The sequence below is a fragment of the Hemicordylus capensis genome, chromosome 5 (assembly GCF_027244095.1).
Source record: "Hemicordylus capensis ecotype Gifberg chromosome 5, rHemCap1.1.pri, whole genome shotgun sequence".
NCBI classification, from domain to species: Eukaryota; Metazoa; Chordata; class Lepidosauria; order Squamata; family Cordylidae; genus Hemicordylus; species Hemicordylus capensis.
The window spans coordinates 23,242,001-23,386,179 of NC_069661.1; the positions used below are offsets into that span (position 1 = coordinate 23,242,001).

General features: G+C 44.7%; 1 protein-coding gene across 3 annotated transcripts; it reads left to right on the top strand.

The window, feature by feature from the left end:
• The first annotated feature begins 10,850 nt into the window (after positions 1-10,850).
• Positions 10,851-113,203, top strand: MMRN1 (multimerin 1). Of its 3 annotated transcripts, none has more exons than XM_053258249.1 (8): positions 10,851-11,650; positions 36,515-36,634; positions 47,610-47,716; positions 69,124-69,240; positions 73,694-73,867; positions 92,765-94,708; positions 105,924-106,070; positions 109,729-113,203. In XM_053258249.1, exons 1-8 carry the CDS (start codon positions 11,115-11,117, stop codon positions 110,148-110,150), a joined length of 3,567 nt encoding a protein of 1,188 aa, XP_053114224.1. In that variant the 5' UTR covers positions 10,851-11,114; the 3' UTR covers positions 110,151-113,203. The 3 variants fall into 3 exon arrangements, with proteins under 3 accessions (XP_053114224.1, XP_053114225.1, XP_053114226.1); XM_053258250.1 differs by having other exon boundaries at positions 73,697-73,867; XM_053258251.1 differs by lacking the exon at positions 10,851-11,650 and adding an exon at positions 18,421-18,462.
• The last annotated feature ends 30,976 nt before the right edge of the window (positions 113,204-144,179 follow it).

Below are 144,179 nucleotides of genomic sequence, written 5' to 3' on the forward strand. Positions count from 1 at the left end.
ATAGAGCCTCATCCGCCATCAGCAGAAGCACTCACATGCTAGTGAGTGCCATGGAGCCAGAGGAATTGTATCCCTCTTGGGTGCGTGGCTGGCTGTGTGGTATGTAAGCCACTGTACAGTGGTTATATTTCCCCCCTTATGGGATAAATAGGTTCACAGGGGATTCGAATGGGATAAATCATGTTGGGGGGGAAGGGTTAACCCCCTCCCTACCAACACTGCAATCCTAATCTAAATCAGGGAGCCAGAGTGGCTGCTAAACATTTCCGAAAGGGCAGGGATCTCCTGACACCATACACAGTTTGACTCTCAGTAGAGTGACTCGGGAAAGGTATCCCTGTGTGCCATGAAAGGGGAGGATGGATATCCTCACAGTATGTTCATGTTCTTATTTTGTGTGGTCAGGTTAGCAGATTTTATTTATTTATATTTTATTTGGCACATTTTCTATACTGCCCCATATAGAAATCTCCGGGCGGTTTACGATTTAAAACACAATAATCAAAACAATAAGACAATTTTAAAAAATAGAGTGTATAGATTAAAAACTGTAAAACTTCCGAGACAGTGGCAACCCCAACTGAACCTCCCCTGATTATTTTAATAGGCAGTGGGATCCATGAAGAATGATGAAGGATTGCCCAAACTGGCCCCATATATCTGTTTTCTGTCTTCCTTGTACTAAAAAATAAGCCAAGATGTTCGTTTTCTCCAAACATGATATGACATTTTTAAATGTATATGTGTAGTAAGGGGGCAATTAGAGGGTGGGAGACACAAAACCTTTGATTGAAACATCTTCCTCCACTCCTTTCCTGGATATCAGGCCTTCACTTCTCTTTCTTACCCAGTAACGTGGTTATCTTAAGAAATGCTGCATGTTTGGGGTGTTGCAATGTATTTAGTCATACACTACGAGTTTCCCCAGCCTCGTGAATTCACTGAATACTTCTCACTTCTCTTTTCATAGAACTGAAAATGCGCACGTTGTTCCAGTATATCATGTTAACCAACCCCCTGAATATAAAGTTTCCCGTCCCGGGGGTGAGGATTTTCCCTCGTCTGTTCCTCTATTGTTTCTCTGGTTCACTGTGCCCAGCATCCCTCTCACGTCATCTGCATTCCAGCTTAACTAGGAGATAGTTTGGACAATACTTGTCTTGACCAGTCCATGGCACATGATAAAGATGTGAGTGTGCTGCAGGCATGCATCTCTCCCACCGCACACCATTCGTGAAGTGATGGTGGTTCACCACTTTAAAATAACATTTTGATTGCACGTAGCAGATGATGAACTTTAGATGAACTTGCTCCCACATAATTCAGGAGCAGTGCATGGGGCAGCGTGGGAACGTTGCATTCTTGTCTTCTATCACATCACCAGGCTGGTTGGACAAAGTATCATCCAAAGTGAACTAAAATATTTCTGGAACTGGAGCATCTGCAGTTTGCCTTGGCTTCCCGTTCCTTCAGTTCATTCATTTGCCTCTTCCCCTCCTCTGCCTTACCAATAAAGCATTCCCCCCCCCCAAAGCAATCTTGATGTAATTTTAAGAATGCTTGCATGAGGATAACCTAACCTCACAGGGTTGTTGTGAAGATAAACATAAACCATGTACACTCCTTTGGCCTCCTTGGAAGAAGAACAAGGTATACATGTGAAAATAAATAAAATAAAAATGTCTGCACATCAATAAAACTTTATGCAAAAGCATCTTGATACACCATTGGCAGAACTACATCAGATTTATGTTTCGCAGTGTTGTTTCAATAGGCACACTGATAATACAAGGCTGACAGAAAGACATGAATGAACAGAAGGACCTGAAAGCTGAAGCAAACTGTGCATGCACACAGTACTGAGTCAGACCATTGGTATCTTGGAGATGCCAGGGAGGGAATCTTTTGCATGCAAACATGCAGATCCTCTTCCCAGAGTGGCTCCATCCCCTAAAGAGAATATTTTACAGTGCTCACACATGTAGTCTCCCATTCATATGTAACCAGGGTGGACCCTGCTTAGCAAAGGGGACAAGTCATGCTTGCTACCACAAGACCAGCTTAGATACTGCATAAGATCCCATAAGACTTAGATACTGCATTATGCCCTGTTGAAGTGTAGGGTGTGTATCCTGGCTCTGTGAGTGTGGAAAGCCCGTTGATACTGTCTGCCAAAGCGCAGAGCTTCCATGGATCTTAAGGATGGTGTCGTCACTTTAGGGTGCTTCTCCCATTATTCCCAGTGGGAGAAGCATCTGACATGGCGGACACAATCCTTAAGAGCCACAGAGACCCTGCGTGTTTGTGAGCAGCATCAATAGGATTTCAACACTCAAGAATCTAGTGTGTGTGTTTGCCCTGCACTTCCAGTAGTGGGGCACTGCCTGCACCATATTTAAGCCAGTGTTTTGTACCACATTTGGAAATCTTTAAAAAAAAAAACACCAAAAAACCCCACAGAGCAATGGAGCATTCCTAATGCATCAGTTTCACTTGAAAAACTCTACTGGGTACTTTGGAACTCCAACATCTAGGGAGAAATTCAGGTGAGGAGAATTTCATAGTCCAACTATATGCCCTTGTCCTTGAGACCTATTATTTCCTATTATTTCCCATGTTAAAAGCAGAGGTCCATTTAGAAAGTCACCCCTCTCCCTCTCTTTTGGGCCACATATGAGCATACATATGTAGCCAGGGCCCACAGATTGGAAGAGGTCAGTCTACATACCCATACCAAAGAAAGGAGACTTAACAGATTGCACAAACCATCACACAATATCCTTAATTTCACATGCTAGCAAAATAAGGCTCAGGATCATCCAACGCAGAATGGAGCCCTATGTGGAAAGGGAAATGCCGGATGTTCAAGCTGGTTTCACAAAAGGCCAAGGAACATGAGACATCATTGCTGAGGCACGCTGTATAATTGAGAAAGCCAAAGAATACCAGAAAGAAGTCTATATGTGCTTTATTGACTAGAGAAAAGCCTTCGGTTGCATCGACCATATCAAGTTGTGGAATATCCTTAGGAAAATGGGCATCCCAGAACATCTCATTGTTCTCATGAGAAATCTATACACAGGACAAGAAGCCACAGTCCAAACAGAACGTGGTGAAACAGACTGGTTCCTGAATGGCAAAGGAGTAAGGCAAGGCTGTATATTTTCTTCTTCACTGTTCAATTTATATGCTGAACATATGCTGAGAGAAGCTGGATTGGAAGAAGATGAGCATGGTTTTAAAGTTGGAGGAAGAAACATCAATAACCTGCGCTATGCTGATGACACCACTCTGATAGCTGAGAATGCCAATGATCTGCAAGCTCTTGTAATGAAAGTCAAGGCGCACAGTGAAAAAATGGGACTACAAGTAAATATAAAGAAGACTAAACTAATGACAACGGGCACAGCAACCAGCCTCAGAACTGATAATGAAGACACTGAAGTGGTGGATAGCTTCTGCCTTTTAGGATCGACCATCAACAGTAAAGGATCCAGCATTCAAGAAATACGCCACAGACTAGCACTTGATAGGGTTGCAATGAAGGCCTTGGAAAGGATATTTAGATGCTGTGACGTATCTACACCTACAAAGATTAGAATCGTTTAGACAATGGTTTTTCCCGTGACATTCTACGGATGCAAAAGCTGGACTTTGAAGAAGCAAGATAGAAAAAGCATTGATGCTGCTGAACGTTGGTGCTGGCGGAAACTTTTGAGGATACCATGGACAGGCAGGAAAACAAACAAATGGATCACAGAACAAATCAATCCAGAATTTTCACTCGAGGCACAAATGACCAGGTTCAAACTATCATACTTCAGACACATTATATGACGCAGCTCCCTTGAGAAGACCCAGCTCCCTTGAGAAGTCCATAATGCTGGGGAAAGTTGAAGGAAAGAGAAGAAGTGGATGACCAGCAGCAAGGTGGATGGACTCGATTACAACAGCAATGAATGCACCACTGAGAGACCTTAAAGGCCAAGTTGAAGACAGAGAATCTATCTATGTGGTTGCTAAGAGTCGACACCGACTTGACGGCACTTAATCAATCAATCAAGCCAGGGTCAAATGTTCCCTGTAACAGAGCTTCCCAGATTTGATTACAACTTCCATCACCCCCAGCCAAATGCCATTGCAGCTGAGGATGATGGGAGTTGTAGTCAACAACATCTGAAATCCTTATTATAGGGAATACTGCCAGGGCCCAATGGGGGGAGGTAATGTTTTAATTGAGCCTAATGGTGGTGTGTGTGTGGGGGGGGGGGGACAGCCTGAGATAAAACCTGAAGCTTAATTGTAGGTCATCAGGCATCCACAAATCCACTTGCCATCTTGTAAGTGGCAAGTGTCCCTGGCCGTCTGGCGAGCAGGACACCCATCACCACCCAGATCTCCTCCCAAGAGTTCTCATTCCCAATGCCATTTTTAAGACAGAAAGAAACAGCAGCAATCCTTTTTTGAACAGTAGGAGAGGGCTCCCATTGTTTCTTGCTCCCTTCATACCCCGATGGAAACGAGAAAAAAAGACCTGCTTTCTTCCTATGCCTGTGTTCCAGAAAATGGAGGAAGAAAGGGGTTTGGTGGCGAGTGAGCACAAACAATGGCTGGCTATTGAGCTCAGCCTAAATCTGTGGACCCCTGTAGATCATGCTTGAGGATGTCTGTGGAAAGAAACTGCTTCCCCTGTATCTCTTTGGAGTATTAGCTCAAGCCAATCAAAAGCAGGGTTAGAGTATGGAACAAGCAACTTTGGAACAGTGTGCTGCTAGCTGAGATGCTCTTCTAGGAGCATCCCTGCTAACTGAGCCAATTCCTGCTAACTGAACAAAGAGGCATATTTTTAAATGGCAATTATCTTATTTTTAGCAGCAGGGAGAGCAACTGTCCTTATCCAACCCCAGCACAACATCCCTCCAGTGGCTGTTGCTGGTGTGTTGCTGGTGAGACACACCCTTGTGTGTCTCTTTAGACTGTGAGCCATTGGGGGGGGCAGGGGATCATCTTACTTACAGTATGTATTTATTTATCTATATAAACTGCCCTGAGAACTTTGGTTGAAGAGCGGTATATAAATATTGATAGGAGGAGGAGGAGGAGGAGGAGGGGAGCGAGAGAGAGATTGAGCTCTACGACTTGAATGAAGAACTTTATGACTTGTCCTTTAAGAGGCAGAGAGAAGTGTGCCACCCCCTGTGATATGGTTTCTGAAGAACTCCATCTAAAAGAACTAGATGAAGCCTGTGGTTAACAATGGGATGAATTTGAAGGAGAACTTGATGGTGGCAAGCAAGATCAAGGCCGCCCCCTCCCCCCACCACACACACACCACCAGGGATGTTCTTAGGCTGTGTGGTGCCCTGGGATGGTTATACAGCCTGGGCGTTTTCCAGATTATGAGCTTTGCGCCGGTAGAAGTGTTGCAAGGTGCAACTGAATGGTGCAACAGTTTCAAACCGCGAGTAAAGGGTTGTTCACTGCTTCGTGGTAAGCTGGTGGCTGTTCATATTGCTGTCCATTGCAATGTGGTTTCTAGGCAGGGGGTGTCCATATTCTCTTTGAACTGTGTTATCTGCCCCCTCCTCCTGCCCCATTCTGGGCCAATGGGGACACGGAGGAGGCAGGGAGATGATGTGACATCTTTAAAAAAAACTCATCTCCCTTGCGCAAAGCTGTCAGGGAAAGCGCCATTCAAAAACAAAAATTTACTTGCAGCATTGCACTCTTGCGCAAGCAATCCAGTGAAACAAAGCAAACAAACAAAAAGCATCAATGGCAGGGAAAGCGCTGCTCCAAAGCGAGAATTTACTTGAAGCGTTGCACCCTTGCACAAGCAATCCAGCCCCCAAAACACACACACACACACACACACACACACACACACGGTGGAGAGGGCCCCTAGATAGATATCGGGGAAGGTAGATTTTGAACAAGCGGGTCATGGTGGGGGAGTCAAGGCAGCTGTCCTCTTGCTTTGCCCCCCCCCAAATGGTGAGCAAAGCAAGCCCAGGCAGAACCTCTTGGCTCTTAAGGCTCCACCCACCCGCTCTCTGCTCCCCCTTCACAGAGCATAAAAATCAGAAAAAATGGGGAGGGGGAGATAAAATCAAAAGAGACAAATAAAATCAAAGCGGGAAGGGGCAATATGGACAGATCGCGCCCCCCCTCCAGAACTGTCCACATCATGCCACTTACACCAGGGCAACATCATTGCAACCCTCCAACGGAAAAATACTGTTACTTTCCTGCAACACAGATGCAAAGTTGTAGTGTCCGAATTAGGGCATCAGAAATATGGTCCGCACCTCACTGCAAGTGATATTGGCTCGCAGGGTGTACAGAAGCACACTTAGAGGATATGCTGCGAAACTGTTGCAACGTGTGATGCGAAAAGCGCCTTGATGAAAGCCCTGCAGAGAGTTTCTCAGACTACAGAGTGTTTCTTTGAAGGAATCCACACAGGAATTCTGCTGCTGGGAGTTAAAATAAATAGATCACCAGGGGACTACTGGGGCAAGAGGGTCCTCTGCGAGGGAAGGGCTTCTCATCCTTGTTGGCCATTTTTGGGAACGGAGGCTTCTTAATTTCCCTATAGAGAGCTGCTTTGTTAGAGTCTGTGGAGGATTTAAACTGCCTGCACTCTCAAAAATGGGTAAAAGGGTCCCACCCTCAAGGGACCCTTTTGCCCTGAAGTTTCCTGGCAGGAGATGCATTTTTACTCCAAGCAACAGCTTTCCTAGGTGCAGATGGGCTTTCTCTCGCTTCCAGTTACCCATCCATTTGCAAGCAAAACTTGACCCTTCCCTTCTCTTTACCTTAGCTTGTGAAGGAGGGGGAGACTGGGGTTTGGGGAGCCTTCTTTCTGAATACTTGCAAGAGACCTCTAGATTTTGCAAGTGCTCAAAGGGAATGCTCACAAAAATGTGATCATTTTTGAGGTGAACTGAGAGATGTCCAAGTACCTTTAATAGTGACTGCTGTTTGATACTGGCATCACTTTGGCTACACAGAAGAAGAGCACTTTTCAGATGTTTTGATGTGCACAGAATGAACATGTGGCAGGGGGCAGCACTGCAGTGGTATGATTCATCTCAGCCTATATGAATGCCTGGACAGAGCTCCCCTACATACAGCTCTACCAGTGCTCATTCTGTACGTGTAAGAATATCTGAAAAGGGGTCAGGTAGGCTTTGGAAGCCCAATATTCTGGAGTGGAATGCAATGGATCAAGCATGCTTCCCATAGACAGAAGTCTGCCTCATCCACCGAAGTCTCTAGTAATCATTTGAGCAATTAACTGTACAGATGAGTAGATGTCAGATACTGTGTAGGTGATAAAAGGTTTGCATGTAAACAATCGAATCTGACACCGGGAGCCGTCATCACTGCATCCACCACTTCCTTTGCTTCTTTTCTGGATTTCCAGATAAATGGTTGGTTCCTCAAAAGACCAGGAAGGCAAGGCCCCCCTCCCTTCAAAAATGGCTGTGTATGTTCCGCCATGGCCCTCTCTGCCTTCTCTAATTAAATTCAAGCACATGATTGTCATCATGTCTCACTAAAATGTGCTTGAAATGAAAGGGAGTTGATTCTGACCAGAACTCTTTATCCACTACCCTTAAATACCAGGATATCTAGGCACCATCTCCTGATAAAATATGTTCTATAAAATTCAACTCTCCTCCTAGACACACCTACATAGCAATTACCCTTTTGTGGAGGTGTCTTCCAGCCTTGAAAACCTGAGTACTTTGCTTCTGAAAGCAGACAGCAGCACAAACACAAGGGATCTCCTGCGTCTGGCTCAGTTGTCACCGCCTTGGCTCCCTTCCAATTCTGCCCAGAACATTATTGACTGCTACAGGCGTAACTTAGCACAGCAGCTCTGTCCAGCTAATCAGAGTTGTTGATGTCTTCAGCGGCACTTGCCTGCTCCTAAGGAGTGCTGCTAATGAGATGCTGCCAGCCACCGAGATGCCGGGAACCTTTACACTAACAGCAGATAAATCAGAAGGCTGCCTCAGCAGCTGCCCAGACAAGCTCAGAGGAAGAGATGCCCACCTTTCAGTTTCAATCAGTCAGCATGCTGTAGTCTTTGTCAGGCAACACAGACCTAGCTTGCTTTACAGTTAAGATGAACTCTGGCAGACTTTGAGGTTTTCACACTGCAGCCACTGCCGGGTGAAGGCAATGTGGAGTCTGAAGTGGAAAATCTAGATCAGGGGCAATAAATTGTGGCTGGGGCTGATGGGAGTTGTAGTTTAACAACAGCTGGACAGCCAAGGTTGCCTACCCCTAATCTAGATGATGACTGACATACTGCACAAGTGCAAGGCTTCATCAGCCTAGGAAGGGAGTGTTTGCACAAGAGCACTCCATTTCAGAAATGCAGTTGCACAACAGAGGGCCATTAGAAAAGAGATCCTCTATCGCACAACTGCTTTTGCACAATCGTGCAGTCTTGCACAAGAGTGCTCCTGCACAACTGTGGAAATGCCTAGTCCCTAGGAAGACTGAAACTTGAGTAGTGTCTCAGACAGTGCCCCCCCCGCACCCATGTGTGTATGCAGAGCAGTCCTCCACCCCAGAAGACTTCGTAAAGTGGATAGATACACCTCGGAGATGACAAGCCTCCAGGTAACTAGGTCCCAGGTTGTTTAGGGTGTTAAAGGTTAAAACCAGCACCTTGAATTAAACCAGGAAATGAGTCAGCATCCAGGGCAGAGCTTTCAGTATTCTGGTGATACGATGCACCCATGTGGCCCCAGTAGACAACTTCATTTTGCACTAGCTGAAATTCCCAGACATTTTTCACAGACAGCTCCATGTGGAGCAGATTGCTGTGATCCAAATGTGCCATTGACCAAGGCATGGATAATGGTAGCCAGATTTGCTTTTTCAAGGAGGACTCCCAGCAGGCACCCAACCTGAGCTGTGAAAGGCACTCCTGTCCTGTCCATGGCTGTCCCCTGAGCTGCCAGGAGCAATGCTGAGTTCAGAAGAACCCCCAGACTGTGCAGCTGTTCCTTCATATGGAGTGTAGAAGGCTGGACTATTCCTCCCCAATGAGCTCTTCTACTGGTCTCCAATAACTCTGTCTTATGTGGATTAAGCCTCAATTTGTCTGCCCACATCCAGCCCATCACTGTCTTTAACCTCTGGTTCAGAGTGTCCACTGACTCCCTGGAATATGATGATGAAGCGAGATAGAGTTGGGTGTCACTTGGATATTGGTGACATGACCACAGCCCAAATTTCTGGAAGGAACTCCCCCCCCCGCCCGCTGTTTTTTTATGTAGATGTTAAAAAACACGGATGACAAGATCAAACCTTGTGAGACCCTACAGGCCAACAGGCTGACCAGAAGACCCCCAATGACACCTTCTGGGTCCTCCCCCCACAGTAGGATCAAAACCAGTCCAAGACTGTATGTCCTAGTCCTAATCCAGAGAGAAATAGCCCAGAAACATACCACGATTGATGGTATCAGCCTGCACTGGGAGGTCCAGCAGAACTAACAGAACTAACTGGGTCACACTTCCCTGTCCGGCTCCTGCTATAGATCATCCACTGGGGTAACCAAGACAGTTTTGGTTCTGAACCTTGTGTGGAAGCCAGATTGAAAAGGATCAAGCTAATCTACATCATCCAAGACCCTCTGTAGCTGAGACACCACCACACCATTTATTACCTTGCCAGAAAGGGGAGATTAAACTGACTTTGAGTTGTCTAAGCTGGAAGAGTCAAGAGAGGGTTTCAAGAGAAGATCCACAACCACCTCTTTGAGTATTTATGGTATTTTGCTCTCACACTACAGATGTTGCCCTCACACTACAGATGTTTTAGTCAACATCTTCAGACAACATCAATGGATACAGATTCAAGATTACACCAGATGGTGCCTGAGGTACTGTGATTAACCTGGAGTTCAAGATGGAGTGGATATGAGTGATGTTATCCACAGTGACATGCAAAGTGGTCACAATGGTGAAGGCCTGTCCTCAGCTTCCTGGGGGCAAAGTGTAGCATGGAATGACCATGTCCTGCCACAATATGAGCCGAGTTATAGGTGGCTAACATGATGCAATTAAAGAGCCAGTGTGGTGAAGTGGTTGGGCTAAAGCAGGGCTGCACAACTTTGAGCCTCCTGCCGATGCTGAACGACAATTCCCATAATTCATGACTGTTGGCCACTGTGGCTGGGGATGATAGGAGTTGTAGTACAAAAACAACTGGAAGGCTGCTGTTGTGCACCCCTGGGCTAGAGCTTGGGAGACCCAAGTTCAGACCCAGGTTACCCCTGCTAACTTGGCAAAAGAGGCACCTTTTAACATGGTGATTCTCTTTATTTAGCAGGGGGGAGAGTATCTGGCCCTATCCAACCCCAGCACAGTACTTCCAGTAACTGTTGCTGGTGTCTATCTTATGTTTCTTTTTAGATTGTGAGCCCTTTGGGGACAGGGATCCATTTTATTTATTTGTTATTTCTCTGTGTAAACTGCCCTGAGCCAGTTTCCTAGCCTAACCTACCTCACAGGGCTGTTCTGAGGATAACAAGGGGAAGGAAGAACCATGTATGTCACAATGAGTTCCAAATAAATATAGACAAATAACAAGCTGTATGTAATATGTACCACTCTGGTGTACTCAGCATAGTGGCGTACCTTTACGACATTATCCGGATAGAACATTTGACAGGACTCTCGTGTTGTCTGCTGTGAATCAACGTGAAAGGGAAGTTACTCAGCAGTTCTGATTTTCCCACCCAGTCTCTTGAGGCGATTTCACCACTAGTATATTTCCGTGTTCACATTCTCCATTATTCCTCATCCTGTACCTTCCATGAAGACCATCCCCTTTGCCTTTCCCTTTCTGGCTGCACAGTTCCAACAGAACACAGGCCACAGAAATATCGCTAGAAACAGGAAACGAGGCTTCCCTGCTCTGGCTTGAAGCACCAAAACCTGTTTCCTTTCTCTGCTGCATATAAAATTCTCGGCGGGGCATTCTCGACAGGTTCATTGTGAAAATAGCAGCTGAGGACAAAGCGGCACAAAGAGCTTCCCTTATGAATCTACGAGCAACTTATTGAATGAAGAGAAGCTAAGAGAATGAAGAAGATATTCTTGATGTTTTTACTCTCCTTAGAATGGAGAAGCACAGAAGCCAATTCAACTGGCAAGGACTTGGTCACACCTGTGGACGCTGATGTGGAAACAACTCGCCTGACTTTTACTGAAACACAAAGCCCTGGAGATGTGGTGATGACCCTCCTACCTCCTGCTTCAGAGAAGACAATCACTGTAGTGAATACTGACCAGGATGGAAAACATAGCACTCCTCTACCCATGAGAGAGAATCAAGGACTGCAAACTCCAGCAAACTCTGTACAGGAAAATAAACCCTCAACCCTTACGACTCCCAAGAGAGGAATTAGCGATGACAGTCCTCCAAATGCTAAGGTTCCAGGCTTAACTAATAATCCTTCACTAATCAATCCGAGAAACAGCCCTCTTCAAAGGGATGCTCCTAACAGTCAAAAAGGCATCACTGCAAACCGGTCTTCCAGGCATATGGACTATAGTGGCAGCAAGGCCAGGCAGAACCCAGTCACCCAAAAACCCAGCTTTGAAACTACCCGGGGAAAGTAAGCACACCCATATTCTTTTCTTCTTTTCTTTTATCTGCTCAATATGTAGAGACACTGTCCAGCATCCTGACTAAGCCTGCACACATGCCATGGGAAGAAATACCCATTCTGAGCACCGTGTGGTAGTTTCCTAACTACCACACCACCAGTGTTCACATGTGTGTGTGTGTGTGAGGTGAATCTTTTCAATCTTTGCTTTCCTGTGCCACCCCAAATATGTCCCTGTGGGCTGTGAGACTCTCAGACACATATTTTGGGGTGGGGCAGGGCACTTTCATGGGAAGGGGAGATGAACTAAACCCATCCCCATGCACAATCACTGTAGCAGGAGCCTTTCACTGTATAGGTGTGCGTTTCATGTTGCACATTTTAAACATTAGTCAGAATGCTGGCCACTGGTACAAATCACAGCAGACTGTGCAAAACTCCTCCTGGCTTTTAAAAATATGTTAAAATGCATGTAAGCAATGGTTACTTGCCTGTCTATATATGCATAACTAAAGAGGGGTGACTGCATGGCCTGGATACTGTGCTGGAAATAGCAGCTGCAATCAATCCTGCATATAATTAGGCTGTTTCAGTCCCACTGACTTCAATGGAATATAAAGCAGCCTGAATATGTGCAGGATTTCAACCCATGTCAGCAATGCAAAATGCTCCAAATATCTGTTAGATAGAAATATGAGGTGGGGAGAGGCGTGTGTAACAGTTTACTGTTATCTGCAGTATATAGTTGTGGACAAAAGGGTTTCATTGTTACATTGCCAATGAACAGAGAGAACAGAGCGATGCGCTGTTTTTAGGACAAGCCATCATTTAGAGTGCTAGACTCAAATAGCTGCAGCATAACTATGTGCACAATAACGAACCGCCTCGAACCAGTTCAAAGTAGTTCACGATCAAACCACTCGAACCGGCGGTTCACGAGTGAGCCAGTTCTGCACCTCCCTAATCATGAGTAATAGAAAGTGAATGTTCCTATGTATTCACTAAGTTGTGCCGTCTCATAATCAGAAGTAGAATGCCCATGCCCTCACCCTAAGGAAATAATAAATGCATCAGAAGAACCTAAGGATTGTCTTGCTGGGAGCAGAAGAGCCCTTTGAATTAGGCATGAAATCTTGCATAAGACACAGACCTTTACATCTTCCAATTTAGCAAGAGATAAGGCAGTCCGGCAGGGGCAGCTCAAGACATTTTGCTGCCTGAGACAAAGAACAATATGATGCCCCCACTCATCTGTGGGTGGGTACTTAGTATTCCCAAACCATGCAGCAGCAGCACCGGGAAGAGGTGTTGGCTCGGGGCAGAGCACCTGCTTTGCAGGCAGGAAGACCCAGGTTCAATCCCCGGCAACCTGATTTCACATCCATTGTCCTAAGCCACCTAATGGTGCAGCAGAGAAATGACTTGACTAGCAAGCCAGAGGTTGCCGATTCGAATCCCCGCTGGTATGTTGCCCAGACTATGGGGAACACCTATATCGGGCAGCAGTGATATAGGAAGGTCCTGAAAGGCATCATCTCATACTGTGCGGGAGATGGCAATGGAAAACCCCTCCTGTATTCTACCATAGACAACCACAGGGCTCTGTGGTCACCAGGAGTTGAAATTGACTTGATGGCACACCTTATTATTTGTCTTGCAAGTTCAGTGGCCAAGCTAGGAGGCAAACTACAGTAGAAGTGGAATGAGAGATCTGATAGCAGCTGGATCTTTCTGTTTCTAAAAGTGGCCACAAGATGGGGGTCCAGAATCAGACTGGGGTGGTAGAGGAGGGTTTACCTTTAATCAGTTCCTTCACATCATCTGCCTAGCCACCATCCACCATTGTTATAGTGCCAGGTAAGCACTATGACTCTTTTCTTCACCAGAGCCTAAGAGCTGCACAGTAGGAGCAATTTAAACTGAAGAGAAGACACAGGGAAGAAGATTAGCCCAAGCACAGTAGCCCTGATCCAACTCTCTCTCTGGACCTGGCCACTTTTAACTACCCCCACCCTGCCAAGACATCAGGAAATCTAATATTTCATGCGATGTTCAGTTCATTCCTAAAATCCTTAGAAAGCTACATGGGTGTGGCACATCTACATTATCTAAATTAAACTGATTTCATTTAAAGGAACATGGCAATCTACTCTTTACAGCAAAGACTTATGTATGGTGCCATATTTTTTTAAAGGCAACATTTATTATTATTTCTATGTTTTTACTGAATCATTCACAGCCTCAGGCTATAATGCTGTGTATGCATATTATCTGTTACTGTCCTCAGATTGTGGAATCCCCTCCTGGTTGATTTGTAACTGCTACTTCTCTGTTGACCTTCTGTAGGCTGTTAAAACCAATATTATCCACCCAAGCTGTAGATTCTAACTAACAAGAGCCAGGTGGTTAAACTTGCTACTGTGCTCGTAGACACAGAGCTGATCTTCTGTTCCCATGTTATTTTCATAGGACTACTTTTGTTTTCATTTTTCTCTTTACACTCTGGTTTTAATGCTGTCTAATTGCTTTTACTACATTTGTAGACTACTCTGGGATTCTCAGATGAAGGGCAGTATTCCAATTAATTAATCTGGGAGGAACATAGGAAGCTGCCTTATAGCGAGTCAGATCATTGGTCCATCTAGCTCAGTACTAGCTCTACTGACTGGCAGCAGCTCTTCAAAGTTTCAGGCAGGAATCAGACGCTTCCAGCCCATTCCAGTTCCAGGGAATGAACCTGGAACCTTCTGCACACAAGCGAGCCAATTTGTTTCAAGCTGGGCTCAACGTCAAACTGGCTTGGCTCAACAGGTTCGGGGTCTCTAAAATGTGCAGAGATCACTTAAATGGCCTCCACGCATGTGCAGAGGCCCAGGCCAGAGAAGGCGTGAACTGGGCCACCACCAGCTGTTGCTACACTGTGGGTGGGGATGGGGGTGGGGGGGAGTCACCGCTGCTCTCACCACCCTCCTCCCACGGTGGCCACCACCAATGGGGCTTGTAAGTACTAAATTAACCCCCTCCCACCTGCTCTACCCTTAGAGAACCCCCCCCCTACACCTTTACTGGTAAAGGGGAATCCTCACTAGATTCACCTTTATCAGTAAAGCTACAAATCGGTTCGACTGGAATCCAAACCGAATTGGGCCGGGTTGGTTGAATTCGGTTTGGATTCAAACTGTGCATAACCCTCTGTTTATAACCCTATGGTCAACTATCCAAATAGGAACCAGGGTATACCCTGCTTAGCACAGGAGATAAGTCATGCTTGCTTCTGCAAGACCAGCTCTCCTCCCCAAATGAGGGAGTTGGCCCCATTACATGCAGTTGCATACAACATACGCAGAACTGGACTGCATAACATACAAGGCCCTGAAGAAACATGTTTGCAATCCATTTCAATAACCCAGATATCTCTCTCTCTCTCTCATTCTCTCTCTCTCTTTCTGGCATTTGCTTGAATAATATGAATAACTGTGATGTGACAAAATTAAGCTATTTGTTCAGATGGCATGCATGGGGACAAATTGTACAAATTATACAAGTGTTGAAATTGTCAGCATCCCCCCCTTGTGCTTTTTAAAAAAAATTCATGTTGAAATAACAACAATTGGCTAGCATTATATGATGGAGGTAAATTAACAATATGAAGCAGACTGAGTTTCAAAGGACTATTTAAAAAAAAAAAAAAGCCTAGAGAGAAATCCGGTTTCTAAAAAGTATTAAAATGTTCCAGAAAGCAGCATAAACAAACTGTTTGGAATGTAGTACTGCATAAAGGTGAATATGTTGAACATTCAAAGAAGCAGTAGCTCCTTAAAGGAATAGACACAGTAATTTAAAAGACAGGATATTAAAGAGCAGATGTAGATCGCTGCCATGCAATGGAAGATGTCACTGTGAGTGCACTCCTTCAGCCTAAAATGAAAAGAGGGACTTACTGGGTAGGTTCACACAGCAGGCTGAACCAGTGGTACAATGGAGCCACCAGAATCCCAAGGTCATGAGCAAGCTATACTTCCAGTGTCAGAAGGATACACTGAGACTGGGTGTGACATATGTATCTACCAATCTCAGCATATTCTACTCCACTTGTAGTATGTCCCTCACTTCAAATCTCAGGAGCAGATATGAGGTTCCAAACCACAAGTAGGGTAGAATATGCTGAGATTGCTGGATTCACATGTCACTTTAATAAGGACATATGTACAGCCCTGCCAGCAGCGTTCTTACCCCTGGACTTCGGGGCCAAAGTCCAGAGCCTCCAAAGCAGGTTCAGCGATCCAGCAGCCCACAGGGAGACTGCCCTGCTCGTTCCACCCTGCTGGCCTCTGTGCATGTACAATGGGCCTTTGAGTGGTCAGCATGGCACTTGGCTGCCATGCCGACCACTCCAACGGCCACCACATGTGCACAGAGGCCAGCAGAACAGTGGGGCAGGGCTGCCTCCCCATGGGCTGCTGGGTGGGTGAGGGAGCCAGTGCCAGTGCCCGCAGTGGCGGTGAGCAGTGTGCTTGTGTGGAGAGGGGGCCTTGTCTATATGAGCTGTCAGGACCCAAGCAATCTAATACTGCCTCTTGGCCCTCTCAGAGTAATTCTGTGAGAACTGGTGCCAATAATTCAACAGTCAGTCTCTTCTTATCCATCTAGCCTATGCCCTACAACGTTTAGAAAGAAAAAACTGTTACATCCCCTGCAGCTGTTAAGTCTGAGCTTTAAATAAAGACGTTAATTGCAGAAAACATACACAGTAGCTTGGGCCGGGGGGACAACGAAATCTAAGTACATGTTTTCCAAACCTCCCTCATGCAGGGAAGATTACTGGGTATCATGATGACATTGTGTGCTTGTTGAACAGTGTGGGAAACACACCTCCAAAGAAGCTATCTAATTTGCCTCTCAGAACTCCGTTTACTGAGAAGATGAAGCTATAAGATTATTCTCAAAAGGGGGAGAAAGTACCTTATTTGGACCTCCAGTAAAGAGTCTGGCAGTAGTATTTACAATACATCGTGTTCTGTAGGAGCTGCTGTTCAAAATGAAGATTCTGTTCTTTCTGAAACAGGCAACACATATTCCTCTTCCTCATATTAAATGAATTATGAACCCATTATTGATGGTACTCTGCAGTCTTATGTTTAATTTCCTGTGCAAATATTACAGAAACCTTTGCATAGTACATTTATACTCCCATTCAAACAAGTCAACCTTCTGCTAACAAACTGCCTTCCTAAGCTCGGCTTTCGTTCCAGACCATTCAACCTAGGGATGTCACACATCTCTTTGCTGCATTTCTTACAAGATGCACCTGCTGCATCTAGCTCAATTTGCATAGAGAACACTAAGATGTAATTAACACTCTAGGAAATCAAAGCCCTGCAATGAACACAGCCAGTAGAGAGGAAATTCAATAAGGTGCCTCCTTATAGTCTGAGAAGTAGCTTCTTAGGCTGCCACCTGTTGGAAAATAGAAGCAGTGTAAGTAGCAATTGTCATGCTAAGAAGCCCAAGTTCCACTAGATCTTTTTGCCATTAATATTATGCTGTAGGGCTAAGCCAAAAGTTCCTTTTAGAAGTTTTTCAGCTCAGAAGTGAAGGCTGGGGGTGACAAAAGGTGTCATGAAGCTGCTCCTCATTTTCCACTCAACGTTACCTTTTCCAGGTCCTGTCAGTGGCAGTGGCTTCTAGGAGCTTTTTCTTTTACCCCCAAATCTTGTTTTGCTGACCATAAGACTCTAGAGTGAGGGCAAGAGGCAGTACCCTCCCTCTGATTTGGCTTCAGGATGATACCATATGGTAATGTCTGAAGCCAAATCGGAATGAAGGTACTCACTCCTGCCCTCACTCTGAAATATTTGGGGTTAAAAGATGACACCAGCAGTGGCCAGGAATGTGATTGCTGATGGCAATCATATTTCACCTCTGTTTGTACCCCTCCAAAGTGCCCCCTCTGATTTGCAGCCTAAGAACAGGGTGGTAAAGTGGAAGGGGACATTTAAACTCACCTCTGTTTTTCACAGATTCAGTTTAAGCCTGTAGCCTTAAGCACCCTTCATGTCAATGCACTCCTCTTTTTAAGCAGTATTAATTTACACCTACATTAAATACAACTGTAAAGTAATTCACTGCTATACTGTTTATCCTGTTATTTTAGCTGAGCTCAAACTATTGCTGCTCCCCTCTGTCCCGAGGTTTACAAACTCTGCCTTTTATTATATGCTTTATGTCACAATTTGTTTTCTGCTTTTCTTTACCAAAATGGAATAGTTAATGATAATGATGTAGGAGAACCAATGTGATACTAGAGGTGTTCAGACAGTGCTCAGGGGAACTCTGGGGTTCTTCAAGAGCTTATCAGGGGTTCTTGAGGCTATCAGTAATGGCAGGCAAATGTCCTTGCAAGAAAGCTTTGCCCATCACTGTCAATCTTCCCCTGCAGTATCCCACCACAGGGGAATGCTGAGTGTGTCCCAGGGTACATTTTCAGTATAAGGCAGTTTCCTGTGTTCCTAACTAACTAACTAACTCTGGATGGGTGCCACTGTGTGTCTGCCTAATCCATCTCACTAGATTCTGGGCATTTGTACATTCAGGAGAACAGTCTCTCTGCAGTCAATGTGATTGCAGAGAGGCAGGGGAGCTGGCTGTGTGGGCTTCCTTCCTTCCTTCCTTCCTGACGGACAGCATGCACAGCCAATAGGAGCTAGAATGAGGGAGGAGCTCCAGTTTTAGAGAGGTGAAACTGCGAGCCCAGCACTCATATATAACACTGGCACAGGCAAACTGGAGGTCGAGCAGATGAAACTTAGAGAGAACCGAAGGTGACAAAGCGCAGTTTGGGGAGGGAAATAATTTTTTTTTTTAATTTTGTAACTGTAATTCCCCCATTTATACACTCAAGCTTGGGAACTGGAGCTGAAGGCAGGGCCACCAAGTGCAGGTTGGTGGCCCCAGTGAAAAAAAATTGGGGGGGCTCCCGCTGCAAGGCCCTCCCACTGCCCCCCCCCCACAAGGCCAAACCACCAAACTTAAAAATAATTCTAGCCACCATGTGTGCAGCTGGGAGGGCTGAGGGGTGAGCCAAGCACCGCCTTGTAGTAGTGGCAGGTGGAGCGGGAGTGGCTGCTGAGCCCGACCGGCCATCCCAGCGGCCTCTCCCACTCTGCCTGCCACCTCCACCACAGGAGGGTGCTCGGCTCGCCCTCCACCAACCCCCAGCCGCACATGGCAGCTAGAATTATTGTAAAGATGAGCGGTTCAGCCTTGCGGCGGCTCTGCAAACATGAGGTGGCAGCAGGAGGCAAGACAAAAACATATGCAACATAGTTGGGCCCCGGGCCCTCTTCTGGACCACCGGGCCCCAGTAATTTGTACCAGCTTTCCCTCCCCCCCCCCATCAGCCCTGGGTGAAGGGTCCTCTGGTTTCCCATTACGTATGAACTGGGGTCATAGTGTAATAACTCATGCACACACATACTTCCATCCACTGTCATTCTGTTCCCTTTCCCCTGTATTTTGTATGATGGTTTCCAGGCCCGAGAAGAGAGCACAATGGGCAACTTTTCAACCAGCTTTTGTCATCTGGCACTCCCTCTTTCTCTTCTCCCCCCATCTGCCTGTTTACATTTAACAATAATCTGACACTGCTTTCCTCAGCTACACATCCAGAGGTGATGGACAGCGGGGTGTATGGTGGGGAGGAGAAGAAAAAGAGGGCATCAGAAGTCAATGGTGACATCGGAAAAGATATATTCGGTGGGGCATAAAATGGCAAAGTGTATTTCAGGGGGAGGGACCCTCTTCTTTCTCTTCTTCCCTCCCCACCACGCTTGCATCACCTCTGAATATATATGTTAGATTTCTTAAAAAAATGAAACAGTATTTTTCACATTAATGCTCCTATTATCCAAACAATACTGGCTGACATCCAGATTAAATTACTTCTGAGTAGTCCTATTGAGATTAAGTAGTCCTTTAGAGTAACTCTTGAGTAGTGCTACTGAGTAATCTTATCTGGATGAGAGTTATTATCTCTGAAGAAAGTCCTATTGGTTTTGATTAACCATTAAGTAAGCATGCTTACCATGGCAACTGGATTACAAATTTCCGGTTTATAATTTAGAAATGAGAACCAAGTGTGGGGGGCAAACTACTTTTGCCCCCTCTCACTCTTTCTCTGGAGCTGCCTATGCTTGTTAGGGATGTGTACAAAATTCACATGAATCTATTCGAATTCGAATTGATTCAATTTGGAGCCATTGAACAGAGTGGAGATTCATTCAAATTCTCCAGAATTTGGATTTAATTCCCCCATATTCCCTTGGATTTGGTTCAAATTTGGGCAAGTTCGAATCAATATGAATGAATCTCCACTCAGTTCAATGGTTCCAAATTGAATCAATTTGAATTTGATTTGAATTGGAATCAATTTATGTGAATTTTGTGCACAATGCTGAGCATCACAAACCATTGCCAAAGTACTCTGAAAATCTGGTTCTTGGGGACCATCCTGAGCCCCATACACAGAACTTCAGAAATGGCCTGCAAATAGTAAGGGAATGTGGCAATTTAACATTTATGAGCTCAGGATGTGGAAAAAATGTCATGATGGTTCCTGGGGTCAAAAATGAACAAAACCTGAACACAAGAATGGAACTATTGGCAGTCCAAACATAATAGTAGTTCCAAGTGACACAGGAAACAAACGATGACAGAAGAGCAAGAATCTGCAACAATGAGGTACAAAGTGTCAGGGCCTAAAGAACACAAATACTATTTCCCCCTATTAGTCATGTGCAGCCTGTTTTTGGACAAGAAAACCATTCTCTTGGCATGTGCTCAAGTGAGGTGAGTTATACCTGAAATCTTTACTGATAGCTAATTTTCCAGCTTTGCCTTGCTTGATTCTGTATGGATAAGGTGTAGTTTTCAATGCAAGTTTTCAAAATAACTTTTGAAATACAAATTTTCAAAATAAAATTTCAAAATGTTGGAAATTAAATTTCAAAATAAAATAATTTAACCCAAAAGTTCCCCAAGACATGAGAAGTCTTGCAGTTATGATTTCTATTGCTCTATGAAGCTCTGAGAGACTGAAATAATCATTTGTGGAATATCTGCCATTGCCACCAGCGGGTGTAATTACTTTCGAGACAGTGCACATGTCTGCCTAGTGGTAAAGCAGAAGTTCTTGAACTTTGATCCAGGAATCACTAGCAGTTTCTGCACAATTTCAGTTGGTTCCTGAAGCAGCAATTTAAATAAAAGAGGAAAATGCTGATAAGCCAAATATTTATTCAAAATTTTCACTAAAGTTGTGAAACTAGACAGGTTCAGCACTGAACTGGTCTGAACTGTCTGAACTGGTTTGGCACAGTGGGAAAGGGAGTGGGGAGTGGGATCTTTTAAAAAAGGAGAGCAGGCCCTGACCTGCTCTCTGCCACAGCATGCAGCTTCTAGGGATGTGCACGAATAATTTTTTGTTTTGATTTGTACCTGAATCAAATCAACCCCCCCAGATTTGTTTGGGGTCCAAATCTCCCCCCTGAATCACCCTAGATTTGATTTGTACCTGAATTTTCCAAATTTGAATCTGAATCGCTTGGGGGGGAGGGGTCCTGGGGACAAAATAGTGGTGTGGGTGGTAGTTCCCAATGCATGGAATCTACCACCCAAATTTCAAAGAAATTGGGCAAAGATGTGATTTTTAAAGAATTTTTGAAGTTGGTGCATTTTTAAGCTTTTTCTCATAGGGAATAATGGGAACATCAGCAGAGTTATAGCTCCATGTGGGGGGCACCAGGGTGGCCCACAGTGGGTTGTTGTGGGTGGTAGTGCCCAATGGGTGCTACCACCCAGATTTCAAAGGAATTGAGCAAAGGGCTGATTTTTAAAGAATTTTTGAAGATGGCATGTCTTCGGGGCAGAAAAGGAGCAGAAAAGGGGTTTCAGGGGCAGAGGAGTGGGTCAGGTGGTAGTGCCCTAATGCGTGCCTGCTACCATCCAGATTTCAAAGAAACTGGTGAAAGGGGTGGTTTTTAAAGAATTTCTAAAGTTTGTGTGTCTTTAAGCTTTTTCCCATATGGAATAATGGGGATTTCAGCAGCCCCATAACTTCACTTGGGGTCACCAGAGTAGCCCAGAGCAAGTGGTGGTGTAGTGCACATAGGGTGACAACCATCCCCAAACCCACAAGCCCATGGGATACTGGGTTTTGTTGTTTCTGAGGTGTTCTGACAGGATTCAATGTTTGTGATTGAATCCACTCTCATTTCCTACCAGAGAATCTACTCTCAGAACACTGGCGGTCCAAATCTCCAAAATGTTCGGGTCCGAATCTGGGGTGATTTGTTTTGTACCCAAATCTGGGCAATTGACGACAAGGGTGATTTGTTTTGTCTACAAATTGGCCAGATTTGGTTGCAAATCGTTTTGTACCCAAATAGTTTCACACATCCCTAGCAGCTTCCTGCTGTGCTGGCACTTGGACCAAGAACCCCCACACAGCACCAGCACACACATGGCATCTTCGCATCCATGAGCACTATTTGTATGGTCAGCATGGTGTCGATGACCACACAAATGCGCTCGTGCATGCAAAGAGGGCTGGGTGCAAAGAGGAGCCCTGTCATAAAATACTCCTGAAATGTGGCCAGACCGCTTTACCATCTGTAAGTAAGCCCCAATGATTTCTGTTGAATTTATTCTTAAGCATTTGCACACTAGTAGTTGGTTTCTCCCCTCGACCTCTGCCACAGCCCCCTCACCCCAGAGACCTCTCCACCCTCTCTCTCTTTCCTTTATTCATTCTTAAGTGCACATTGCAGGATCAGAGCCCTTAGTAGTTAAGGACTAAACTGATGTACATAAATTGCAAAATGAAGTTTATTCAGTGGGATGGACCAATGGTCTGACTCACTTAGTGGGTGGGGGGGGGAGTCTAGAGATCCCCTGTGTCCTTCCCTTTATTCTAGCACCCCATCACCTCCTGCTTAATATCCACCTCTTTTCTCTTAGTCCCTCAGTTGCCCCAAACCCTGTAATTCCCACCCGCATCTACTTGCAACCCCCTCCCCATCGTGTTGGTTGGGATGGTGGGTGGAGGGGGGGAAGTGCTGGAAAGTACTGAGACTGGTTCTTCTAGGGATCAGCCTAGAAGTCTCTAGCATTTTAGTGGGGGAGAAGGAGAAGGAGAGAAGGAATTTGTGCTCCCTTGTCTGCGCCTGACATCCTGCTTTCCCTTCAGGCTTGGAGGCATCTGGAGGTTGAGAGGTGATGTATGTTTGCGGTGTAGGCGTGAGTGGGAATCCCTGTTGAATTCTGAACATAGGAAAGCCTGGCAAAAGTGTAGGGTGGGGGGAGGGGAGACCCCCTAAGAACAGAGCAGCATACTCAACTCATACAGTCTCTTTCCCTTCAAGTCCCTTCCCTTCAAGTCGGTGCTCAAGGGTGAGGGAAGTCAGGGTAGAGGCCCCTTCCCCTCAGAGCAAGCATGCAAATTGCCAGCACGTGAGACAGAAGACGGTTGGTAGAAGGCTCTCCTTGGTGGGGCCGGTTTTCATTGGTTGTGACTCCATCCACTCCTCATCCCTTCTCCTCCATGCCTTCTCTTCTCTCTCTCACCGAGTTTTGTCAGAACCATCGCTAGATGTGCCACGTACTACAGAACTTGCTACATACGTCCTAAGGCTTTTAAATATAAAGATTGCAGAAGTGGCTCCCCATGTGGGTGTGGTCTATGTAGAGAAGGACTGGATTTTGTTAGAAGGAAAATGATTTTTAAAATCCATTTGCTATGCAGAGAGCTAACCAGGTTTTTCTCTGGATTGTGGCCAGTTTCTGTAAAATTAATATGTTCACCGGTTATTATGGTTCATTGGGCAAGGATTAAGGAAGCGATCTCTATTTTTATTTTTATTTTTAAAAAAACATTTGTTACTTGCTAGAATGGACACCCAGGCTAAATGGCAGGCACCCAAGTTGGGCAGGGAGTGGCACCCAGTTGTTCAGCATGTGTGGAGTAGAGAGATGGTGTCCCCATGCATCTTTGCTTCCCTTGGTGTCCTCAAAGTTATGATGGTTCATAGCTGCAGCAAGCATCATTGAAAAACCTGTGACTTTTCTATTATTTGTGTATGCATTTTTTAAAATACGCAGGCAGCGCTGCCCTTGTAACTTCAGAATGCATTTGTTCTCCATTTTTGTAGCTGGTCTCTGCTTGACCTGTGGCTTAATAGATTTATTTACTTGGACATGTATAGCCGGTGCTTCCTCCAAGAAGCCCAGAGTGGTGCACATGGTTACATTTATCCTCCCAACAGCCCTATGAGGAAGCTTTTGCTGAGAGACAGGTGACTGTCCCAGAGTCACCCAGTGAGTTTCACAGCAGCCTTTTGTAGCTGGTCTGTACTTTATTTTTGGCTTGTACAGATCTCTGTGTGTGTGTGTGTGTGCGCGCGCGCTTGTGTTTTGATCCTGCTGTGCTAGATACAAATATACACACTACTGTAGTTCTGCTAAGTACCTCCCCCAGTCCCAGGAACCACCAGCTGCCACTGGGATGAAGGGGAGCTTGTGTAGCATGAAATGACCTCTGGAAAACTCCCCACAAAACATACCTTCTGGTCTTTTAGTAGCAAGTGTGAATAAACAGGGTCTGCCTTGGTTTGCATTTGAATGGGAGACTACATGTATTAACACTGTAAGATATTCCCCTTAGGGGATGGGAAGAGCACCTGCATGCTTGCATGCAGAAGGTTCCCATACCCTCCCTGGCATCGCCAAGATACAACTGAGAGAGAATCCTGCCTGCAACCTTGGAGAAGCTGTTAGATGGTCCAGCGGTCTGACTCGGTATGAGGCAGCTTCATATCTTCCTATGTTCCCATGCCTCTTCTGCAGTTACCTGCAAACTCCACAGCCACAATGAGCTGTCTTTCTCCTGCTTCTTCTCTGCCATTTTGTCTTCTCCATGATCCTAACCAAAGACCTTGTTGTGAAATGATGTATCGTTTCAGGCTACAGATAGGAAGTGTGCTGCTGTATATGCATTGAACATCACAAATCAATAACTGCATTTTTAAAAAATTATTTTACACATTTCTATACCGCCCCATACACAAGTCCCTGAGCTGTTCACAATCCAAAAACCCAACAATTAAAACAGTTTTAAAATGCAGATAAAAACTCTACAACTTGAACTTTAAACTTTGGCTATTACCATAGAATTTTGGAGTTGGAAGGGATCTTGGATGCTTGTTTCCTTCGATCTGCATATGCATACACTGTATACAAACTGCACGCGGGTTGAACAAAACGTATGAATAGGACTTCCATGCCAACCATTTCTCAATGCTCCTCTATTACTTAGTTGTGTTATGCAATGCAAATCAAAAGGAGGCACAGCAATACATAGAAAGCAGTGCAACATGAGATAGAAAACCTCTAATTCTGCCTGAGAAGTAAAACATTGCATCACTTGTATGTTGGGAAAGGTTGCCATCTGCTGGTACTTATTAATAATATATGAAACTTAGATCATTTTACTCTCAGACAATCAGATTGTTTCTAACACAGACAGAGCTAAATATTCTGTACTGGTCTGCTGCTCTGCATGTTCAGTTTACTCCAACTTGACATGCAGAAATTAAAGTTCCTTCATCACTTATCTGCATGTCAGTAAATCTGAAATCGCTACAATTTCTCTGAGTCAGGCTACAATAAAAGCCAACATATAGCTGGTCAGAGGGCAGCCACGCTTCAATTAAGTATTAATTATCAACAAATGGGAATCCTCAAGGAATTGCTAAGAGAAAGAGCTAAAAAGGGACTCATTTTAGCCTACTTTCCAGTAGGCCTATGAGATCACCTGGCATTTTGTGTGTCCATGTGTCCATGTGTGTATGTCCCCCATCAACTTCTCAGTGCCTGGAACAATATGAAAAAAATCAGGCACAGTTGTAGGGGCACATAGTGACACCTCAATGGCATAGTTTGTGATGATGTCATCCACCCCAGTTCAAGATGGCAACCACATAAACATTTGAGGTGCAAGTGGGCTAACTTGTGGAGCTTCTAACCAATTTGAACCAAATTTGGTACAATTGTAGTGACTAACACACAGGGACACCTCAATGGCATAGTTTGCAGTTATGTCATCTTCACTGATCCAAGATGGTGGACACATGAACATTTGAGGTGCAAGTGGTCTAACTTGTGGACCTCAATTTGGACCAAATTTAGTCCAGTTCTAGGGATAATGAAAGGAAAGTAGGCAGATTAGCTATGTGCCTGCCTTCCTCCCCCCCCCCCCCAATAAATTGATTTTTGGAGAATAGAACTGAGTTCAGAGGAAGTTTCCTCTTAAGGAAATTGGCCTCCAATCTAAATCTTTTTGGTGAGAAAGGGAAGACTATGCCTTTCTTGATTGCCAACACAATCTATTGAAAAACAAAACTGGGCTCAGAGACCTCCACTTCCTCCCTCTTCATCTTCTTTGCTACCTCTGCCCACCATGTTTTGGCAGGAGGTGTGCACAGCCTCCTCCACCTCCTTCCTCATGTTCAGCTGGTGGGCTGATTATGAAAAGGGGGAGGAAGAGGAACTTATAATCAGCTCAGCGTATAAAAGGGAGGAGGTGGAAGCGGATCTGAGCACCCACACCAAAGCAGTTGACAGTGACAAATGGGGGGGGGGGCAAAAGGCTGTGCCTTAAGTGGGGTTGGCAGAGGAAAGTAGCCATCTGCTGGAGCCCTGAACACCTGCTGGCTGAAGTGACTGCCTCACCATGCCTCAATGGAAAGTCCACCTCTGGTCAGAGACTTGGTCCTATTCCCTCTATCCCTATGAACACTTCAATGACAAATGAAGAGCTCTGCCTCCCTTTACCACCACCACCACACAAATCATAACTTCCTACCCCAGCAAGTGAAGGTTTGCAACTACATACTGCTGCCTGCTGTTCATTGAAAATGAACATATCAGAGAGAGAGGTTAGTTCCGATGACTCCCTGATCTCCTGGTTTATTACATGCAGGATTTGGTTTGTTTGTTTGCTTGTTTGTGGGGCACGGGGTAGGATTAAAAAATTTAATTCCCCACCTGCAATTCGAATGGAACAGTCCACAACTCTACAAATTCAGTCTATCACCTCATTCTGTGTAGTGTGTAGAATAATTGAGGTCATACTGCTACATTAGGAAGAGAAAGGAGGGAGATTGGCAAAGAAGGGCATGTCTCAGGGCAAATTTCATTCATAGTTAAACCAGCTGCCTTGTGTTTGAGTTACTACAGCCGTTGTTTTTTTTGCCGACTTGCTACTATCTTCTTGGGCAAGTATACATATTTCTATTTAAATCCAATTTGCATCATATTAAGAGGGTTGCACTGGCATCCTACTTACATTTTAACATCATTTAATGAGTTCGGTTATTTCACTGGTGGCATCAATTTAATTATAACTCTCAAAGAGGCTGGGATATTTCTTTCTATCTATGCTGGTCCAGCCGGGGGCAGATTAAGCTTTTTGCCACCCATAGGCAGATTTGCTGCCCCTTTACCTCAAACAAAAATGGTTTGCCTTTTTTTTTTTTTAAAGGTAAAAGGAGGAACTTTCTCCTCGCCCATTCCACCCTTGCTGCAGCCACCGCTGCCCACAGAGAGGGGCAGCAAAATTTGAGGTGGGCCAAAATTTGAGGTGGGCAAATGCCTATTCTGCCTCTCCATCCACCACTGGATCCAATGTAAGAGAATCACAGAGCTGTAGACATTCGCCTGATGCAACGTCAGTCCAGAATTAACCATTTTGGTTAAACAGCCAAAGATTAATTCTAAAGCTGTCAGCCAGTTAAAGAAATCTAAGTTGACTAATTGTATGAGTTTGTAAGACAGGAAGCTGCCATCTACTGAGTCAGACCATTGGTGTATCTAACTCAACATTGTCTAAGACTGACAGAGACTCTCCAGGGCTTCAGGCAGGATTTTTTTCTCAGCCCTACATGGAGATGTCAGGAATTGAACCTGGGATCTGCTGCATGCTCAGTAGATGCTCTAGTCTACGGTGGAACTATGGCCCCTTTCCCTGTCTATCAAATCTGTATATATTTGCATATAGGTGAAAACAAGAGGTTTGAAGCAAAGAACATCTTCTGGTTTTTTTATGTGTCATAGCAGCCATAGTTTTAGAAGAGATATTTCATCCTATGTTAAAGAGAAGAGATGTACCTCTTTTAGGCTGCATTCTTAAACTCCTTAGGATTTACGAGAGAATAGGTGTGACTGGATTTTCTCCTGTCTAAATATGTGGAATACTGCAGAGCTAAGGTGGTGCTTGCCAGTGCATGGTCTAAAAACACATATGTCCACCTTGTTGCTGCAACTGCTAACAACAACAACAACAACAAGGTCTAGATCTGGTCAATGCCTAAATGAGTGGCTGCTTGTGAATCCTATACATGCTGCCTTGAGTTCCATGATAGAAGCAAGGAAGGTGAAATTAAAGTGAAACATAAATGAAATAAAACACAAATTTGCATTTTTTAAAGTACTTGTATTAAAAAGAAAACGTTTTCCTTTCTTTTCTTTTAAAAATCTGCTTCTTGATTAATCAGGGGCATCTTTTCAGCCTATTCAAAGTTTCTAATTGATTAATCAAACGGATCCTTAGTTAATTCTGGGCTAAAGTTTCATCAAGTGAATGTCTGAAGCTCTGTCTCTCTCATGGTCCAGCAATAGTGGACCACCTTAGATTAGAAGAAATATCCCAGAAGAAATATTAAGGGAAAGAATTGTACTCAGATATACGGTATATGCAGACATTCCTAATAACTTTATTTAGAAATAGGGTTCTCCCTGCTTCAATGTGATGGTTTCTTTTTGTATCTGCATGTTTCATAACTGTGTCATTCCAGTTAGCTGCTTCAAATACAATTATGATAATCTCTGGATTTGCATTATGAATTTTAAAAAGTAGGTTACTTGTTGAAAACTAAACTGTCCATATTTCAAGCCTGAAATAGATTTTGAAAGGTTGGGGGGTGGGCAGGGTGGCATTCTTTGAATGTCTTATTCTTAATATGTTTTCAATACATAATTTATTTTTCTGAACCTAGCTAAACTCTACATAGCACCAAACATTATGTATCTTTAATGTGAATCTGCACAATCCTTTTTTAGATAGACATGCCACTCTAAGGTCCCTGAGCCAGGGATACACTGGGTGGCCCTGGAGCAAGGCAACTTCCCTATGAGCTCCTTTCTATTATGCATTTACTGAGCTGGTGTGTGATGCTGTGGAATGTTCACAAACATTCTGGCTCTGATCCAGCTAGGTGTGGATTGTGTCCCATTGAAACCAATGGGGAAAAAATATTCTTGATTAACACGAGTTCAGGTGCTAGGGCTAAACTAGAAACGATGTGAAGGATTCATGATTGGTGATCCCATCTTTTTCTTGGGCTAAAAGCACCTACATCTGCCGGACAATGCTATTAGAGATAATGTGGTGTAGTGGATAAAGCATCAGACTATGAGCAGGAAGACCCAGGTCCATATTTCCATACAGCTATAATGCTCACTGGGTGACTGGGCCAGTTGATTATCTATCAGTCTAACCTTCCTCAAAGGCTTGTTGTGAACAAAATGAGGGAAGCATGTTTGCCATTGTGAACTCCTTAAGATGAATAGAAGGATAAGAATTAAATGCATTCGCCATGGAAAAGAGGGGGGAAATCCATGTGTCTGCCTTGTTTCCACTCTGCAACTAACAACAGGTTTGGAGGTGGGGGTGATTCATGACAGAGAAACTGCCCGATTCCCCTTCCCCCATCATCATGGAGGATTCAACTCATGCCTCGCACAGCTGGTTTCAATGGGACACAACTGAAGAAAAGGATGTAGTTGATTCAATCATGGATTTCCTACATCATGTCTAGTTTGGGCCTTACATCATGACTGATTTTAGCTGAATCAGAGGATGAGAGAAAAGCTTCACACAGCACCGAAAAACAAGAGAAGTTGAAGGCCCCTGCAGAAGGGGAGGGGCTGAAGCAGGCTTTTTAGTTTAGGGGAAAAAACAACTGATGGGAGACACGATAAAGATCTGTAAAATCATGCATGGTGTGGAGAGAGGGCTTTTCTGCCCCTCAAATAACGACACTAGAACCAGGGGTCATCCAATGAAACAGATTGCCAAGAAATTCAGGACCAACAAAAGGAAGTGCTTTTTCACACAACACTAAATCAGCTTGTGGAATTCTCTGCCACAGGATGTGGTGACTGCCAGCAGCCTGGATGACTTTAAGAGAAGTTTAGATGAATTCATGCAAGACAAGTCTATCAGTGGCTACAACTCTGAGGGCTATAGGCCATCTCCAGTCCAGAGGCAAGATGCCTCTGAGTACCAGTTGCAGGGGAGTAACAGTAGGAGAGAGGGCATGCCCTCATCCTGTGCCTGTCGGCTTCCCAGAGGCATCTGTTGGGCCACTGTGTGAAACAGGATGCTGGACTACATAGGCTTTGGGCCTGATCCAGCAGGGCTGTTCTTATGTTCTTATGTTTAGAGTGTTGGGGCAGTTAAGGGCAGAAAAGGAAGAAGAGTCAAAAGTTGGGACGCCAAGATTACAAGTCCTAGGTCCTTGGGAGCTGAAATAAGAGACAGAGTAAGCCATGGGCTGAGAAGCAGGGGGAAAGTGTGTAAGTCTGCAGGTAGGTTAGCCAAGTACTTAGCAACGCTCTAGTAGGGCAGAGGTTCCCAACCTTGAATCCCCAGTTCTTGTTGGACTACAGCTCCCATCATCCCCAGACACATGGCCTTGGGGAGCCCAAGGGTAGGGATGTGCACGGAACCGGCGGGGGCCTGTTTGAAAGCAGGGGGGATAACTTTGAGGGGGGGAGGGTGCACTTATCCACCCCCCACCGCCTTTCTCCTGCCGGCACTCTCTGTAAAACAGGTCCGGCAGGGTGGCAGCATGCTTCCCTGCCTCCCCATCCTCTCCTCTGACCAGAAGTAACTTGCACACGTGCGCATGCTGAACACCTGTGCGTGCACGCATGTTGGGCGCATGTGTAACATGCATGCACTTGTGCCGATGTGTGCATGTGCAGGAGTTACTTCCAGTCACTTCCGGTCCAAGGAGAGGACAGGGCGGCAGGGAGGTACACTGCTGCCCCGTCTGACCGGTTTTACAGAGAGCACAAGCGGGGGAAATGCAGTGGGGTGTGTGTGTCTAAGTACACCTCATTCACCCTTAAAGTTATCCTCCCGCCTTCAAACTGACCAAACTGCCAGGTGTTCGAACCTTTTTGGAAGCCCGTAAAAGGGCCTCCAGACGGGTTTGTGCACATCCCTAGCCAAGTAAACCCCTGCTCTAGAGGCATCACATTGGGGACGAGGATATGAATTTCATCTATTGATTTCAATTAGTCAGACACATTTTCCAATTCAGGCCTCTCTAGTAAATACACAAATATATTCAACAGCTTCAGCAGAGATCCCTTGAGCACCTCCAGTTCTCGAACACAATGGTTTGGACGCTACATCCACCAGACCTCTCAAACATGGGGGAGTACAGTGTGGGGAGTGTTTTCCCCCATCTAGCCCCCCTTTTCATTGCTGCCTAAAGAATGCTGGCGTTCATCCAAACTGCCCCTCAACCAGCCAGCAACATACTATTTTAAAGTAACATTTCAGGGGTGTCCAACTGCACCCCTCCTGCAGATGTTGGCCTGTAACTCCCATCAGTCCTGGCCACTGCGACTGAGGATGATGGGAGTTGTAGTCCAACTGTCAGAGGGCTGCAGTTTGACACTCCTGTAATATTTCATCCATGCGATGAGGGATGGCTCAGATGATCTGTCCCCCACGTGAATAGGCAGAGGGGGGCAGTATGCTGGATGTGGAAGGAACATATAACACCCGTGCCCCTTCCCCAAATGTTTGAAAGGACTGATGGTGGATGCATCCTCTGAACTGACTGACCCTTTGCCTTCAAATTCATAACCCACCTTTCCAAGAATAAAACAAAGCCAGAAACACAGAGCCTTTTCATTGTTCCTCTCTGAAATCCACTCTGGCATAAGCGCCTCCAGTTCCCTCTGACTTCTTCTGGCCTCTTTTCCAGTCCATCACGTTGTCTTGGCAGAGAGTGGGCTACAGTGTTTTATTTGCTTCTCCCTCCCCCACAGATCTGCAAGCTGAAGATAATCACACTTTCCTGCCTCACAGGTGCAGAAGGGAACTTCGCCTAGCCCAATGCATTTGCCGTTTGCCAAAGTCAACTGGCAAGTGGTGTTCTCATCTCATATGAATAAATCTTCACATGACTGGCACGGTGATGGGGAAATGAACAGAATGGAGGCATCTTGCCAGCATCAGGCAAGGTGGTCCAGAGAAGCTGGAGGAATGCATACTGAGAAACGAGTGCTCCAAAACATATCAGTGTGTAACCAATTAGTGCCTGGGCTGCCAAGTGCACCATATGGATAGAAGGCACAGAAGTCTGGCCAAACCCTTAAGCCAACAGACGACACTCCCTTTGGATTATAGTGCTGCAGCCAGGGCTTCTAATATTCCGTTCATCTCATGTTTGATTCCTGCAAGAATGTTCCTGGATCTTTTTGTTCAATGTACCTTGCTTCCCAAAATTACCACTGTTATCAACTCTCAGGACAGACTCCAGAGGCTGAACAAGGTCAAAACACTTGCTAAAGCTTCAACACTGTGGTTCCAAAATGCATCAGTAGCAGGGTGTAACCAATTAGTGCCTACATGGCTAACAGTGGCATATGTACAGAAATCTGGCCAACCTACAGTCACATGGCCACTACAGACAAGATCAGCACCACCCGAGTCTCTGTGCATGTCTCAAGCATCACTAGTACAATTGTGGACCAGGGGTTTCTGCTGTAACTTAAAATTGTGCAATCAATGTTGCGCGACATAATATCTGTTATTTCCAATAGACATTGTGTCACACAACTGCAAAGGTGTCCTTTTAAATTTTTCTATTGGCACTTTTACAGTGGTGGCAGACTCTGTGGTAGAAAGGTTTTGGTGGCCAGTACCCCTTTGGCCATCCATGATTTTACCCCAAAGAATGCCCTGGGAATGGCACTACATCACAATTCATCATTGTTCCAAGCAAGGATAGCCCAAGGTATTACAGTGCCCGAGACAAGGCATCACATTTCATTTGCCCCACACCCCTGGTGGGGACCATCCTCCTTTCAAAACCAACTTTTGCAGGCTTTGAAAGTGGCATGTGGGGTGGGGGAGGGAAAGTTGATCCCTGTTCTCTCCTGATGTTTCTTGCAAGTTTTGCAAAGAGTATGGGGAGAGGGGCTCTGTGCGGAGCTTGGAACGGTCAGTTTGGTCCAAATAGCAGCTTCAATGGAGTGGCAGGGGGTATCATGCAGCAGTAATCTGCTAACCAAGGAAACCATCTTGCCTCACCTCATGAAAGGACTGCCCCTGATTCCAAGGGGGCTTCTGGGGGCGGGGTTGATGTCAGCCTTCTTGGTAGAAATTGTCAGCTCCACTGAAAACTAAAAAATGTTCATTATCAACATATGGGGTGGTAAAGAACAGGGGTGTTTGGATCTGCCCGTCTGTGTCTGTGTCTGTGTGGTGTGTATGTATCTATCTTTCTATACTAGTAAAACAGGCTTGCAGTTTGCAAGAATCCCTCCTGTACCACAAAATGGCCATGCACTCTCCCTTCACTCATTGCTAGTTGATGTCCAGAGAAGTTTATGTGTTTAGAACACAGTATTTAAATTGACAGTATTTAAGCTTTTTGTGTGTGTGTTTTTCAATTCCCTAAGCAATTTCCATGGAAATCTGGCATGGATTGGAATGCAGTGAACCGGAAAAGTATGGCTTGTGCATTGCTTCATAATTCAGTGAAAGTCTGGACTTTCCATCTTAAACAATACCTGAGAAAACTGCCAAACTTTGTTGGAAGGATTCATTCCTCATACATTTCCAATAGGAGAGTTTCCCCACATTTCCCAGCAAATTAATCGATTTTCCTGGGGTTTTACATTTTTTTCATAATCTGGGTAAAGACTGGAACCTACCTGTAAAATGGCATGTTTCTATGTTTCATGGTTTGGTCTGGGAGTTCCATGTCAGTGAGTGAGGCCAAAGCAGCTTTATAGAGAGAGAGATTCTGGGTTAAATCCCTTGTTCCAGTGTCGGAGTTTTTTCCCTGAAATACAACCCCAGTGATGCTATAATTCATCTTTATTTCAAGCCAAGGCTTGAGCTGCTTCTCTCTTACACAAGCACAACACAAAAGACAACCAGTGAATGAAGTCTACAACTTTATTATAGCAAAAGCAATGTAAACAAAGCCTCATACAGAAATATTGACTTTTATGTACACATGCCAATTAAAAAGAATGATTGTCCTGCTGTAAATCCCTTGAAGCCCATGCAAAGCACAGCAGAAAGAACATCAAAGACATTAGACAAGACGCTTTGGCTCCGAATGTGTTCTTTAACAGTAAAATATTTCACAGAATGGGAAAACAACAAACAGAATGGAAGTGTGGCAAAGATTTGGCAGTACCCTTTTATTCAGCATCAACTTTATATTCCGGGGTAAATGCAGATGGCAGTAGGGATGTGCATGAATTGCATTTCGAGACGTGATTCAGAACACAGCCCTTGCCCATTTGAAATAGAGGAGAGCAGGTGCATACCTGCTCCTCCGCTGATCACCACCACTTCTTGAATAGGCGCACTCCTCTCAGCTATCTTCACATGCCGGTGGCACTCTCCCCCAGCTGCCCCTGTGCCATGCTGGCACGCACATGGCCTCTGCACATGTGTGGCGACCATGTGTGTGCCAGCATCATGCAGTGGCAGCTGGGGGAGAGTGCCACCGGCATGTGAAGATAGCTGGGAGAAGCACTGCCTATTCAGGAAGTGGCAGCGAGCAGTGGAGGAGCAAGTATGCACTGGTTCTCCTCTGTTTTAGAGGGGCAAAGGCTGTGTCCTGAATCGCATCTCAAAACACAATTCATGCACATCCCTAGATGGCAGTTTTGGATGGAAGTGAATAAGCACCCACCAATTACACAACCAGCCCCGGAAATCTGCGTGCAGTCTGTGTCCAGCTCTCTGGACCCACTCAATGACACTGCCTGGGTCTTCCTATCATTGCTTGGCATGAGCAGGAGGGCAAGTAATTGCACCTGGGTAGAATTACTGGAAGATGTGATGGGAGTCAGGCTCCCCTTCCCAATGTCTCAGCTGGAGAGAAATAAATTGCCATTGGGAATGATGGGAGTTGTAGGCCAACAACAGCTGGAGAGCCTCAGGTTGGCCAACCTTTGCTTGGATGGTGGTTTATTACACATTGGGTGGGTTCACTCATAACGTGGAATGTCCCTGCAAAGTCGGTAACTGTCTTGACTGCAACTGTCTGAACCAGGAGCATAGCAAGGTTAGAGTGGGCTCTGGGGCAAAAATGTGAAGATGGGCCCCTCTACCTCCACCTTCTTCTCTGGAGAGGCAGGAGGGGGAAAGCAAAGAGCAAACTGTTGCTCAGCTGGTCGCCCCCTTCTGCCCTGGGGGCCTAGGGACATTTGTCCCCCTCTTGCTTAAGTATAGCTACACCCGTGATCTGAACCAACACCAAGGCAGGAACAGGATGTTTACTCGAGGCCTCAAACCTAGATGTGTAACCAAGATTTGAAATCAGCTTCCCAAACCAAGTGCTGCTTGCCCTGAGATGTATGCGATATCTGAACCCATGCTCTTCATGAGTTTGTTCCAGGTCAGCCAGCCCCCTTTGCCATTGGGACTAATGACTGCAAAGGGGAAGACGTAGGGAAGGCTTGCCAGTCGAAGGGCAGTACAAGGCAGGCTGGGATAGCATCCAGGGCAGGCTGGGATAGCATCCAGGGGGCATACCTCTGGCTCAACTTGACAACTCCCGACAAACCAAGATATGTGATTGCTACAGCGTCAGCTCCACGTTCCCTCCATATCTCAGGCTGGGGGACCCTGAGGTTTCGTGTTATGTGTGAACCTGCCTTTTTTTTTAATAAGAGCCATAATCCAGTGGCAGAACTTGTGTGTTGTGAGCACAAGGTACCAAATTTAACCCTCAGCATCTCCAGTGGGTAACGTGTGACCTGTTAGACCATAGCATCACTATATAGTAGGTAGATCTTAATTCTTCCCTTTCCTCATTCCCTCCCCCTTTTTGTTCATGTTACTGACTCTCAAGTGCTTTAGTCAGCTTAGACCTCACTTGAATACCCATCACCATAAGTGTTTTGAGGTTAAAAGCTTGGTCTCCCCACCCCCTTCACTGCATTAAGCTTCACAGCTATAATAGTCACTAAGATGGCACTCTAAATGGGCAATATGGGAAAGGAAGACAAGAAGAAATATTGGCCTCAGTTCAGCTGTACTCACAGGCAACTAATCATATAGAAAACTGGTAGCCTAGGTGTGGATATACTTCCCCACGCCAGGTGCATAAAAAGAAGCACCCCACAAATTTAACAGGGCTTTGATAAGCATCATGTGATATTTATGGGAATGTGTGACTGTTTGCATTTGCAACTCACTAAAAATGTTGCTCTTATATGGGTTCTCCCTTGCTGTATCAAGCTATTATCTGTATTTTGCGGGTGGAAAACAGCAGCACAGAGCGGACAAATAACTTGCCCAGGGTTGCTTAGGAAATTGGTGGCATAGGCTGGGACTGGAAACCAGATTTGTGTAGTCTCCGCCTAGTGTTCTCCCCAAAGTTGTGCTTCCTTCCTCATGCCAATATTCGTGTTGTATTGTGTCAGGTATGCTCCATTTAAAAAATAAATCAAATCTTCATTTGTTTCTTTCTCATTTTGCTTCCACAGGAACTGGTGTGCTTATGTTCACACAAGACTGCAGCCCACCATAGTGGTTGACAATGTGCAAAGCTATGTATCGGGTAAAGCCAAGCCATGCTCGTGGATTACTGGGCCCTGTGGAACGAAGTAAGTAACGTGGTTTAAAACACATAAGTGCTTTTTAATGAGTCTCAGATTAATGAAGGGTTGCTCTGTCCTGGTTCCACATGGGGTGAGGTCAAGCAAAGCTGATTTTCAGGACCTCCGAGAACTCCTGAGGGGACACTGCAATCTGACGGATTACTAGCTCTGACCCAGCACTTTCTGGGTCTCTTGGCTCCAATTACCTCACTCGGGCTCCATCTTTCAGCTGCAAAGTGAAGATATTTAAGGGGGTAGCCCCCAGGCCTGAAGCCAAGTTCTCTGCTACCTCTCCACCATCTCTTGCCTGATGCTGGAAAATGGACCCTGAAGAATTTGACCTCATGGATAAATCAGGCTCAGGGGAGATTGTCTCGGGATTCTGAGCTCAGACTTTCAGGCCTTGCTGCCTGGTTCATCCCTGCTGCCAAGGCTTGGGTCCGGCACCTTAGGCCAAAGGTGGTGGTGGTGGGGTTTTGTCCACAAGCTCCCCCTTGGGATACAAGTCCTGGCTGTTATTTGAGATCAGGGCCATGACAGGAAGATGAGAGAGGCTGTGGAAACCTCCCAGATTTCTCCCACTACTTCCTATTGGGCAACAGCATGGCTGAGCAGCCAATCTGAAGAGAGGAACTGGCATCAGCAACTCATGGCTTCGTTCTGGAGGCAGGTGCAAAGGAAGGCCATGTTAAGTTGTGAAACCAGAAGTGCTGGGAGAGTTGAAGTATCATGGGAAGTTTTAGGCCACTGGTGGCCAACTATTTAGCAAGTGTGCCACAAGACAACTCCAGATATGAGCAAGTCCTCACAAGAAGACAGTGGGGCTATTCTCACAATCAGCAAAAATCGGGCTAGGAGAGCCTAGCCTGATTTTTGCTGATGGTGTAAACCACAAGGCTCGGCTTACAAGCAGCTAGCCCACTTTTGTAGCCCTCCCCTTAGCCCGGGTTTGCGGAGCGAGCACTCTGCAAACCCGGGTTTCCTGATCATGAGTAGCCGCGGTGTGGCTCCACGCCATGGCTACTCACAAGAAGACCCTCAGAGGGGAGGTGAAAAACCGCCTCTCGGCTCTGGGGGTCTCACCAGCATGCCCTGCATGCTCGCGCAGGGCATGCTGGAGCTTCCGGGGGCCAATCGGCCCCCACTCTCCCAAGCCCCCACCGGCTCCGTCACAGCGCCGGCAATCGTGTGGGCAGCTGCCCCAGCCGCCCAGGGCTCCCTCCCTGCTCGTGTGTGGGAAGAGTGGGCTTAGCCTGCTCTCCCCGCGCACTCACAAAAACCGGGTCTCACTGACCGTGAGACCCGGCTCAGTATGATACAATATATGCAACAAGCCACCCCATGGCTTGGGGTGGTTTTGCCTCTAATCTATTGAGCTGACAAGCAAGAAGCAAGCCCCCCGTAGGGGCCAAGAGGAGTATAGGCTGGCTCTCTGCCATAGTCAGGCACAGGGGACCTCCTGTTCCTATATAGCAGTAGTGATGCTGGCAAAGTCCTTAATTACCTGGTTCTGGATATGAATTGGTCCTGCTCCTAATTCTTGGTTATATTATGAACTTAGCATCAAAAACTACTTCTCCATTTGGATTGTAAAATGAGACGCTGCCCACATGCAGACAGCACATTTTCAACTGGTCCTCTGTATTTCATGTGTTTCTCATCCAAAACCTGGGCATTAATCAAAACAGACAAGCTTCATGTAAACACATGAAGCTACCTTATCCTGAATCTAACCATCTGTTTAGCATCTAGGTTAGTATTGGTTCCCAACCATGAGTCCCCAGATGTTCTTGGACTACAACTCCCATCATCCCCAGCTGCAATGGCTGAAGATGATGATGGGAATTGTAATACAACATCTGAGGACCCAGGGTTAGGAGCCTCAGTTTGGCCTACCATGATTGGATCCTTCTGGGTTCAGACAGGATCTTTCCTAGCCCTGTCTGGAGGTGGTGGGGATTGAGCCAAATACATTCTGCTTGCAATGCATATGCTTTACGATTGAACAATGACCCAGCCCTTTTTTTTCTCAGTTCTTGGAGAAGCTTGTAAATATCAAGTGATTCCAAGGTGAGCACAAGGAGTGTTTGGTCATTGCTGAGCCAGAATTGTATATCTTGTGTGCGAAGCCTGGGCAAAAAGCACCTGGAGGTTTTTCACGAACGGCTCTATGCCTGGGGTATCTGAAGAGAAAATCTGCTTCACAGCAGATTCGAGGCATTTTAGTTCGAGGGATTAGACAGACCATTCGCATAGCCATCAGCACCTCCTTCGCTTAGCCATCAGCACCTCCATCAACACCTTTGGAGAAAGCAGAAGGCCCGGAGTTTTTTTTCAAAAGCTGCTGGAAATGGAGGATTTTTTTGAACCTGGGACATAGCTTGGGCTAAGCCAGAATCCACAGCATCCCTTCGGAGAAAAATAAAGCCCTGTCTGTCCCGGTCCCTGATAGCCCGCAGGGAGGTCGGGTTAAATCCAGCGAATATGTGAACTGGCACAGTCCAATCAGAAGTCGATTAGGAGGGGAAGCCCAGTCTGTAAAACCTCCTGGTGGTTCATCCTTGCTTCAGAAATACATGTGCGGAAACGTGGGGCCAGCTGAGAAGTGGCTAACTGAGAGAACTAATTACCCAGGTGAAAATTAAGTGCCCATACTTTGTGGATGGAACACATCTACCAGCTCTCTAATCCTAGGGCAGGATGTGGAGGTTTTCTTAGTACCTTACAAAGAGGGAGGTGCACAAACTGTGATTTCACTCGCGGTTCGAGCACAGTTTGGTGCTGCAGTTCAGGAGCTTTTTTAAAAAGTGAAGAGCAGGTCCTTACTTGCTCTCTGCCACCCGTTCCAGCTTCCTGCTGGGGTGGCATGCATCCCCCAAAGCCCCACACACATGGCGTCCTTGCATGCACGGGCATCATGTGCCTGCTGGCACTACACACAGCTTTTTGGGATGCATGCCACCCCAGCAGGAAGCTGGAAGGGGTGGCAGAGAGCAAGTAAGGACCTGCTCTCCACTTTCTTAAAGCTCCCAATCTGCAATACCAAACTGTGTGTTCAAATTGCGGGCTGAACTGCGGTTCATGCACATTCCTACTTACAAAGCTATTCATTCAGCTCATTGTTTTCCACTAGGTGGCTGTTTTGCCCATATATACGATACAATTGAGGTCCAGGAGCAATTTAAAATCTAGTCCAACTCTGCTCATAAAACTCAAAGCCTTTCCAATCTTCAACTCTCCCCCTCGTATAGTGATAGTCTCCCACCAAGATTAACAGAAGAATTGATTCCAGAGCCATTTTGTATTTGAACTGTGCATGGATTTCTGACAGAATCTTTTCTTCATTAAGTAAAGTCAGGCTTCCTTTTACCTTAGATTACAACGTAAGGAGCTGGGTGCAATAGATTTACAATCCAACGCACACCAGACATCTTATTTATTCTGACAGAGCTGAACGTAGGTAGAAAGATTTTAAATGAAGAGGAGGAGGAGGATGGGAAAACTCTGTAATGCTGAACTGGTTAAAGACTTATCTAAACCTGACATGCTATTCAAATCTTTTTGCTTGCTCAGTGACAGATGGCAGCAAGGAGACTTTGAACATGTTATTAGCAGCAAAATAAACACCAAATTCAAACACTGTGGTAAACATGTTATTTTCTGCACCAAGGTTACCTCTGCATAGGATAAATGTAATCTGTGAAGGAGCATCATAAGGGCCTCTTCACGTACATTATCAGGGCTTCTTGACTTTGTGTTGTTGTTGCAAGTATCACATTTAAGAGTATCATCTTTGTGGGTACCCCTTTTCCCAAGTATCATCTGTGCGGTTATCCCTTTTTAGTACCATCTTTGTGGGTACCCCTTCTCTGAATACTCTTTTCTTTGTGAGTCTCCCTTTTCTGAGTACTATCTTTGTGGGTACCGCTTTTCCAAGCACTGCTGCCAACAGAGATGGCTGCTATATGCGGAAGTGGGTGGCTTGCCTCACAGTTACATTTGTGCAATGAGAGGTAAAGGTAAAGTGTGCCATCGAGTTGGTGTCGACTCCTGGCGACCCCAGAGCCCTGTGGTTGTCTTTGGTAGGATACAGGAGGGGTTTACCATTGCCGCCTCCTGCACAGTGTGTGATGAAGCCTTTCAGCATCTTCCTGTATCGCTGATGCCCAATAGGGATGTGCGAACAGTTCGAGGGGATTTCAGTTCTATGTAGAACTGGTTTGGTTCGATGGTTCGGGACTCGAACTGAACCCCGACCCCGCTGTTCGGTCCGACCTCGGACCAACACACACACTCCCGATGGTTTGGGGGGTTCGCGATTTTTTTTAACCTTTAGCTTCTTTGGGGGGCTTCCTCTAGGCTGTGTGGGGGTGGTGTTCAGGAAGGTTCCCCCTCCCCCCGCTGGCCTCGTTCATCACTGCCGTGGCCCATCTTACTCCCTTTTTTGGGCCGTTTGGGCCTCCATATGTTGGCATGGCAGCCATTTTCTCCGCCGCGCATGTGCAAATGGCCTCTGTGAGGCCTAGCATGGTCCAAGGCCTCGCAGAGGTCATTTGCGTATGTGCGGCGGAAATGGCCACTGCAGTAGCATACAAAAATGGGCCGTGGTGGTGATGGACGAGGCTGGTGGGGGGAGGGGGAACCTTCGCAGACACACACACACCTGCAACCTAAAGGAAACCCCCCGAAGGGGCTAAAGGTAAACATTTTTTAAAAATTGCAAACCTCCCTGGACCAAACCGGCATGGGGTTCTAAAGGGTGCCGGACTGAACTGGTCCGGTCAGGTTTGAGTCCAGTCTGGACTTGTAACAAACCGGGCTAGCCATTTCCATGCATATCCCTAATGCCCAATATAAGTGTTCCCCATAGTCTGGGAAACATACCAGCGGGCATTTGAACCAGCAACCTCTGGCTTGATAATCAAGCCATTGAGGCTTCCCTAATTGCTGCTGCCTTCTGCTCTCTCCTCCACTCTTCATTCTCCCTCTGCTCTTGCCCAACCTGCTCCTCTTTTGAAAGGCTGAACTGTTACATAACCACCCCTTTCTACCCGTGCACTGCTGCTCCAGCCACCTCCACTTTTAGCAGGACTGGATCAGGCAGAGCAGTGTCATGTGGACTCCATGACAACAGTGCCAAGTACCATGTGCTTGTGAAATACCACAAGTGGCACTCTTTACCACAACTGGCCAAGAAGCACTGCATTACATTCTCTATTTGCACACCTAAAAATGTAGTGTGAATGTCACAGACATGTTTCTGTCATACAGGTACACTCCCAAGGATTTTATGATTGGCAGCATCTCTCTGTTGAGTGTACACTTAGGCTCCTTCTAGATGGCAAAAAGATACAGGATGTGCACATATTCAAAAGATACAGGATGTGCACATATTCACCCTCCACACAAACTCTCAGGTTTCTATCCTACTTTATAGCAGGTTCTTACATTGACGCTCTGTTCAGATGCAAAGCAGAGACCTTGCACAGTTTTTGCAGTGCCACCTGTTGACCAGACCTTGCCTTCCAAGAATAGCTGTGTACTACTTTTCTGGGAAATGGAGGAAAGGGTTGGTTCTTCTTAGAAGGGACAGAAAGTGATGCTGTGAGAATTGTGCAAAGTCCCTGTTCTGCATCTGAATATCGCATCACCAGATTGTGAGATTATGCTGGGAAGTAGGACAGATGCCTGCAGGAGTGTGTAGAAGGTGAGTACACTCATGTTTAGAATTTGCACAAACAACTTCTCACATCCTGCACCTTTTTGACATCTGGAAGGCCCCTTGTTGGCAAAACCCAGGTGAGTCTCAGCATATTGTATGAAATGGTCTTTTATTGAGTTCTATTGCAAAACCAGTTATTTGGATTTCTGTGGGACTTTTGCAGTAAGTTAAGTTCCATTTCTCACCAAAATATCATTCCCTCAGTTACTCTTTGGCTGGCTGTGTTGGCAGTGTGTAATTGCTGTGATTTTGCTGCTGTCATTTGGTATGAATGTTTATGCTATGTTTCTATTGCATATTTTATTGTTTTTTATGTTTAAAATTAGCCTTGAGCCTAAGGGAATAAGATGGAGCCTAACATTTCAAAATAAATCATAATGAATTTGTGTTTTTAAAATGACACTACAAGGCTATTCACATAATGGCACCTGCCTTCATGTTCAACCTACCCTCCCAGACAGCCACTCTGAGCCTGGGCTGTGTGCAAGCCGTGTGCTCACATGACGAGTGCTGCCAGGAGCAGCGTGGATGACTGGCCTCCATGAATCCCACAATGCACTGCACGCTGAGTGCAGTGCACTGGGGGATTCTTCCAGGGGACAGGTGCTCTAAGCACCCACCTCAATCCATCTAGCTCATTATTGTCTACCCAGACTGGCAGCATCTTCTTCAAGGTTGCAGGCAGAAGTCTCTCTCAGCCCTATCAGGAGATACCAGGGAGGAAACTTGGGACCTTCTGCATGCAAGCATGCAGGTGCTCTTCCCAGAGCGGCCCATCCCCTAAGGGGAATATCTTACAGTGCTAGCATGTACTCTCCCATTCAAAAGCAAACCAGGTTGGATCCTGCTCAGCAAAGGCAACAATTCATGCGTTCCACCATAAGACCCGCTCTCCTCTCCCTTCTCTAATGAGGAGCCACACCTGTCACTGCCGGGTAGATGCATGCCTTCTTCTTTGCACCTTACATCAGATGCATGTAAAGCAGGTGCTCAGGTCACTGAAGCATCTGCTGTTGTGGCTTGTTCATAACATGCAAAGCTGTCCTGGTCAGGGCCCATTGATAAGATTAAAAAAAAAAGCCACAAGTACATTACGAACAAATCCTCAAGAGCAGTTTGGTTGTGGAAATCTCTCCATTAATTATTTGTGGCTCTAGAAACCCAAAAAGGTTTCTAGGGACTCACTTGAGTGGAAGCTTTGAGTGGACATGAATATTTTGGAACCAAATTTCATGCTTTTAATGACACACATTTGCACGGCTGCTTATTCATAGTCATGCTGAAGCTTGAAAGCATAATTTTAGCTACTTAAAACTGAATATTTACCCAGTTTGCCCTTAGTCCACCACACTCATGCACACATTTTTTTCCATGCAGAGAAGGAATGAAAATGCAAACAGAAAATCTGATGGCAAGAATGCCAGATAAGATGACTTCTACATTGTTGTTGTTTTTAATTTAAGGTATCCTTTTCGTCCTCCTGTTTTTAATGAGATCTTTCCTCTATGAGAAATGAGCATAACCCATTCCTATGGCATTTGTCATGGTCTTCTCATTTCTCTTGTAAGCACCTTCGTTCTTCATTTTGTCCTTCATAAAGGGACCCAATCCTGATTATCAACTAGGGCAAAATAAACTTTTTTATTTAATATGTGATCCATCAGAAATTTCCCCTCAAGCCCTATTGAGTGGGAGTCATGAAAGAACACTTCCAGTGAAATCCTAGGCAGGTTTACTCAAAAGTCAGATTGTTGTTGAACTGTGTTTAGCATCCTGAGTTGTGCACAGGATTGCAGCTTTAAAGGTGCCCCAAGGGTAACCAAAAATGCTGAACAGTACAGAAGAGAAAACAAAAGAAACTCTTGTGGCATCTTAAAGACTAAAAGATGAATAGAAACATAAGCTTCATGAGTGTTACAAGGTGTAAACAACAGCAAAACCAAATAATACAACAGTATCAACTTCGTAAAATACAAGAGGACAATTCATGCTTGCTACCACAAGACTAGATCTCCCCTCTTCTTTGGGTTCCAAAGGAAGCTTCTGTTCCAAGCTTAACAGTTTTTGTCAGGGCCATAGCATGGTGGGATTTTTTTTTAAGCAATATATTTTATTTGTTCATTTAAAACCAACAGTAATATGAACAATATCACATTAAAAATATACAAACAAAATTCAGTGATTAATATCAAAAAGGGCATATAAAATATCCACATCCTTTTGAACTGAAACATTTCACATCATATCATCTTCAACTGCTCCGATTCCCCTCCCTGACCTCCTTGCTGTTTCTTCTTTGAAAATCAGCCTCAGCCAACACGTCCATCCCCATCCCCTTAATCAGGAGGCGAATTCCACCACCACCATCCTCTTGCAAAGGAGCATTTAGTACGAAGGTCTCCAGCACCGCCCATCTCTCAGAGGCAACCTCTCTTCCTCTGCTCTCACGGTCTCACTCACCTGTTTTCAAAGGACCTGTGAGGGGGAAAGACACAGAAAAAGAGACAACACCTCTTCCCTTCCTGCCTTCCCTTCCCTTCACCATCTTGAACAGTCCTGTCTGTGGAGAGAGGGCAAGGTCAGGCCTTGGGGGCCCCTCATAGGCTGTGGGTCAGGAGAAATTTGTCTCCCTTTGTCTTATCGATGATAAGCCCCTTCTCAGGAGTCTTTGATGAGGAACTTTGTCAAAAGCTTTTTGGAAGTCCAGGTATACTATGTCAACTGGATCACCTTGATCCACACACTTGTTGCCACTCTCAAAGAACTCCAAAAGTTTGCTGAGGCAAGATTTACCTTTGCAGAAGCCATGCTAGTTCTCTCCCAGCAGGGCCTGTTCTTCTATGTGCTTTACAATTTTATCCTTGAGGATGCTTTCCATCAATTTGCCTGGAACGGATGTTAAATTAACCGGCCTGTAATTTCCTGGATCGCCCCTGGATCCCTTTTTGAAAATCAGTGTTACATTTGCTACTTTCCAGTCCTTTGGTAGCGTTCATGTTTATTATGCTTATGCCAAAAATAATAACGCATTTATGGTCCCACAAGACTATCTGCATGGCAGGGATGCAATGACCAGGAGTGTCTGCTGTTAAGCCCCTGGTGCTTCCCATATGCTTCATGGGGCCATGGGGGTGAGAAGGCCAGGCCCAAAGCCCATCATCCCCAACAGGCAGCATAGTATGCGGTTGTCATTATGGCTGTGCTGCTAGCTACAGTCCCTGTGGACCAATACCTATTCATCCCCTTCATCGCCTCATAGTCTTTCAGTCAGTAAATGCCATTGTCACCAACCTGGTTCTCCAACCCTCAGCCACAGTGTAGCCTGCCTCTGGGGCCCTTTGGGGGGACTAGCCTGCAATGGTGCCTCAGATGTGGAGGGAGTTTCCGTACCCTATTTGTTCTCCTCCCAGGGCCTCCACCCAGAAGTGCACCTAGGTAATTTTGGCGCCTGGACCTAAAGGCCTTTGGAGCCCCACACACCCTGACCAGTGTTCCCGCTAACAGGGATTTCCAAATGTTGTTGACTACAGCTCCCAGAATCCCCAGCTGTAATGGCTTTTGCTTGGGGATTATGGGAGTTGTAGTCAAGATCTGGGAATCCCTGTTAGAGGGAACACTGCCCTCCGTTGCAAGTTAAGCATCATTTTTTAACACATGGTTTCTTGAGGGCACAAACCACACCACCCAGGACAGACCAAAGAGGATTTGGGGAACCCCAGGGTGTATGGAGGTCCTGGACTTCAGCCACAAAGTCGAGGGTTAAGAATGCCTCTGCCTCCACCCTTTAGGCTTGACTCTCACTATGAGCCAAGGCTAACCCCTCAGGTTACATCTGTCTCCTCCTCAGCACAGCCCTGTGCTAATTTAAATAACCCTATGCAGGTTCCACACATCCCTACCCTCTTGCTTTCCTGTTCTACTCTGATCTTCCTCTTTCCCTTCCACCTGGGCTGCTGGCTCTGATGTTGTTCAGCGACTCCACAGCTCATGCCGTCATTGGGTGGCTCCTGGCACTATTGTTTGCTTTCTTATGAGTATTCAGCTACCAGGTGGATTCCTTGTTGCCCCCAGTCACCCCCACTCCAACAGCCCTGCACTTTACCTGTTCCTGATCAATATCAGAAGCCTGCGAGGCTATAGCCACATGGACCATAAATCTTCCATAAAGACCACAGACCATTAGTCCAGACTGCCAGGTGGCAGGTTTGATGAACTTCTCCAAGCAGAGGACAAGTCTATCAATGGCTACAAGACTTCACGGTTATAGGCTACTTCCAGTTTCAGAGACAGGATGCCTCTGAACACTAGTTACAGGAGAGCAACAGTAGAATAGGAGCATGCCTTTCTCTCCTGCTTGTAGAACTCCAAAGGCATCTGGTGAGCCACTATGAGAAATGCAGGTGCTGGATTAGACAGGCCTTAACCTGACCCAACAACACTCTTCTTATGGAAGTGGCACACCAAGGTCCTATCAGCTGAAAGCCTTGCCTTGGTCTGTCAGGACTGGGGCAAGATAATGTGAAACTTGACACTTGCCGGCACTCAGGGGGGTGAATCTGAACACAGAGACACAACTGCCTGAAGCTGGCTACCAGTGAGAATCTACACCTTAGTCCTCTGCTCCAACTGTGTACCTGCTCAAAGCCATCAAAGCTAGAACTCATATTTAAAATGGCTGAAGGTGAACGAGAATGTGAAGAAATGGTTTTGAAGGTTACAAAACTAGACTTTGGGCAATACCGACTGGAAATTGGTCTTGTTGTGAAGCTCAGATTTTGTTGTGATTGTTGCGTTGTTTTTAGATTGTGAGCCCTTTGGGGACAGGGGGCCATCTTATTGATGTATTGTTTATTTTTCTATGTAAACCACTTTGTGAACTTTGCTTGAAGAGTGGTAAATAAATATCCGTAGTAGTAATCGTGCTAGAAAGAACGAGTCAGGAAACGGGGCACATTTAAATGGGTGTGTGGGTGTGTGTCGTAAAATGACTTCTTACCACTTATGCCACAATTTGGTGGTCAAATGCATTTCCCCCCCTTTCTATATTCATTTTAGCTGTGCTCCTGAAGTCTTTATTTTCACTTGCTCTGACATGAGGCTATTCTGTAAAAAGCATTCGCTTGTGGTCTTGCACAGGATGCAATCAATAGACTTCAAAAATAATCCCTCGGTGGCCTATTACTGATGTACCATTCTGTATCATGTCCATTCATCTGAGACAGACCCCCACTAACATTTGCTTTCCAAATCACCTTGCAGCTCCCAGTCAAGGACTCACCAAGCTTACAGGATCAAACACATGATTGTGACATCACTGGAATGGAGGTGCTGTCCAGGATACAGTGGAGGAACGTGTCAGCCCACAGGTACATGAAACACTGGAAATATTAACCCTTCCTTATGAACTGTTTGAGACAGCCTGCAAGGCAGTCAAATCCACCTGCGACAGATGGAAATGGAGATTCATCTAGATCGTAAATATGGCAGATTCACATGACACAGTGGCAAGTAAGTACAGGAGAACCACCAATTTCTGCTGGGTGAGTGTTTCTGCTACTGCCACTGATTTTGTGCTGTGACAATCAGAAATGTTGGCAGAGAATGTCCTGTACCAACCCAACATTTCTGGGTTTTCATAGCACGAAAGCTGCAGCAGAAACAGGAACAAATTCGCAGTGCGAACTGGTGGTTCTCCCTCCCCTACTTGCTGCATCATATGAACCCGCCCTTACCATCAACAGGGGTCCTGAAACAGAAACCCTGCAGCCACATGGCAAACCAAGGTGATTGCCATATAACTAGGCTGCAAGTCAGTCATTTATTTATTTCATTTATACCCCATCTTTCTTCCAGCAAGGAACTCAAGGCGACAAGCAATAACTGATCAGGGCCTAGAACTGCTTAGCTTCAGCAGGGTATCTAATCATATGCACACAGATCCTGGGAATTGTTGAGAGTAGAATGAGATAATTCCCAAGCTGATGCAGGTGCAAAGGAACACAGGAAGCTGTTTTATACTAAGACAGACCATTGGTTCAGCTATCTCAGTAATGTCTACATTGACTGGCAGCAGCTCTGACTGATAGGTGAGGTAAGACAAGCGGTGAATTACTGGTGGCAAGATATCCCCCACTGCAGCCATCGCAGCAGCTTGGAATTGATCTGACCCTTGCACTTCTTCTCACACTCCTTGCAAAGTTTGCCGACAGCCTTCACTTTCCCCACCCCCTGCGCCCCTTGCAAAACTTGCAAGGGTTGTTTTGATAGGGAGTTGGCCGCCACCGGTTGAGTGAGGCAAGGCAGAATTTGGTTCCTCATCTCAGGTGCCACAATACCTTGGGCCACCCCTGAGGGGTAATAATGTAATGACTAATAGCCAGCAATAGACCGAACCTCTCTTATTTGGTCTAATCCCATCTAAACTAGTGGCCACCATCACATCCCATAGCAATTAATTCCATACAATTATTTATCTATTCATTATAGTTATAGCTTGCCTGATGTCGGCATCTCCAGGCTGTTTACACACACACACACACCTACCAACAATAAAAACAGTAAAAGCAACTATAATAGGGCCAGGGGAGACAGTTGTCTGGGGGCCCACTGCCTTGGGGGGGCCACCAGAGGCAAGTCACATGACTGACTCCCCCAGCCGTGCACCCACCTGGGCTTCCTTCAGTTGTAGTCATCCTCCGAAATGGATGTGAGTATTAAGACCTGGAGCTACCAGAACAGCATGTCTTTCTCTAGTACCATTAAATGACTTGCATCATCCACAATTTACAAAATCTTTTTAAAAATAATTTAGAATGATGTTCTAGTATGGCACATAGGAGAGATATATATATTCACTATGCCTTTTGTTACCACTGTTCAGCCTCATTGAAGAGTTCTTTACTCCATGAACTGAGCTTCAGTGAGGGGGGCAGCATTTCAAACTCTTGTCTCTGGGCCCACTCCAACCTTGCTATGCCCCTGGTCCATCTAGCTCCGTATTGTCTACACTGACTGGCAATGACTCTCCAAGCTTTCAGGCAGGAGTCTCTCCCAGCCCTAAGTGGAGATGCCAGGGAGTGAACCTGGGACCTTCTGTATGCAGATGCTCTTCTACTGAGCTACAGCCCTTATTTATTTGTTTGTTCAGTTTTTATACCACCTTTCATAAGACATCTCAATACGCTTTACAAAAATAAAACTACAGTAGGTCTCCATAAAAATCACATTTAAAACCTTAAAATCAGCTAAATTATAAAAACCATAACACTCCCCCCCCAAAAAAACCCCATTAAAAATGCAAGCAGAAGCAGGAAAAGAGGAGCAGCGCTTCTTACAGCACTCACATGTAGTCTCCCATCCAAATACAAACCAAGGTAGACTCTGCTTAGCAAAGAGGACAATTCATGCTCATTACCACAAGACAGCTCTGCTTCTGAACCAAAGAGCCCCAGATGCTTCAGCCTTTCCTTAAAAGGAAGGTGTTCCATCCTTATCATTTTAGTGGCCCCAGTTTGGTTAGGGCCCTATTCGGCAGCTTAGTTAGTATATTGGTTACAGTGTTCTCTCTACTTTTTTAAAATCTGTGTGTGGAATGAGTTTTGTTGTGGGCGAGAGTATCAAGGCAATTTGTGCACACATACAGTACATTCAGAATGGGGCCTTCCGGATTCAACCTGAGAGAGATCCAAAATTAACTGAGTGGACATCAAAAAACATGTGAGCACTGGCACATGCACACGCCTTAGAGGGAAGGGAACACTGATTGGTTAATTCAGCCCTGCCAGAGAAAACCTGCCCCGTTCAAGGAATCATTTCATAAAGTAATTACTCAGGGATATTAAATCATGGCCTCCTGAATGCCTCTTGTTTAAAAATTAATTCACCTATAGCAGCTTGACCCTTCTGACTTTTAAAGAAACATCTCTGAATATATTCCAGCCAGAGGGCATACATTTAGACACGCAGTCCCATTCCCATTGAAGTCAAAGGTAATTTATATCCCGAGTTCCATTTGGATTAAGACTGAGGCAGATGGCAAAATGCCACACAGCCTATTGTACCAACCTTGTGTAAAACATTGCCTGTTTGAGGCAAGGAGGCCCATATTTTACAATTGCCCCAGTGATCAAATATGTGGCAAACGCACAGTCATTTAACAGGCATATGACTGCTATTACTTGCTCATGGCTTTATACAAGTTACCCTTGAAAAATAAGATATGGCATCCACATACATATTTTAAATGGATGAATATTACAAGAAATGCCATTAGCTGCGGTAGGGAACTCAATCACCGGCGGTAGAGAAGAGGCTGTGATTAAAAATTTATGTGCAGAAATGTAGAGAAGTCACTGCTGTTTGCATCCAAGAGAGGGAAGTCTTAATACTGGCAGCAGTGGAATCCCCGTGGAAACAAGATTCTCTCTTATACATGACTGGGAAAGGTAAAGGTTTGGGGTGAACTTTAATAGGGTCTGTTCATTTGCCAAGGTTTTACATCTATAAATCCAGGCAACATGATGAATCTAACAATTTTTTAGTTGGGCTGGGTGAGTGGGCAGGGTCGGTTAAAGTATAAAATATTAAAACAAGGAAAGAAAAGTGAAATCTAAATGAAGGTGACAGGTAACTATCGTAGAAGAATTAACATCTGGGCACTGATGAAGGACTAATGTAAGTGAAGGATAAGTAGTGCCCAGTAGGTCAATTTTGCTGGAGGCAACAGTAGAGATTCTTCTCCTGAAGTCTACAAGAAGGTTCTCCTGCACAAGCCCACTGAAATGCATGAGGCTGAAGAGGAGTACGGAAAGCATTCATTTCAATGGAGTTTGCTCAGGAGAACAACCTGGTGGATTGTGCCCTAGTTCAATACATCTTCATGTCAACCTTTTCAGACACACTGTCCACCATAAGAAAGGAAGGATAAAAATGAATGGATATGGTGATGATGCCACGGATGCAACCCACCTTAGGTCAAGGAATGACTCACTTGTGGGCCCAACACCCATCATTTGAAGACAAATAATCTAGGTGCTGACTCTGAATCTTCCAGGGGAAGCTGAATCAGTCCCCAGGGTGTGGTCTGAGAGCACATGATACATCTATCTTGCTGAAGCTAAGCACATCTTGGTCTGGTCAAAGCCAGATGGACAGGAACTTAGGAAACTGCCTTATACCAAGTCAGACCATTGGCCCATCTGGCTCACTATTGTCTACACTGGAGTAGGCAAACTTGGCCCTCCAGCTGTTGTTGAACTACATCTTCCATCACCCCCAGCCAAAATTTATTATAAAAGAAAAGAGAGAATATGAGGCTGTTCACATGACATGAGCTGCCTGGGGTAACCCAGTGTCATCCGGAGCACCAGAAGCCCTTCAGTACCAGCTGCTCCAGACCTGCGAAGCCCAGCTCTCATACCCAGGCCTCTACCGAGGCAGAACAAACCTGCCCTGGTAGGCGATTGTGTGCATGATCACCCTGGGTAGCAGGGCTCCCGAGTAGCCTACCGCTATTTTAGGCAGCGAGCCAAGGGGAACGAGCGATCACAGAGAGAGCAGCAGCTGCATACTGAGAGCAGCAGCTCTGTTTTTCGTGCACTGCATTCTGGGTCCCTGAAGGACCATGTTCTGCCACTTACAGCCTGGCATTTGTGTAGGCGTGGGAGTGGTGGAGTTTTAAGGAATCTGCTGCTCATCTGTGGGGAGGCAGGTTAGAGCCTGCCTCCCAACCAGTCTTCCTGACACCCAGGTAAACTGATTGTGTGAACAAACTTTGGGGTTTCAGCCAAGTGCAGCCCATTTTAACAGGAGAAAACTCTTCCATTAAGTTAATATATATTCAAGTTGCTCAAGATCTTCCTTCCTTCCTTCCTTCCTTCTTCCTTCCTTCCTTCCTTCTTCCAATGGCACAATATATTACCATTTTGAATTTTGGTGGGCACACATCAGATCAGCAAATTTACACAAATTTCAAATAGTGCCGTTGAATCTGGAAAGGTGATTTGTGAGAGCAGTCAAAGAGTCAATTGGCAACATGTCATGAGCTAAATTGCTACTGAATTTTATTTAAAGCAAAAATTGGAACTGAAAGGTCCTGCTTGGGCAAAACTTCCAATGAATTTCAAAGAAAGCAATGGGGGGAGGGGAGTTGCAATAAAATGAGCAAAAATTATCAATGTGTTTACTACCTCCCCACCCCCCCAACCCCCAAACATGAATAAAGATATTTGGTGAAATTATGTTATGGTGTTTTCTGCTTTTTTGCTAACACTTGTCCTGTTGGGAGTCTGAAACTGGTGAAGTAACTCTCTTACACAGTAGACAAAGTGAATTGGAGGTTCTTGCCCAGCAGAACCATCATGAATGGGGTGAATTTGGAACTTGGAGAGTTTGGAAAGCGAATTATGACTTTCAGAAATCATGCCCTTGATATGAGCCAAGTTCCAAACTTTTCTAAAGTTCTGGTCCAGGCTGTAGTTCGTTTGCCATTTGTCAGCCTCCCTGCCAATCTCCCCCTTTCCAAGGCAAGCTTACTCTTGCAAAGACAGCAAGGAACCAGCAGCTATGAGGGGCTGCTGAAGACAAGAGAAGCTTTGTAGACATCATTCTTAAGGTCTAGACATACTCAGGGGCATCATTGCTAGGGATGTGCAAAACGTTTCGGATACAAAACGTTTTGTACCCAAAACAGCCTGTTTCGGGTGTTTTGTAGACAAAACAAAACACCCATTTTCCAGATCCAAAAGTTTTGTATATAAAACAAAACGTCCCTGTTTCGGCTACAAAATGTTTTGTTGTTTTGGACCTCCATTTTGTGGTGATCTCTGAGTCAGTCTCCATTTTGTGTTTGACATCTCTTTGAATTTCCCACCCTTCCAGCCTTCTGATCGGTGTCCTAAATCATGGGCTGACCTGCTGACAATTCCCTCCTTGTTCCACGTTGGCTCTTTTGCTTCTTGCCACTCCTTACTGACCCCACATTGGCCAGGGGAAGGGTTGCTAACCCATGGGGTGCTGGGTTCTGCTGTTTCTGTGGTGTTCTGAGTGTAGATTCTCTGGTAGCATATGAGAGTGGATTCTTGTTTTTCACTGAAAATCTCATATGCTACCAGAGAACCTACAATGAACACCTCAGAAACAACAAAACCCAGTACCCCAAGGGCTTGTGGGTATGGAGGTCATTGGCACTCTATGTGCACTACACAACCCCTCACCCCCCCCAAGTGGAATTATGGGGCTGCTGAAACCTCCATTATTCCCTATGGGAGAAATCTTAAAGAACGTAAACTTCAACAAATCACAAAAGATCAGCACTTTGCCCAATTCCTTTGAAATTTGGGTGGTAGCTTCCACCCATTGGACACTACCACCACCACCCACTCTTTTTGCCCTGGGACCCTTTTTAAAAATCCAAATCGATTCAGATTCAGAAAATTTGGCTACAAAACAAAACAGGGCTGATTCAGATTCAGAAAATTTGGGTACAAAACAAAACAAGGATGTTTCAATTTGGATACAAATCGAAACAAGAAAATTCCAAAATGCACACCCCTAATCATTGCCTGCCAGGGTGTGTCATTTTGTATGCCTCCCTATTAAATGAATTTGGCTAGGAAAGGAGGCATAGGAAACTACAGATTCCATGCACCCTAGTAGTAAGTGATGCTACTGAGTATGTCAGGGTCTTAAGAATGAGGCCTGCAAGGCTTCTATCTGCAACATCCTTTTATTACCATTGGTTCCCCCTTCACAAAAGCAAATTGGCTTGGGAACAAGACTGGTAGGGAGCACTGGGGACAAGCTTCCCAAGGTTGGTTTTTCTGAGCTTTCTCAGAAAAAGGTTTGAAAGGTCCAAGTTTCCCCTGCCTCCACCCCACCCCTGAGATTTCTCAGCCAAATTCAGAAAAAAAATATGGAATTAATTATGAGGTGAGTGTGAAATGAGGGGAGAACTTTGCCCTTTGTTAGAACCTCCAAAGAACTTTGTGGGAAGATAAAACAACTATTGATAAAACAATCAAAATTTCATAGGGGTGATCATAGACCAGGATTACAAAACTGATGGAACAGATAGGTGACCATTGTCCTCAACTGCCCTAATTTTTGTCAGCATATTGCAAAAGCACAAATATAATTTGGACTAACGCATGACACTTCTGTGAATATATGCCATTTCTCATGGTTTAGTAATTTATTCCAAGAACCACTTGAGTTTCCTTATAATAGGACCTGGGTTTTGTTGGGGCAGGGTGGGGGTGGGGGTTGGTAGGATGCTGAATCCTAAAGTATTGTTAATTCTAAACAGAAAAGAAGGTCCTACAATTATGGAGTTTTCCCAGTAGATGGCTGTATAATGTTTACAATAAAGGAAAGTCAACTACAGTACAGAGCAGCAGACAAAGGAGAAGGACTAATGCTTAAACACATATACTAATTTAAGGGGAGCTTATTACATCAGTATATATTGGCAACCAACTGCCTCCTAAGAAGAAAGGATTTCCTTTAATGAATCGTTGCCTGTTTTTGTGTTTGCTTCCCATTACTGGCTTCTGTTGCATGAAAACAAAGGAGTTACAGGAAGAAAAAGTAGCACGAGCAAATTTATTTCCTGAAACATGTTTTGGTGCGTGATCCAGGCACAGTTACACACTTTTCAATCCCCCTGGAAGCATTGAGCACCTTCTTAGACCACTCACATGGAAATCAATAGTGAGCAACATTTGGTTGGAAATCAATAGTGAGCAACAGCTTGTGCCCTTTGTGATTTTTGACCCTCAACCAGAAGCTGGAGTGGAGAGCCAAAGACAATGCAACGTGTGGGTTCCATGATTAGAATTTCCAATGCCATTTTCTTTTTGAAGAAGCAGCTGCTGGGGGTCCTAGTCTGGACTGAGTCCATGGGTTGGGAATCCCCCATGCTGATTCCCTCACTTGCATCGCCCCTAAGCTGCTAGTAGCTACAGAGGGGGAAATGTATAGGAAGTGGTGCAGCAACAATGAGGGCGGCCCTGGAACAAGATTGGGGGGCAGCCCCCATCACGGCTGCTGGCACTCTTGCCACCTCTCACTTGCTGCTCACGCTCCGCATGCCCTCCCATCCCCTTCCCCTTGCAGGGTTGGGTTACATCATGGTCTAACAATGTCACTACATGGGCACAAGCCAACAGCATAACCTTATTAGACTACATTGTTGCATACCTCCAATACCGACCTCCAAGGGAAGTAGGCCGATGGCAGCAGTCAACCAGGACAGGTGACCAGACAGCCAGCAGGGGCTATGAAGGCATTGGAACCCTATGCCTGGCAGCAGCGGCACCGACAGCAATGGGGGGGAGGGGGCAGCAGCAGCACAGTGCAGCAACATTGGGTTCCCAATGTCCTGGTGCCCCAAGAGACAGATCACAAGGGGTGAGGGCAGCAGGCAAGTGTCTGGTAGCCCCCAGAAGTTCCATGGGCACCAGCAGCCCAGGGGCATTTGTTCCCACCCACTGCTCCATTATAGCTCTAAACCTGTGTGCAGGGACTATTTGTGCTGATGCCACAATACTAGTTGACAGCGGTTTCTGGAGAAGATTTTATCGGTTCATGGCACAGGGGTAGGAATTAAGCCCCCACTCCTATGCCATAGCTTCAATCCAATGAGGGGGTGAGGCTGCTTTTTGAAAACCACAGGACTCTTCCATCATGATGGAGCCAGGCTAGGACCCACGTCCACATAGGGAAGATGCATTTTGCCACTTCTGCCTCACAAAGTCAGTAGCTTCAATTGGAGCTTGAAGTGCCACAAGTCCACGGTATCTCACCAGGCTAGATTTCACCCTCATACACTCAGACATTACATTCTATGTGCATATAGGTACCTGGACATTTGTACTTTTTCTTTTTTTTAGTGAATGATTGCACATGTGTTCAGTTTAAAAGTGAATCTGAGTACAGGACCTCTCAAATGCAGGGCACAGATAAGAAGTATACTACTGTACATCCATTAAACATAATGTGTGAATAACTGTAATTACAGATCTGTACACTGTATACAGTTTGTGCATCCACTGAACTTATTGCGTAAACAAGGCTATTCTGGTTCTTATTTCAAGACCCTGTGCATGTTTACTTAGGAGGAGGTCCTAGTAAGTACAATGGGACTTATTCCCAAGTGAGAGTGGAGCCTTAGAGTCCATGGAAGTATTTTACTTTTTCTGTTAACTTGAATGAGTTTCGTAATAAGCCGTAAGTGAAATAGCTATGTAAAGTATGTTGTGAAGTTAAGCACAATTTATAGGAATGGAGGGAGGCTAAAACAACAAAAATGTGTTGTAGCACCTTAAAGAGCAACATATGTATTTAGCATACGCTTTCATGAACAGCCATCATATATATCGCGTCAAGTGGAATCTTACAGGTTGCAGCCAATAAAAGCTGTTGGCATCCCATTGCATTTCCATGATAAGGCTTTAGTTTTTTAAGTTTAAAAACGGTGCAGAAAAGTTGCATTCATAGCACATTCTCCAAAAGTAAAGTGCCATGCTTCACAAGGACAATAACAATTGGCTGAAGTACATTAACAGCTGTGTCAAATTCAAAGCTCATTTATCTCTGAATGTGTGTGCATGTAGATAGACAGCTAGACAGACAGATATCACTTTTAGAACCGATATCACGTTCAGCTTTGTTTCAGTTGTTTGCTTAATCAACTAAAACCTTCGTTAATCGTTTGATAAGGCTTTGAGAAGGGGATAAGGCCATAGCTGAGTGGCAGAGCATCTGCTTTGCATGCCGAAGGTCCCAGTTTCAATCCTTGGCATCTCCAGGTAGAGTTGAGACTATCCAGAAATGTTGGAGAGCTGCTGCCAGTCAATGTAGACCAGGGATTCTCAACGTTGGGTCCCCCGATGTTACTGGACGTCAACTCCCATAATCCCTAACCAAAGGCCACTGGGACTGGGGATTATGGGAGCTGAAGTCCAATAACATCTGGGGACCCAACGTCAAGAATCCCTGATGAAGACAATACTGAGCGAGATGCGCCAATGGCCTGGCTTGGTATAGGGCAGCTTCCTGTAAGGGCACACTTCCTTGTTTTTTGAAGCTATTTTGATTTTATTTATTGCATTTGTATCCCATCCTTTCTCCAAGATGCTAAGGGTCACATAAATGGTTTATCTTCACCATAATTCTGTCAGGTAGGTTAGGCTGAGAGAGAATGAGGGGCCCAAAGTGAGCTTTTATGGCTGAGTGAGGATTTCAACTGGTGTTTTCCTGGTCCTAGTCCAACATTCTGACCTATGGTTGTGCAGAAGGTAAAGCAGGATCTACTGGTTAAGGGTGTTGTGAGCAATCGAGTAGAGCACACAAAAACTGAACACCCCTGCTTGAATGCTTGCAAGGGGGGAGAGCTGGTCTTGTGGTAGCAAGCATGACATGTCCCGTTAGCTAAGCAGGGTCTGCCCTGGTTGCATATGAATGGGAGACTTGATGTGTGAGCACTGTAAAATATTCCCCTCAGGGGATTGAGCTGCTCTGGGAAATGCATCTAGGTTCCAGGTTCCCTTCCTGGCATCTCCACGATAGGGCTGAGAGAGATTTCTGACTGCAACCTTGGAGAAGCTGCTGCCAGTCTGGGTAGACAATACTGGGCTAGATGGACCTATGGTCTGATTCAGTATATGGCAGCTTCCTATGTTCCAAACAGGATCCAGGCAAATACAGCTTTGTTTGCCACTGTTGCAATGTGTTCATCCTCTCTTGAGAGTCATGTCCCCTGCCCCAAAGTCCCTTTAAACAACTTGAGGCAGGGGAAAGGTCATAAGTAGAGCTCCTGTTTGGATGAACAGTCTCCCTGCATGATAAAGGGACATGCCAAGAGATCATTAGGAAGTCCACAAAATGGAAAGTCCACATAATGGGCGGGTTCTTGGCACTTCCCCCTTTTAATCCCAAGGGCCAGGGAAGCATCACCCAATCCCTTCCACAGAAGAGTGTCAGGTATGTTCTAGAGCAGGGATTCTCAACGTTGGGTCCCCAGATGTTTTTGGACTTCTACTCCCATAATCCCCAGTCCCAGTGGCCTTTGGTTGGGGATTATGGGAGTTGAAGTCCAAAAACATCTGAGGACCCAATGTTGAGAATCCCTGTTCTAGAGGAGCCCTAAGCTCATGATGATTGACAGTGAGCAGAGGCGTATCTAGGGAAAATAGCGCCTAGGGCAAGCACTGAAATTGCGCCCCCTGTCCAAAAATCCAACACCTATCTTTCAGATAACTTTACCATAATATCAGTCGAAAAATACAAGTCAGGCTCGTTAATCTTTTAATATTTCAAAAACTATTTAGCAGTGGACTGAGCCAGACAAAAAATGCTGGAAAACGACATACTGAAAAAAAATTTCAGTATGCAGGGGCTCATGAAATACCCAAATACTATGTGGAGGTGTACTTGGAAAACTAATGTCTAATTCTCTACTATGCATTGTACCATCACTATTACATAAGTTTTAAAAATAAATGGAGAATTTGACTTTTCCCAGATACTCTGAAAATAATTAAAGGATATGCAGAGTAAACTGTGTCACTGCTTGGAATATATTCTAGTATTTCAGAAAGACAGTTAAAATGAGAGAAGGAGAGCAAGAAACTCCCAGTGGGCCTTAATACTAAGAATTTCACACTGATTCAAAAACAAACTCACCATTAATAACCATATTATTAAGACATCACATTTAACTCACTTATCACAAGAAGCAAAGTAAGAGCAAATGAATACATTCCTAGCTCATAAGCTTCAGCTCATTATTCACAAGCCCTGATTCTCTGTACATAGTGCCAAACTGAATATGTGTACAGTGATATATTATATTAAATTTTTAAAAATACCTGTAGCTCCTTCGGGGGCTTCCTTAAAGGCTGTGGGGTGGGTCTGCAAAGGTTCCCCCTCCCCTCGCTGGCCTCTAGGGCTTTGCAGGGACCATTTGAGCATGTGTGGTGGCCATTTATATATATATATATATATATATATATATATATATATATATATATATATATGAATGAATGACTGCTGAAAACAAAATGGCTGCCATGCATGCTCAAATGGCCTCTGCAAGGCCTGGCATGGCCTAGGGCCTCACAGAGGCCATTTGAGCATGCACAGTGGCCATTTTGTTTTCAGTGGCCATTTTAAAAAACAAAATTTAATTTTTTTAAATGGCGCCCCCCTTCAAGTGGCGCCCGGGGCACGTGCCCTGCCTGCCCTACCCTAGATACTCCCCTGACAGTGAGTCCTACATTCTACATGTATCAAAGTGCACCCTAGAACATGTCCTCTCTTCAGAATTCTCTGCGACCGGGGATCCTTGGCAGACATGCAGGGATTCCTCTGCAAAGGGTTCTTTGAAGTTAGAAAGGTTGGAAACCAATGCTCTGAGCCATAATGGACAGGAGGAGCCTCCTGAGCAACATCAGATTCTAGCACTCTCCCTAGAGATATTTGAAGTGGGGATAGACTTTGTTTCAGTGGTGCCCAATGGTTCATAAATCCAGCTTCCCAGAACTTTCTTGACATGCTCAATATGGCATTGCATTCTTCTGTCAGCTGGCTATTTTATTTCTACACATTGTCTCGTATCATTTTATAGGACTTCTGATGCTGGCCATCAAATAATGAAGGGGCATGATTGTCATTGGAATTTGCCAGAGAATGTATCTGCTTCACACATCACATTTTTTAGGTACACAACTAAAGTCTGTTAAATAGGTGCTTGAAAGATGTTAAGGGTTAATGCAAGAAATGCCATTTTGCAAACACGCACTATACTCACTCATCAAAGAGCTGTGATAGGCTGCAGCTTCTGGTCTGAGTGTCCACTCAGTGGCAAACCCATGTTGGCCTCTGGGTAACGTGTGAAAGGGCCCACATCTGAAAGGCAATCACATCTCCTATGAAGAAAGATAAAATGGTAAAAGCTGAAAGAACTGTAACGGTTTGTGAAATCTGCCACATATCTTGAAGCAAACCAACTAGTTGATTTAATGAGAAGGGTGTTACATCATGTGATTGACTGTCTGGGAGAATAACACCATCAAACTGGCAGCAAATATATTTGGGAACAAAAGAATGGTAAGGGAAAGCATAAAAGGACATCCGTTAGGTGGTCCGTTATCACAGGAGTGTAACTGATTCCCCCTGTCATAGATTATATCGTCACATTGCCACCTGAGAAATCCTATGTAATTAATTGGGATGAATGCAAGTATTTAACTCCTGTTGACAGCCACGGCCACAGGAAGATAACGGCAGCCATTGAAATGGTGAACAGCGCTTTCAGATTATATTGGAACTCTGGCTGCCACTCTGACAGGCTTTAAGGACAGCTAGATCTCACACACCCCTGTGGAGCACCTAATTGTTGCTTCCTATAATTACAGCATATAAAATGTATTTGTAGCAACTTTGAATGCAACCTCTCGCTCATCACAGCTAGAGCTCAGCCAAACATTTTCTAATGAGCATTTTTAGTGACTTTCGGGAATATTGAAGGGATTTGGAGTGGGAGACAAACCAGGGCAATTTTGGGAGGAGGGCAATAAAGCCTTGTAAACTTTTGAGGGAGGGCACTGTTTGTTGGGCATGGTGTTCTTTTTCTTTTTCTTGTACAGTTTGTGCCACACCTCTGCAGACAGCAGTGATGGTAGCTGAAGCACTGGAAGTCTTCCTGATGGTCAGCTCAGAAATGCATCACCCCACGCCAGTGCTCTGGGAATTATGCCATGTCATGACATGGTGAATCTCTTAGAGGTTTTCTGGGGAGAAATGGCAGCTAGATAGAGTAGGCTGCAGGGGCGTAGCTAGGGGAGAGGGGGCCCGTGTTCTTCCCTCTCTCTGGCGGCCCCCCAGAGTGAGGGAAACAATGAAGAAAATGTTGGGAATTCTCTCTGGTAAGAGAATCCCTTTTTCATTATAGCAGAGTGCACAGAGGCACAACACAGCGGAATTTGGTTAGGCATGCGTGTATGCTGAGAGTAAAGTAACTTGGAGCCAGTTCATAGTTTCAAATCAATATATATGGCTTTTATTAAAGAACTCCATTCTAGACAGGAAAGTGAGGAGTTAGGATCTCTAATCTAGCTAGCTAGCTGGATGCAGATGGATTCTGCATCTCTGCACACATGGTGCAGGAAGAGGGGCTTGCATGTTGCAAGATAGAACGAGCAAGAAGAGAAGGGAGAGAGGAAGTGAGTGGCTGGAAGGAAGTTAGTCCCTGAGAGTAGCAATCTACATTCCAAAGGGATAGTGTCAGAGAAGTAGAGAAGGGATGACCAATGTCTTGACCCTCTAGCCCTCTGACTCACTAGTCTGTCCTCCACTGTCATTGAGACAAGAGACAGCGCAAAGTCCTTCACTTCCAACAGAAAATAGGGAGGGATGGAGCTGGAGGACCCTCGGGAGCTGGGGGCCCATGTTCTTGGAACCCTTTTGCTCAGTTATAGCTACGCCCCAGCCTGCAAGGATGGCTTATAGCATTGCTGTCAGTCACTGCTATGCACAGAGGTGCGGACAAAGTGTGTGTGTGTGTGTGTGTGTGTGTGTGTGTGTGTGTGTAATTTGTTGTTGTTGTTTTTTAAAGAAAAGATACCTCATACCACCAGCCATCAGTAAGCCTCCTGTCTCTGAAACACTCAAGAGAATTTTGTTCCATCATTCTGAAAATTCTGAACAAAGCACCATATTGTCTGACTGGGAAAGGGGCACTGAAAATGGAGGAGGGGTGTGTGTATGTGTGCAGATCAGGCCTAATCACAGATACTAATATGCATCTATTTCAGAGAGTCCCATCCCTCCACTGGCTAGAAGGGACACTTCATGTCCCAGAAAGTGAACCTGAGAAATAGTCCACCAGTAGGTAAAGGTAAAGTTGTGCCATTGAGTCAGTGTTGACTGCTAGCAACCACAGAGCCCTGTGGTTTTCTTTGGTAGAATACAGGAGGATTGACCATTGCCATCCTCCGCGCAGTGTGAGATGATGCCTTTCAGCATCTTCCGATATCGCTGCTGCGCAATATAGGTGTTTCTCGTAGTCTGGAAAACATACCAGCGGGGATTCGAACCAGCAACCTCTTGCTCGCTAGGCAAGTTACTTCCCCGCTGCACCGTTAGGTGGCAGCCCATTAACAGACATGCCTCCAAATAATGCCTATCCCAATTGCTGTCTGCCAGAGGAGTGTTTTAAGTCCTCTCTCATTCAGTCTAGAAGCTTAGCTGACTGGGGCACAGTTGGAGGCTATAGCAAAAGAGCAGTTAAGATGAAAGGGTGAGGGAAAGGTAGTGCTTCTGTAGATAAGAAGAGTTGCTGAGGCTGGGTCAGCTCTCGGTAGCACATGTGTGGTTTTGTGGGGTTGGTTTGTTTTTTTTTTTGCAGAGACCAAGGTTCAATCCCTGGCATCTCTAATTAAGGAATCTTAAAGTCAAAGTAGACATGGTAGTAAAGATGGGTCCAGAGTACCCGCAGCAAGTCCCGCTGGTGGGAACTTGCGTTTGTGCATATTTTATGTCACCCAAATCCACCAATATCCAGTTCCCAAGCAGCATTTCCCTCTACCATCCAGGGGCATAGCACGGTTGGAGTGGGCCCAGAGACAAGATTTTAAAATGCCCCTGCCCCCACTGAAGCTCAGCTCATGAAGTAAAGAAATCTTAAATGAGGCTGAACATCATCTTAAATTTTTTTTTTTAAGGTTCTGTAAATTGTGGACGATGCAAGTCATTTAATGGTACTAGAGAAAGACATGCTGTTCTGGTAGGTCCAGGTCTTTAACGCTCACATCCATTTCGGAGGATGAATACAACTGAAGGAAGCACAGGCGGCTGCGTGGCTGGGGGAGTCAGTCATGTGACTTGCCTCTGGGGAGCCCCCCAAGGCAGTGGGCCCCCAGACAACTGTCTCCCCTTGCCCTATTATAGTTACACCCCTGCTGCCACCCACTTGAGGTTGGGCAGCAGACACTTATTTATTTATTTATTTAATTCATTTATCGCATTTCTATACAGTACTGCCCCATATAGGTTATCTGGGTGATTTACAGCTTAAAAGCATAAACGATCAGGTGGTGGAGGGAAATGAGCAGAAGTGACTGCCAAGGGAAAGCATGGTTGCCAGGAACCAGCAATTCCTCCCGCAAACTTGCTTTCCAACTGTTTAGTGAAGCCGCCCCAAACCTGGCCATTGTGCGTGCGCCTTTCTTGTGTTAAAACAACAGTTGCAAGGACTAGAGTCTGGATCGGGACCACTGTGAGGGGAGAGGGGTTGAATCTTTCCCCCTGTCCTGTCACCCCAAGCTGCCATTTGCCTTCAGGAAGAGCTAGTGCTGATAGCAACTTTACCCCAGGGCAAACAGCAGCTTCGGAGGGAGGGTAATTTTCATTAGAAGCACAGCACAGTTGGGGGGAGGTTATGCCCCCTCTCCCCCACACCACATTTCTGCCCCAGGTCAGCCCTTCCCCTCCATCTGCTATGAAAAAAGAAGGCAATAGACAAAGCACAGTGGTGCTTTAAGCATCTTGTGTATTTGTCACTGAGGGAGCAGGACAGGAAATCACCTTGGTAAGCTGCAGCCAGTCAGAATAGACAATACTGGGCTAGATAGACCAATGGTTTAAGGCAGCTTCACATGTTAGAAATTATAGCATGTGAAAGGGGGATGCAAATCTAGGCTGTATTCAGGGCAACCACATCTGTAAGTCCACATCTGAAAATGGAAAAGCAGAAATGTAGATGCAATCAGAGGTTTAAATATCCTCTTCAGTCCTGCTCGATCCTTCAGGTTATAGCCAGACTAGATTTTAGAGCCGGATCCTAATATTAAACTGCTTTTTCTATACAAAATAGCATTAGGGGTTGGAAATCATGTCAACCGGGCAACAAACATCAGCTCTCTTCTTTCTTTCTTCTTGGCAACCCTGTGACCCTCGAGGTATTTATCTGCAAACAGCAGCAAGCCCAGTAGATCTGTTGAAACCAAGATAAGGGGTGGGGGACAGAGAGTTGTACTATTTTTCTTAATCCTTTTGTACCTAAAGAAAGGATTTTCATTTAAATTCAGTTTAAGGTCATTGCTGAGATCCATGCGGACTATTCTTTTTATTCCCTCCCCACACTCCACAGTCTGCTTTACTAGGCATGTATTGCTTAGACATCTTTCAATGTATGCAAGCATTTTGTGTTACTGTGAAACTTGCACAACTTGTGATCAACCAGGCTACTTGCTGCCTACCCACCGTTTGCTGTCCCCCCACCCCCGCCGATGCTCAAGATACTATCTGCTTTTGCTGCTTCACAAGGCTACAAAAACAAGGGGGAGGGTGCTGATATGCACTTGGCAAGCCATAGTACTTGCTGGTGGGCTGTGTTTAGCTTGGCAAGTCACGAATTGTGCAGGGTGATGTACACTGAAACCTTTTTAAAAAGAGCTAAGGCACAGTAGAAACAATTCTTGTAGTGTTTCTGTTGATAGACCTTGGACCAGTTCAGGTGAACATGGCCCCCACCAGCTCCATTCATATGATGAAGGCAGGGATGCCCTGAGAATGGCACCAAGGCCAATGTCACTCAAGGAAGTGCTAACACAGTCTCAGCACATTCTTTATATGCGTGTGAGGGGTGTTCATCAGAACTGCCCCCCTGCATGTGCTTCAAAAGAGATGATTCTGATAAACATTGCTCACACGTGATTAAAGGATGTCGAGAACAAGGGATCAGGGGCGTAGCTATAATTGTGCAAAAGGGTTCAAAGAACACGGGCCCCCAGCTCCTGAGGGCCCTCCAGCTCCACCCCTCCCTATTTTCTTCATTATCTCCCTCACTCTGGAAGGCCGCCAGAGAGAGGGATAAACACAGGCCCCCCCTCCCCTAGCTACGCCCCTGCAAGGGATCTGCAAACTAGCTCGATTTCAAGCCAGTTTGAGCTCAAACCAGCTCAGTTCAAGGACTTGACTGTGAACCAGAACTTGGGCCTGAACCTCTCGGGCCAGTTTGGGCCCAGTTCAGGAGTGCTGAGTGGCATTAGGGTTTTTTTTAAAGGTTGACTTACCGCAGCCAAGGGCTATGGAGGACTTGGGGAGTGCTACGGTGGCCATTGGGTGTTCTCCGGTGGCTCTCCCTCCCCCACTAGCTCCCCCCCAAGTCTCCGTGGGCCATTTCAGTTTGTTTCGTGGCCATTTTAGCCCTCTCCACACATGTGGCAGCCATTTTTTGGAGCGCCACACATGCACGCGGGCAGTTTGCATCACCATGATGCAAACTGCCCACACAGTGTGGTGGTCCAAAAAATGGCCACTGCACGTGCTCAGAGGGCGGAAACACCCCCCAAATGAGTCAAACTGGCCTGGGGAGTCTCAGGGGGAAGCCGGGGGGAGGGGCAGCTGCCGGAGAGCCCCTGCAGCCACCGCAACCCTTGGTGGTGGTAAGCCAACCTTTTAAAAAACCACAATTTTAACACCACTCGGCACCCTGACCCAGGCCTAAACCCATTTGAATTTGAACCGAACCACGTCCATGTTTGAGGTGAGCAAAACCAAACATGCCCAGTCCGGTTCAAATCCAGTTCAGATTCAAACCGAACTGGGCAAACTGGTTTTGTGCACATCCCTATCATTAAGATTTTAGCATGCCTTTGAGTGAGGTTAGGGCAGACACATTCTCGGTGCGTCCCTGCCTTCATTGCATGTAGGGAGCCAGAGGGGGCCATGCTCATCTGAAGCAGCCCCTTGTGATATTGCCATGGCTGATTTTTCTCTTTCTTTCACCTGTGGAGGCAGCCTCCTGCTTCTGACAAGCAAGGAAGCGTATTCTTCCTCCTTGAGCAGAGTAAATTTCAGCTGCCCCTCAAACACACCAAAATAATGCTTTACTTTCACTGCCTTTGGGGTGGAGAGGCTATTTCACTTTAGCACTACTTTGAACACTCAAAAAGCACCACATGAATGCTAAGTATTAATCTAGTTTGGTGCAATTACACCCTTTGTAATCAGAACTGCTGTGTAAATAGTTCAACTGTACATGGACACTATTTTCTATAAAACAGAAAAGGCACTGCAAATAGTGGCAATTTACTATAGAATTCTGCTCATGCTTACTGGAAAGTGCATGTCTTAAGAGATCAATTCAGAGTGTTCTCAAGTATTTGGAGAGCAATTTTGTTCCTTCGTTATTAAAAATGATATAGTTCTCTTGCATACCCCTTGGGTATCTTCTCAATATAGTTTTAATTATTCCTCATTCATATCTAGAGCACAGAGTGTGATATTCTTAGTGATGGGCAAACTCCCCCTAGCCTGACTCAGAATGAGTTTGAGTAGAATAACATATTTTAAAGACTGATAGATAAAGGTTTGGAAATAAATCATGTTGGCTTGATACAATTCCAGAGTGAGCCCTACTATACCCCCGAAGATGTCATTGTAAACCTTCACCGCCGGTTCCACCCACCCTTTCCCCAAACTTACCCAAGCAAGGATTCATGGTAACAGGAAGTGCTTGTGATGATGTAGACCTCAAGCGTAAGGCCTGGAAACAGCCACCAGAATGTACAGCAGCATCCATTGATATAAGAAAGCATAAGGACTACATTACCCATGCTTCCCAGCACTAATCTGATACTGCCTTGAATGCTTGCTGCAATATCTAGGCCAGAAACCTGAGGCCAAGGATGCTGTGAGCCCTGCCTGACATCACTTCTCTTTGGCAAAGAGAAAAGATGCAGAAAAGATGCAAAAGATGCAGACTCAATCTATTTCATAGTGGGTGCAACCTTCAAAGGGTTCCGGGCCCAATTTAAAACAAGCTTGTGGTCTGAACTGCAAAAATTCATAGTTTGGAATACCACTGTGAAATCTGACTGCTTCACTAGATATTATAGTCAGAATGTATGTTATTAGGTCCAAGTATTTTAACATTTTGATTCCGCTTTATGTGCACAATAGATTATATGGGGGTCATTCTTAAAAAAAAAGTAGTATAGCCAGATCCTAGGCATATTTACACAGAAGCAAGTCCACTGAGTTCATTGAGTTTTTTCCTGAGTGAATGTGCATAAGAGTACAGTTTTAAGCATCCAGTATACAGCGCGGAAGGTTTGACTCATACAGGGAGGGACAGCGGGATGCACAGCCCTCACAGACATATTTCTGGACATGAAAAGGACTTTTGCAGGGAGGAAAAGCTGCTTTGTCTCCCCCTTCTCTGCACACTGCAGCTGCAAGGCAAACACCGCGTAGTGTTCGCTCCTGGCAAGGATGGAGCAAGGCTCCACAGCTGAGCATGCAAGTCAGTAACATTCATTTATTCAAAATAAAACTGACATTGTTTGTCTTGCACATGCTCTTTCTTCCCTAAGTTCTGTGACAACCCTGAGGTTTTAAAATCTGAATTATGATCATTTTTAGGATTCCAGAATGACCTTTTTTTTTTACAGTTGACATTAAGATTGTGTTGAGCATGAATTAACTGTAGGCTGTCCCTTAAGTACAGATTTGCCCTCCCTCTCTTCCCTGGCCTAGGAGAAACCCTGCTGCAGGGGACCTATATAGAACCCAATTAGATGAACCAGTTAGTTGCAAGTACCTGTGTGGAGTCTGAATTCAGCAGTCAAGGTTCAATAGGCAACACAAAGGTGAGCTATAGGAGCTTGGACATCAGTGAAACCCCATCCCTCCTTTGCTGATGGAGCTTGACTGGCTGCCAATAGGTTTCCGGGCAAAATATAAAGTGCTAGTTGTAACTTATAAAGCCGTAAATGGCTTAGGCTCTGGGTATTTAAGAGAGCGTCTTCTTCACTATGACCCACACTGCCCATTGAGGTCATCTGAGGAGGTCCATCTCCAGTTACCACCAACTCATCTAGTGGCTACACAGAGACAGTCCTTCTCAGTCACTACCCCGAGACTGTGGAATGCTCTCCCTGCTAAGATGCAATCCTCTCCATCTCTGGCAATTTTTTAAAAACATCTGAAAACCCATCTTTTCACCCAAGCTTTCCCAGCTTTTAAAAACTGTGTTTTTTAATTTTATGGCTGTTTTTAAATTGTTGCATAGTTTTAACTTTTATATGTGTTTTAATTGTTTTTATGTTAACCGCCCAGAGACGAATGTTTGGGCGGTATAGAAGTTTACTAAATAAATAAATAAATAAATAAATCCCTCTCCCCATTATCAGCACAGTTTTCCAAATGTGCTGCAGATTTTTGAGCACCTCAACAATCCTTGGAGCTTTGCAAAAGGGTAAAGTTGAAATCCAGAGCTAAATCTTACAAACTTCCACAGCATCCCTAATACAAACCCATTACCACCTGGATTACCATCCCCCATGATCGCTGGAGCTGAGCAATGGGCACGATGTAATTACTATGCTGGGCTTGCTCTGTGCCCTTTTTTTAAGCCTCCACTTCAGCATTAATCTTGCAGCTCTCCAAGTGTTCTTAATGATAAGGGAGGGTGAACCTTGCATTAGCACAAGCTTCTGCAAATCACCATCAATTGCAACCTGAAGGAGACACTTCTAATCCTCTCTGGTACAAATTAAAGCCATTCCACTATCCCCCACCAATATGGTGGCGTCGTATGTGGTCCAGATGGGCAAAGCAGCTAACTCCGGCATCATCACAAATGATTAGGATTTAGCTGAGTAAGATCTGGAGGGCACCAAAGAGCAACAGCAATGATACTGCTGCGTATTGGACAAATTCGTCATGCTGAATGTTTCAGTCACCTGTATTCTTCTCCTTCGTTTAGCCCAACAGAACCAATTGCTTATACACAGCAACCAGGCCGAGAGCAATGCAGCTGTCAATGAGGGAACACCAGGAGACCAGCGGCAGCGGCGGCAGCAGCAGGACCCCAGCAACCCAGGTCAGCGGCTGTAATTACTAAAGTCCCTAACACAATCATTGTCAACACTATTTATTAAAACCAGAACAAAAGAATTCCCCCTGGGCACCAAAAGCAATGTGAAGAAGGCTTGGAGTCTCTTGCAATCTTGTTTCCTTTGTGGGGTCTGTTCAGAAAGGTGAGGGGGCAAAGCAGGGTATTTATGGAGTGGGAGCTTTCACGAGCACCACTGTGTTTGCTGGAGAAATCATTTCCCAGGACTAGCTTCCTAGGTACAATGACCCCCATAAAACCAACAAAAGCAATACAAGGACAGGGGCTCTGTTGGCATAGATTAACTTGTTATTAATTTTGTTATTAGTCGCCGACACCATCAGTGATCCAGAGATGACTACAGGCAGGCAATCATCCTTTTGCAATGGGAAGTGGCTTTGCCACATCACCACTCAGACGTTTAGATCTCCCATTGCCATGAGAGACACAGTAGCTGCAACTCTCCCCTCCCCATTTCCTCCCTGGCCCTGTCATCCACTCCTCTCCCTCACTTGCTGTGCTGCACACTTGCTCTCCACAGTAAGGAAGGGAATGTGACCAATGAAAGGATAAGGCAGGAAACAGGCAGGACGAGATTCAGCTGCCTTACCTACCAGTGCATTGGGAGATATACAAGATTGAGGCTGGTGTCCTGCTTGCCAGGTGGAAGCACTATGGGTAGGTTTCTCAGTGTGGAACATCCTCCCCACCATCTCCATCAGTGGTCCTTATTATTTACTAATATAAGTTAAACATTAATATACCACTTTTCCATGAGTGTTGAAAGCAGCTTACAGCAACAGAAGATAGGAAACAGGTCTTATAAAATAATGAATGAAAGCTAAGATACGTTTCTCCCATTTAAAGAGCACCTGAAGACATCTGTGTGCCCCAAGAACCTTTGCTGATTCATTGCTGATTTCCCCTTCATGGGTATGAGTGCTTTGTTTGCTTCCCAGGGGTGGTCCTTTCATGAGGCGAGGTGAGACAGCCACCCCAGCGGGCAGATTACTGGGGCTCCAGAGCTGGGCGGAGGGAGAGAAGAGGAGGCAGCTGGCAACCTGCCCTCCTCCCTGCCCCTCTGCCACTTTCGGAGCTTGCAAGGGTCAGTTTGGAAAGCAGGGGTGGGTGCCCCTCCAGTAGGGACATGGGGCTAGGCAGCATTTGGCACCCTGTCTCAGGCACAGCAAAACCTTGGCCACCCCAGTTGTTTCATCTGTCATTGTCCCTTGGAAATATTTATTTATTTATTAGAAGCATTTAATATACCACCCACTCCAAAGACACCCGGCGGTGTACAATGACATGTAAATAAGGTAACATTAAAAATTACAATCAAAGATTACATTAAAAATACAAACTAAAATAGATAATGGAAAGGAAATAAAGTAAACTACAGGGCAATTGCCCATCGGAAAAGAATGGTCTTCAGTAAGGATTTAAAGACCAGTAGAGAAGGGGCTAGACGAATCTGAAGGAGAAGAGAATTCCAAAGAAGTGGGGCAGCAACCAAAAAAGCCCTTTCGCGGGTCCTAGAACTCCGAACCTCTTGAAAATCAGTGACCAACAAAAGCGCCATCTGAAATGATCTAACAGGACAGAATGTAACTGGATGGGAGAGGCAATTCTGTAAGTAAACAGGTGCCAAGCCCCACAAGGTTTTGAAGGTAAGAACCAGGACTTTGAATTGAATTCGGAAGTGAATGGGTAACCCGTGCGGCAACTGGGAAATATGTTTCCCAAATGGTTATTGTTGTTACTGATACTCTTATATAATGCGATCCATGTACATAACAGATGAGAGTTCAGGTCCCTGCCCCAAGGGATTCACAATCTAGAAACAGACACAAGAGGAAGGGTAGGAAGTGAATGGTGGTTGAGCTTCTCTATATCTATATCTGTGTACAAAAATCAATCTCAAAAGAAAGAAAGCAGTGCTGCAAATAAATTCCATAAGGATACTGTCAACACTAAACCATGATATTAATAAATGTGAATGAAGAAACAGAGTTTGCTTTAAATGTTTATGACTTCTGCGTTCTTCAGTAATGATTTAGATAAATACTGGGACCCAAGGGAGCAGTTTTAAGAATGCTGTGGATAGCAGGAATCTTAGAAAAGTAGCATATGCAAGATAATTTTTTAAATTAAGTTTTAGACATAAACAGCATAGCCTTGTGGCAAAAATTAGAAATAAATGCTCTAAAATATACATGGTAATTTCCCACATCCTGGATGGAGCAGATCTACACTGCTCAGTGGTGGGTCACTTTCAGATATAATGTCATTGTTGCTTCAGTGCACCTTGTTTGGGAAAGATTGCCCTGAACAACATGGTTCAGTGGTGATTCAAGGCCTTTGTGCACCGGAGGCAGGGTGTCAAATGGTGACCCTTTGTGTGCACCCTGCTACCCCCTTTTTAAAGCATGGGGAGGGAGGGGATCTTGCCACCTCACTGATGCCCCAATAATCCGCAGCTTCCTGCATGGAAGGGTGAGGATCCAATGGGGGCTTGGGGGAAACGTTAGAAATTTGTTAAAAATCACCTTTGCCCATTTCTTTTGTGGGTTGGGTGGTAGGTAGCACCCATCATGCCCTACCACCCAATCCACTTTGGTGACCCTAGGAGCTACCCAAGGGGAACAATAGGGTGTTTTGTGATCCCCATTGTTCCCTATGGCTGAAATAAGCTGCACTCACAGAGTGCACATGGCAAGTTTTGCATTGCAACTTGAAAAACATTGCAGATTAGACGCAGACAATAAAAAGGAATCTGTCTATCCTGGAACAGAAGATACATTTTTCAAACACAGTCCAAAAAAATGGCCAAAAATAATAACTGACCAGAATCCACTGCCAGCGCTGCAATAATATCATTGGCAGAAGCTGCTTTCTCACACACAATGACTCCATTGCAACAGTTGCCACAGCAGCATCCTTAGCAGCAAGCATAGCCATAAGCTCAACTAGAGCAATTTCAGCCACATTTTGACTGAGTACACCTTGCAATGCAGATTGTAGAGCAGACCAGAGCAGTGAGTGAAGCACAAGTTAGTCTCAAGGCCTGACATGGAGCGCATCTCACAGCAATTGCCAAAAAATATTATACAGAGAGAGCTGAGCTGCCACTGTCCATTTCTTGTCACAACACTATCTCACAAACAAAATAAACCACAACTCAAGGAAGGAAGGAAGGAAGGAAGGAAGGAAGGAAGGAAGGAAGGAAGGAAGGAAGGAAGGAAGGCATCCCCAAGTTCTGCCTTTGCCAATCTGAGAACCAACAAAACCACATATAATATAGCAGTGATAGCACAGCATATTATATTATATTATGAGAAAAGAAAACCACAAAATCAAACCTTCCTTGATTCCTCCCTCCCTCCTTTCCTGATGTATCCTTTTCAAGGGCACACTAAGGGCTCTCTCTGCGTCCCCTCCCCAGGCCCTTTGAAAACATTTTGAAATTCCCTCCTTTTTTATTCTCACTCACTTCCCTCCCTCCTCCCTCCCCCCAGCCAATGGGGGCACAGTTGCCCATGACAACACTTGATCTGTATGATAACAAGCCAGCCAAGAAGCAACGAGATCTCAAGCCAATCAGAAGTCAGTGCCAGAAAATCAATCAGCAAGGGGGAAAACCCACCAAAATGGTGCCCAAAACACTCAAATCGATTTGAGCTCAAAATGGGGTCTTTTTAAACTTGAAACAGACTCTTTATTTTAAGGCTGTTTCATTTTTAGTTTGAATCACTCGAAACAGCCCATTTTGAGCTCGAATTGATTTGCACATCTCTACTAAAGATGCCTCCAAATTTCACCCAAAGTGAAATTTGAAAGCAAATGTGAAGGTCCCTGTTTGGAAGACACATATAAGGAATTCTGAGGGCAGCATAAAGATTTTGACAAGACTAGCAACATTCTCAGGTAATAGTGGAGGGTATGATTTGTGCATCTCCAGTATGAGAAGTATGTCTTTGCCTCAATTGCCAGGTTTTGGATATGGCTTAAGTTTTTGCAGTGCTAACTATAGCTTACACTCTGGCAGTGAAACTGATTCTTAGGATCAGTCTGTAGGAGTATAATGCATTTATTAAAACAGTAAAATTGAATCCTCCATAGGAAACCAACTAGGTAAGAAGGCTCCACTTATGCTCATTAAATTTCTGTTAACTATGCCATATACTCTCCTGGAATTATAAGTACTCTGTAATGAATATGGATTATTCAGCAATTATTTGCTACTGTGCTTGTATGAATGTCACTCATAACTCAAGATACATGACAAAAATCAAAATGCCTCATTCTTATCTATAACCACAGAAACTTTTCACTCAACTTCTGGCCATTGTTCATGGAATTTATTGTTTCTGTGCTTTCTGCTTTTTACTTATTATTTAGTCACCTTCTTTCATTCCATTCTCTTTTTCCCCTCCCTATCTAGCAGTTGCACAAAAAATGAATGAGCAAATTAACAGCCAGGAGATGAAACTAACTTTGCTACAGAAGAAGGTTGACAACATTTCGGTCGTCATGAGTGATGTGAGCAAGACACTCTCCTCTCTGGAAGGCAAAATCAATGAAGATAAGGGCAGAGACTTCCAGGCTTTTCTAAAAGGTAAAAGAAAGAAATTAATGCAATCACTCACCCAGTTAAAAGTTCCAGGGAAACAAAGGGAGAGAACAAAAAAGAAATAAAGAAATGATCAGAAATGGGCTTAGAGTGTCCTGCTCCGTTATTCTGCATTTTGCAAAGGGAAGTATATTTTGCTTTGCTCTGTTAATTTCTTTTTAAAAGAAGACAGATGATAGAGTGGAATGCCATATGATAAAGCCATCAGTGCCCACACTACAAAAATATGGAGTTGGCATATATGGAATCCATCTATACATGGACCATCTGTATATACACTGGTCCATCTAGCCCAGTACTGTCTTCTTTGACCGATGGTGGCTCTCCAGAGGCTCTTGCATAGAGGTCTTTCCCATCATCTGCTCCATGATCCCTTTGACTAAAGATGCCAGGGAAAGGATGTGCTCTATAACTGAGTGATGGCCCCTCCTCAAGCTGTTTATGCCCAAGCTGTTTATGCCCTTGTTTAACATCACTGTTAAACAAGTTGTGCAGGTTTTCTGTAGTGCTTCAAAACACTACATCTCACCAACATCCATTCACAAGCTTTAGGATCAACATCATGTGAATACTTTCCATGCCAGCAGGACACATTCCTGACAGCAGGTGGTGCTAGTGTGGAAACTTTTCTGCAGAATCTGGAAGGACCACATGACGATCCACATTGCTCTTTAGGCAGTGGTATGGAAAAGACATGATAAGGATGCTGGCTGACATACTGCACTACGCTCCTTCTATGCAAAATGTGTGCACAGTTGTTCAAGAACCCTTTTTCGCAAAATGCAAGAATTGCACACATGCAGTTGTGCAATGGATGGGCATTATTTCAAACAGCTGTCCATAGTGCAACTGTGTTTGTGCAATTCTTGCATTTTGCACAAGAATGGACTTGTGCAACTTGTGCTGTTATGGGATGGATGGAACATTGTGCAATATGTCAGCCACCATTTCAAACTGGTCCCACATGTTGACTATAACATGTACAAAACAAATACCTTTAAGTAATGTGACAAACATTCATGTCATTGATCTAGCAACATTTTCATAGAATGTGTCCTTGCTTCTTTAGCCTGAACTCCAGTCTTCAGTGCCATTTGGTCGTCATTGAATTTGGTTCCTTACACAGTTAGTTTAATTAGTACACCTTTGAGTCTCCAATAGGCATGAAGACAGCTTCATTTATTATAGTTGCATTCCTTGCTTCTCTCTGGAGTTTTAAGTTCCGCATACTGTTCTCAAATAGCATTGTTTTACCTGGAGGCGTATGTATACTTTCTTTCCCATCTATCCTGCTTCCCCCACCCCTCTGGTGTATTTTATTGCTGTATGGAACTCCTGACCCTAGGGTGTGCACTTAATATGCACTTGGACATTTTTCATTTCCTGCCTGCTTCCTTTCCAACTCTTCCTGTGTTCCCTTCAGTTTAATCGGTCACTTCCACATACATTCTGAGATGCTTTGGTAGAACCCAGATGTTTGCTTCTCTCCCACCCTGTGCCACATTTTGGATTCAGTTTCATTATCAATACATAGTAAGATCAGATGCAGGCACACTCAGAAGACAATTGGGATGAGTTCAGTGTTTGTGTGAAGTCCTCTCTATGTGGCCATCTGAAAAGAGTAAGTCAATATCCACAATCTCACATCAACTCACACAAAGCCTCACAATTAGTTGCTCTATAGCTCAACTGCTGCTGTTCTAGAAAATGCCTGTCTCTTTGCACATCATTGGAAATGGGACATCTACTGAATGCAGTGTTAGTTTCTCCCTGTCTCCAAGCAGTGCATAGAGGAAGTATGTGTATGCCTGATAGACAGAGCTACACTTTAATTCAACAGAAAGGAAAGGAAACCAATTATCCTATGAAGTTACTTCCAATCCTTTGATTTTGTTCTTCTCTTGAAATAGAGATCTCCAAATATTCAGAGACCTCTGAATATCGCACCCCGCAAGAAATGTCCACTAGACTTAGCACTGAGTAGTACCATGTGGCGCTCGCTCTCTCTCTCTCATACCCCTGGAGTCCACCAATGCATTTTCATTTTACAGCATTAAACCAAGTTCCATTTTGCCCACCCACCCACTCCAAATCTCAGCAATTTGCATATGCTGCTAGGTGGCTCTTTGGAAACTGGCCAGAGGACCATAAACTATTTTTTGCCCACCTGCATCTGATGCTTCCTTGTAGAGATGTGCAGAACCGGTTCTCGATCAAACCAGTCTGCTGTGAACCAGGCCAGTTCGATCGTGAACTGCTTTGGACTGCTTTGAGCTGGTTCATCAGTTCGACCAGCCAAGCCAGTCAGTTCGACCAAACCAGTTCACGGAGAGACGGTTCAGTCCAAATTTGGCCCAAACCACCACAAACAGTCAGTGCGCACCCCTACTTCCTTGAAATTCATTGGGTATTTTGCCCCAGAAGGAAAATCCAGACATTTCCTTGAATTTTTCTTTAGGCAAAAAGTGGTGGCAACCCCAAAATTTTCAAAAATCTGCCTCTGGAATGTCTCTAACTTTGTCAAAACTCTTATGCAGCCCAGCTCAGAAGTAAGTACCACTGTGCTCAGTGAGACTCACTCCAAAGTTAAAGTGCATCAAATTGAAGTTGAGTCTCCATGGCCTCTACTTTTCAAGCTGGAAGGCTGTCCTCATATCTGAGGTGGGATCTGTTCACCCACTCACCTGATGCTACTCAATTTGAATCTTCCAGTATTGGCAACCAATGGTGATGTAGCCATATCCACTGAATAGCAAGAGGATAGCCCCTGCAGGGATGGCATCCTTTTCTTTAATTTTAAATCTCTTGCTCTTTGTTTGAAGGCTCAGAGTGGGGCTTGGAGTGGTTTCCTTCCCACTGAGGCCCTGATCAGTTGCACACCTTCACTTAAGTCAGGCATTCTCAACCATGGGTCCCCAGAGGTTGTTGGACTACAACTTCCATCATCTGCATCATATGGCTGGGGATTATGGGTGTTGTAGTCCATACCCTCCATGCCATCAGGACACATTCCTGATAGCAGGTGGTGCTAGTATGGAAGGTTTTCTGCACAGTCTGGAAGGACTACATGATAAGCTCTGAGTGGTCATCCAACAACATCTGGGGACTCAAGATTATGAACTCCTGATTTAAGCAATATTCCTGATTATGAACTCCTGATTTAAGCATCCTCAGACAGTTCTCACGGTTGCAGAGTAATTATTTATCCACTGTACATAATTGAACAGGAAGTCAACTTTAACTGAGAAACAAGAGTTTGATATTTATTACTAACTAAACTTAGGCTAAGAAAACAATAAACAGACTAACAGTCTCTTATGCAGAGAAAGGGAGAACCTCTCAGTTTGAATTCAAGGCAGCAAGTAAGGAGCAGACAAACAAACCGTAACTCCACCCCCAAGCCAGTACATAGACACATTCACATAGGGAAGCATGCCCCATACAAAGAACCAAGACAATGTCTATGGCAATATTTCAACGCTCACTGGGCCCCAAGGACAGCTCTTTGTACAGATGGCCTGGTTCTGTCTTTATGGGCAATGCTTGAATGATGGTGGAGAGGTCCTTAATGAATCCACAGTTCCCACCCTGACCTCTCCCCACTACCTGACCTTTGCCAGATCATGGCTCCCATAACCTTCAACATGCAATAGTTAACATCAGGCAAATGATCTGAGCACCTTCTGGCGCTCCCTGCAATTTGAGCGCTGTACATGGCCTGCATTTATAAAAGTGGCATTTTGTTTTAGAGGCTTTTTATTAAATTTTCTTACTACTTTAACACCAGCCTTGTCCCGAGCTAAACTGAAATCCATCCACTCGCTGTCTGCTTGCTTTCTCTTTGATTTATGTTAGTTATTTACAAATCAGGTTATCCTCCTGACCATGTTGTCTTATGAAAGTGCTACGATTAGCTTCTTTTATTAGCTTTTCATTATAAGCCTGGGGACTCGACAAGGCTTGACCCTTGCAGAGGTGCAAGGCGTGTGTGTGTTGTGTGTGTGTGTGTGTGTGTGTGTGTGTGTGTGTGGTGGGACTGCGAGACAGACCACTGAAGAAGCAGGATATGTTCCCCACCTTCCCCTCTGCCCCTTTTGCCTTCCATTTGAGCTCTTTCATAAGCACTTAAAAAGAACTTCTTGCTCTCCAGGGTGTCTGGGCACTGTTCCTTCTATATTGTTCTGACAGCACTGCAAAGAACACTTCCATCAAAACAAGATTGATTCCCAATCTCAACCTCCCTTTCTCTCTGACTCTCTGGCTCCCAAAAGGAAGATAATTCCCACTCCTTTGCATCCTTCTCTCTCCATCTTTCTCTCAGCCCAAGAAGACTCTGTATTTCAGTAATTCAGAGCTTTCAGTAACTCTGTCTTGCCTGTAGGCTCCCCAGAGGCATCTGGTGGGCCACTGTGTGAAACAGGATCCTGGACTACATGGGCCTTGAGCCTGATCCAGCAGGCTGTTCTTATGTACTTATTTATATCCAGGCACAACAGATTAACAATGCAGTCCAGCTTCCTGACTCCCCTTCTCTCTCTCCCTCCTCCCTCCCTCCCTTCCCATGGACTAGGAGAAGCCCTTAATAATAATAATTTCTAATTAAATGTCCACCAAATGCTGGGAATATGTAGGGAAATATGACCATAAAGATGCATTGCAGTTGCATATGTAGGTGAATGCCAGCCCCAACATACCTTTTCAGCTGACTTTGCCCCATCTTTCTTTCCCATGGCCCGTGCTTCCTCCCTTTCTTTGCCCCTATTGAGTCCTTAATCTCTCCTGTTGTTTCATGTCCTGCATTGCCTCATCACTCAGTTGTGTTTCCAACCCTTGACTTCATTTTTGTATGCCCACATTCATTTGAACTCTTTACCTCCTTACTGATGAATGTCAGTTGCTGGGCATGCAAATAGGGAGGGTGGAGACCAGTGTTCCCTCTAACAGGGATTCCCAGATGTTGTTGACTACAATTCCCATAATCCCCATAATATGACCAAAGACCATTGCAACTGCAGTTGCTGGGAGTTGCAGTGAACAACATCTGGGAATCCCTGTTAGAGGGAACGCTGGTGGAGACTTGAGTAATGGTTGTTGAATATATGAACATATGAAGCTAACTTGTACCATCAGTACCTTGGTCCATTTTGTCCAGTATACTTTAGTTGAATACATATTTACTAGGGGTGTGCACAAAACCAGTTTGCCCGGATCAGTATTGTGCCCCCAAACAACACCCCCCCACCCAGCTCAGTGCATTTTAAAAAAAATTAAACACTCATGGCCGAGTCTGGCAGCCTCAGGGGGTGCTGCCACCAGGGGGGGTGTCTACGCCATTTCCCTCCCCCCCAGCCTCCCCCTGGTCAGAAGACCTGGACCTTATTTTGGGAGCATTCCGGTACTTTCTCTGGTGGTGGGGGCCATTTTGGAGGCTGCTGTGCATGCGCCCTGGCCATTTGCGTAGCCTAGGTCACGACCTGGCCTCGCAAATGGCCAGGGCACATGTGCAGCAGCTTCCAAAATGGCTGCCACCACCAGAGAAAGGGCCAGAATGGGCCAAAACAGCCCTTAGAAGACTATGGGGAGGCCAGTGGAGGAAGAGGGAAATGGTGGAGAACCTCTGTGACTGTGGCATCCCTCCCCCCACATAAGGCTCCCAGACCCAGTGGTGAGTGTTTAAAAAGTTTTTTTTTAAACTTTAGAACCCCCGAACCGGGTGCTTCTGGTCATGATGGGGCAACGGGGTGGCAGGGAAATACGCTGCTGCCCCGCCAGAACCCTTTTAAACTGCAGCGCCAGCGGGGGAAACACGGCGGGAGGTGTAAGAGCACCCTCTACCGCCCTTAAAGGTATCTCCCTCCCCCCTCAAGCTGCCCCCAGCCAGTTCTGTGCACAGCTCTAGCAGCTGATGGCACTTTGTGGGGAGTTTGTGCAGGACTGGGGCTCGAGGAGAGTCAGCAGTTTCTGAGCACCACTTGCCCAAACTAATTAATTCTGGCTTATATCCCCTGCTAACTGAGCAAAGAGGCAACTTTTTAAAAGTGGAGATTGAGCAGGGGGAGAGCAACTGGCCCTATCCATCCCCAGCACAGCATCCCTCCAGTGGCTGTTGCTGGTGTTTATCTTATGTTTCTTTTTAAGATTGTGAGCCCTTTGGGGACAGGGAGCCATTTTAATTAATTCATCCATCCATCCATCCATTCATTTATATCTATGTAAACCTATGTAAAGCTTTGGGAACTTCTGTTGAAAAGCGGTATATAAATATTTGTCTTATTCGTATTCGTATATAGGAACTCTGCCTGTGGCAGCAGGCCCGCCACCAGCACCGTTTCCAACCAAAGGGGCAACACCAAAGAGGGTTTCCCCTTTGGGGGGATAATGAGGGTGAGAGCTAGTCTCTCTGGCCCAGGCGTGTATGTGTGTATGTGTGTGTGTGTGTGCTGGTAGTGTGGCGGTGGTGATGAGTTAGTATTTTATATATATTTTTTATGTTATAGTGCATTGAGTTAGGATTTGAGGAGGGTGGAGTGATGTGCCTGGACAGGGATTGGGGAGAGGAGGAGGTATGTGGGGCTTTTATTCCGGTAAGAATGGGCAAAGGGAGGTATGACGCTGGGAGGCAGAAGAGGATGGAGTGAAGGAGTGTTAGACATCTCAAGATTTTCACTCCGTCTGGTCTGCCTTCCAACCAGCAGAATTTGGGGATACCTGTCAACCAATCCTCTGCTCTGGTTGTGTTATTGAATGCCAGACCAGCCCATAATAAATAATCTATCATCCATGATTTGATCTTGAATGAGGGGGCTGACATATATGTGTTACTAGACCTGGGCTGATGAGCTGGGAGGTCCATCGCTTACCCAGCTCTGCCCACTGGGATATTGGATACAACACCATTCTAGACCAGTAGAACGGGGAGAGGGAGTTGCTGTGGTCCATAGAAATGCCATTCCTCTTGCCAGGAGGGCGATCCACTCTGTGTTAGGGTTCGAGGGTTTGTTCTTAATGTTGGATCAGAGAGACAGACTAGGGATGCTGCAGGTGTACTGCCCACTCCACTGCCCAGTGGCCTCCCTGGCTGAGCTGGCAGAGGTTGTCTTGGATGTGGTGTTAGAAGCCTCCCTCCATGGTGTTGGTAGGGGACTTCAATATCAATGCCGAGGCTGCCTCTAATGGGTTGGCTCAGGACTTCATGGCCTCCATGGGTCTGTCTCATGGGTACAACACATGTAGCTGGACATACTCTTGTCCTGATTTTTGCTAAGGAGTTTGGTCAGTCAGAATCTGTTAATAGGAGGGCTTGAGATAAGCCCATTGTCATGGACAGATCACTCACTGGTGAGATTTGGGCTTACATAGGCAGTACCCCTCCGCAGATGGTCCACACTAGGAGACTTGTGGAATCTGTTGGATTCCTGAATGCTCTGGGGGATTTTAGGGTTGACTTGGATGGTGCTCCTGTCGAGGCTCTGGACTCGCTGTAGAATTGCAAGGTGATCAGGACTATCAACACAGTTGCTCCCAAGTGCCCTCGGCGATGCTGTGGAACCCATAAGGCACCCCAGTATTCCAGGAAACTATGGGTAATGAAGTAGGAAGGATGATGGCTGGAGCATAAGTAGCCAAAATCCTGTTGTGAGTTTGATTGAACACAGGTGAGAGCACATTATCATGCCTACCATGTGATCGTGGTAGTGGTGGAAAGAAATTATTTCTCTGCCACCATTACATCCTTGAGCAGCCGTCCAGCAGAGCTTTTCTGGGTAGTGAATGTCCTCATAATATCGGGCCAGAGGATGAAAGGTTTATCACCATCAGTGGCCTGCTGTGACAAATTTTCAAAGCACTTTCAAGATAAAATTGCTCAGATTTGCAGGGAATTTGACTCCACATTTGGAGACAGTTTGTTGGAGGCGTCTGGAGCAGTTATCTCCAGTTATTTTGGATCAGTTTCTATTATTGCGGTCTGAGGATGTAGACACACTGCTTGCAGGGGTCTGGGCAACCACATGCTCTCTTGACCCATGCCCAAAATGGCTGATAAAGGTGAGTCAAAGGTTGGGTGGGTTCAGGGCATGGTGAATGCCTCAATGAGGGAGGGAGTTGTCCTGCTGGCTCTTAAAGAGGTGTGTCCCTTTCTCAAAGAGAACCTCAAAGAAAGGAGGTGTTTCCCTTTCTCAAGAGAACCTCCTTTGACCCAAAAGGGTTGAACAACTATCGCTCAGTCAATACACTTTTGGGGCAAGGTGCTTGAGAGGGTAGTGGCAGTTCAATTGCAGGCATGCTTGGAAGAAGCAGATTATTTAGACCCATTTGAATCTGGCTTCAGGCCTGGTAATGGCACTGAAACTGCCTTGGTTGTCCTAACTGATTATCTTTGTCTAGAGAGGGATGGGGGAGTGCAACCTTGTTGGTTCTCCTTGACCTCTCAGTGGCTTTTGATACCATTGATCATGGTATCCTCTTGAGACGGCTGCAGGCATTGGGAGTTGGAGGCACTGTTTTACAATGGCTCTGCTCCTATCTCCAGGACTAATATCAGAGAGTAGTCATCGGAGACTTTTGTTTGGTACCCTGGGAACTAATTTGTGGGCTTCCTCATGGATCAGTCTTGTCACCCATGCTTTTTAACATCTATATGAAGCCGCTGGGAGCTGCCACCAGGAGATTTGGAGTGAGGTGCCATCATATGCTGATGACACTCAGCTCTATCTCTACATTGCATCTGAATAAGGAGAAGCAGTCCAGGTGCTTGACCATTGCCTGAAGGCAGTAATGGGCTGCATGTGGACCAACAGATTGAAGCTGAATCCCGACAAGACGGAGGTACTGTTTGTTTCAGTATCTCGAGACCAGGAATTAGGGAGATGGCCAGTTCTTGATGGGATTGCACTCTCCTGGAAGGGATAGGTGCATAGTTTGGAGGTTCTAATGGATTCATCGCTGTCACTTGAAGCTCAGATGGCCGTGGTGGCCAAGAGTGCCTTCTGATGATGATGATGATGATGATGATGATTTTACATTTATATCCCGCTCTTCCTCCAAGGAGCCCAGAGCGGTGTACTACATACTTGAGTTTCTCTTTCACAACAACCCTGTGAAGTAGGTTAAGCTGAGAGAGAAGTGACAGGCCCAGAGTCACCCAGCTAGTTTTATGGCTGAATGGGGATTTGAACTCGGGTCTCCCCGGTCCTAGTCCAGCACTCTAACCACTACATCACGCTAGCCCTTCCTGAATCAAGATAGCTTGTCCACAGTGATCCATGCTCTGGTAACCTCCAGATTGGACTATTGTAATGCTTTCTACATGGGGCTGCCCTTGAAGATGGTTTGGAGGTTGCAACTAGTGCAGAATGCAGCAGCAAGGCTGCTGATGGGTATTTCTGGCTGGATGCACATCACACTGGTTTTATAGGAGTTGCACTGGTTGTCAATTAGCTACCAAGCCCAATTTAATGTATTAGCATTGACATAAAAAACCCTAAATGACTTGTGCCCCAGATATCTAAAGGAACATCTCCTCCCATATAGACCAGGTATTAAGACCAGCAGGAGAGGCCCTTCTGGTAGTGCCACCTCTCTCAGTGGTTCAAGGGGGGTGGCACATGAGAGGGCCTTCTCCATCATAGCCCCCGGGTTATGGAATGACCTCCCCACTGAGGTGCATCAGGTTCCTTCATTATATACTTTTTAATGATTTAAAGATGCACCTCTTTATCCTGGCCTTTGGCTCAAAGTAGAGTTGGTTTTTTGCACTATGTTGTTTTAATCATTTAGTTGGTTTTCATAGGCTAATGTTTTAAAATTTTTAAATGTTGTTCATGTGTTTTAATTGTTGTAACCCGCTCTGAGACTATGTGGTATAGTGCAGGATATAAACGTGAATGAATGAGTCATTTAGGGCACAATCCAGCCAGTTAAGGCTTCCTAAATCCCATTGATTTCAATTGGAGGGTGAAGCATGTGCTCAACTCTTTCACGATGAAATCAGTGGGACTTACAAGTGTTTAACTGGAGTGTGCCTTTGGACTATATCCTATTTCGTTTACATCTTGCCCTTGAAGTTTTCTCTCTGCTCACCTATGCACCCTAAATTCTGTTCCCCAAATTCTGCTCACCTATGCACCCTAAATTCTGTTTCCTTCTCTCTAAATCACAATATCTAGAAATGATCCACTAATTTGTACATCAGGCTTCCATCACAAATAAAGCAAATACAATGAAGGCTTGACCTCTTCTTTGCTTCAGAGGTTAAACACTGCCCATATCTCTCCTACTTCGATGGTTTCTGTCCACATTAGATTTATGCTGTCCGTTCTTCCACTAGATTTGTCATGCCTTCTGCATTTGTATTGTTCAACCTTCCATCGTATTTTCAAATATGACCTTTGCATTGCCTAATATGACCTTTTGCAGGTCCTCCTCTCCCTGCCCCCATTAAAAGTCAAGCAGAGAATAGCTGGGGAAGAAGAGAAAATACCATCTGCAAACACTGAGGGCAGGCGAGAAGGATGAATGTCCAAGTATGACATGCCCTATTAAATCTGTATGAAGATACATCACTCAGCAGAAAAGATAGTGGAGTTGCCACCGAATGAAAGGGATATTATGTGGCTTGACCACAAGTTCTCACTTATGGATGGCACTATATAAATAGGTATAATCCTGGCAATTGTTCAATATTTGATTTGCTTTTATGTGGAAATTAAGAGAAAGGTGGGAAGTGTCGTAGTTTTCCTCTTTCCTTCTATTTCCCTATGTGTAAAAATATTATGAAAACCTCTGTGCTCCATGCTGCATTGTAAAAGAGCGTGTGCATGGCCAAGCGATCTTCATGCCATTTTATGCAATGGCATATTTGCTGCACTCTCCCTCCTCTTGAACCTCCTTCCCATTATACCACTCAGCTTGAAAAACCCTCTGGCAGAAGCACTGACAGCCTCTTCATGTAAGCAATGGAAGAGTTTACCGGGCTATTTCACCATACACTGTATAATGCACACTGCGTTTTTTATGCTTCCTAGAAAGCTGATATTATCCATTTGGTCAGCAGCTTTTTCAAGCTGAAAGACTTGCACATGAGCTCAGAATTCAATTGGAGTTCAAAAATTGTGGGTTATCGCCACTCCCCAAACAGCACTCCCATATATAGATACAGGTGCTGGTTTGAATCCCCACTGGTATGTTTCCCATAGTCTGGGAAACACCTATATCAGGCAAGGATATAGGAAGATGCTGAAAAGCATCATCTCATACCGCATGGGAGATGGCAATGATAAACCCCTCCTGTATTCTACCAAAGAAAACCACATGGCTCAGTGTTTGCCAGGAGTCAACCCCAACTCAAGGGCACAACTTTACTTACTGAACAGAAGCATGTTTCATGTAACCTTAAAGCTGTCCAAAGATGCAGTCCTTGGAGCACATCTGGCATTAGCAAAATGCAGAGATATTGCTGCTGCATCTGTCCCTTGCCCTTCCATTTTTTTGGACATTGTTCAGAGCTAGTGCTTCATACGGAGAGTCTCTCCTCCCCTGAAGAAGACGGAGATCCTGTCACAGGATGGCTCATTGCTGGCTCATTTCTGTCTCATTGCAATTCTTCAGGATGCAGAAAGTTTAGTCAAGATTTCAGAGTCCTTTAAAGATGAGGGAGTCGTAGCCTGACAATGGTAGCAGTTGATGGTCCAATTGGCTGTGACGTTCTGTGCATATCATCAATATACGGAGCAGAATTCTTGCTGCATGTTACCAGACCTCCGGGTAGCTAGTAACACATGAAACCCATCTGGAAGCAAACAGTCATTCTTTCTGTGTGCCTCCAGCAGTGACAGAGAGACGTAGTGACTGGTGATATCAATGAGATTGTATTTATGTGCTTGACAACATGAGTTTCAAAGACTTATAATGCTTTCCTCGAGTATGAGCAAGTATGGCGACTCCCAATTTTTTCTCCAACTCAGATTTTAAACTGAGCCAGAAAAGAATAACCCTCCTACTTAACTACCTACCAACCAACCACCCCAAAGTCATGCTAGTTTTTCCCTTGGAAAAACTGCAGGGGCAACTGATGACGTGCTCCAGGTGCTGGAAAGAGGGGAAAGAGAGATGTCTCCTTCCCTCTCCCTGCTTTCCATGGCTTGCTGCCATCATGCCAATATGTGAGGCTGGGCTTTGGGGTACTAATGATTGAGAAAGGGACTCAATACAGATTTGGAGCAGCTAATTTTGGGGAAAATAGTTGAGTTTATTTCCAGACTAGTTTGATGTGAGCTGGCGGGAACTCAGCCATCACTAGTAATGACTAAAAGTACAAACTCCTGGTTCAAAACTCATCGCACCACAAACTCAGTAGGTGGCCTCAGGCAAGGTTTTCGCAGTGTCAGCCTCCTAGCTGCAATTTGGGGAGAATGATTGGCTTACCTCACAGGACTGTTGTAAATGTTACTGAGGTAATGTATGTGAAGCCCTGAGAAAACTGTAAAGCTGCCATTTCAGATAGTGTTCTGGATATTTCCTGCATTTCTTTGAGTGCTTTGTTGCCCTAAAATTTTTGCTTTTATTTATTAATATTTGGGGATAAGGGTTTTTTGGCTGAGGGTGATATCTAGGCTGTTTGAACACAATGTACTTTATACAAGGGCAAGTATGCAGTTTCTAAGTTATGGGTTTTAATGTCATTCCTCTCATCTCTAGGTTTTTATAGACTTCGTAGAGCCCCTCAGACATGCTGGTCGTTTTTGGACATAACACAGAATTGCTGATCCATTGGACCCGCGGTTCCACTCCCCCCCCCTTCCCATCTGAATTTGGATGTTCAGGAGAGCTCCCTCTCTGCAGTCTCACTGATTGAAGAGAGGAGGGGGAACAGGCTGCCTGCACTTCCTTCTTTACTGAAGGACAGCCCCGGCAGCCAATAGCAGCCAGATTGAGGGATGAGGTTCCTCCCTCAACCCTGGTTCCAAAGAAACCAGACTGTGGTGCCAGCGTTAGGATGAAATGCTGGAACCACAGAACTGGAGTTCCAGGTGGCGGACCTCAGTACAGACTGAAGGTACACTGTCTTTGAAGGGAAACCGCAGGTCCATTTTTTTGTGAAACTGCAGTTTCGTGCATTTTTGAAACCGGAAGTCCCTTCACCTCCAGCTTCATGTTATGTGCAAATGCAGCCTTTATCTGTTGAGGAGATTGTTTCATTTGAGTTTGGGTGGGTTTTAATGTATTAAACAATTAGTGATTGCTCAAGTTTCTTTAGCCAATTAGTACATTTAGGATTTGACAAGAGATGAGGGAATTCTTTAATTGACTCCCCACAAGACAAATCTTTGTTCTGACACCATGTGGGCCACATGCAATTCCTCACAAATCCTTCATTGTATCAGTTAAACCTTCTCTTTCAGGTTAGATTTGTTATTTTTGGTACATTGTTATTCCAGTTATTATACTGCCGTAAATCTCATCAAGTTCTATCTAATATAGTCCTTTGAGGTGTGGGTATGTGTACGCTGTAGAACATAATAAAACTATCATTCATGCATATTGTCACTTTAGTCCATAATTATCAATATGAAAGATGAGCTGAACACATTGAACTCAGATGCTTTCTTCAGTCAAAGCTAATTCACCTAACTGACCCCTGTTGGTTATGCAGTCTAATTCCCAATTATGCTGTACTAATGTACAAGATCTCTCAGGCAGGCAGGATGGGTAAAACAGATAGATAGATAGATAGATAGATAGATAGATAGATAGATAGATAGATAGATAGCCTAGCTAGCTGTTATTTCGGATTCACCTGAGTCCAGTACAGCCATCATATGACACAGTACACAGGGTGGCTGCTACTGGTTTCGTCCCAAACTTTCAGTTGGAAACTGGTCAACATACAAGGGATCCTGGAGGGATTTGGCTCTGAAATGAAAATGCACCTCTTATGCCTTCTAATCATGGCTTTATCACCCTTCTCAGTGGATGTCTGATAAAGGGCTGGTGGGGGGGGGGGTAACCTTGTTCATATTACCACTACTTCATTGTCCTTTCCTTGTGGAGAGCAAAGGTGTAAGTTAAGGTAAGATATTCTGCAATTTCCCTCTTCGCTCACCTTTAATCTGCTCAAACATCATCACCCTTTAGAGTGCTCCAGCTTTAAAGATATTCCACAAGGCTAGCTATGGGATATCTGTTGCAACAAAACTGACAGAGTCATGCGGTGCCTTAACACATTAGTGTACTCGAGTGTGGAGTGTATGCCTCACACATCTCTATAAGCATCCTCTAGAGGAAGGGAGGTGTGTGTGCAAGGGCTGGTCTATCAATCAGACAGATAGAGAGATTCACTTGGGAAAGGACTGGCAGGAACAGAGACTGCTTTTATGGTCCACTTCCACCCACCTCTGCCATCTGCCTTTACTGCTCCTCCTCCTCCTCCCCTTCCTCCTCCCACACTTTCTCGATATGAAAAGGAAGAAGGGAACAGAGTGGAAGAAGAAGTGTGGAGAAGAGGCAAATGATGGACTAGAAAAGGGAGGAAGAATTTGGGCTTCTAAGAGCTACATAATTCTTTTTGTCAGCGCCTTGCAAGCTACCAGCAAAACAGTGGAAAGTACAAAAATTTACATCTAAGATGTGAAAGTGCCTCTTTTAAGAAGAAGCTCAAGGTTTTAAAGCTAATCCTTGAAAGCAGTGCAGCTCAAATCACATAAAAATGCCTATGTGGTGAAGAGGCACTGGGCATTATTTAATCTCTCTATATCCCTTTCTTTCTTAAAGTATTTCTCCCTTTCTTTTAAGCAAGATCTCTTGCTCGCTCGCTCACTCATTCTCCCCCGCCCCCTCTCTCACACACACACTTGTTAGTCTGTTGCAGAAAAAAATCTTGTGGCAGCTCAAGGCTAATAAATTTATTGTAGCATAGGATGAAATGGATGTGTTGCTTTTGAAGGTATCACAAGATTTTGTGTTATTTTTACGCACACTTCCTTATCCTTTCTATGCTTCAGCGTGCTCTTTCTTCTCTCCCAGCTCCTACACAGCACCTCAGCTTACCTTACAGCCACACCTTTGCACATGCACACACTTCCTCCAAAGAACATTTGCAGTGCCTCCTTGTACTATATAGGAACATAGGATGCTGCCTTCTACTGAGTCAGACCATTGGTCTATCTAGCTTAGTATTGTCTTCACAGTCTGGCAGTGGCTTCTCCAAGGTTGCAGGCAGGAATCTCTCTCAGCCCTATCTTGGAGAAGCCAGGGAGGGAACTTGAAACCTACTCTTCCCAGAGTGGCTCCATCCCCTGAGGGGAAGATCTTACAGTGCTCACACATCAAGTGTCCCATTCATATGCAACCAGTGTAGACGCTGCATAGCTAAGGGGACAAGTCATGCTCGCCAACACAAGACCAGCTCTCCTCTCCTAACAAACCACCAATCTTTCGGTTAACAGCTGCTGCTGTGGAAGACGTATGTGTGTGCGACCTTGGACTATGGTAGAGGTGTTGTCAGAGGTGCATTTAGGCACGGACCGCAGGGCAGGGGTCCGTGGCCTCAAGCTTCCTGGGGGGCCTCCAAATGCTCTGGGGGGCTTCCTCAGAGTCCCGATGCCCCGCCACTATTTCCCTTTTCCCTCCACTGCTTCCACTCGCCTGCTCCACTTCATTCACCCCTCAGTAATGGTGGTGGCAGCAGCGGGGCTCCACAAGATGGGAGAAAAGGAAGAGCGCATGGATGCTCAGTGAGCCTCACAGTCCAAATTTCAGGAGTGACTTTAGACTACAGTTGGAGCTACTGATCACTTGCACATGACCTTCTACCTGTCCCTGTGCGATAACATCCCCCAGGAGATCACCACTTTCCTCCTCTTCGCACCTTCTTCTGCTCCATGCCTCTATCTATCTATCTATTTAATGTATTTATTTATTTAACATATTTTTATACCGCCCAAAACTTACATCTCTGGGCAGTTTGCAACAAGATAAAAACAAAGGCTCCATACTTTCTCAAGTGCTTTTTAACATCTACATGAAACCGCTGGGAGAGATCATTAGGGGATTTGGAACTGGGTGTTACCAGTATGCTGATGACACCCAGATCTATTTCTCCATGTCAACTTTTTCAGGAGCTGGCATATACTCCCTAAATGCCTGCTTGGAAACAGTAACGGGCTGGATGAGGGAGAATAAACTGAAGCTGAATCCAGATAAGGCGGAGGTACTTATTGTGTGGGGTCAGAACTCCAGAGACAATTTTGATCTACCTGTTCTAGATGGGGTCACACTGCCCCAAAAGGAACAGGTTTGCAGTCTAGGAGTACTTCTGGATCCACACCTCTCCCTGGTTTCTCAGGTTGAGGCGGTGGCCAGAGGTGCTTTCTATCAGCTTCGGCTGATATGCCAGCTGTGCTCGTTTCTTGAGATGAACAACCTCAAAACAGTGGTACATTTGTTGGTAACCTCCAGACTTAACTTCTGTAATGCGCTCTATGTGGGGCTGCCTTTGTACATAGTCCGGAAACTTCAGTTGGTTCAGAATGCGGCAGCCAGGTTGGTCTCCGGGTCATCTCAGAGAGACCACGTTACACCTCTGCTGATGGAGTTACATTGGCTGCCTATAGATTTCCGGGCAAAATAAAAAGTGCTAGTTATAAGCCCTAAACAGCTTAGGCCCTGGGTATCTGAGAGAACGTCTTCTTCATTATGAGCCCCACCGTCCATTGCGGTCATCCGTGGAGGTCCGTCTCCAGTCGCCGCCAGTTCATCGGGTGGCCACATGGAGACGGGCCTTCTTGGTTGCTGCCCCGGGACTATGGAATGTGATCCCTATTGAGATAACATCCTCCCCATCTCTGACAAATAAAAAAAAAATACTTAAAAACCCATCTTTTTACTCAGGCTTTTTCAGCTTTTTAATAGGTTTTTAATTCTGTGATTGACTTTTAAATTGTTAGTTTTTAATTGTTTTTCTGTGTTTTTATATGTGTTTTTGACTGTTTTATCATTGTCAACCACCCAGAGACACGAGTTGGGACGGTATAAAAGTGCAATCAATCAATCAATTAAAAACATTAGTTAAAAACAAAAACAAGAAATTTAAAACACAACAATTTAAAATTTTTAAAACAGTATTCTAAAAACAACATTGAAACAATCAAAACAATATCAGTTAAAAGTCTTTAAAGAACAGATGCATCTTTAAAGACTTTTTAAAAGTTGTCAGAGATGGGGAAGCTCTTATTTCACTAGGGAGCGCATCCCAAAGCCTCGGGGCAGCAACAGAGAAGGCCCGTCCCTGAGTAGCCACCAGACGAGCCAGTGGCAAATGCAGACGGACCTCTCTTGATGAACTCAGTGGGCGATGGGGTTCATGATGAAGAAGAAGTTCTCTTAAATACCCAGGGCCCAAGCTGTTTAGGGCCTTATAGGTTATGACCAACACCTTGTATTTTGCCCAGAAACATATCGGCAGCTAGTGTAACTCCTTCAACACGGGAGTAATATGGGCTCTCCTAGATGATCCAGAGACCAACCTGGCTGCCGCATTCTGGACCAATTGTAGTTTCCGGACTACATACAAGGACAGCCTCACATAGAGCGCATTGCAGTAATCCAGTCTGGAGGTTACCAGCAGATGTACCACTGTTTACCAGCAGATGTACCACTATTACTCCTTAAATCCAGGAAGCATGGTAAAGGAGGAGTGGCAGTGTCTGTTTTTCCTTGGCATACCATAAGGTAACAGGGATCGCATTGAGTGTCCTGTCTCACGCATGGATAAATCTTGGGCCAGCTCTGTGCATATATGTGTGTGAAGGCTGTCCTTGAAGCCAGATAATGTTCTGGAAGCTTGTGTGGAAGTGATGGGAAGGGTTATTCTGAAGACAAGTCCTGTGTTAAAAGCCCTGAAAGAGCTGCCAAGTATATTTGCACTGCTGTGTTGCTAAAAAAAAACACCTCTGTTGTTCATAGATTGAATCATTGTAATTTTGCAATAAATAATCTCCTGACTGGACTGCTGCTGGACTTGGCCACAAAATTACAGAACATGGTTGTGACAGAACTCTCTGTAGCCTGCAACTCACTTCATGAGATCCATCTGACAAAGTAGAGTCCAGTCTATGAGAGCTTGGACCTTAATACATACATACTGTACATATATACATACATACATTCATCCATCCATCCATTCATTCAATTTCATTTCAATTTTATACAGTCTAACAAAAAATATATATATTCGGGGCAGTTTTCACACTAAAAAAAAACCCATTAAAATATCAGCATTAAAATGCTTAAAACCATTAAAATAGCATGTATTCGTCTAAGGTATTACAGGTTTCTGCTGCTGTTTTCCTTTTTAAAAGGCACTCCCTGATGAAACAAAACAGCTTAGCTCTGCTTTTCCCCTTACAAATAACAAAGTTCAGAACATGCTTATGGTGCTAAGATGGCTGAGAATTAGCATGTTTTCAGTACCTTTACTGTCTCCTGGGCTGGCAGCCCATCATTTCCCGAGAAAGCTTGCTGCATTTCTGCTACCGTGATAGGGGCCTTTAAGCTATTGGTTTATTATGCTAGAAACTGTGGTTGCACACATGTTATGGCTCCTCCCCCAGGACAGCATGATTGATTAAAAGGATGAGAGTGACTAGCCAAAGCACTATTCAAACACAGGGCCTTCTGAGATTCAGCCAAGGCAATCATTCACAAGAGTAGGGAAGTGACTGGAAAGCTCTCTTTCCCCCTTCTTCCTCAAAGCAGAGCCAGAAGAAGAATGTCCTTGGGATCGAAGGGCACTTAATGAAGTTTGCTTTATTATTGGATATTTGGTTTTCTTTTAAAATAACAGAACATCTTGCTGTTTATTAATGGGTGTCTCTTCCTCCCTAGGTCTCAAGTCCAAAAGCATTAATGAACTAATCAAAGATATTGTAAGAGAGCAGTTGAAAGTCTTCCAAAGTGAAATGCAGGAGACAGTAGCCCAGATTTACAGGAGTGTGTCTGTTCTGTCTGAAGACCTTGAGAGCACCAAAGAATTAGTCAAGCACTTGAATGCTTCTCAGCAAAAATTGGCCACAGAGGTGAAAAATAGACCTACGAGGGTGGAAATCCTAGACATAAGGACCCAAATCCTGCACATTGAGGAGGAGATCAGCTTAACATGTGAAAGTCCCATCAAAGACTTGCAGGAAAAGCAGAAGACCATGGAAATTGCTCTGGAGCATCAAAGTTCAAAGAGTGATATTTATTATGAATCTTTGAACAGAACTCTGAGTCAAATGAAAGAAGTGCATGAGCAACTGTTATCAGCTGAACAGGTTTCGGACCAAAACATTCCTACAGCTGGCAAATCAGTGAGTGATAACATTACAGACTACATGATTAGTCTACATGACAAAGTGAAAACACAGAGTTTGATGGTTCTGCAGCTCTATGATGACCTCAGAGTCCACGACAGCAAGATTAGTAATCTCACTGTGGCACTGGAGATCCAGAGAGACTACTTACAAGGAGTGTGTGATGACAGATTGTCTGAATGCAAGGTGGACTTCACAAAGCAACTGAAGGGTGCAGAAGAGAACATGCATTCTATAAAGAGAACTCTAGAGAACCTTGTGTTTCCCTTGGAAGATAAAATAGACAAAATGAAGGAGCAAGTTAATGACCTCTGTTACGATATGGAGATCCTCCAGCCCTTGATTGAGCAAGGAGTGCCTTTCAGCCTTCCATCAGAATATGAACAGCAGATTGAAACAGAAGCTATGAACAAAAAGCTGGAAAATTTAACCAGTGTCATGATGAATCTGAGTTCCACAGTCAAAGAACTTACCCAAAACCAGAAAGAGCTCAAAGGTCAAGTTCAGGCTCATGATGAAGTCTCTGAGAGGCGAATTAATGAATGTTTTGTTCTAATGGAGGACGGCCTAAACAAGACCATGGTGGTTATCAACAGTGCCATTGATTCTATCCAGGATAACTATGTGCTAAAAGAAACACTGTATACCTTCAAAAACGAGACGGAAACCTGTGCTGAGAATATAGAAAGTGTATTGACATTAATACCTCAGTTCCAACAGATGAATGAATCCCTTCAGATACTAGTCAATGAGAACCAGAAACGTGGCATTACTTCAGAAAGAACTCGACCTTTTTCAGGTCTTTTCTCTGATGAACCTGACATCCCCCATCTCAAAAAAGATCACCAAGATCTAAATACAACAAACTTGCAAGAGTATAAACAAGACAGTGGCCACCAGTTGCAACCCACACAAGAGCTCAAAGATCACGAAGTTCGCCTGAAGGCCGTTGAGGCAAAGATAGCCAAGTTTTTGGCAAACAACTGTGTCACAGAAAGAAATGTCAAAGCTGTAGTAGCACAAAAGGACAAAATTGTATCTGCTCAGCTTCAGGCCCTGAGTTCCAGAATCAGGGCGCTGGAAGCCAAATCTATCCGCATCTCTGTGATAATCCCTCTGTTAAACAAGACAGCCTATGAAGCACAGGGTTTGTGTCAGGAGATCTTTGGAAGTCTCCAAAAAATGAATACCACCATTCCCCGGTTAGTAAAAGGTCCTCCTTCAGACAGCTTGCTGTTTCAGAAAGGCTTTCAAGAACTCACCGAATCCATGCTGGAGATAAAAGCAGGAATGATTCTCTCCAATCTAACCTGGTATGTAAACAAGTCCCTCGCTGATGCAGTAGACACTGTGACCAAACGTCTGAAGACCACTCCTCAGGTTGTAAAAAAGCCACCAGGAAAAAAGATACCAATGAATACCACCACAAACCAGGCTGGACGGAGTCAGAGAAACACAGATACCACTTTGGAAGCAGGTAATACATTTTAAAACTAATCTGCTACAATCTCTATATATATTTCTCTTAGGCGTACCTGTCACTAATCCCATGCGTGGCAGCTCTCGTGAGAGTTTACGAGCAAGTTGCCGGCAGGGGAAGAGGAAAGTGGCAGAGCCAGACAGGCAGGCAAGTGGTCAAGGAGAAAATGGCAGCGGCGGGAGCGGATGGGCGGGCGAAGGAAACAGTGGCGGCGGTGGCTGGCAGACAAAGAAAATGGCGGTGGGTGGCGGGAGAAAACAGCAGCGGGTGAGGCAGAGAAAATGGAGGTGGTGAGTGGGGGGAGAAAATGGCAGCAGCAGGCGGGGAGAAAGCGGCGGCGGCGGGCAGGTGAGGGGAGACAATGGTGGCGGCAGGCAGGGGGAGAAAATGGTGGAGGGGGAGGGGGAGGAAGGGGAGCTCTAGGTTGTATGTAGGGGAACAGTGCACCATTAATCCACTCTCCCTGATGGCATCACAGTTCTGCTGGGGTTATGTAATCAAATGGTTATGTGAATAAGGATGGGTTGGCATTCAAGTCCCCAACAGAGGAAGGGGGCTGTTGAGCATCTATTTCTTGAGGGAAGTGACAATCTGGCACCCAAATCAGTCCAGTTGCTACTGGCCCTGAGCTAGCAGTGCAAGATCCTATTGTAAATGATCTTTTGAAAGAAACAACTTTGACGAAACAACATTGTTTTGCGCACAATAAGGTAAATTGGTGAACAGCAAAGGCATTTCATTCTTTTATGTCTCCCATCATCTTTTTCTTTATTGCCATTCCTTCCACCTCGGTGCACACGCTCAAGGCATGCCTAAAGTCAAGTGCTTGCAGTTCATCTGATAATCAAGCACGCAAGAAGTTTAAAGTGGATTCAGGCTTCAGTAATATTTCCACTTTATTTCATATCTGGCTGCTTACTCTTTCTGCCTTAAACCCCTGGAAGCATCTTCTGTTCAGCAGCACAACCTCAGAAGAGCTACAGTATGTGGATGGAGTGCCTTGCTCTTTTTGCAGTCTATATTCCAGTTCTTATGCAAAACTTTATTATGTTTCAGTCAAAGCTGCTTACTCAGTTGGCATTTTTGAGAACAGCATGGAAAAGAGTATACGTAGGAAGCTGCCCTATACTGAGTCAGGCCCTTGGTTCCCCTAGCTCAGTATTGTCTGCTCTGACTGGCAGCAGCTCTCCAAGGTTTCGGGCAGGAGCCATTCCTAGCCCTACCTAGAGATGCCAGGAGCTGGACTGGGAACCCTTCACATGCTAAGCAGCTCTACCACTAAGGTATAACCCCATCCTCGTTGATGTGTTTTAGGAAGTTGGTAAGAATAGGTGGGTTGTTGTGCTGTTATGAGCCATGGCATTCTTTTGTGCTAAGCAAAAAAGGAGGTCCTCTTTTTCTCTAGGTTCTTGTGTAAATTGCTAGCTGGTTAACAATGGTTAACAATACATGAGGCGGGTCTCACAATCCGTGAGACCCGCTTTCTGCCCAACTGCGGGGAGGGCGGGCTAAGCCTGCTCTCCCCACAGACGACCAAGCAGAGAGCTCTGGGCGGCCGGATCGGCTGCTCACACGGTTGCCGGCTCTGTGACGGAGCTGGCGGAGGCTGGGGGGAGCAGGGGCCGTGCAGCCCCCGGAAGCCCCAGAATGCCCTGCACGAGCATGCAGGGCATACTGGGGAGACCCCCGGAGCTGGGAGAAGGGTTTTCGCCTCCCGGTCAGGGGTCTACACGCGAGTAGCCATGGCACGGAGTCACTCTAGCCCGGATTTGTGGAGTGCTCGCTCCGCAAACCCGGGCTAAGGGGTGGGCTACTTGAGTCGGTTAGCTGCTCAAGAACCACCAGGCTCGCTTGCGAGCCTGGTGGTTCTTACGATTAACAAAAATCGGGCTAGGCTCTCCTAGCCTGATTTTTGTTAATCGTGAGAATAGCCCCCATGTTTCCTTACCAAACACTAATGGCCCATCTCTGCTAGGCCCATTGCAAAAGGAAATCACAGCTAATTGCAGGGTGAGCAGAACAGTTGTAGGAGTTGTAGTGAACAACATCTGGGAATCCCTGTTAGGGGGAACACTGAACCCTACGTAGGAGAATTGGGTACCAAAGAAAAATGCATGAGCTTTAAACATACATTCTGATACATGCTATCCCGAACACCAAGGCTTTCATTGTGCCTTTGTTGTTCAGTGCCAAAGTGCTGCTTGGAATGTGTTTTGCACTTTGTGTTTTAATTGCAAGAGATTGATCGTTATCCTAATTCAGTTTGACTCTTCATGCTTCAACTTTGCATATTTAGTGTGATAGGGCAGGAGACAGATGAAAGAAGGTTTTGTTGTTGTTTGTAATTTAGCATGGAGGGAAAGCGCTACAGACTACTAACACTCTAACAGAAAATGGAGTGGTTACAAGAGAAGCAGTTCCTTATTGTCGCAGTAACACCCGGCCTCCCAAACCTGACCTCTTGTCCATTCCAAGAGAATAGTTTTGTGTACCCTCAGCTCATTCTGTCCTCAGGTCCCTTTAGCTGATAGACAAAAATACTGGCCACCATGAACCACAAATATACTAAAATATCTTATTATTACTCCAACTCCCAATCAAAGTCGTGAGACAGAAACAATGAGAATCTTTTATTTATACAATACTGAGCTGGTATGGGACACATTAATGGTTCCAGGACTATAGTCTGAAGGTGTATGATACAGCAGAGTCGCTAAAGTTAAGTGGGCTTGGATCTGGTCAGTGCCTGGGAGACTGCCTGGGAATCCAGTGTACACTGCCTTGAGTTCCATCATAGAAAAAAGGTGGGATGCACATGTAATTCACAATGATAAACAAGTATGGATCTACAACAAAATGCTGCAATACATCCCTGGTGTTTGTGTGTTACCTGAGCCTGTGCCCAAGGATGCTGAAGGTTTTGTGCACCTTTCCCCCTCAGACGTGGAAGGGGTTGTGATTGTCTTATGGTTTCTTGTGGGGGGAATGGGTTTGGTAGAAATATGCAAGCTCCCCCCCACTTGCATCAGATTAATTTGGAAATGATGAGTTCTTCCTCTCCAGAATCAGGAAAAACTTGTATTATTGTCCAAATGGATGCTTGGGGAAATGACTCCCCCCCCCTTTCCACTGTGTCAGCCTTTCCAATTCCAAAGTGCCTCCCCACAAGCCAACCTTCAAACATCTTTCTCCCTCCCATGACCTCCTTAAATGGTGACTGCAGCAGTATGCGGGGAGAATGGAAGGGGGGGAGATGTCCCTTGCTCCCTTCCTCTGCATTGCCATGGCATGCGGTGCTGCATTGCAGTGTGTGGTGCATAGCCCGGGGCCCATGAAAAGTGTAGTTCTCTCTAGTACCAATGCACTGCTGCCATTCCTGTGTGCTGCTGTTTGTGTAAGCGAAAGGAAGGATCTTTTGAGGGTAGATTGGAAGGGAAAATGCTTTGGGGGAGAGGAATGCTGACAGGAACAGGGAACAGGAAGTGGGGAGTACTTCTGCTCAGATTTCGAGCCAAGACGAAAAAGAATCCAGGGACTTGTAAAGCTTGCCAGTGTTCGAGGAACCTTCTGAGAGCCCCTGAAATTCTTTTCCAAGTCCAACTCAGGAGAGCTTCAGGAGCATTTTCAGTTTATTTATTTTGTAGTTCTGATGTGTTGTTTTCATTAACTCTGTATTGATTTTTAAAAATAACCATGTGGCACCCTGATTTTCTGAGGTGCCTTGGATCTCTTGTATGAGAGAAAGGGATAAAGTCCTTTAATGAACAAAAATAACTCCACAAATGAAATGAAGGGGAGGGGGGGCTTAATTCCCCACTCTACTTTCTCATCAGCAGTAATAGCAGTAGGACAGTTGGGACATAATTCACTGGCACTGGTCAATAGTGCAAGGAAAGAGAGGACTGCGAAAGAAGCTCAGTTGTAAACAGGATGCTCTAGCCTTCTCTTCTTTCCTCCTCCCCCCACCCCACAATAAATTCATAGTGTTTTTGTTTTTCAGTTAATCGTTGATAGGGATGTGTAACACTTCCCTGTGGGATTTCTCTAGTCTTATAAAACGTACTGTCCCTCAAAATTCCTTGGAAGTTTCACCTGAAGTGGAACCTCATATTTCACTTAAAATTCCATTTTCAGCAAAATTAGCTGTAGGTGACTGGCTAGACACGGTGTTATTTTTAACTTCATTCTTATTCTGGGAAGAGACTATTGTTCTGTCCTTGTAACTGTCTCTCTTTCCCATGCACCTCTTCCAATTATTTTGTGAGAGCCCAAGTTAAAAATACTATTTGCCAAGACCAATTTGGTATCTCTGGAATACTGTATGCAGTTCTGATCATCGCATCTCAGATGGGATATTGTGGAACTGGAAAAGGTGCAGAAAAGGGTAACCAAAAAGCTCAGGGGGCTGGACCACTTCTCTTATGGGGAAAGGCTTCAATGTTTGGGGCTTTTAAGTTTAGAAAAGTGTGGCTAATGAGAGGTCATGACTAAAGCTTATAAAATTATAAATGGTGTGGGGAAAGTGCAGAGAGGAAGGTTTTCCTCCGTCTCTCATAACAGTAGAACCAGGGCCATCCAATGAAACCAACTTGCAGGATGAACAAAAGGAAGTACGTCTTCACACAGCACATCATAAATCTATGGAATTAGCTGCCACAAGAGTAGTGAAGGCCACTAGTTTAAATGGATCTAAAAGAGGATTCGACAAATTCATGGAGGACATGTCTTCAGTGGCTACTAGTTCTGATGGCTATATGCAACCTCCAGTTTAAGAGGCAGGGATGAGGATGGGGTTGAGATCAGTGGCGAAGCATCTGCTTTGCATGCAGAAGGCCCTGGCATCTCCAGGCAGGGACTTGGGAAGTCTTGGGATGGACTTCTGCCTGAAGGAGCTGCTGCCAGTCATTGTAGGCAATACTGAGCTAGATGGTCCAAAGGTCTGACTCAGTGAGGCACTTCACACGAGTGGTGTGAAGCTCCAAAATAGGTTCTGTGAGGAGAGTGGGTTTGACCCACTCTCCCCGCAGACGATCAGGGAGCCCTCCCTGGGATTGGCCGCCCAGACGATTTCCAGCTCTGTCACAGAGCTGGTTGGGGCAGTGTGGTTTGGGGGCTTCCCAGCCTTCTGAAGTCCCATAAGGCACTGTGTGAGTGCACAGTGCCTTTTGAGGAGCCTCCTGAGGCCAGGAGGCTTGTTGTAGCCTCCAGGTCGGGAGGCTACTCGTGAGTCATTGTGGCACAGAGTCACACCATGGCAACACATGATTGTTTAACCTGTTTTGAGGGTGCCCCTGCACCTGAAACTCAGGTTTAATGATGGACTCCGTAAGTGGGCTTGATGCTGAACCACCTCCAGGAGCTGCATGGCTCCTGTTGCTTCTCACGATCAGAAGAAATTGGGCTAGCCTTCCCTAGCCCAATTTTTGCCGATTGTGGAATAGCTTCAGTATAAGGCAGAGTCTTATGTTCCTAGGCAGCATGTCTCTGAATACCAGTTGCAGGGGACTATTGGCAAGAGAGGAGATACACCTTCATCCCAGAAGCATCTGGTTGGCCGCGATGGGAAACAGGATATTGGAATCCATGGGCCTTTGGTCTGATCCAGTAGGGATGAGTACATAAGTTCTGTTGGAACTTGGTCCTCCTCATAATGACTGCAGACCTACCAGTGACTTTTCAGCTTTCACTTTAGAATGAAATACCTTTATTTGTGAAGATATAAGGAAAACCATGTATAGAATCCAGAGGAAAGAGTTGTGATATGCAAGGACAAGGTAGTGGTTGACTATTAACTTCACTAACTGGATCATAACTTGACTATTAGTGAAGTTGACAGATATTATTTTACAGAGAGGCAAGTGCAGTCTGCCTTCAGTGCTCTTGCTGCTGGCTGTTTGTTAGCCCCACCTCTACACCAGGACTGGAATACAACTAAAAACCCCTTCCAATGCTGGCCTGGATCAAGGAATGGATTAACCAAAAACACCACACCATACAGAACATATTCAGCCCAACTGCACATTAGTAAATAATACAATTCAGTTATTTTAGATATACTAGGCTATCTATGTTTATGGTCAATAGTCTGACTCAGTATAAGGCAGCTTCATATGAGACTTACCTGCAATCTGAAGCCACACACTCCAGTCACAGGTTTACCACCTCAGTGAGAACTAACCCATTGCCTGTGGTAGGGTCTGGAAGTCTGTTTGGTTTTTCTTCTTTTAAATCTCTGGGCAACCCTAAATATAATGCTAAGTAAGCCAGAATTTCCTCACCTGTTCCTGAAATTTGAACTGCATTTATACATTGCTTTATCCAGGAACGCAATATGTTAGGGGAGAAAAGATTTACTTAAGTCATACAGAAACTTCTCAGCACATTTCAGTCCATAAACCTCATCAGTCTAACTGAATGTGGGGGGTTGGGGAGTACATTTTATACAAAGATCACAAAGCTTTGCATTCAGCCTGGCAAACTCAAACTCATCACCGTTGAAGTGCTGTGATGGAACGCAATGCCATCTGAAATGACTGGGCTGGAAATTAAAGATAGCTCAGAGCGCCAGTGAAGTGCCTGTGTGAAAAGATGCAATTCCACACATCTGCCGGCAATCAGCACTTATTATGAAACTCCCTTTTCATCACCCACACCTACCCACCGCTTGAACGTTACTGAACTATTCTTTCAAGACGCTGAGGCTGGCCTGCTTGCAATCTTGTCACAAGAACATACATGCCCCTATTGTCACCGCTCAGGAGTCTGAAGAGCGGAGCTTGTTGAATAGTCTCCACTAATTCAATTTGTCTAATCCCAAGATGATAGAGTACAGTGATTTGCAAAGGACGGTTCAAGGGGGTGGGGGAAACCTTCCGCCAGAGTCTCTTAGGCTTAGTTTATGTATGCGATGGAATCAGGTGGTAATGTTTTGCCAGGACTGTGCCACTTCAGGCTGCAGGTGGGGGTTTGTACGTTTCAGTGCTGAAAAAAGCTCCACACCTGTAGAAAAACAGCAGGCCAGGGAGAAGGCTAGAGGTTAAATTATCCTGATAGGGTAGCTTTCTACACGCCAGAAAGGGTGTGTGTGGGAAAGCATGTAAACATGCCAACCTCCAGTTGCAGCCTGAACAGACATCTCACCAGCTAGACCAGTGGTAGGCAACCTTGGCTCCCCACCTGTTGCTGAACTACAACTCCCATCATCCCCAGCTGCCATTTATTTATTTATTTATTTATGAGACACGCTTGTCTAGCCGTGAGTTAGACCATAAATACAGATAGCCTAGTATGTCTAAACTAACTGAATTGCATTATCTGCTAGTGTGCAATTGGGCTGAATATGTTCCACATCCTTTTCCTTATATCTTCACAAATAAAAGGGCTAGAGCTTTTCATTCTAAAATGTAAGCTGAAAAGTCTCTGGTAGATCTGTAATCACAATGCAGAGGACCAAGTTCCAACAGAATCCCACCCCTCCTCATGCCTACATCCCTGGCCTCACTCTGAATTTTAACCAAATATAACACAAGAACGTTTACTCAAATGGACATACTGGAAACCCATCCATGTGGTTAGGAGCTTGTTCTGTTTCAGCGGTGTGGACCTTTTAAAAGTCAACATTACTGCATGAAAATGTATAAACATATTGAAAGCCAAGATTTGACTTGGACAATACAATCGGGGGACTATTGCCCAATATTCAGTTTCATATAGGGTTTTCACACACAACATACTGGCTTTTGCTGCAGAACTTTCTGAATGCCTTTTAATGGAACATGTCAACAGCTGGGCAAGAGCTTTTTTGTGTATAATGCAAGAATTGTGCAAACATAACTGTGCAATGGATGGCCATTGTCTCCAGTGGTCATTGTCTCCAATGGCCATCCATTGCACAACCGCATTTGCACAATTCTTGAGTCTTGTGCATGCGTGTTCTTGCACAACTGTGTGCATATTCTGATAAAAGTCGGCAGAACAGTATGTCAGCCCCAGTTGGCCTGTGGAACTGGACATCATGCTCCAGGTATGAAGGTGGCCAGTGCTGTTGCTGGTTTGAATAATGTAATGGGCTTCAAAGAACACCAGCTATGGGTTGAGAGCCAATGTCATCCTGGGGGTGGAATCTCAGGTCTGATGCTTAGTAAAGATTCTGTTTTTGTGATGGAGGAACAGGCAGGCCCACCCACACCATGCTCATAATAGAACATCTCTACACAGACACTCATAGATGCTGAGGGACAAATCGCACAATCTTCTCCCTTCCTTATTTGATGTGGAAGACTCATGCAGTTCAAGTATCTGCACAAACTGAGAAAGACTCCTGCCCAAAACCTTGGAGACCCGCTTCCACTCAGAGAAGACAATACTAAACTAGACAGACCAATGATTAGACCACTTCTTAAGAAGCCTTCCCTAGATTCCTCAGTGATGGATAGTTATAGGCCGGTCTCCAATTGTCCATGGTTGAACAAGGTGATTGAAAATGTGGTGGCTAACCAGCTCCAGGCAGTTCTGGAGGAAATGATTATCTAGACCCATTTCAAACTGGCTGTAGAGCAGGCTATAGGGTTGAGACGGACTTGGTCGGTGTGATGGATGACCTTTTCCATGGAATTGACAGGGGGAATGTGACTCTGTTGGTTCTTTTGGATCTCTTGGCAGCGATCTATGCTATCGGCCATGGTATCCTTCTGGATCACCTGGGGGAGTTGGGGATAGGAGGCACTGCTTTGCAGTGGTTCCACTCCTATCTCTCAGGCAGATTCCAGATGGTGGAGTTTGGCGACGGTTGCTCTTTGAAATGGGAGCTGCTATATGGAGTCCCTCAGGGCTCCATTCTGTCACCAATCCTTTTAAACATCTACATGAAACCTCTGGGTAGGGTCATCAGGAGATTTGATGCAGGGTGTCATCAGTATGCTGATGCCACACAAATCTGTTTCTCCTTCTCGTCGTCGTCATCATCATCATCATCATCATCATCATAAAATGGCATTCACTCCCTAAATGCCTGCCTACAGGCAGTAATGGATGAGGACTAACAAATTGAAGCTGAATCCAAGCAAGATGGAGGTGCCCATTGTGGGGGATTGGCATTTGAAGGATGAGTTAGATCCTCCTGTGCTGGATGGGGTTACACTCCCCCAGAAGGAACAGGAACACAGGCTGGGAGTGCTCTTGGATCCAGGCCTCACCCTGGTATCTCAGGTGGAAGCTATGGCCAGGAGTGCTTTCTATCAGCTTTGGCTGATTTGACAGCTGCATCCATTCCTTGAAGGGAATGACTTCAAAACAGTGGTGCATCAGCTGGTAACCCTCAGGCTGGACTTTTGCGATGCGCTCTACATGAGGCTGCCTTTATACATAGTTAGAAAACTTCAGGTAGTTCAAAATGCGGCAGCCAGACTGGTCTCTGGGGTAACCTGGAGAGACCATATTATGCTTGTCTAGTTGTCTTAAAACAGTTGCACTGGCTGCCGATATGTTTTCAAGCAAAATTCAAAGTGCTGGTTATTACCTTTAAAGCCCTGAATGGCTTAGGTCCAGGCTGCTTTAGAGAGCTCTTTCTTACGTCTGGTGGCGACTTGGAACCGGGCCTTCTCTGTAGCTGCTCCTGGCCTATGGAATGCACTCCCAGCAGATATCTGTAATTTAGGCTCATTGTTGACCTTTAAGAGAGCCCTAAAAACTTACTTTTTTGGCCTGGCCTTCCAAGGTTTTTAAATTTGTTTTTAAGTATTTTAATTAGTTTTTTAAATGGCTCTGAATTGTTTTAAAATTGTTTTAATATTATTTTAAGCAGTGTGTTTTAAATGGTGTTTGTTTTAATATGTTTTTTAAAAAAATAAAACTGTTGTGCACCACGCAGAGCCTTTGGATGGGGCAGTCTAGAAATGCAATGAATGAATGAATGAGAATGAATGAATGAATGAATAGTCTGACTCAGTATAAGACAGCTACTTAAGTGGGGGTGGGAGCCAGGTTTCTCCTGGTGTCTTGATGTCTGGGGAAAGAGAAATGAAATCTAGTCCCCAATTAAAATCTCATCTCAGCCATATCAGAGATTGTTCAGGGATGAGCCCATAGCTCAGTGGTAGAGCATCTGCTTGCATGCAGAAGGTCCCAAGTTCAATCCCTAGCCGCATCTCCTGGTAGGGCTGGGAAAGACTCCTTCCTGGAACCTTGGAGAGTCACTGCCAGTTACTGTAGGTAATACTGAGCTGGATGGGCCAGTGGTCTGACTTCAATTTAAAGCAGCTTCCTATGTTCTTATTATGCATGTGACTGAACAGGCATGCGCCCAGTTGTCCAATATAGGATAACTGGGTTTAAATTTCAGGCTAGCCCTGGACCTGACCCTTTGCAAGTTAATACCTGACCTTCTTCAAGTTAATACATACAGTTTCCTATCTATAAAATAGGAACAGGACTGTAAAGCACTGAAGTGGTATATAACTGGTTAATCAAGTATATAGACAGTGACTGACATGATTGCTGTTTGCCGTGGGTGTTTCTGCACTGTCCGCCTGCTGCGGGTGTCTAAAACAATGCTGGTGCTGTTGTGCAAACAGATACATCAAATTGCACAAATACATCAAATTGCATTACCGTGCTCAGACAGTGCTACAGCCATTGAAAATAATGGCCGTAGCAATGCGCAAGCGTGATTGCGTGATTTTACCTTTTAGCACAATAGTGCTCTTGCTCTACAGCACTGATGTTATTCTAAGATGCCTGCAACAGCACAGGTGGTGCAGAACCACCCAGGGTATGCTGTGCATCATGTCAGCCAGTATATTTGGGCATGCAGGCAGAGGCTGAGGGCTTCCCTTATACCTTCGACTGGTAGAAATGAGGAGTGGTTAGCCATCCAAGGCCTGATCCCAACAACAAGTGTTGTCCGCAAGCCAACCCTGTCTGACTAGCTTCCCCTGTGACAATAACGTTAGGGAAGCAAACGACACAATTCTGGAAAACAGCATCAATTTATATGCAAATACAGAATGACTGCTGCCTTACCACCCCCACCCCCGACATACCTAGGAAAGGTGTCAGCCTCCACTTTAGATTCAAACACAGCCCTGGAGGGTTTTAAAGGTTGCTGTGGGGTTTGCAAGGCAGAGTGTGTGCAAAGCCATTGCCAGAGAGTCTTTGCTTCTGTATACAATCATGCAGTGACCATTCCCACCACACATTTCCCTTTTCTGTACAGGTGAACATTTGAGCTGCAGTAGCTCTCCGTGCCAAAATGGGGGGACCTGTGTCAACGAAAGGAACGGCTTTGTCTGTGCTTGCCGCTACCCTTTCGGAGGATCCAACTGCAGTACAAAGATGGCGGAGGAAGGCGCTCCAGCTGTAGGCAAGTATAAGTCAAAAACATCACCACTTCCCCTGCTTCTCTTGCAATAGTCCAGAGATTAAGGGGACAATCAAGTTCTCGCCACTAGTTTCCCGCAACAAAAGGGCACCCTGGTGGCATGGTCATTTATTTATTTTTAAACACTCAGTTCCTGAGGAGAGTCCATAGTCCTCTCTTTTGATGTGTCCTGCATCACAAAGTATAAAATTTGATCTCTTTCAGAGGCTTATCCATAAAAAATATAATAACCAGCAGGTCTATGGTGGATTGAACAAGATGGTTATTAGCCAAGCAGTTCTATCATAAACAGACCAGAGCAAGTTGGCAATTTTTTTTTAACAAAAGCTGTGAAATTGCATTATTGGGAAATTACATCTGTGGCTAAGCTGCTCCCTCCATTTTTTAAAAAAAAGAAGCTGGGAAAACTCAGCTGTGAAGCCCTCTTCACATGGTCAGTGCCATCCTCCATGCTCACCAGAGTGGAGATGGCATTCTCCTACTTCACACTGTGTGCACATTTATAGAATCAAATACTTTTAGAACTGGAAGGAACCTTGGAGATCATCTAGTCCAACCCTCTGCTCAGTGCAGGAAATTGCTACAGCATCCCTGACAGATGGCCGTCCATCCTCTGTTTAGAAACCTCCAGTGACCAGCAATGCATTAAGAAGACTGTTCCACTTCCAAACAGCTCCTATAATTAGGAAGTTCTTCCCCATCACTCACCTAAATCCACTTTCTTATAACATAGGAAGCTGCCATATACTGAGTCAGACCATTGGTCCATCTAGCTTGGTATAGTCTTCACAGATTGGCAGCAGCTTCTCCAAGGTTGCAGGCAGGAGTCTCTCTTAGCCCTACCGTGGAGAAGCCAGGGAGGGAACTTGAAACCTGCCCTTCCCAAAGTGGCTCCATCCCCTGAGGGGAATATCTTACAGTGCTCACACTTCTAGCCTCCCATTCATATGCAGCCAGGGCAGACCCTGCTTAGCTAAGGGGACAAGTCATGCTTGCTACCACAAGACCAGCTCTCCTATCCCATTGGTTCTAGTCCTCCATATCTGTCATGGACCAGTCTGCCGTGTGCCTATTCACATATGAGCAATGGATGCACAGGGTTCCCTGAGATCAGGATCCCTGCTGTTTCATTGTTCCTGCTCTCATGATCTGCTGTCTATGCACATGCCAAAGACATACATATGAACATACATAAAGCAGCATGAAGCCTGCCATCCCAGTTGCACAGTGCCCTCTGCCAGACTTGTGAAGAGGGCTAGAGAGTTGTGTATATGGCCACTGAACAAGTGGAGGGGAAAATTGTGATTACACCTTGGGTCCCCACTGCTGATCACCACCAGTCTAGGCAAAGTCAGCAACACAGTTTTTTTCATCTATCTGTGCTAGTGTACGCTCTCTCTGGACAAGCAGGATCCTTGCAAACAAACAAACAAACAAACAAACAAACAAAAACGCCCCACAATCCCTGGTTGTATGTGCAGGGCCTGCACACGTAAACTGTGTTTACTTTAGAGTTAGACTGAATGTACCCCACCAATGTTGTAACCCAGCAATCACCAGAATGTCAACCAGTGGGAGTGAAAAGCTTCATGCGCAGCCCAACTTCAGATCATTGGCTGAATGACCGAGGTTGAGAATGGGGCCAACAAGTGCAATCCAACTCCCCTCCCTCTGTGTGTTCAGTGAACATGGGCATGTTGTCGGAAAAGGGCTATAGACTTTGCAGCGATGACCACGATTAATATGTGCAGGCAGTCCTTGACTTAAGACACTCCGGGTTGAGACAAATGGCACTTAGGCATTTGTAAACTCCCACCTTGTGGTTTTTTTTACAACACTTACGATGGGAAGGGAGGCCCCACTGGACAGCTGCTGGTGTGTGGGCTGGAGGAGGAGGAAGCGACCATGGTGGCTGAGGTTCACATGGTCATCAAGACCGGCAAGCCTGGTGGGCGCTGCTGTTGCTGCATCTGAGGCTGCAGAGGGATTGGCTGACTCGCCCGTGCAAGAAGCTCCTCCCACCAGCACCATCACTGCTGCTTTGGCTGCTCTTCCGCCAGGCTCAGCTGCTGTGCTGTGATGGTGTAAGGGAGGTGGCTTTGCTTATTCCCAGCCCATATACGCCTTCATGCCCACCCTCCTTCCGTCCCTGTCTTGTTGCTCCGGAGGAAGAAGAAATGCAGGTGAACGACAGTTACTTCCCTTCCTTGAAAAAGAGGAAGGGACTGGGGAGGTGTGGGTGGCAAAGGTGAGACAATTCTGGTTCTCCAGGATCAGCTTCTCCACTGCATGTCAGCCACTGACACACCACATTACGTTACATGTAACACTCAGACCTTGCATTTTTAGGCGTTCACTTCAAAACACTATAGATGCACACATCAAAATGTAATTTGTAAAAAGGCCCAGAAGCCTTTTATTTATTTGTTTATTACATTTATATACCACCTAATTTTAAAAAAATAATCTCTAAGTGGTTTTCAAACCCATTAAAACCAGTTTAAAATACAAAAACTGAAACGGAACCAATTAAAAATAGTTAAGAGCAACAACTATCAAAACGCCTGGTTAAAAAGATGTGTCTTCAAAGCTCTCTTAAAGGCCAGCTGAGAGGGCAAACCTTCTATCTTGGCCAGGAGTGTGCTCCAAAGCTTGAGAGAAGGCCCGAGTCTAAGTTGCCGCCAGACATTTGTAACATTTGTGAAAAATCAGGGGGAAATTTATATCAGGCTTGATGTTTCTACAGCCACGTTAGACGGTGCTCTGCAAAGAAGGTTCATTTCAGAAGGCACAGTCACGGTGACACTTGCCATAAAAATGAATAAACTAAGATTTGCATCCAGGATACGTGAAATTTGTGTTTTATGCCTCTTTCAGCCTTTATTCTGTTGTTTCTCCATCATTTTAACAGTCAGGCAGGCACTGGCTTATATGCCACGGGTGAAGGAAAAGAAACAAGTAATATTTTTATTTCCCCATCTTTTATTATTATTAAGCTTCCAGCTTTCTTCAATATCTTTTGAGAGATTGAGAGCACAATTCTAGGCTCTGCAAAACATGCAAACGTGTTACATTTGTAGGAATCTGTGACACAGACCTCAGAGCTGAGAGAGGCATGAAAGCTTTTCTTCCTAATAATGCAGCACAGTTAAGACTGAGAATTTCTTGCTGTTTCTGAAAGGTGGTGGGGGGACACTCTCTTTTTTGTTGGTGCGTTTGACGCTAATTGTGGAGAAAATTGCTTTCTATACAGTACTTAAGAATTCATTTTGCTTTTTTTCTTTAGCTTCTTGAGAACTTGACAGGAGGCTTGAGGGGAAAGTTTGCAACTACCCCTGTGTCTGTTATACAGAGTTGATCCCATTTAAATCTGCAATTCCACATGAAGAGTAGAAGACAAAGAACAGGTCTAGATGGTGTGGCAGACTTGAGGCTGCTGTTGACAATGGCAGCTCCATATCTAACCCTCCCCCTCCTTTTCATAATGTCTAGTTACACTCACTGTATGCTATATGTTTGCGGAAGGCGGACATCCCAGTGGCATACTCTGCATGCAAAGGTCCAAGGTTCAGAGATCTAACTGGTTCCACTCAAAGACTCTACCAGATTTGCTTATCCTTCCAATGTTCTTCCTTTGCAGATTTTACAAAAGGATCTTACAGGTATGCCCCAATGGTGGCCTTCTTTGCTTCTCATACCTATGGGATGAATTCTCCTGGCCCAATTCGATTTAATAATCTGGATGTCAACTATGGATCCTCCTATGTCCCAGCGAATGGAAGATTCCGTGTGCCGTATCTTGGTGTTTATGTGTTCGAATACAACATTGAATCCAATAGTCCGCTCATCTCTGGCTATCTGGTGGTCGATGGAGTAGACAAGCTGGCTTTCCAGTCTGGAAACACAAATAACAACAACTACATTGACAGAGTGGTTACTGGAGATGCCTTACTGGAACTGAACTATGGCCAAGAAGTCTGGCTCAAGCTGGAAACAGGAAGTATCCCAGCCAGATATCCACCTGTAACTACATTTAGTGGCTACTTATTGTACCGTACATAAATCAGACATACGTAAAAGCTATTCTCTACAAAGAGAAAGCACAATTCTTCTCTATTTCTAAATCTGTTCTGTTCAATAAGGTGAGCTTCGCTTATGGTTGCTACCCTTTCTGCAGTTTATCAACTGCACAAGAGGCAGAAATGCTACGTGAAATGTATCTCTGTGCTGGGGGGAAAAGCTTTTATCAATTGCATGTCTGCCTTTCATTCAGTTGTTAAAGCAAAACATCATGCCAGAATATGAGGCTGTTCACACAACCAAAAACTGGATAGGACAAGTTTCCGGTTGTGTGAACAGCCTCAATAGGTGGCAACTCTAATCTCATTAGACCATTTACTGAACTTTAAATTTCCAAAACTCCAAGCTATCCCAACTTACCTTTTGTTGACTCAGTGGAAATCTTTCTAAATTACTCTCCTTTTTACCCTGACATTTCATTATCTGAACATTTTCAATATGCTCTGACTTACCCAGCTATTTGCACCAGAACAAGGATATAGAGCAGTTTATGAATATTATCGGCAATGTTCAGGGAATTTGATTTCAGTATCTTTTTTCATTCATGTGTTATTGGCATCTGGTTACACACTAGTTAGACCATGCAGCTGCTTCCCTTTTGGGAGACCGTAGTTATAAGGAAAGTGCCAGTAGGGTGAAAAAGACACATGTGATCCACTCCACCCAAAGGGATGGAATCTCCCCATATATCTCCAGCCAACATGGGATGGCACCACAAGGAGCTTCTTCCACCAGGTGTGTTTCTGAGATGACAGCCTTAGAAAGCACCTTTGAAATATTGGATCCCAGTCCCAACCTGGCCAAGTGTTCTTAGATCTGGGTCCTAACTTGCCCAGCTTGGCTAGATTCATACTTAGTTAAAGTTCTGTGCATAGTCACATTGGATCAGCTTACATTCTGTGCCAAATAGTACAACCCACTGTCTTCCTTCGCTCATACTATATTTTTTAATTGGTTATACATGTAAGGCATACATATAATCAGAAAAGCCTTCATTTAAACACTGGGATTTCAGGAGGCGATACTTATCAATACTAGTGTATTTACTAGAGCTTTTAAATAAATTGACTGGCTTGCTTTTAACAGATTAATAAATTAATCAGCCTGCTAAAGCAAGGGTGATACTTTCAGGAGACCAATGATTATGCTTTCTCTTGGCTTTTTTAAAAAAGCATTAATTGTCAAGAAAAATAATCTTTTACATTGCCTACTTCAAGAGAGGTATATGGGTTGCTTGTCCTCAGCATGGTACACCCATCTGCAGGGGAGAGCTTTGATGAAAATCTGATTAAAAATCCATATATTTAATCTGCAGTTCGTAAATTAGAAAATTAATAGCATCAATTAAGGGATTAACGCTTTCATCCCCTGACTTCCTGCAGGACAAAATTCACTGTGGTCTGATAAGGAATTCGTGATGCTTAAAATGTCAAGTGAAAAAAAACAGAAAAGCTGTGTGTGTGTGTGTGTGTGTGTGTGTGTGTGTGTGTGTGTGTGACCCCCACCAACACCACTGACAATAGTTTCAGTCCACACCTGATCCTGTCTTCTGTTTATAAGATTAATCTTCAACACACCACGAACCCTGAATGTATATATTTCAGCCTCTTCTTCCACTGGTGTACCGTATCTTTCTGTAAATACTTAAAATCCCCAGTTTGTCACTAACCTATCCTAGCGTATCATTGAATTTTATCAAATGTCTTGCCCACATGGCTAAATCCCTCCCCACCCCTTGTATGACTTTGTCAGTTTAATAACCTGTTTAGTCCCCTTTATTCCTGCCATGGATAGGGCTAAATGGCGTGGAAATTACTCTGCAGATGAAATTCAAATGACCCACCGGAGGCTGCATCTTTCTCTTTAAATATGACTTTCGTTGCCCTTCCTGCCCTTCCTACTAAATCCTTCAAGCCAGGTCTCCTTCTTCAGAGATGCTAATTGTTTTCTTCCTAATGTTGATTTCTGATAGGTTCCCTTGTTATTTTTGTTTTGTTTTTCCAGTTACAAAAAAAATAATTTCCCTAGAGCAGACCTGTGACCTAGAGGCCTTTCAAAGCAACACATAAACAAAAATATCTAGAATAAGTATAAATACTCAGGATGCACTAGGAATGAAATACCACACCCAATTTGCTTAAAAGAAAGAAAGAAAGAAAGAAAGAAAGAAAGAAAGAAAGAAAGAAAGAAAGAAAGAAAGAAAGAAACATGCATGCAGAGAAAGAAGTCTCCATAGTTCTCCTTCCCTTGAGATTTAACCATTATATATATGGGTAGGTATAACATGATGAGTTTTTATAGACATGATATTCTATGGGTTGAGACAGGTATTATATTTTAAAGACAGGTGTAACATATTAACCATGATGCTTCAAAACAACTTTTGTTTCTGTATAGTGCCAGTTTTGCGGGGGTGGGGGGTTAGTGATGGTTCAGTTTGAACTGAGAAAAAGCTGACTGTAGTGATTGCCTGTTAACCACATACCCAGGCCATTAACCACATACTTCCTCCTCCATCACAAGAGCGGTTTTGCAACCATTTTCAACATGTTTATTATTATTTTTGTAAAGTGCAAGATGACATACGTATGAATAAATGCATAGGTGCCACATAAAACAAAAAGGTTCCTTCCTTTCCTTTCCTTTCATCCATCCATCGCATCTCTGCAGGCAGTGGTGCCACCACTAGTCATAACTTAGTTCATTCTCAGTAGGCTGAGAATTCTCAAGCCTGCCAGGAAAAGTGCCAAAATAGCACACCATTTTCACTCCTGAGGACATAGTAGACAAAGTGGAAGGAACATTTCGGATCAGCATTAGAAAATGTAACACAAATTGCAGAGCTGGGTTTCCAGAGCAGGTGGCGCTGGCAATAACCCCTCTTGGAATACTACATCTGTCTTCATCCTGTTATAATCCATTATTGTTGTTGTTGTTGTTCACCCTTTTATTATTTGATATGGTTCCTATCTTCTCAGGAGGATGGTGTAGCAAAACAAAAAAACATTAATAAAATTGGAGAAAAATAACCAGGACTATGTCTGTGTGTCCTTAAATACATTACATACCTAACTTTTTTCTTTCTTTCCATGTTCGCTAAATTATTATTATTAGTGGAGAATCTAGCCAATTGGATGATGATTCTGGTTCAGCATCAGGTTCTGGATCTGGTTCAGGTTCTAGAAGCAGCAGTGATGGTGACTGTTCCATGCAGTGCGGATTTCCGGAGGCTGGGATCAAGTCAGATGCAGTGCGGAGCATTAGGGCATTCCCCAAGGAGTCAGGCACTCTAGGCACCTGACTCTCTGTATGCTTGGGCTGTGCACAGCCCAAACGTACACCCCCAAACCTGGGATAAAGGTTATACCCATGCCCTTTAACCGAGGTTAAAACCTGGGGTAAATTCCAGGGCTTGTGGGGGATGCAGTGTTGGAATCGCCCACAATCCTGGTGGTGCACATGGGCAGTCAAACCCAGGCAGGGCTGCCCAAGCCGGGGTTTGGCTGATCGTATGCACAGCCTCACAGGTTTTTATTGGCTGCTGCAGGCTTTGAAGGATGGGGCTTCTACTGCCAGCTTCTACAGTCCCAAACCAGCAGTCTCTGATGTGTGTCGTATGTTGTATGCTGTATAGTATGTTGTATGCTGTATAGTATGCTGCATACACACTAGGTTGGTTGGTTGGTTGGTTGGTTGGTTGGTTGGTTGGTTGGTTGGTTTCTCAGATTTGTAGACCACCCCAAACTTCCATCTCTGAGCAGTTTACAGCAACATAAAACAAATTAAAACTGAAACCTTAAAACAATTTAAAACCACAAATTAAAAAGCTTGGGTGAAAAATAAGACTTTAGGGGCTTTTAAAAAGTTGTTAGAGATGGGGAGGCTCTTGTTTCAGCAGGGAGTGCATTCTGGAGTCTCAAGGCAGCAAAAGAGAAGGCCCATCTCTGCATAGCCACCAGTCAAATTGGTGGCAACTGCAGGCAAACCTCTCTGAATGGTCTCAATGGGTGGTGGGTCTCATGAGGAAGAAGACATTCTCTTAAATACCCAGGGCCTAAGCTGTTTAGGGCTTTATAGATTATAACCAGCACCTTGTATTTTGCCCAGAAACTTATTGGCAGCCAGTGTAGCTATTATAATATAGGAGTAATATGGTCTCTCCAAGATGACCCCGAGACCAAACTGGCTGCTGCATTCTGCACCAACTGCAGTTTCCAGACTATGTACAAAGGCAGCCCCACATAGTGCACATTGCAGTAATCCAGTCTGGAGGTTATCAGCAGATGTACCACAGTTCTGAGGTTGTTCATCTCAAACTGTCATATCAGCCGAAACTGAAAGAAAGCACTTCTGGCCACCACCACAGCCTATGTGTCTGTAAAGCTATCTGTTTCATGGCTGGAAGATCTTTAGCATGGTTCATAGGTGAGCAGCCATGTTCCAGGGATTCCCAGACATTGTTGACTACAACTCCCAGCACCCCAGATGTCATGCCTTTTGGCTGGAGATTATGGGAATTGTAGTCATCAACATCTGGAAATGTTCCCTCTGTTACAGGAAACACTGGTGAGCAGTATGCAGTCCGTTCTTACCCTGTGCATGCTAAATACACCTTCCACGTTGTTTGGAAATTTTTATGGCAGGCTCAGGCCACATCTAATCTTAACATCCAGTCAGTCATATGAACATGTGAAGCTGCCTTATACCAAGACAGAACATTTATTACGGTCAGTGACCAGTCAACATACACACCAAAATACAAATTAGCATAAAAGAATACAAAACCAAAGCAGTAAAACTAAGTAACAAAACATCAGGTTACAGAAATCTCAGTTACAACTAATCAATTGCTCCCGTTTCAGTTCACAGGCTGCCGCACAGAATCTTGCTGTTGCTGCTGTAACAACTGCATGTTGATCTGCCAGTAGATAGGAGATGTAATACTCTTCTGATTGACCAGCCCTATTTTTAAAGAATGGTTCAATCCAGATAGTACGAATGTCTCTGTAGTAGGTACATTGTAAAAGAACACGTAAGACGGATTCAGTGTCATCCGAACCACATGGGCATAACCGGTTCCTTAGTAGTATCCCTTTAAATCTGCCATCCAAAGCAGCAGAAACCAAGGCATTTTGGTCCTTCTCATTCAGTATCGTCTACACATTGAAAGTGGATCTCCAAGGAAGGGGTGTGTGCGGAACAATGTTCACGGTCTGGTCTGAATTTGGACCAGTCTGTGGGTCCGCAAACCAGTTCAGCGAGTGTGGTGGCCCAGCTCGAACACATTCGGCAGTTCAAGGGCCTGTAGGGGTGGCGAGAGGCACCTTTAAAAGTAAATTAGCAGGTCCTCACCACGATGCTGCTGCTCCAGGGGGCTTCTAGGTGTGGTGGCACTCTCCCGCCCACAGCAGCCTGCACAGTGGTGGAGGTGGCAGCACGGCTCTGGCACTCACTGGCCTCAATGCATGCTGACCATGCAAATGGCTTCTGTGCATGCGCAGAGGCCAGTTGAGTGCTGGAGCCACACCACCTCCGTGTGGGCTGCTGGGGGAAGTACCACCACACCTAGAAGCTGCCTGGAGCAGCGGCACCATGGTAAGGGCCCATTAATTTACATCTAATGGTGCCACTTGCTGCCAGATTCGGACTGGACCACCCACATCAGTCCGTGCACACCCCTACTCCAAGGTTTCTGGCACGAGTCTCTCCCAGCCCTATCTAGAGATGCCAGAGATAGAACCTGGGACCTTTTACATGCAAAGCGAATGCTCTAGAACTGAACTTTGGCCCGATCAGCACAGGAATCTGCCTTATACAGAGTTACGCCATTGGTCCATCTAGCTCAGTATTGTCTACACTGACTTGAAGCTGTAGCCCTCCAAGATTTCATCATTCTTACTGCTGTGCCAATGAATCATTTAGGTTATCTCCCCAATGCTACCACTTGAACCCCTGCATCCTATTTAGCCGATCTCAAAACACTCCTGTGCAGTTTCAGTGGTTCTAGAAAGGGGCAAGCAGGCTCTCAGCGGCTTCATCTAATGAAGCATTCGACACTGAGCATAACTGCGGATCAATAAAATCAGTGAGTCTAACCATTATGCAGAAAAGCATGGAATCAATCACTTGGGGCTCCCATGGGCCTTGTGCGCCTCCCTCCCCACTCTCCACTGCTACCTTCTTTAAGAATAAGTGTAAACAGCTTCTACAGTAGCACCTTCGTTTCATGTCTTTTCGTGATTATCTGAGTGCAGGTGCTTATCTCTACCCAAAGCTCAAAAAGGTATCCAAGTTCAGCACCCAGCAACCAGCAAACAGCCTCCTTGTATATTTGGATAGCCCAATTACCATGGCAACCTTTCTATCTGTTTTGGCTTCGACAAGCCCATCCAATTTATCGTGGTGCTTTGCACTGTCATTTCCTCATTTATGTCAAGTGAGCCATCCCTGAATTCATTTGCCAGCTTTGCCTCTGACCCCCGACCCCCCCCAGCCCCATTCTGCTGCAATCTGGGGTTTTTGACCATGCTGGAGCCCCACTTGTGTAGCTAACCTGTACTAGTCACTCACTTTATCTGCAAGCTCCCTGGTAGAGAAACTGAAAAGGAATTGCTGACCTTCAGCATCCAGCGATTTACACAGGTTTTTAACTTCACAGCTTTAAAAGGAGCGCCACCACTTCCAAGAAGTGCAACCACTTGCAACACTAAAGCGAAACTCCCACGTCAGTAGAGGCTTAGAGTCCTCACAGCATGTCTTCTTTGTTTATTCAATGTATTCAGTGCATTTATTTATTGTTTCTTTGGTTTACATACCGCCCTTCCTTAAGTAGTTCAGGGCAGTTTACATGAATATCAAAGACATCTAATAAGACAATTAAAATTGTGAAACATTTCAACCAGGTTAAAGTCATTAAAATTACAATTAGAGCTAAATATCCTTAAAACCAGAGTAAAAAGATGGATCTTGAAGGCTCTCTTGAAGGCCTCCAAGGAAGATAATCACTTATATCCATGGGGTTCCATAACCTGGGGTGACAACTGAGAAGGCCAATGAACTTGTTGCACCCAAAAACGGACCTCTCCTGGTGATTTTAATGAGCGGTGGGGATCTTGTAGAGAAAGGTGCTTTCTCAGATAGCCTGGACCTAAGCATCCAGGCCTTTAAAAGTAATAACCAGAACTTTGTACTTTGCCTGACAACATAGCAGCCAGTGCAACTGTTTAAGAACAGGCATAATGTGGCCTCTCCTCCGGGATGCCCCAGAGACCAATCTGGCTGCCGCAGTTTAAACTAACTAAAGTTTTGGAACTTCAGGCAGCCCTACACAGAGTGCATTGCAGTAGTCCATCCTGAAGGGTACCAACTGGTATACCACTGTTTTCAGGTCATTCTCAAGAAATGGGCGGAGTTGTCAAATCAATCGCAGCTGGTATAAAGTGCTTCTTGGCCACAACCTCAACCAAAGGCAACAGGGTGAGACCCAGGTCCAAGAGCATTCCCAGGCTACCAACCTGTTCTTTCTGGGAAGTGTAACCTCATCCAGAGCAGAAGGTTCTACCGCATCTTGCAGATTACAACCCCCAACAATGAGCACCTCCGTCTTGCTTGGATTCAGCTTCAGTTTATTATCCCTCATCCAGCCCATTACTGCCAGTAGGCAAACATTTAATACCATCTCCTGATATTGATGACAAGGAGAAATAGATCTGGGTGTCATCAGCATACTGATAATACCCAGCACGAAATCGCCTGATGACCTCGCCCAACAGAATGGAACCCCGAGGGATGCCATATAGCAGTTCCCGTTTTGAAGAGTGACACCATCTGAAACCTACCCAAGACGTAAGAGTGGAACCACTGTAAAACAGTGCCTTTTCCCCCTCAAATCCCTTAGGCGATCCAGAAGGATACCATGGTCGATGGTACTGAAAGCCACTGAGAGATCCAAAAGAACCAGCAGAGTCACACTCCCTCTGTTAATTCCCTGGCAAAGGCCATCTATCAGGCTGATGTCTCAACCCCATAGCCCACCCTAAAGCCAATTTGAAATGGGTCGTCCATAATCTCCAAGACCACTTGGAGCTAGTCAGCCACCACCCTCTCAATCACCTTATCTAACCATGGGAAGTTGGAGACTGGCCTATAATTATTCATCACCAGGGGATCCAGAGTAGGCTTCTTAATAAGAAGTCTAATCATTGCCTACAAGATGGTATCCTGCCCTTTCTCAGTGAAGGCTTTCCCTTTCTTCAGAATGTTATTTGGGAGTTCTTCTGGGATTATGTTGTTGAGTATCATGAGTAGCAAACAGCCTCAATCAGATGCTTAAACATTATTCCTGCTGCCCAGTCCCATGGATGGCTGGATGGATGATGTAGCATGAATGAATAAATCCACAATCGTCAACCAAAACTTAGCAATCACCACCCAACCACGAGCCAGAGCATCAGCCTCCCACAAAAGGCCAATGAAACAGCCAGGTTCTCACCAAAAAAAATCTGAAGGCGTGCAGAGTAGGGGTCAACCAGGCACCTGTGGAGAGTGTATTCCACAATTGGTAGAACAATTTGGTGTTACCACCAAAAAGGCCCTGCTTTGATGCCTACCACACCTTAAAAGACTAGGGCAACTAGAGCAGAATCTGAGGTGATGCTTGAAATGTACAGGAAGGCACATATAGGTCAAGATAGTCCTGAGGAACTCAGGTCCCAACTTGAATGGGGCTTTTAAAGTTTATGACCACCACCTTGAATTGAGCTTGGAAATAAATAAGTAACCAATGCAGATCAGGTTGGGGTGATGTAAAGTGGCGGTGTTCCTAACATTAAATGCCTGGTTGCTGCATTTTGTACCCTAATTAAGTTTCCAAATGCTGTTCATGGGCAAGCCACATAGAAGAACACACCACAGCAGTTCGATCTACTGTGATGGAGTGTAGATAACTGTAGCTAGATCAGACCTTTCCAGAAAAGGCTGGTCCATCCGCCTATCACCCAGCACTGCTGTCTGAACCAGATAAGTGAAGATAGTGCTTTAAGACAGAGCTTTAAGGCAAGTCAGTGGAACTAAGGGCTGGTTCATGCATCCTTTTAACTACATGTGAGCAGTCCTGGTCCATCTTTGGCCAGCTGTGTGATTGTGGTCAGAGAAAAATAAATGAGTACTGGGTGGCCCACAGTAGTACTTGTCAATATTTCCAGCTGCTGTAATAGGAGCTGATGCGGGCTGCCTGGATTCTTTGAGTGCTGATTTGTCTATTCTCTATCCGAGTGTGCCGAAGATGACATGTATGTTCAAAAGAAGGACCATGTGAATGGGTCTTTCTTAGACTTACTGACATAGGACCCTGACCTTCTACTTAGTCAGACCATTGGTCCATATAGGTCAGGATTATCTACACCTCCCGGCAGCAGCTCTTCACAACTGCAGAGCGGGGCCTTTCCATCTCAGCGCTACCTGAAAATTGAACCCAGGATCGTCTGCATGCAAAGCATATGTTCTACCACTGAAGCCTAGCCCTTCCCTAAAAAGTGACTTCTGGGTCACCCTTAGAATTTTGGTTCTAGGTGCTTTCGAGTGAACGTTTCTAAAGAAAGCACACCCTAAAAACAAATCTGAATCGAGCAATGCCGAGGATTCCTCCAGCCTCAGATCTCTCCATACACAACACAGCTCTAACAGGGAAATAAAAAGTAGCAAGTATTATATTAGCATTGTTAATTATGTGCTGACAGGGTACTTTGCATTTTACAAGACAAAGATAAAGACACGGCTCCTGGCCTGATGAGCTTGTAATGTAAAAATCAAACTCTCATCGACTGATCATACTATGAATGTATCACCCAGTTACCTAGCAACTTCAGAGACCTGATTAACCCTTTTTTAAAGGGTGTCAAATGTGCAACTCTTGGGAGAGTGAATTCCCAAATGATCTTACCTAATCTTATGCACATGACAGTTCCATGCTTTCTCTGTATTCAGCCAATTGTTAATAGGAACTATCCCTGACTGTTAATCGGGCTGTGATATTAGCATTCCCACAACTGATAAAATGTGGGGCGGGGGGATGAAGCCACTGATTATTATTATTATTATTATCTCTTCCACCTCCTCCTCCTCCTCCTCCTCCTCCTCCACCTCCTCCTCCTCCTCCTCTTCTTCTTCTTCTTGACTTTTATATTATTTATCCTTTACATTATAGTATTAATGTGCTGTACTATCCTTTGAGAAACCTGGTTTTAACACCCATTTTGCAGCATTTTAGCTCTGTAATTGTTCCATTTTAAGTTGGTAACCATAGGTGGCACTAGGGGGGATACACCGATACAGAAAGGTGAGCATCTCCCCAAGACAAATATCTTGCTCTGCTACTCCATTGCTGGTCCCCTGCATTTACTTGAAGGAAAGGTACTTTTCACATACTCAGAGTGCTTTCTTTTTAGGAATATGTCTCTTCATGAGCTGACTTTAACCTGCCATGTAAGAAACAGGGTGAAGGAAGAGAATTTTCAATATCAATGAAACAGAAAAATATATTTAGCATGGAACGTTAATGGGAATTAATTAATTAATTAATACATTTTAGGGATGTGCAATTCAATTTTGCCTCAAATTGATTCAGGTCGAATCAGGGATGATTTGGAGATTCAGCCTAGAATCAAATCACCCCCAAAATAAAGGGCCTGATTCAGGGTCAAGGAGAATAAATTCTGCTTCAGTCTGAACCAATTCATGTGATTCGAGGCCCATTTGAGGCCCATTTTTATGGTGAGACCAATTGGAGTCAACTGCAATACACTACTGAAAATGTGGTGCCCCTTGTAGCCACCAAATGAATGCCTCTGAGTGGTGGCCTTGAGCCATCATGGGGGTGGGAGCCAAATACTCACCTGTATGGCATCATGGGGCAATGGCCCCATGCATGATAGGGGCCCCAGTGTAGAACTTTACTCCGGGGCCCCACCACCTGGCTCCAAACCTGGCTAATATCCAGCCCAGTTAGGGTTGGAACAAAAATTTCCCCAAAGAAGTCTGAAAGAGAATTATTTCAAAATTCCTCTCAAAGAGAAACTGGAATTTGAAGTGGGATGTTAAGGTTCTACCCAAAAAGAAACATCATTTTTCTCTCTCAGACAGATTCTCCAAATCTCTGCCCCAGTGACATAACATAATGAGCTGGGTCTCACGATCAGTGAGACCTGGTTTCTGTAGCAGAGTAGGGAGAGCGGGCTAAGTCCCTGCTCACGATCAGAGCGGGAGCCCTGGCCGGCTGGATCAGCCACCCACACGATTGCCAGCTCCATGACGGAGCCGGTGGGGGCTGGGGAGCTCGGGGGCCGCTGGGGAGACCCCCAGAGCTGGGAGGCGGCTTCCCACCTCCCCTCCGGGGGTCTACTCGTAAGTAGCCGTGGCGCAGAGCCACGCCACGACTACTCACGATCGGGAAACCTGGCTTTGCGGAGTGCTTGCTCCGCAAACCCGGGCTTAGGGGAGGGCTACAAAAGCGGGCTAGCCGCTTGTAAGCCACCGGGCTCGCCTGCAAGCCCGGTGGTTTACACAAGCAGCAAACATCGGGCTAGGCTCTCCTAGCCCAATTTTTGCTGCTCGTGAGAATAGCCCCCTTGGCTGACATGAGGAAAATTACCCAAAGTAGTCCCTTGAAATTAAAAGGACAAATTAGGCAATGCCTAACTTTTTAAATTTCAATGGGATTATTTTCAATAATTTTCCTCATCATTTCCACTGATGGGCCAGTTTGGACAATAGTAGTAAATATTGAGGTTGTATCAATATTTAGGTTGTGTGGAAGCAAGGTAAGAGGAAAACGGGGGTAGAAGTGATTGTGTGGAAACAAGGTAGGAGGAAAAGCTACCTAGGTTTTTCTCCTACTTTGCTTCCACACAATCACTTCTACCCAGGTTTTCCTCCTAACTGGGTTTGGGAGCACACACAGCTCCCAAAGCCAGGTAGAACACAGTTTTTGATTGTGTAAATGACCTCAGTAGTGTTTAAATTGCTTGAGGAGATTCTGATGTTCTGCCCCCACCCCACCCCCGTGCAATTACGCAATGGCGTTACAGCATACCAGGCAAGGAGAAGACGTGCAGGCACACAAGCAACTTCACAGGTGATCTGGCAGGCTAGACAGGCCATTTTGCCCAAGATGGCCTCATTAATTCAGTTAAACTGCAGGATCTGTTTGTGTGAACATGTGCTTAGAAGGGCTGGGGTTTGCTGGAGCAGGTAAGCACAGGTGAATTCCACACAGGTCTGTTTTGTGGGCAAGGGGACTACCTTGGTCCAGTGACCCAAAGAAGCCTGTAACACAGAGAAAGCATTTCCTTTTAACAAAGGTTAGATGCAATGAAGCCTCGATTTGTCTCCAAAGGGAACCACACACAACTGAGGAGAAATATCTGTTGAACTGCAGCCTCCTACCTTGTTATCTTGAGGCAAAGCCAGGAGAGATAGCAATTAAAAACTCACATGACAAAACTGATAGATGGTGAGAGAGAGGGAATCGCTCTCCAGTCTATCTAAACAATCTGACCTCTGCAAATTGCCTTGCAAGGGGAGAAAAGGAGTTCAGTGACCCATTACTGTAGTTCTTATCTCTTTTTTTTATCATGTAGAAGGACATACGTGAGGGAAGGTTGTTTATGATTATTACTGTCAGAGATTGTGCTGCGCTGTCTGCTTATATACTGCCCAAAGGAAACATCTATTAGGCCTCGAGATACAGGGCTCAATTCTGGTTCAGTACGGCAAGCAACTTGTTTATTTCAGCTGGAGTTGAAAGCATTCAATGTGTGTAATAAGGCAGCCGGCAATATGCATATAGGTTAACTCTTGTTCACATGATGGACCTGAAACATGCACCACAGATACTTAACTAGCAGCTGTTTCTGTAGTAACAGATCACCGCACAATTCGCAAATTATATTTTAGCACTAGGCTCATTGCCAGAAGTACCTGTTAGAGAGAAGCTCAACAAGGAGCTAAAGCAGAAAAGCTCAGCCCAGACACGAATGCCTTGGCCAGTGGGACAGTCTTAGCAATGATTGCATCCCAGCTGAGGTGCTTAAGAATAACCAAGTGGTCATTCTTACACCTTTTCAACCACTTTGGTCTGAGCGTTCTGAGTTTGAACTGGACCAAACTCCAGTTTGAAGAACTGGCTTAAGGGCTGGCTCAGGGAGTATACTTGTACAGGAGAATCCAGCGAGGAATTAAAAGCATTCCCTAGAGTAAAATTGCATGATAACACGCAAATGGTCTCTGCACATGCACAGAGGTCACAAAAATGACCTCCACGTGTCCACAGGAGCCTAAACAGGGCTGGCGGCCCAGGCCATCATTTCAGAGCCCAGCTAGGGTGGAATTCCCTTTATTTGTAAAGGGGAATTTTTGCCGAATTCCCCTTTACAAGTATATCACCCCCAAGCCGGCCCACAAGCTGGTTCGGCCCAGTTTTATGGCCGGAACAGACCCAGTTTGGCTGAGGCCAAGCCCAGACCAGGCCAGGTTGGTTTGAATCCGGTCCAGATTTGAACCAAATCAGTCTGGGGGTGAGATTAGTCCTTGTTGCTTTGTATATGCTGAACTCCTACTGTGATGAGGGGAGGGGAGACAGAACCAGGACAGTTATAACTTATTTTATATCTCTGTGTTAATAATATTATATAGCGAAAATATATATTCTCTATGTGTAAAACATCCCTATTGCAGTACATTTATCACGTCTTAAAAAATCAATGCATTAACCTTTTTTTGTATCCTGGTCCTAAAGCATTATTTTTTTAAAAAAATGAAGGCCATCTCCACTTTGGTGTGGTGTCCCTTGTATTTTTAACTGAAGCTTTCCTGAAATCTCTTTAGATTAGAACCAAACTGGTCTAACTGGTCCTATCCACCCCCAGCACAGTACTTCCAGTGACTATTGCTGATGTCTATCTTATGTTTCTTTCTAGATTGTGAGTCTTTTGGGGACAGGGAGCCATCTTATTTATTTATTTAGTTATTTATTATTTCTCTCTGTAAAACCGCTTTGGAAACTTCTGTTGAAAAGCGGTATATAAATATGTTGTGGTTGTGGTTGTCTCACAGCCGGCTCGCACATCCCTCGTGGACTGCTCCACTTCAGATGGCAGTAGGAAAATGCTATTTGTGAATGCCTTCCCCAGTGGGAAAAACTTCCGGAGGGCAGAAAGCTAAAACATCAGGGTCACATTTTCTAACTAGAGCTGAGCCCAAACATTCTCCACACAGAATCTGAGCTTGGATTTGCGGAGTATGGAGGGCAAAAGGGGGAAGCGAAACCTCTTCCAAAGCTCACTTTGTCTAGCTACCACTTTGCTTCTCTTGCTGGCTAGAGGCTACTGTCTTCCCACACAATTCCCTTTTGAACCAGGCAATGTCATCATGCAGTATTGTTCCAAAGGGAACTCTGAGGGGGGGGAAATGGCAGCCACTGGCAGCTGCCAAGAGGCATGCTGCTGCCACTACTGGTAAGCTCCCCTGCTGTGAAAATCACAGATGGAGGATTCAGGGGATTCTCTTTCCTGACATTTTTAGTTCCAACAGAAGAAAACCAAACATTTAGTTTCTTGGTTGAGTCACTGGAACTGGTTATTCTGCAGCACCTTTAACCTCTGAAATATATTGACTTGGATCTCTGTTTTTGGCACAGTGGTATTTAATATGTGAAGAATCATATTTGAGAGCAGCCGGTAGGACCTGATGGGTTTCTGGTGTGTTCCTGCATCCATGAATCTATGATTTTATGATGCAGTAAAATATGAGGCTATAGATCATTTTGCAATAATGCCAACACTAAATGCACATTCCCCATTTATCCCAAGGAAGCTTGCACAAATGTCATATTTCAATGGATGGCGCCCAACATTATAGAAATGTTTTTTGTGAGATTACATTTTAAGATTAAAAGGCATGTTATTTATCTGCCTATGTTACACTAATAGCATAACAGAGGTGATATAATTAAAGTGAAAGGTGACATTAGGGTATCAACAGGAGATGTCATGAAGAATGAAAAGAAAAGAATAAATTAATAACCCGCCTTAACAACTTTTATTGGCCATTGAATAAAAATGCTGAAGTTGTAAAAAACATTGTCATTCAACACATCGCTTTCATATTCCCCCCACCCTCCAAACTGGATATTATTTTTTTCCCTCATGACAAGATATGGATGGCTGAGGAGATATGCAATGCTTTTATCAGAGGGAAAGTGATATGATGAGAGAAATGTTAACTTCTTTTGTGGGAAAAGAAACCAGTATCTTTGACAGAGTTTTCTTAGCACAAGCCAGGGAAACACAATTTTCTGCTGCTGGATGATACATTTGTATGTAGGGTAAAAGCCAGTAACAACCCATTGCATTGTGGGTAGAGTATGGCTTCTTTGTTCAACTTACTTAACAAGACTCATTGGGTTGTTAATTGGTTGGTCCTATGAATCTCTAGAGTTCATACAGCTGGCACTCTATTTGTCTTGAAATTAAGGTTGCCATCTTTTCTCCTGGCAGACTTCCTCTGTGTCAAACTGTTGTGTAACAGGCTGATACATCAAATGGTGCAGTATTTCCTTGCAGGGAGGTGCAGTGATAAGAAAACTCCACATCTTAGACTTCTGTTTGTCACATAAGTGTTAAGGCACAGGAGCACTGTCAGAAAAAAGTTGGCAACCCTACTTGAATTGGAGCATCAATATATTTACTATGTAGCGTATGGCTAAGGCAGCAATGAGTCTGCAAGGCTTAGCCATTAGTTCAGAAGATACAGGGATGCCCTTGGGTCATTATAGATATGCATGATATGCTGGCTGACATCCTGACCAAATTTCTCAATAGTACTACTCAGGGATAATTTTAACTTTTATTGCTTTTATTGCTATTATTGCTTCTTGTAATGTCTTGCCCAGTTTTATTACCATTTTATGCTATTACGATTACCATGTTATGCTTTCGTGTAATAGAAACAGTATTATGCTCTTTTAATCATTTATATCCTTTTTGCACTGTTTTATAACAGAAATAGTACCATTTTATCTTTCTTATTCTTAGTCGTTTTAGTTCTATTATTATTAATGTATATGTAAGTAATCTTTTATCTTAATCTGTTTTTAAATCGCAATTAGTCTAATTTTAGCCCTTCTATATGTATCATATTTGCAGTCACGTTTATTCTCCTATACTTTCAACAGACAAATTTTTACTTGTATAATTTTATGCTGGTCTCTGACCGTAATAAAGGTTGATTGATTGACAATAGTACTACTCAGGGAGAAAACTAAAGGACTACTAAATTTCCATAGGATGTCCCCTTGTAAATTTAGTCAGGATGCCATCCACTATGAGTACATCCATGTTTGAATCTTCAACATTCCATCGATTGATTGATTGATTTTCTTTGTTTTTCTTTGATTTGATTTATATACCGCCCTTCCAAAAATGGCTCAAGGCAGTTTACATTAAAATAAAAACAATTAAAATCAATTAACAATTAAAATAAAACTAAATCAATTAAACAGTTAAAATCATTTAAACAATAAAATCATTAACATTAAAATCATTTAAAACCAACATTAAAAATTTTAAACTATATATCTAATTAAAATCTAATTATGGCACTGTTCCTCTCAAAAGAGTGCCAGTACGACCAATCAGGTCTTAATTGAGGCCTGCAGAACCTGTAGACTACTAAGTAGAACACACTTCAGCAGCCATCTGTGGCAGTCCATCAGGGCTCAATACGAATACGAATGCTACGAATATTTATCTACCACTTAGCAACACAAGTTCCCAGAGCAGTTTACATAGATATAAATGATTAAACAAACAAATAAATAAAATGGCTCTCTGTCCCCAAAGGGCTCACAATCTAAAAAAGAAACATAAGATAGACACCAGCAACAGCCACTGGAGGGATGTTGTACTGGGGATGGATAGGGCCAGTTGCTCTCCCCCTGCTAAATAAACCACTTTTAAAAGGTGCCTTTTTACACCAATAAACAGCCCGGGTATTCAAATACAGGATAATGTGGAGTCAAGCCCTTGGCTGGCTGCATTTATGTTGGAGGAGGAGGGGGGCTTAAATTATGAAGGCCGGCCATAATTCAGTTTTCCCTTGCTCACACTGTGTTTCCATGTCAGCAGTGGAGGATTGCATGTACTGATCTACAAGTGTTGATCGTAATGGGCTAATTTGGATGATATGTCGAAGCCAGACTGCCTATTGCACAATTAGGGATTTATGCAAGCATAGTCCTTTCCCCCCTTCCCCTCCCAGGATGCCTTGCTGCTTCAAATCATGCAAGGGATTCCTCAAGGCTCACTTTCACATCTCAAAGCAACCAGCAAAGGAGTTAAACAAGGGTGCAATTTTGCACTCTCCCTGTTCAATCTGTATATAAACACTATAGCCAAGAATATCTCAGATTGAGGATTACACCCTCCGAATATTGCGAAGGTAGACATTCCAATCTTTCTGTATGCAGATGACGCTTCTATCATCTCACGAACCCCAGTAAGTCTTAGGAGAACTCTTAGGTTTCTGGCTAATTATTGTAAGGATAACCATCTGGTAATTAACATCCAGAAATCTAAAGTGATGACTTTGCAATGAATCCAATGAGATTTAATTGGTATATAGAGGGTCACTGGATAGAACAAGTTAACAGCTCCAAATATTTGGGTGTGATTTTCCATGCCACTGGGTCAATGAAAACCTATGTGGATTGTCCAAAAGGCACAAAGGAGTAAGTACATCAGCAATACTAAGATTTGTTTCACTCCAAAGGTAGAGAGGTTATCCATGCAGTGCTAAAGTTGTTAATTGCCAGATCACTGGCCCAAATTCTATATGGTGCACAAATGAGCCCCTACTCTAACTATAGGCCACTGGAGATGACTCAATCCAAGTATATAAGAGCAATATTTAGGGCCCACGGACAGGGGCGGGGCCACAACTGGGCTCCCCATTGGGCTTTCAAAAAATCTGGGCTGCTGCCCCTCAGGGGCCGCGCCTTGCAGCCCGCATCTGATGTCACATGCAGGGGGCATGATTTCGTTCCCAAACGGGGCAGCGCATCCCGGTTTAGGAGCGAAATCAGTCAGCACTGCATTTGCAGTGCGGTTGGAGCAACTCTCCCTGCCTTTTAAAGGGAGGGAGAGCCACTCCTGGCCATGCTGTAAAGGCAGTGCTGGCCAATTTCACTCCCAAACGGGGCTGTGCGGCCCCATTTGGGAGTTAGATCGGCCAGCACTGCATTCTCAGCATGTCCAGAACAGCTCTCCCTTCCTTTAAAAGGCAGAGGGAGTCACTCTGGCCGCACGGTGAACACTGTGTTGGCCAACTGAGCACCTAAACAGGGCCACACAGCCCTGTTTGGAAGCAAAACCATGCCCCCACATCTGACGTCCGACGTGGGGGTGTGGCTAAACACTCCATGTGTCTGATGTCAGATGCAGGGGGCAGGGCTGGGGGCCTGCAGTGGAGACAGCACCCAAGCCACCACCAGCCTCCCTCCACTGGCCTCCTCTTTCATATACAGACAAACCAAGGATACAGACAAACCAAGGATACAGACAAACCAAGGATACAGGATTCAGGATACAGACAAACCAAGTTGATCCTCAAACAGGATATTGGACACTGAGCACCAGAATGACTTAAGTTGTATTTCTGAGACTATAAGAGGGTGCCTTAGCGATTTTAACCAGGAACCTGCCAGTTATCTATTGTCACTTTTTCTATCTAGCCATCACAGAGTGTTTCTCAGAGCAAAATATTATGCTTTACCATAAGCTGTTTTATTTGGGAAATGTTCGAAAATTCCTTTGGCCAGTTGGACCTGCCACTGTTGTTCAGGCAAGGTTGAATCTGTCCACCAGGTGCTGTTATATTGTCTGTTTTATACTTAGTCATCATAATCTTATTATTCCCCTGTTATTACATCTCCCCAACTTAACAGATGAATTTTATGCCACACTTCTTCTTGCTGATAAGAAATCTTCTATCACTCATAATGTTGCCAATTTTTGTGCGGCTGCTGTCAAGAGCCGCCAGCAGTTAACTTCTGGCTCTGTTTCTTAGATGCCGCTATAAACTGGCTATTGTGTGGATGTGTACTGTATGATAGAACTCTTATCTGAATTATTGGTTTCTGTGTATGTCTGATCAACAATCACAATAAAGCTATTCATTCAATCAGGCAAGGGGGTACTTTGTCCAAAACAGTGTGATCTAAATTTGTGCTCCATAGCACACATTAATGTGCTGTTTAGATAACATGTGAAAGGTGTATGCATAAAGACAAACATCAGGGAGATTCAGATGTCACGCTAAACCAAAGTTCGGCGGAACTGCCAGAGCCTTGGGAACATATACACGCCAGTAGCGGTCTGCATGAGTGGGCCCGGGATGAAAAATGAACGGCAGGTGTGACTCATCCCCACTCTCTTCTCCCCACCCTAGCTGCCTGGCTCTCCCTCCCCTTCCCTGCCACGTCAACCCCAGGTGTGTGGGCTGGTCATTCACCTGGTTTGGAAAACAGGGCAAATCACTAGCACATGTGTCTGGGGTTAATACCGCGGAGAAAGAGACGAGGGAGAGGGAGGCAGCCAGGGTGAGGAGAGGAGAGTGAAAAGGGGCCGGCCTGCTGTACTGTGATGTACGGAAATCACACAAGTCTCTCAGCAGCCCAGAGCATCTAGGTTCTAAGTCAGACGAGGGAGAGGGAGGCAGCTAGGGTGGGGAGAGGAGAATGGGACCGAGCTGTACCTGTGGCTTATTTTCTCCCCCCCGCCACCCCACCCGAACAGACTGCAACTGGTGTGTGCACCCTACTTCCAATCTGTTCCTCAGATTTGAAGTGAAGGACAGATGTCGGGTTCTGTTCCACAAGTAGGATAGAGCATGCCAAGACTGGTGGGTTCACACGACATACCCGATCCCGCCATGTCCTGCCCAAAGTCGGACACAGAGCATCAATGCATTCCCTGGACTCCAGTGGCTCCATCCAGCTTCAGGTTTGGTGTCACATGTTAAGCTGCCCACTGTGTATAATGTACACAGACTGTACATGCACATGTGTGAATGAGCCCAGTACTAAATAGCATTCTCATTAAGACATACTTACACTTGTCTTCATGCTTCAAATTTTGCCCGGCCTACATATGAAATGGTATTGCATTTTTATCTAGCCTGAAAGAAAAAATAATAAAATATGGAAACGCACACACAAAGTACAAAGCTACGAGGGTGGGTGGTGCTGATGACTTGGAGCAATTTTTTTTCCTTAAAAAAAAAAAGACATCTAATTTGCTGCTCTTCTAGTTAAGATCATTGGAAAAAATGCTGACAATGACAGACCAGATACAAAGCTGCTTCTCAACTAACAACCTTAATGAGAAATTTTCTGTCTGGGGTTTTGATCTCTCCCCAGCATGATGGCTGCCCTTTTGCAGAGTTGCATTCCTATCATGAGCTCATGTATGCTGATAACAGCATGCAGCCAGCTCTGCATTGTTGGGCTTGTCTATTGACAGTGATGGTATTGATTGTGGGAACGGTGTCTTCTATAAGCCTTGATATTGCCTAAAAAGTCGTGGAGGAAATCTATTATTTTGTGCAGCAAAAATAGCGAAAAGAAAAGAAAAGGTATTTGCTTTTGCACTTCAGAGATCAGTATCTTGTTTGTTGGTTTTTTTAACCATTGTTGTGTGCATGCAAGGCTGAACTGGAGTATATCGGAGAAACTTAAGTATGTAGTACACCGCTCTGGGCTCCTTGGAGACAGAGCGGGATATAAAATGTAGATGATGAGGAGGATGAGGATGATGAAATTCAGCCATCCCAGGTCCTTGGGAAGGATTTGATGTCTGGATAAAACAAACCAGTCAATAACACCTGTCTGACTGTGTAAAATAATAATAATAATAATAATAATAATAATAATAATAATAATAATAATAATAATTATGGCTGCCTTTGGACATACTGGCAAACCACGGGTCCAACAGACTCACAGTTTGCCTCCATTCCCTGGGCACACTCCCAGACAATCATCATTTGCAGACTGGGAGACTGCAAAGGGGGAGGGACTGGCCATGAGGGCTTCCTTCAATGCAAGGAGGACAGCCATGGCAGCCAATTGAGTTTAAGAGAGGGAAGAGCTTCCCACACTTAATTCTGGTTTGTGCAAGCTGCACAAACCGGATGACACGTTGGAGGTAACAGACCCTCTATTTGGCGAATGAGACTTAATTCCAACCGAGGGTTCATTCCCAGGTTTGGGGGAAGAATAGGAACCATGACTGGGTACTGGAACTGCGGTTCCGATCATTCAGACATCACGGGGGCAAACCTGAGTGAGTTTGCCTCAGGTTCCCCATGACGTCCAAAGGCAGACATTCTCCTACATGTCAGAGCTATAATGTTTAATCTAATGACCAGTTTAATAGGTGCCCTTCATAAGCAGGTAGTAGACAGTCTGGGCATAAGCAGTTTGTGGAGGGTGTGGAAGTGGAGGACACCCATTGACCCTGCATGTGGCCGAGATGCTGACTGCCTCTTCTGCACAGAATCTATGAGTATAGGCACTGTACATGTGATATGTAGAGAGAGCCAGTGCTTGTACAGTTTGTACATTTATAGCACTGCAGAAGAGACAATCAAGGACACACACACCAGTGCTGATTATCCTCTAATTAGTCAGCTTGTCTGTTCATGGCTGTGTGTAAGGTGCCAAGATTTGCAAGCCAGGAATTCCAGCCCAGGTACCCAGACCACAGAAGCTCTAAGGCAGAGGAAAGTACTAAGTTGTTCTTTCCAGCATGGCAGCACCACTCAGATAATGGATAGAGGTGGGTACTGCTGCTCATCAGCTCATCAGACCAGGTGATCTAGGGAGCCAATAGGTCCTGGCTGACCTAATATGATCTTAGTTTCAGGCTTGGTTCCTCAGACTGAGAAAGCCATTTCTCAGGGTAGCGATACAGATTTCTGTGCCTCGCTTTCCCTTCCTTCCCCTGGAAAGCTTCCTTTTGAAACTGATCACCTGCCTGAACTTGACTCCATACCTTTCTCTGCATGCTCTGATCTCTGTTTGCTGCTTCTGACCTTGACTTTGGCCTGACCCAGAATCTGCATATGTCTCAGTCCTTCCAACTGACCATTTGTGGCCTGACCCTTTAGGATCCTGACAGTATAGCCCTATTGACACATTGAGATCATTCACATGACTGTACTACCCTACCCAGGTAGACTGTGTTATGTGAAGCAATGGGATCGGGACCAATCCGGACATTCCTCCTCCAAGCAGCCAGACAGAAGGAGTGGGGAAAGCTCCTAATGCACTGTACTCCTCGCATGGTGCATTGTGGGATGCTGGAGGACATCCTCCTCCAGATCCCTGCTCTGCCACTAGCTACTCCAGGGCATGCAAGCAGCAGAGTGTAAAAGGAGCCTCCTGCTCATCTGTGGGGAGGCAGGTAGGAGCCAGGTAAATTGCTTGTGTGAATGACCTTATTATGCTCAATACTCATAGGAACATAGGGACATAGGAAGCTGCCATATACTGAGTCAGACCATTGGTCTATCTAGTTCAGTATTGTCTTCACAGCCTGGCAGTGGCTTCTCCAAGGCTGCAGGTAGGGATCTCTCTCAGCCCTATCTTGGAGAAGCCAGGGAGGGAACTTGGAACCTTCTGCTCTTCCCAGAATGGCTTCATCCCCGAGGGGAATATCTTACAGTGCTCACACGTCTAGTCTCCCATTCATATGCAACCAGGGCAGACCCTACTTAGCTAAGGGGACAAGTCATGCTTGCCACCACAAGACCAGCTCTCCTCATACAAGGAGGGTACAGTGTACAGGTACAGATCTGTTCACAGGTACAGTTATTTATATGTTATGTTGAACACAGGTACAGCAGTACACTTCCTGTCTCTATCATGCATTTGAGAACCCTGTGCCCAGGTTCACTTTTAAAAGGAACACAAGTACAGTCATCCACCCAAACACATGTACAAGTGTACAGACATCAACACATCCATATGTCATAATGTCTGAATAAGGCTTATGTGTCTCTTTAATAATACACATTTATGTAGCATCCTAGAAAGTTCAAACTGCTACACATATCAAAATAATCCTGACTGCAACCTTGTCTGGTGTGTCGGCATTATTCTCCCCATATTGCAGTTGATAGACTGAAGCTAAGTTATTGTAGTTTGCTTAAAGCTACCTACTGCATTCATGGCTGAGGTGCAATCCGAAACAAGAGCTTCCCGTTTCACTCTCTCATTCTCTACACTACACTACACCAGCTCTCAGTTTTCTGTTTGCCTTGTGATCAGTTACACGCTGCCTGCCAACAATTGTAAATGATCACAAACTAGATGATTCTGACAGACTCTTCCCTAGAGATTCATGAACATGGCTTTATAACTGGCAGATATGCAGCACCATCAAAGCCAAAGAATGTAAACGGAAAAATTACATTTGAGGTGTGGGGGAGGAGAAAGAAACTGAAGCAGGACATTTTAGAAAAATAATAAAAATGTTGGACAGAAAGACTCACGGAGTGTTTCTTGCCAACGTCTGACAAAATTATTTCTTGCCCTGTAGATGTCTGACCAGGGCAACGTTTCCATTTCCTGCTGACTGTTGTGACAAAATAGAAGGCCTGGAAGAGATTATAAATGCTTATCTGAGTGAGGGTAGGATGCCTCCTTACCTTAAGGGAGAAATCATTAAACCTCTTCTGAAGGAGCCTGTGTTGGATCCCTCAGAATTAAGCAACTATAGGCCTGTCTAAAACCTTCTGTGGCTGGGCAAGGTAACTGAGAGGGTGGTGGCCTCCCAGCTCCAGATAGTCTTGTTGGATACTGATTATCTAGAAGCATTTCAAATTGGTTTTCAAGCAGGCTCAGAGGCACTCCTACCCCTGGACCTTGGGGCTCAGATCCATGGCCTCCTGAGTCTGGGGTGGGGCTCCTACCACCAACCTGCACCCATCCTGCCGCTGCCCCATGACCGCCCCACTGCTGACCTGCCAAACTGCTCCTTTCCATTTTCACCACTGCCATGTGCGTGGCTGGGGAGAGGGGGTGAGCCGAGGAGGCCTTGGCCTCCCCTGTGGTGATGGTGGCGGCAGCAGGCACAGTGCCTGGTAGGACCATCCATCTGGGCCTTGAGTGCACCTGCACCGTGGGAGTATCGAGTGTCACAAACCCATGACGTCACAGGCTTGCGACACTTGATACTCCCACTGCACAGCATGCTAGGACCAGCTGCTGTGCCCACCGCCGGCTGCCACCACCACAGGGGAGGCCGAGGCCAGCTTGGCTCACCCCCCACACCACGCACATGGTGGCAGTGAAAATGGAAAGGAGTCGCGTGGCTCCCCAGGATGCGGGGGTGGGGCTCCAAAGCCCTTCAGGCCCGGGTGCCAAAATTACCTATATGCACCATGGGCAGGCTATGGGGTGAATACTACCTTGGTCAGCCTTATGGATGATCTGTAATTGGGAATTGACAGAGGGAGTGTGACTCTTTTGTTCATTTTCAATATATTGGTGGTTTTCAATACTATTGGCCATAGTATCCTTCTGGAGCATCTGAGGGGGTTGGGGATGGGAGGCACTGCTTTGAGGTGGTTCCTCTCCTACCTGTTGGGCAGCTTACAGATGGTGTCTCTTGGAGACATTCTTCAAAATCTGAACTTTCATATGGTGACCCTCAGGGCTCCATATTGTCTCCAATGTTGTTTAACATCTACATGAAACAGCTGAGAGATATCATCAGAAGATTTTGGTGCAGGGTGTTATTAGCATGCTGATGACACCAAAATATATTTCTCCATGTCAGCATAACCTCGCTAAATGCCTACCTGGAGGTGGTGATGGGCTGGATGAGGGATAACAAACTGAGATTGAATCCAGATAAGATGGAGGTACTTATTGTGTGGGGTCAGAACTTGAGCGACGGGTTTGATCTGACTTTTCTGGATAGGGTCACACTTCCCCAGAAGGAACAGATACACAGTCTGGGGGTGCTTCTGGATCCAAACCTCTCCCTGGTGTCCCAGGTTGAGGCAGTGGCCAGAAGTGCTTTTTATCAGCTTCGGCTGATACGCCAGCTGCATCTGTTTCTTGAGATGAATGTTTCTTGAGAACAGTGGTACATCTGTTGGTAACCTCCAGACAACTACTCCCGTGTTGAAAGAGCTGCACTGGCTGCCAATAAGTTTCCAGGCAAAATACAAGGTGCTGGTTATAATTTATAAAGCCCTAAACAGCTTAGGCCCTAGGTATTTAAGAGAACGTCTTCTTCGCCATGAACCCCACCATCCATTGAGATCATCAGGACAGGTTCATCTCCAGTTGCCACCGGCTTTTATGGTGGCTACTCAGGGACGGACCTTCTCCATTGCTGCCCTGAGGCTTTGGAATGCGTTCCCTGATGAAATGATGATGATGATGATGATGATTAATTTGATTTCTTTACTGCCCTTCCAAAAATGGTTCAGGGTGGTTTACACAGAGAAATAATAAATAAATAAGATGGCTCCCTGTCCCCAAAGGGCTCACATTCTTAAAAAAACACAAGATAGACACCAGCAACAGTCACTGGAGGCACTGTTCTGGGGGTGGATAGGGCCAATTAATCTCCCCCTGCTAAATAAAGAGAATCACCACATTAAAAGGTGCCTCTTTGCCCAGTTAGCAGGGGATAAGATAAGAGCCTCCTCATCTCTAACAAATTTTTTAAAGGCAGTTAAGATACATTTGTTTCCTCAGGCTTTTAAGCAGAATTACAGGTTTTTAAAATAGTTTTTGTATAGTGTGTTAAATTTTAAATTGTTGTAATATTTTAACCTTTTTTATTTTGTTTTAATGTGTATTGTTTTGTTGTAAACCACCCGGAGATGACAGTTTTTGGCTGTATACAAATGTGCTTAAGAATAATAATAATAATAATAATAATAATAATAATATCCCCCAGTGAGGCACTACCTTGGCGTGGTTGTGGGGCTTGCGTGCTCTGAGGAAGGTGAGAGCTCTGCAAGAGGTCCAACCATACTGGAAAGGTCTCACCAGAGGAACCAGATGAAGAGTGCCTCTCCCATCAACAATATGGTGAGAAGTAACTTTAATAAGTCTATACTGGATCGGTCGTCACCCAGGTCAACAAGGACCGCGCCAGGTGCTGGAGTCCTTGGACATCTGATGGCAAGTGGGCTACAGGATTCAGGATCTTCAGTTGAGCAACCAGGGCTGGAGACTGCAAGGTTACTGGAAGAAACGTCGCTTAACCAAAAAAAAAAATACGAAAAATGCCAACAAGGAAATAATGATCTGCTATTACAAGTCTAGTCCAACTAGAAGTGGTTATTTAAAAAGAATGTACCAAATTTGGAAAGAGAAGCATCCAGATACAGAAATAACAGAACAAAGGCCAGCAGACCAGAGAAGATTCATAATAAGAAATTAAGTATTCACAGAAGTTGAGCTGTAAGAACCGCAAAGAGCAACACAGGCTCAAGATATGGAAGAAGTTGAAGAAGAAGAACCAACTGAAGAAGTTGCCCAGGCGCAGGTGGAGCAGGTGTTGGAAATAGAGGATGCCACTGTTGCTGAACTGTTTCAAAATCAAAACCAGGCAACCTCCCCTTTGCCTTCACCTCAAAAACCTGAATGCCGTTTAACAAAAAAGCAACAAGAACTAAAGCAAAAAATAACTGAGCACATGAACCAAACAACCACCAGGGTTCGACTTCCAACTCTAAAAACAGTTGCCAAAAAACAACTTGCTCAGGCATTAAAAGATGTCAATGCTGCACTTGCAGAAATAACAACCAAGAATTTGCAAGAAACAAACAAACTAATGTACAGTGCAGCAACAATAACAACACAAGAGCTCGGATATAAGATCAGTGGACCTGTAAAAAAAGAAAGTAGTACATCACCTAAATGGAAGATTAGATCGGAAAATAAAATCACCAGGCTTAGATCAGATGCTAGTAAATTGAAAGATATGAAAGACAAGAAGCTGAAGAATGAAAACACCAAACAGTATCTGATCCAAAAATACCACCTAGATTCAAGGAAAATTAGAGAAGTCCTGGAAATAATAAAGCAGCAAATAACAGCAGTGTCAAGGAAGATTAGCAGATACGAAACCAGAATTACACAACACAGTCAGAATCTCCAATTCCAATCGAATCAGAGACGTTTCTACCAAAGCATAGAAGGAGAAACTGCAAGAAACATAGAAACACCAAATAAAGAAGAAACAGTGCAATTCTGGGGGAAATTATGGGACAATCCAATAGATTATAATAAAAAAGCAGGCTGGGTGAAAGAAGTCGAAAAATGTAACCAGCAAATGCAAGATCTAATAATAACACCAGAATTAATAAGTGAAAGAGCAAAGAAAATTAAAAATTGGACTGCCCCAGGCGACGACGAACTGCATGGCTTTTGGCTTAAACACCCAACAAGCCTTCATAAACAACTATCAAAACAGTTCAATCACATTTTGCAAGGAGGTGATATTGAACAATGGCTAACAACTGGGAAAACTCATCTCATCATGAAAGACCCAGCAAAAGGTGCAGTTCCAAGTAATTATAGACCGATAACCTACCTGCCAACCATGTTCAAATTATTAACTGGAATAACAGCAGATGAAGTCATGCAACACTTATTAACTAACAAACAGCTTCCAATTGAGCAGAAAGGAAATTGCCCGAACACCAGAGGCACAAAAGACCAGCTGCTGATTGACAAAATGATTTTAGAAAATTGCAAGAGAAGAAAAACAAATCTAAGTGTTGCATGGATTGACTACAAGAAAGCCTTCGACTCATTGCCTCACACATGGATACTAAAATGTTTAGAAACAACTGGTGTCAGCAAAAACATTCAGATATTTATTTAAAAAGCAATGAGCATGTGGAATACACAGTTAACAATCAATGGCGAGACACTTGGAAAGGTTAGCATTAGAAGAGGTATTTTCCAAGGGGACTCACTATCCCCTCTGTTGTTTGTAATCGCCGTGACTCCACTTTCACAAATACTAAACAAAACAGGCCTTGGATACCAAACATCTAAAACATCAGGTAAAATAAACCATCTGCTGTACATGGACGATCTGAAGTTGTATGGAAAGTCCCAGTCAGATATTGAATCACTGCTAAACACTGTCCGTATATTCAGTAGCGATATAGCAATGGAGTTTGGACTAGACAAGTGTGCTGCATTAATAATGAACAGAGGGGAAATAACAAAAACAGAAGGAATAGAACTGCCCAATGGAAGCAAGATCAAGAACCTGGAAGAGAAAGAACATTACAAATACTTGGGCATTCTCCAGGCTGATAACATCACACACACTGAAGTTAAAAGAAAAATTGGAAGTGAATACATCAGGAGAGTTAGAAAAATCCTCAAGTCCAAACTCAATGGCGGGAACACCATACAAGCCATAAAGACCTGGGCTATACCTGTTATCAGAAACACTGCAGGAATAATAGACTGGACCCAGGCAATGTGGACAATGTGAAGGAACTTTCATTTGTGGTGGTCATGCGGGAAGGCAAAGGCCTTTTGGGATATGATATATAATGAGTTGAAGAAAAAATTTAAAATGACATTTCCTAAGAGGCCAGAATCCTTCTTGCTGGGAATAACTCAAGGAGAGTTCTCTAGAAGAAACTTAACTTTTTTTATGTATGCAACCACGGTGGCTAGAATAGTATACACGCAGAAATGGAAAGACAATAAAATGCCTTCAAAAGAAGACTGGTTGATAAAAATTTTGGAATATGCAGAGATGGCAAAACTTACAACATTTATAAGGGATGAAAACTTGGAAAGTTTCAAAGAAGATTGGGAACCTTTCTTGCTTTACTTAAAGAACTATTTTTCTAACATGGACCTTTTAGCACGGTTTGAAATTTAGTATCACAGCAGGTTGGGGTACGGTAAAATTGTAAGATGGAGTATATATGTTCTGTATTATTATAGCAATGGCTTATATGTATAGTTAACAAGAACCACGCAGACTGGTAAGCGGGAAGTCAATATTTACTTAATGAAGTGTAACTTGATTGTTAAGGTATTGTTAAAATCAATAAAATTTTAAAATGCAAAAAAAAAGACTGGACCCAGGCAGAGCTAGAGATGCTAGATTGTAAGACCAGGAAAATCATGACCATCAATCATGCTCTGCACCCCCACAGTGATGTAGGTAGGCTATACCTCCCTCGCAGCTCAGGTGGAAGAGGAATGCTGCAAGTCCATCAAACAGTAGAAGAGGAGAAAAGAGGCCTTGCAGAATATATAAAGGACAGTAAAGAAGATGCACTTAAAAACGAGAAACTATTCAACACCAATGAAACAAAGCAGGCCTACAAGAAAGAACAAGTCAAGAACCAAGCAGAAAAATGGAAAAATAAGCCACTGCATGGTCATTATTTGCACAATATAAGTGGAAAATCAGAAATAACCAAGACCTGGCAATGGCTTAGGAATGGCAACTTGAAGAAAGAAACAGAGAGTTTAATACTGGCTGCACAAGAACAGGCACTAAGGACAAATGCAATAAGAACAAAAGTCAAAAAATCAACAACAAACAGCAAGTGCCACCTTTGTAAAGAAGCAGATGAAACAGTGGACCACCTAATCAGCTGTTGTAAAAAGATCGCACAGACTGACTACAAACAAAGGCATGGCAAAAGGTAGCAGGGATGATACACTGGAACATCTGCAAAAAATACAAGCTACCTGTAGCCAAGAATTGGTGGGACCATAAAATTGAAAAAGTTGTAGAAAATGAAGATGTAAAAATATTATGGGACTTCCGACTACAAAGAGACAAACATCTGCCACACAATACACCAGATATAACTGTAGTCGAGAAGAAAGAAAAACAAGTTAAAATAATCGACATAGCAATACCAGGGGATAGCAGAATAGAAGAAAAAGAAATAGAAAAAATCACCAAATACAAAGCTCTACAAATTGAAATTGAAAGGCTGTGGCAGAAGAAGACCAAAATAATCCCAGTGGTAATTTGCGCCCTTGGTGCAATTCCAAAAGACCTTGAAGAGCACCTCAACACCACAGGGACCACAGAAATCACCATCAGCCAATTACAAAAAGCAACTTTACTGGGAACAGCCTATATTCTGCGACGATACCTAGAATAACAGCAAGAACATTGATAATAAAATTCAGCCATCCCAGGTCCTTGGGAAGGACTCCTTGTTTAGATAAAACAAACCAGTCAATAACAGCTGTCTGACTGTGTAAATAAATAATAAATAATTTAATAAAATCCAGCAGGAAGTTTCCTGTCACAAATCCCATTGAAATGAATCAATGAGGCTATGCTGCCCATGGTCATGGGCAACATGGACAACATGGATGAAGATACTGAAACACATAAAAAACAACAAAGAGTGTTTGGGAGGAGCAGGGAGGGTTTGGGAGGAGCAGTATGTCCAGTCGGTGGCCCGTTGATGTCCCTGGAATAGTTGCTGGAACCTGCATAACTCCTTCCATAAAATATTAGCTCAGGTTCTTGAAAGCTACCCAGCAAATTCCATGTATCCTCTCAAAGTCTTTAGGTAATTTAAAGGAGCCATCAGGTCCCAATGATCACCTGATGGATAGAATGAAACATAGGAAGCTTCCTAATTCTGAGTCAGGCTATTGATCCATCTAGCTCAGTATTGTCTACACTGACTGTCAGCAGCTCTCCAAAGTTTCAGGAAGGAGTTTTGGTTGCTACCCACTTTCCATTTCTGCTTATCAGCCAGGTTCACTTTACATCCTACCCAGGACCCCATTTTCTATATCATCATCTGAGCTCTGGGGCTTGATTCCTGGCCATGGATGATGTAGGATGGTACCACAACAAACACATGCTTCTAGGGTTTTTCAAATTCTTCTGTTAGTCTTTCCTAGTCATGGGATCCTGGCTGGGCATCAACAGAGACTAGGAACATAGGAAGATGCCTTCTACCAAGTCAGACCATTGGTCCATCTAGCTCAGTATTGTCTACACAGACTGGCAGCGATTTCTCCAAGGTTGCAGGCAGGAATCTCCCTCAGCCCTATCTTGGAGATGCCAGGGAGGGAACTTGGAACCTTCTGCATGCAAGCATATAGGTGTTCTTCCCAGAGCAGCCCCATATCTTACAGTGCTCACATGTAAGTGCTCAGATTCAAATGCAAACCAGGGTGGACCCTGCTTAGCAAAGGGGATACATCATGCTTGCTACCACAAGACCAGCTCTCCTCCCAACATCTAACTCATCCCTTCATCTTCACTTTGCGGGCGTGCTTCATGTAGGCATGCTGAGAACTCTCACCTGCTCATTTCAATATTTTTTACTGAAGGGCTACACCAGTTTTCTCTCTTTAAGGAGGGTTTGTTGGGGGATTGTGGGAGATGTTTTGCCTGAATGCTTATTTTTATCTTCAGAAATGCAAAGTCTTTCTCTTCAGCAGGGCTGCACAACTTGGGTCTTCCAGCTGTTGTTGGACTACAGCTCCCATCATCCCCAGCCACAATGGCCAATAGTCAGGGATGATAGGAGTTCTATACCAACAACAACTGGAGGGCCAAAGTTGTGCACATCTGCAATAAATAAATGGAGAAATCTTCTGCTACATAATGCAGTCCTGTCTAAGCCTTGAACCAAGTTTCTGTGACCTTGGTATGTGTCTTATCATCATATCTACCTACAAATTACTTTGGTATGTGTCTTAGCATCATATCCACCTACAGGCAGTAATGGGCTGGATGAGGGATAACAAATTGAAACTGAATCCAAGCAAGATGGAGGTGCTCATTGTAGGGGTTCAGAATCTGAAGGATGAGTTAGATCTTCCTGTGCTGGATGGGGTTACACTCCTCCAGAAGGAGCAGGTACGAAGCTTGGAAGTACTCCTGGACCCAGGCCTCACCCTGGTATCTCAGGTGGAGTCTATGACCAGGAATGCTTTCTATCACCTTCAGCTGATTCAACAGCTGTGTCCATTCCTTGAAGAGGACGACCTCAAAACATTGGCGCACCAACTGGTAACCACCAGGCTTGACTATTGCAATGCACTCTACGTGGGGCTGCCTTTGTACGTAGTTCAGAAGCTTCAGCTAGTTCAAAATGTGGCAAATAGAATGGTCTCTGGGGCAACCTGGAGAGACCATATTATGCCTGTTTTGAAACAGTTGCACTGGCTGCTGATATGTTTCCGGGCAAAATACAAAGTGCTGCTTATTACCTTTAAAGCCCTGAACAACTTAGGTTCAGCTTATCTTAGAGAGGGCCTTCGTCTGCACGTTAAGTTCATCTGAGGAGTAGGGATGTGCACTGAACCAGCTGGGCTGGTTCGTTCTGGCACCCCCTTGAAACCCACCCACCCCCACCCCGGTTTGGTTCGGTACGAAGGAGTTCGCGAGCCTCGTTTTTGTTTTTTTTTAATTAACATTTTTGTACCTTTTACTCCCCTCGGGGGAGTTCCTGGAGGCGGTGCAGGGGGGTGTCCCACAGATGTCCCCCCCCCGCTGGCCTTCAAAATCACCCCCTCAGCCAGTTCAGCCACTCCTCGACTGGTTTTTGGCCTTTATGGTGACCGTGCGGCTGCGCACATGGCTCGATTTGAACTGCAGTTCGAATCAAACCGGCCCAGTTCAGTCGGTCTGAATTCAAACTGGACCGGCCCCCCAAGGGTTCAATCTGAACCAAACTGGCCCAAGCAGTTCCATGCACACCCCTGTTAGGAGAGAGAGAGAGAGCAACAGAGAGAGAGAGAGAGAGAGAGAGAGAGAGAGGGACTTCTCATTACAAACAAGCCAAAATCCTCCTTTTCCATAGGAGCAGGTTGGAATAGTCAATGAGAAGCACACTGCAGGCAGACAATACCTTTTACTGATCAAATAAAATAGGGAAATTGATCCAATAAAAGGTATCTGCTTATCTGCTTTATATTTCACATTTTATGGGATTCAATACTTCAATAACATGTCTATATCAAACAAGAAATAGTGGGAAACAGATGCAGGAGGAGAGAGCCAACAAATGAAAGGTGGGGGGACCCGCTCTGCTTTGCTGAACATTGCAAAGTCAATGGAATCGCACAGGCAAAACAGGAAGTGACAGAGGAAATGCATTATTTGGCAGCTCATCAACAAACCAAATGAGAAACAAGAGAAGAATATGGAATGCTTCAGGAAAACTTAGAAAAACAGGAAATGTAAAGAAAGCCAACTGCCTAACTGGTAAAGGTTTATACCATCTAACAAAAGAGTCAAGAAGCTTATCTTGATGCATATATTGTGTACCTTACTGACTCAGGTCGCTTTATCCCAGTATCCTGTCTCTATCTGTAAGCAGTTCCAGGTGCTCCAAAGGAAATAGACAGCACTACAAGCCCCCATAGAGCACTTCCAGTACATTTCCAACTGTTCAGTCCCAATTTCCCAGAATTGTTGGCTTTGTTAATTCAAGTGCTTGTAGGTGTTGATGGATTGTATCTATAATATGCTAAGTCAGTTTGCATAGACTGCCCCAAACATTTTAAAATTACGTTATATTTGTATTTTCAACAGGGTTTTTAAAAACAACCACCACCATATAATCTATTTAAACATTTTCCCCAAAACACTGCAGATTGCCTTCCCTTCTTTGAGTTCATTCCATCACCTGTTTGAAGCTGCAATCCTATGGTCACTTACCCAAGAGTAAGCCCCATTGAACACTGCTGGGTTTGCTTTTGTGCAAACATGAATAGGATTCTATTGCCCTACATGGCTTTTTAGGGAGACTCTTGAGAACAGCTGACTCGTGCACAAATTGTGCATGAAATTCACTCAAATTGATCTGAATTCTAATCAAATTCAAATCGATTTGAATTTGAAACCATTGAATAGAGTGGAGATTTGCTCAAATCAATTCAAATTTGCCCTA

Bases quoted from the DNA above. Each gene is read 5' to 3' on its own strand.
- MMRN1 (XM_053258249.1), top strand. From the start codon at position 11,115: ATGAAGAAGATATTCTTGATGTTTTTACTCTCCTTAGAATGGAGAAGC. The intron at 11,651-36,514 runs GTAAGCACACCC...TTGCTTCCACAG, and splicing joins TTTGAAACTACCCGGGGAAA to GAACTGGTGTGCTTATGTTC. The intron at 94,709-105,923 runs GTAATACATTTT...TTTTCTGTACAG, and splicing joins AGATACCACTTTGGAAGCAG to GTGAACATTTGAGCTGCAGT.